At 34.8% G+C, this 144179-nt stretch overlaps 1 long non-coding RNA gene across 1 annotated transcript; it reads left to right on the top strand.

Moving 5' to 3' along the window:
* Positions 1-6162: 6162 nt before the first annotated feature.
* On the top strand, positions 6163-64927 carry LOC130458462 (uncharacterized). The gene is made up of 3 exons (XR_008917779.1): positions 6163-6605; positions 7976-8162; positions 63585-64927. It is a non-coding gene; the product is annotated as an uncharacterized LOC130458462 (long non-coding RNA).
* Positions 64928-144179: the final 79252 nt, after the last annotated feature.

The raw sequence follows: 144179 nt of genomic DNA on the forward strand, positions 1-144179 counted from the left end.
TTCTAAAATTGTATACTTTGGATGATGGGGTGATTTTCATCGCTGTGGAGATTTTCTACTTTGGCAGATCCTCAGATGGGGAGAAAACAAAAGTATGCTTCCTTATTGTGGAAAGCAGGAAGGCAGGAAAGCAAGGCAAGGCAGGGCAAAGAAACGCAAGGCAAAACAAGACAAGGCAAAGCAAGGCAAGGCAAGGCAAAGAAAGGCAAGGCAGGGCAAGGAAAAGAAAGGAAAGGAGATGGCCATAGACTTTGAAAATTTTCAGGAGCTTTGACTCAGAAATAACACTTCTAGGTCTGTATTCCAAAGTAATCAAAACAGAGGAAAAGGACCTACTTGCCCCAAAATATTTATAGCAGATATTTTTATTGTAACAAAGAATTAGAAACTGTAGGGATGTCCACAAATTAGGGAATGACTGAACAAGTCATGGTATATGCTCATAAAGGAATACTACTATTGTGCCATGAGAAATTATAAGCTATACAATAAAAAAACCTGGAAAGACTTATGAACTGATATAAAGTGAAATGAGCAGAATCAGGAGAATATTTTACACATTAGCAATAATAATGTACAACATACAGCAATAATGCATGACGATCAGCTGTGAATTACATAACTTTATCAGCAATGCAAGGATTGAAGACAACTGCAAGGGGCTCAGGATGAAAAAGGTGATCCATCGCCATAGAAGCAGCTGATGGAGTCAATGCAGATTGAAACATTTCATTCCTCATTTTATTTCCTTTATGATTTCTTTCTCTAGTGTAATTGATTCATGTCTTCCTTCAATACATAATGAACATGTAAAGATGCATTGCATGATATCACATGTATAAGTTATATCATATTATCTGCTGACTCATGGGGATGGGGAGGAAAGGGGAGAACATAGACTGCAAAATGTCAGAAAATTATTATTAAAGTTGTATTGAAGTAGAAAAACATAAAAAATGAAAAATTTCAGGAGCTAGGCAGATTACATTTGTCTGTCTCACTTTCTCCCCTTCTGCTTCCTCTCCTTTTTTCCCTCCTCCCTTTTGCTCCCTCCATTCCTTCTTTTTCCTCCCTCTCTTCCCTTTCTCTCTCCTTCTTCTTTTACTCCCTTTTATGTTTTCTGTTAATATAGAATAATCTTATTCTATACTTTTGTATTTCATATTGTTATATTTCTAACAATAACAACGTGGGAGTATTTATGTCTACTAGAAGTGATACACCTGCAAGCCATAGTCTCTGGGTAGGTTTTACGTTACTCTGAAGACTTGTGTACAGTCCTAGCAACAAATGTCATATTTTTTTACTTAAGAAATAGCCTCTCTGTGTTACGGCCAATAGGGGCTGATAATGACAATCATGGTGGGGAAATACGTGCAGAAACTCACTAAGAGTTTTTAGCTAAGTCTAGAGCAAGTGAAAGGAGGAAATAGCACGGTGATAAAAGTGAAACATTGAGGGAATATTATTCATTCTTCTAAGTCCTAATAACTCTCAAAGTCAAAGCTCTCTTTCTTGCAGATATCTTGTTTTCTTTTAGAAATGTGTGTGTCATATTTTTATTTAGAAATAATTCAGCTCCCATCCATCAATGATCAGGAATTGGCTGTTGGTAAGTAGTGTAACAAACCCAAGAAAACAGATGGTGTTTATGGTGCTTACAACCTCTTCCAGGATTATATGATGTTCTCTTATCATTCACTTCCTGCTTCCAGTCTTACTATCCAGATTCTGTTTCCTTGGTATAACTTTTTTTTTTATCATTTCCATTAAATAGAAAAGGTCTCCTCACAATAGATTCCTAGGGTAACACCCAAATACCATTTAAGTCAATTTTGGAAAGTTCATGAGGGAGGCAACAGGGGGTTAGGGGTCCTTTTTAAATGGCATAATGTCAGACCAGTGATGATAATAACTATGATTTGCATTTATATGAGGTCTTTCATACTGACAATCTACAGACATTGCAAACATCATCTGTCACTGAGGTGAGGTACAAAAAAATAAAAGAACAACACAGTGCTGGAGCTTAGGGAGCTGATTTTTTAAAAAATGAATAATGTTATATTTAATTGTAAATAGGATGAAATGTGAAGTTGGCAGAATGTAATTATGTAGACTGGAAGTGTGCCAAATTTCTCATCATATTTGAAGGGCATTGTTGACCATAAATAAGTAGATCAGAAGACTGGTGCTATCTTATGTGTGAAGGATACAACACAATCCCTGGAGAGGCTCCTAAAAAGATCATGTAGGTTTTGTTTCTTTACAAAAAACAAAGATGAATATAGCAAAAACAGATCTTAGAAGTGATGAGATGAATGATGGATAGATGCTAGCTTTAAAGTAATTTTGAGACTATAACACATGTTTGATTATCCCTGAGAATTGAACACTGAAAGTAATTAAAAAGGTATTGAGCATATAATCTACCAAAAACAAACAAAAATAGTTACATCATGAGATCCTTAATCTAGAAAAGAAAATGTTTTCATTCTATCTCGATCTGGGAGTAGTTTCATTTTAGAAATGAAACAACTGAACCCCAAGAATATTAGGCAATTTACTAAAGGTCACACAGGTAATAGTTGTCAGAGGGAGCATTATGAATTCAGATACTCTTATCTTCAGAGGTAGTGTTGGAATGAACTAAGAACATGTCCACATAAGCCCTCACGTATTTCCAAGGTACTGTAAGAGAGGAACTGGACTTAATCTGCCAGCAGAACAGAGAGAAGCAGATCTGGCAAACGGGAGAATTCTACAGGAATGGGGGAAGGGCAGGAAGGAGAGAGAATTCTGGGAAAAATGGGAGGAAGTGAACTGAACTGGACAGTTGGAATGATTCTTCTCCTCCCTGAGAAGCTACCAGCACTTATCTCCTGTGAGAACTTGTCCCAATACCCCTAGAAGACAAACAAGTGAATAGGACTGAAAGATGTTCACAAGAAAGAAGATTTCCCCCAGATCCCCTAAAATCCTGGACTGGTTATAGCTGCCAAGGCAGTTGGAGCCAGGATTTCTTCTAACTGACCCTAGGGGGGTTGGGGAGGTCACACCAATAGAACCTGATCTGCCAGACTTTTGGGAAGAAGGGGATTCAATTAGTTTAGGGACCCCCTCCTCCCTCTTCCCTTCTGCCCCATTTCTAAACTCATCTGCCCTATCCTTACCTTGTTCCCTTAGAATAAAACAGTTTAATAAGAACAAGTGACTGACTCCATTACATCTAGGGAGAGACTTGAAGTTGGGGGGAGGGAAATGACATCTCTATCCCCAAGGAGAGAGAAGCTAACAGTAACAAGCTTGTTTAGTTAAGGTCTCTGAGGGAATAGAAGTTAAGGTCTGGGAGGGCAACCAGAGTGGGGTTTGTCAGGGAGAGATGAGAGGGAAGAAAATTCATCCTCTCTCTCTCTCTACTTGACTCTATTCCATCTTTATTTCACTCTGGTCCTGACCCAGCAGGGAGGGAAGACTTCATTCTTTCCCTGCTCTCATACTGCAGCTATATTACAGTGGCACCCCAGTGGTCAAAGAATCCATCACCAACTGTCACTGACTGACATTTGGAACTACTGGGTAGGGCAGCCATCTTGGGAGAGTAGGAACTTCAAAGTGAATACATAAGACCAAGGCAACATCTTGATTCCTATGAAGAAGAAGAAGAAGACAACTGAAGGGGATAGCTATAACTAAAGAAACATCATGATTCAGAAGATACCCTGGACACTACTAGTGTTAGTCATTTTATTACTCTGGTGGTATTTTTCCATTTAAAATACCATTGCTAGCACAATATATAATATTATAGGGACATCTTCTAATATTATAAATTATTGGGATCAAATATCTGTAGAGATATCTACATTATGGCCTGCCTTTCCTACAGGATATGGAACTTTAGTGGCTATCTGGCAGATATATAACAACATTAAAAAGGGGATTAAAATAATCTTAGGCAAGAAGACAGTGAACAGACATATTGATAACAGGTTAGGTCTCTTGTTCTCACAAATGCTCACCATCACAGAGATATGCCAGGAATTTAATACAAGGAAGGCTGAGAAACTGGGGAAAGGAAACGAGACAGTGACTGGGGAAGATACTAAGGACAATGACATAGATAAGGGCACAGAGACATCCAATATAACAATAGCTCTAACTGTGGAGGTGTGCACTGACAAGATCATGATTGATAAGCAAACTAGCACTGAGCCTGAGAAAGTCCCAGGGGCACACAAGATCATCTTATGGATTTTGCTAAAGTAACACCAGACTCAGGGATTCTTCATGCAAAAGTCCTTTACCATCCAGGACTTGGATTCACTGAAATGGAAAATGTCCAGACTCTGTGTTGAACCATTTGGTTGTCTAAAGGAGCTGAAGAGAGCTTTCAAACTTTATGACCCAGATTTCTGGGATATAGAAATAGCTCTCTGAGCTATTTACTCCACAAGAGCACAAACAATTCACTAACAAAACTCGTGAAGATGCAAATCTTACTAGCTGGCTGGAAGTTTTTGAAGACATTGATTTCTCAAATCCACTTAACATGGACCTACTTAAAAAAGGCTAAGGAAGATTTTCTAGAGGGTATCAAATCATTTCGGTCAAGATCTAATGCCTGGGGAAAATGTGACAAACTGAGGCAAGAGCAGACAGAACATCCATCTGTATATATTGACAGGTTTCTAGAGAATGTGGAAGCCATTTTAGGTTGCAATCAGGATAGCCAGGAAGCATTCTCCCATGTTACAAGACAGTTTTTGAAGGGATGTTCACAGAACTTGAGACATTTCTTCAAACATTTTTTGCCCAGGATTTGAATCTCTATCCATCTCAGACCTGAGAGACTCTTCTACATACTTATATGAGACTCATTTAGAATAAGAAAAAGAAAAAGAAGAAATAAAACAAAAATTGCAAGAGACCAAGGAAACCCTTAGACAAAAAGAATTAGATGAGGTGAAGAACCTGGCTACCATTAGAACCTTCCCAAGCCAAATAATTCAATACCAACCAAGGGGGCAAGGAGATAACAGGAAGTGCTTTCATTGTCATAGAATAGTAAGATAGTGCCCAACAAAATCTAAATATGTATAAGCTCTCACCTTGCCAGAGTGAGGGTGTCATTGTGTGTTGGAGGACAGAAAGAGAAGGGAAATGGGTATAAATATGCGTTGGCATCAAAGAAACCTTTCAAATTGAACCCAAAATCTCAGGTTATTCTTCCATTAAAGGAGAATCTGGCATAAAGTTATTCCAGGTGGAAGGAGTTCAGACAACTGCTTGGCCACCTGTGATACTACCATTTATTTGTGGCCATCCTCTCCTCCCCTCAAATCTGTGCTATTTATCTGAACCACTAAGTAGACTAAATCTCTCCCAGTTTGGTTCCATACTCCCCACTCTTTCCAAGAAGGGGAGTGGTAAGAGCATGGAACCTTGAATCAGGGGAGACATGTTTGATTCCCACTTCTAAACCTTATTCAAGGGGGGAATCTACTTTACCTTATCAGGTGCCACAATCTACTTTACCTCTCTTGGGCAAAAGATTGCCTTGAAAAATAGTTTTGAATACAAAATGTTCATATTTCTGACTATCCCCTTTCCTACTTTTCAGTTCTGTAATGCACTTTGGTACTACCAATCCAGGTACCTAAGAATTTAAAATTGATGCAAGAATATATATATATAACCATCCAATGCAGCTGAGGAAGTCTCCAGGTGTAACGACTTTTCATACCAATGGACCCAGGCTTCCAATGCCGAGGGACTGTCTCTGTGCATTGACTCTTCCACTTAAATCTCCTTCATGCACAAGTATCTTTGTGCACACTCATCTATCCCAACTATAGATGAAAACGCACAAAGACAATCATCATTCTCGGTTACCAAGAGACTACTATTACTACTACTACTACTACTACTACTACTACTACTACTACTACTACTACTACTACTACTACTATATATATATATATATATATATATATATATATATATATATATATATATATATATATATATATATATATATATATATATAAAATAAGCACTGCTTAAGTTTCTGATCTCATAGGGTTATGATGCAGGGAAAAGAAACACACTTTTAATAATGCCAATTATGTGCCATGTTCTTAAAAATATTTTATTTGACCATTTCTCTGGGAGATAGGTGCTAATATTATCCCTACTTTACAGTTGAGGAAACTGAGAGAAATCAAAATGAAATTATTTCTCCAGGATCACAAAGCTAATGAGACTCTAAGGTCATATTTGAACTTAATTCTTCTTGGTTCCCAGTCCAATACTCATCCAGGAACAACTGTTTCTGAACAAGACAGAATTCTAAAAACCTTTTAACCAGGTAATACCATATATTATTGGAAGAGCCCTAAATCTCACTTCATCATATTTCTCCTACTACTAGGTGTTTGACAATAGGTACATCTCTATGGTCTCAAGTCAAATATAAAAGAACGAGTCAGACTAGTAAGGTCCCTATTCATTCTAAATCATATATTCTTTTATTTCCCCAAACGGTTATCTGTCATATTAGAATGAATACTAATTATTGGCTCCAAAGCAGAACACTGGAAAAGGTGAGTGTGCAGTTAGAATGTTGCAGGACTACATTTCCCAAAATTCCCTTTTCCCTTTCTGTTTATGTGTGTCCTTTACATTATGGGTTTCAACCTGTGGATTATGCCTCCCTTGCTCTCTTTTCCACATGGAAGACTGGTGAGCTCTCTTGATTTCTCTAGCCTTTTACTTTCCCTCTGTTTCAATTTAAATATTAATAAATATTATTAAATATAATACTTAGAGTATTGAATATTATTTTTAAAAATTCACATTAGTTAATTGGGAATGTGACTTGCCCAGTGTCACACACCTAATAAGTGTCTGAGATCAAATTTGAACCCAAGACCTCTCATCTCTTGGCCTACCTCTCTATCCACTGAGCCATCCTAACTGCTCTTAGAGCATATGTCCTTTGTGGAAATGTATTTTCTACCCCTTCCTTTCTCCACCTCATTCAATTCAACAAACATTTATTGGGGACATATGCTAGGAAGAAAATAAAAGATTTGAAGGTAAAAAATAAGGCCTTGCCTTCTAGTAGCTTACAGTACAATAGGCCTTCAAAAGAGTTATAAAATATATACAAGTATGAAAGAAGGTGATAGGTACAAAGGAGAGCCAGGCAAAGGACCATGAGAAATTTGAAGTATTATACATTCCTTTCACCCCAAAACACACACTCATACACACATCACTATTACCTGAAAACAAATTTATCATTCCCATGTTTTAGGATATTTGTCTACTCCAGGGCATTTTTATACCCTAGAACCCTCTTAGGAGTAATAAGCCCTAGCACACAAAATCTGGGATCAACAGCAGTTTTAGCCTAAGCCTGCTCTCCCTGTAAAAAGCCATTGCTCTGAAACACTCATTCCAGGACAACTAGTATCCAATCAAAATTGTTTCTGATAACCAACTTAAACCTAACTGATGGGTACCTACCAAAACAGCTCCCCCTTCATTTTTTCAACACCTCCCTGTTATTGATAACCTAATAGATAAATAAGATGATATACAACACAGTCTCCCTAGACTGTTTAGGAATGTCGTAGAGTAAAGAAAGTTTACGGGTGAATCGAGGCACATTCAAATGCTGCAGTGACACTTATTGGAAATGACAGCAGTGGTGAAGGAAGCAACATGCTTAACTTCTCTGAGGCTGCATTCTTCCTTTGTTAAATGGAGTTTAGAAATCTGATAACTGTCTACCTCACAGCATAACAATGGGAGAAATGTTTTATAAACCTTAAAGTGTCACCTATCTCTAAGCTGTTATTATTAGCACTATCCACTACATTCATCAAATACAAAATGGAAATCTACAGATGTAAGGGAAATGTAGAGAGAAAAAAGTTTTGTTGAATAATAATTTTCTTTTCCTCAGAATATAGTTCAGGTTTTGACAACTTGAAATAAGAAGTTCATCAGCACAGAATAGAAAAAAAAAAGATTCCTTTTTTTTTATCAACATAAGTTGCCACCACTAAAGAGAAACTATAAAAGGCCCTCAAAACCATAATGAACATATTGTGATGCTTCATCTTCTTGAGCTACTTGAAGATACTAGAGAGGTGAGTTTGAGTTTTCCTTTCCCTAACCCAGGCCTCATTGCCCTATTCCTGGTTGCTCACTTTCACCTGGATAGGATCATCCCCACATGTACTAGAGGTATCCAGGGACCCCCTCAGCTCTCAACTTGGGATGAATTTTCCTCTTAATGAACACACTGTATCTTGCCTTCTTTCTTGTGCTTCTTGGAGTCTTGCTATTTCCCTTGCACCTCTTCCTGCCAGAACCTTAATATCACCCTAATTCTTTCTGTGTTTATCTTCTGGTTTGATGGTGAGCTTCTTGAGAGCTGGGACTCTCAAAATGATATGCTGGTAGACAGGCAACCTCAAAAATGTGTCCATCAATAAATATGTATATGACATGTAGACACATGATATATGTGCCCATACACGCATATACATATTGAGGAATGGGTTCTACAGGTTATATATCTTAATGCATAGCATAATGAATCAATCAGAAAATCATTGTACCAGGAATCATGCTAGGATATAAACAATAAAGAATTCATCTGTCTGAGCTCTCAATAAGCTTATAATAAAACAAATTAGTCAGCAACAACTCTATGTATGTGTATATGTATACATATAATCATATATGTTTACATATATATGAATATTATAGATATAGTATGTGTATAAGGGCATGATAAATTTGGATATATGCATATACACATTTACATTGTGTGTATATATATACACACACACATGCCCCTGTACCTACTTATATGTTAACATGCATATGTACACATGCATGCATGTTTACCCATCTACATACACATGTTCATAAAGAAAAAGCAGAATGAAAACAAGTGCAAAAATAGCAAATAATTTCAAAATAACTAGGGAGGGAAGGCACTAGAAATTTGAGATTAAACTTGCTTCATGAAGACTATGGGACATGATCAAATTCAAGAAAGAGAAGGATTTCATGAAATGAGGAAAGAATGGATTTTAGTCATTGAATGGTTCATGTAAAGGCTCAGATCTAGCAATTGAAATGCTAAATAGGAGAGGCAAGAAGGATAGCCAGTCTTACCAGATTTCAGAGTGTATCTGTGAGGGTATGATATATAATTATGGGTGGAATGATCACTGAAGGTCAGGTTGTGAAAATTCTTTATCCATTTATCCTTTTCTGTGTTAATTGGTGAGGCCAATATTCTCTGTGGATGGTTAAATAATTAATTCTAGGAATTAACCTATTTACCTACCTACCTATCTTTTTATCTATTCATCTATCTATCCATCTATCTATCTATCTATCTATCTATCTATCTCTATGTATGTATGTATGTATGTATGTATCTATCTATCTATGTTTCTATCTATTTATCTGTCTGTCTTTCTGTCCATCTGTCTGCCCTTCCATTTGTCTATCTATCTATCTATCTATCTATCTATCTATCTATCTATCTATCTATCTATCTATATCTCCCTGTTTTGACTGAATAATCAGGAGTCAGGATATGAAACTTTTGACAACTAAAAAATGACTCCATAAGAAATCAGCCATACTCAGAACATTGTGCCACATCACATATAAAAATTAATATTTTATGCAAAGTTTTAAAAGGCATTTATTAATTTTTTAGGGGGAGAGCTGATAGCTGACTGTTTTTATATAATATAGAGTAGAATGTATTTTATATTCTGTCTTCATGAGTTTCTGATTTTTGTCAAGTGGTTGACTATATTCTCAAGAACACAGATGATCAAAAAACCCCACCTGGAGATTTAAAAAAATGTAATGAAATAGCAATCTCTCTGACAAAGGCTTCATTTCTCAAACATAGAAAGAACTGAGTAAAATAAAAAAAATACATAAAGCATTACCCAATTGACAAATGGTCAAAAGATAATTCAAAGGCAATTCTCTGGGAAAGAAATTAAAACTATCTTTAGCTAAATGGAAAAAAAAAATGTTCCAAATCATTATTGGTTAGAGAAATATATATTCAAACAACTTGCAATACTACCTCATCCACATCATATTGGCTAACATGGCAAAATAAAGAATAACGTTAAAAATATTACAGAGGATGTGGAAAAATTGGAACACTAATGCATTACTGATGGAGCTATGAGCTAAAATAATCATTCTGGAGAACAATCTGGTACCAGGACCAAAAGTCATAAAACTGTGTATACTCTGACTCATCAATACTACTGCTAGGTCTATATCTCAAAGAGATTAAATAGAGGGTGAGGGGGTCAGCTGGGTGGCTCAGTAGATTGAGAGTCAAGCCTAGAAATTGGAGGTCCTGGGTCCAAAACTGGCCTCAGATAATACTTCCTAGCTGTGTGACCCTGGACAAGTCACTTAATCCCTATTCCCTAACCCTTACTGCTCTTCTGCCTTTGCACCAATACACATTATAGATTTTAAAATGGAAGGTAAGGGTTTAAAAAAATGAAGATGGTGGAAAGAAAGAAAGAAACCATCTATACCAAAATATTCACAGCAGTTCTTTTTGTGGTGGCAAGGACTGTAAACTTAAGAGAGGTCCATCAATTATGTCATATGCTTATAATGGGGTACTGTTGTACCATAAGAAATGAGAAATAAGATAAACAACAACAAATTAGAAAAGATAAATGAACTGATGCAAAAAGTTGTGAGCAGGACAAGGACATTAATATACAAAGTAACAACAATAATGTATGAAGATCAACTGTGAATAATTTCACTATTATCAGTCAAGCAAGGATAACTCTAAAAGACTCATGACAAAAAAGGATATCTATCACCATAGCAAGAACAGGTGTAATTCAAAAGTAGATTGAAACATTCTTTATTTCCTCCATGATTTTTTTTTCTAGTTCTAGCAATATGTGTCTTTTTCATTGTAAGGAACAATGAAATATGTATCATGTGAAAATGTGTGTACAACCTAAATCAAATTACCTGCCTTCTTTGGGAGGAGGGAGGGGTTTGAGGGAGAGCATGGATTGCAAAATATCAGCAATGAATATTAAAATATATATTGAAATGGTTTTACACTAAACTTTCTCTGTACTCATAGACTTATTACCACAATTAAAATGTAATATATTAATATATAACTCATCTATATACATATATCATAATCTACACCACAAAATATCTATATCTATGACCATTATCTATATCTACATTCCCATTTCTATATCTGTATCTAACAATATGAGACACTGATTTGACTCAGAACTGAATTGGGAAAAAAGTAGTTTCAATTGCCTTTAGGAAACCGCTAAGTTCTTTTATTCACACAAAATATTTTCCTAAAGGCAAAGGTTTATCTTTAAAAGTGTGGCATTTTAAAGATGTTATAAAATGACTATGAGTCAGACATGCAACACAGTAGTGTCTAAAGATTTTAAAATACATATCATGTATAGGGAAATAGAGAAGTACATTCTGATTATGAATAGACTGGACATATAACTAATCAGGATCTTTGAAGGCTAAACTATCTTACTGGGGAAATATATAATGGGAAGAGCATATGAGTTTGCCATGTGGCTTGGTCAATGGATGTCAGATAGACAGTTCAAGAGCTGCACTGGTGTGCTGTAAAGAGAAAATAAGGAAACCTCCTGCATGTTAGCTGGAATTACTGCATTGAACTTATTGATGGACCTAAATAAGAATTATAGAGAAGAAGATGATATAGACACTTGTCAATCTGTCTCATCAAAGGAAACATTTAAATTGATGTGATCATTAATTCATGTGAATGTTTGCAGATAAATAAAATACTTTGAATATTTGCCATTATATTAGCATTTTATATCCAATTCATGCTGAAATATGGTAATAAATGCATGCAAATTTTAATTAACTATAGAGACAATAAGAATATAAATAAAAGTTTCCATAAATTTGTAGAAATGAGGATCTACTTTTTGGTTATAATTATATAAAGTAATCATCAGTTGTTCAGAAAATCTTTGGTTAACTAGATTCATTTCATAAACAGATGCACTTGAGGATTCCTATTTACTAAATACATTCATTTCTTTAATTCATATTGACCTCATTTCTTTTAAAGCATATCACAAGTATTTGAAATTCTCTGAAGTTTACCTGTTTTATCCTCTTTCCAATTTATTATAAAAACAATGGAAAGGTGATTAACATTGATAACCTACTTAGGATCAAGATATTACAAGAGAACCCACAGCATGCTCACTTCCCAAAGGTCTCTGAATAATCCTGGATTTCTAATTTAAAATATAACACCATGTCTTTATCAAACAAACAAACAAACCCCTTTGCAATGGCTTATTCAATTCCCACAATTGCCTTTTCTTTTAACTATAGTATTATCAGGGTTTATTTCATTAATGATCCTGACTCACACTTGGATTAACAGTTCAAACAACAACAAAATCTCCTCAGTACCAAAATGCCCAGGTCTTAGTATAGAGCAAGAGTTCAAACTTCAAGTTTTAAATCAACCTGAGGTCAAGTCAAAGAAAGGCTATTATAGAATAATAACAGGAATTCAGCTGAGATCTGATAAATAATTTAAGAAGAGAAGAAAATAAACTAACATTGAATAATATTTGCAGTGTTGAGAGAACACAGTCACAGGTTAAGTAAGCTCTGTGAGAAAGGATCAATGGCTCCTTTATCATGAAGAAAGAAGTCTCTAGAATATCATGTGAAAAATCAATTCTATGTGAACATAAAATGTTTTTTAAAAAATTAGATCTACTGGGGATATTTAATCATCCATTTTTCATTCTGTGTGATTGTAAGTTAATGTGTGTAAGCCAAGGATCATCAGTGATGTTCAATCATGCTAATACTTTCTGAATCAGATTCTGTCCCTGGGTAGCTGATTAGAAGACAATTCAGCAGTTCCTGAACAGTCCAAGGGCTTAGAAAGGACTAGATTGATTCCCATCTTGACATAAAGATAGAATCTAAGAAAATATTTTTATTCTATATTTCATTGACTTCATTCTCCTCATAGAGGCCTATTCTCAAGTCATATTTCTCCTAATGACTTTTAATAGTTTAGAGAATTGGGGAGAGATAGTGGAGAATTAAAGATTACTCTTAGGTTATGAGCCAGAAGGACTAGAGGTTGGCTATTGTGCTTTACAGTAATAAGAAAGGTAAGATGAGGGAAAGGTTTGAAACGAAAGATGATGAGTTCTTTTTTTGGAAGTGTTGAGCTTAAGATGCCTACTGGACATACTTTTTGAGATGCCTCAAAGCCAGTCAGAGATGTGAGATTAGAGATCTGTAGAAAGACGGAGGCAGGATAGATAAATTGGAAAATCATCAGCATTCAAATATATACAGGAGGTTTCATGAATGTCAACAACTAGGATAGGGGCACATATGTGGGAGATAACAGGTGCCTACTTTGGGGAGAAGACATTCTGTAGTGATTTCCACATAGGTGAAAATAGCCTTTTTCTGCTGAAAGGAAAGCTGGAATTCTGGAACTTCCTGAATCTTTAAATCTACCTGATAGTTGATAGATTCAACCTCTTTGGTGACTATCTGTGATCGAAATTTCAGGTATCAATGAAGTAAGCTTGCAGGAAAAGGCTACCTCCCTCCTTATGGTCTACAGTCCTAAGAAATGGGCTTGGAATTTTGGCCTTATTTTGTTCAATATTTTCAGTTCTAGATGCAGACAGTAAAGATCTGAGCAGCTGCCAGGTCTTGGAGCTAGAGCCATGGTGACCTTGGATTCTAGGATTCTAGGTCAAATGTTATAAATAGTTCAACAGGGAAGCCCTGAGAATCCAGTGTACCAGGACACCACCTAGCGTGGGGGATGAATAGAGGACTGAACTTGAAATTTGGTGGTACTAATGTTATTTAGCAATTGAGCTAAAACCATCCTATTCCCAGAGGGATTATGCTCCATCAGATATGGGGAAGCAAGGTTTTTATGTATGCCTATTCCATATATAAATAAAATGCTCCTTGGTAAAAGCTAACATGATAATTAAGAAGCTAAATAGAACTATGGAGCTGAGGATCTCTAAAATTTGGGGGGAAATGGACTTCTCTATTAGCAGCAATGCAATGATCTAGAACAATTCTGAGAGACTTATTAAAAAAAACAAAACACTATCCACATTCTGAGGAAGAACTGTGGGAATAGAAACACAGAAGAAAAACTGCTTGATCACATGTGTTGATGGGAATATGATTGGGGATGTAGACTCTAAACGATCACCTTAGTGCAAATATCAATAATACGGAAATAGGTCTTGATCAATGACATATGTCAAACCGAATGGAATTGCGTGTTGGCTAAAGGAGGGAGTTGGGGGGAGGGAGGGAAAAAACATGAATCTTGTAACCATGGAAAAATATTCTAAATTAATTAAATAAAAATTTCACCAAAAACCTAAACAAAATAAAATAAAATATGCATAAAGTATGAACTTTCATACTCACATTTCCCTAAAGAAGGAAATCAGGTTAAATTAATAAATAATGTTGAATAAAAAAATAAATAATAAATAAAATTTGGGGGAACACAATTGGGTGTGGCTTGAGCCAAAGATAGATATGGGAGACTTCTCCAAAATCCTAAAGTTACCTTGGAAGGGTTAAATGAAATAACAAAATTGATCCTTAATTGATGGTGTCGGAGTAATCACTATTGCAGATTGGTTGTTAAAAATATCAAGATAGAAATTAGACAGAAATTGATATAGAGGTATAAGTGATATCAATAGTTTGCAGAGAATTTGGAAGAGATGACAGAGATTTAGATTTGATTTTTTTTTAAAGAATTTCACTGAAAATGGGATAAGTAATATTGAATGATAGCTAAGGAGGTGTGGTAGGATCTAGTGAAGATTTTTTTTTTAAGTTAGAGGGTAACATGGGCTCATTTAAAGACAGCAGGGAAGAAACAAGTAGATTGGGAGATAGTGAAGATTAGAAGGAGGGAGATGCTAGTGTGGGCAATCTATAGAAGACAAGAAGGGACAGGATCAAAAGTATATATATCAGCAAATGACAAGAGGGTTGTAAGGTAGGAAAAAGGAGCCTAAAGCTGTGAACCTATTCAAAATATATTCAGATAATCTAAGTGTGAAATCCATAATGGTTCAGACTTGGTTGGTAGCAGCATGAAAGAAAAAAGATAACATGATATCTGCATTATAATCTGTACCTCCAGGCAAAATTTATGCACACAAATATAATTTGTAGCAATATTTAACTAGGCAGAGAATATATCAGAAAGTCAATGATTAGAAGAATTAAGCAATGATTTTTTCCCCTGTTCTCTTTCCTCCCACCAGAGAAATTTGGGCTCAAGTGCACGGAGAGAATAGAAGAGCAGCTTCTGGGTAGGTAGCTGTGTGATACTATGTAGGGAGGGTCAGACAACTTGTGCAGGCTCCCAGAACCATGCTGACAGAGTGCACAAATGAGAAGGGAGTACTATGAGGAAAATGGGCTTCATAGTACTGTATAAAATACATGAATGTTAGATCAAGAAAGTCATTGTTAATCAGTGGAACCATAAATATCCACCAGAGGCTGAGAAGTATTAGACAGGGATGAGACACCGGCTCCAGAGCAGTCTCAATGTAGAGACTTGAGCCATCCTCTGAGTTCCAGGTGACCATGAGTCAAACTTCTGGGACACATCAGGATAGTTTTTCCTAACTGCTCCTCTACTGATTCAGAGAAACTTACTTTCTGTGTCTTTTGATGTCTTAGATGAGCTTATTCTATGTTTAACTTTAATTGTTGTTAGTTTTATTGTTTCTTGGAAGCCAAGGACCCTTTAAGAGGCATAAACCAAATTCCATTTCCTAGAGCTAGGGCTAATGGACCAGAGATAATTATTTTTGGAGGAAATCTCTTTATATTGAACTAAGTCCATTGAGTTAGAGATCAAGGTCTAGTACACAGCAGAAAAATAAAAATTGAATGGGCCCACGTGAAAAAAAAATGAGTATTATAGACAAAAATGCCTTAAGGGAAGGCTACCCATGACTAAAGAACGAACTGATGGTCTGCCTTTATCTATACCAATATTTTTATCAACCAATCTATACTAGTGACCACTCTGACCCCATTAATTAAGAATCAATTGTGTTATTTCATTTAACACTCTCCCAAGGTTTTTTTGGCAACTAGGATTTTTTTCTCTAGTGAAAGTGACTTGAATCTTCTTTTACAACATGATGAACTTTGAAATATGCATTGTATGATAACATAAATATGTGTATATGTATGTGTATATATATTATATATATATATATATATATATATATATATATATATAACCTACATCATATTACCTGCTATCTTGGGAAAGGTAGTGTGAGAGTGTAGGGAAAGGGAGGGAGAGAATATGGCTCAGAGAACATCAGAAAATGACAAATAAAATAAGTAAATAAAAACGCAAAATGCTATCACAGTGTCCAAATACAGGTATACTGAATTTGACCTCAATCCCTGGAAAAATAGCAAATTTAAATAAATATAGAAAAATTAGTAAGATTTGGATAGAATGGATTGATAAAGGACTTCCATGTAAAGGAAACACAATGCATGAAAAAACTGTATTTGTGAAACAGTGATGAGTTACTTTAAGAGAGAGAAATTAGGTTAGATATTAAAAGTCGAAGACTATTGTATATGCATAATGGACAAAGCTTGTGGAGGGCTAAAAACTCAATCTGAGCCATTCAATTAATCATAAAGCATTTATTAAGCCCTTATTATGTCCCAGGAATTTGTAATTCATGTTGTAGAAAATGGTGAATTGTTTAAACTGAAATTTGGGATAATTGAAGAGGTATTATCATGAAGATGCCAAAAAGAATATTATATTTGGAGTAAGTAGACTTGAACTTAAATCTTACCTTTATTATTTCCTAGATTTGTAACCAGGGGAATCATATTATACCATGGCACCTTAATTTTCTCCTACATAAAATGAAAGCATTCTATTATACACTAATACTGACATAAAAGAGTGGAGGGAGATGAGACTACAGGCAGGAACAAGTTCAGAGATTATTAAAATAATGCAAACATGAAATCCATTTGTGAAATGAGGGACAGGCAGTGGTGGTGATTGAAATAGAGAGGAAAAATTGGAAATTGGAGCTATTTTAAGTTAATACACACCTAAAAATCTAAACATATCTAAGGACAGAACATTGTTAAGTTCCTATTTAAGATTTCATTTTCAAAGTGATCCCATTGTAAGCAGCATAGCAGAGAGGATAGAAGGTCAGTCTCAAAGACTTTGGTTCAGTTAAAACTTCATAACTGTGAAAATCACCTCTCTGAGACCCAAACACCTGTAAGACACTAAATTACAGATTTTCACAAAATCTCTCAACTATTAAATACCAAATATGAACTTTTAAATTTTATTATAGAAGTAAGAAACTATTCCATTAATTATAATTCCCATTTATTCAGGGTTGAGAAAAGGAATTCTTTATTTATTTTTTTTAATTTAATGGGAAACCTGGAGGTCTTCTTACCATACAGATATTAACCAGTCCACAGAAACAGGAAGGAGAAACTACAGTGTATAGGAAGTAGAAACCATAGAGACAGGAAGGAGGAACCATAGAGACAGGAAGTGAGGTTGGAAGAGGAGTAAAAAAAGGTTGTCAGTTGCTGACAGTTACTTGCAGGGAAGTTGGCTTCTGGGCCTGAGTTGGTCTTTGGGTGTTGGTTGCTGGTGGTGTGGGTTGGTGATTAGTTGGTGGTTGTAATCATAGGTAGATATAGGCAGTTTAGGTAAAAATTATAGGTAATGATAGGTAGTTATAGGAAATCTATTTAGGCATTAGGAAATTTTCTTTTTCTTCCTCTTTCCTATATTTCTCTCCTTTACAATATTCATTTTACTATATTCTTTAATATCTCTATTTTGATTAAACTAAATTGTTAATTGTTAAAAGCTGCTAGAAGTTCTCCCCCTCCCCCCGGCTTAAAAGAATAATATTAATTTATGACTACTATATTATCATTAAAACTTAAATCATTAAAATCCAATCTCTTTATTTTTTCAAAACTCCTATTTAACCCTTTCAGGGTTTAAACAGGAACAATGTGCTTTCTTTACAATAAACCTACCAAGGAAATGATACATTATAGTAACTTCATATGACAAAGGAGGAAGTGGATCCTTTGAGATAAGAAACCACTTATTTTAAGATCAAGACCCACATTCAAATCTTGCCCTAATTCCAAATACAGAGCTCTTTCTGGAGATTCTAGTGTTCCCTACTAATTGTCTTTTGTTGGAAACTATTTTACCCAGTACGCATAAATGCAGGGGAAAAAAAAAACCAGCACAAAGGATGCTGGAATCTTTTCTCATTAGTGCCCATTTTGTTGTTAGAGACCTTCCCTTAAATGGAAGTGACAGACATGATAGGGCTGAATTAGAAGGGATCTTGAATGTCCTGTTGTGCAACACATACCTATATAAATTTCCCCTGTATGACATCCTTAGTCAGTGAAGATCCCAATATCTTCCAAACCAACTTATTATTCAAGTCTTCCATGGTTCTGTTGGTTGGAATTTTTTTTTTATGTAAGCCTAAATAGAGGAATAGAATAATTGGATTTCTCAGATTTAATAACTATAAAATGAGGATAATAATAGCTCATATCTCCCAGGATTGTTGTGATAGATGAAATAATGCCTAAAGCTTTAGTTAACAGTATATTGCATAGGAAGTATTTCATAAAATCTTGTTCCAATCCCTCTTCTCTGTTTTCTGCCTGCATGCTGGAACCAAATACAAAAAAAAAAATCTAAAACCTCAACTTTGTGATAGTTCATCTAATACTTCCCTAAATTTTTCCTTCTCTAGGCTAAATATCTCTATTTCTTCCAAATACTTCTATAAAGAATGGGTTTGTTTTAAAAATAATTATTTATTTATTTTATTTTGAATATTTTATTTTTCCCATTATATGTAAAAAAAAATTTTTAGTATTCAATTTTAAAGTTATGAATTGGAATTTTCTCCCTTCTTCTGACCCTCCCTTGCTTCCCACCTTCATCCCTAAGAGGGTAAGAAATATGATATAGATTTTTCACATGTAATAATATAAAGCATTTTTCTTTATTAGTCATTTTGTGAAAGAGATCTCAATTTTTTCACAAAAGAAGAAAAAACAAAATGTAGTAGGTTTTCATCTGCATTCAATCATCACTTCTTTCTCAGAGAGAAGATAATATTTTTTATTATGAGTCTGAGATTTTCTTTTATCACTGCATTACTGAGAATAACTAGGTCATTTACAGTTCTTCAAGAAATGTTGCTGTCACTGTGTACAATGTTCTTCTGGTTCTTATCACTTAATTCTGTATCAGATAATGTATGTCTTTCCAGATTTTTCTGAAATTATCCTGCTTGTCAGATTTCTAATTTTACAATAGTCTTTCAAAATTATCTTATAGCACAGCTTGTTCAGCCATTCCCCAATTGATGAAAAATCTCTCAAATTATAATTCTTTGCTACCACAAAAAGAGTGACAATAAATATTTTTGAACAAATAGGTCCTTTCCCCTTTTGTTGATCTCTTTAGGACACAGACATAGCAATAATATTGAGTTTTAGAGTACTTTGAGTATAGTCCCAAATTGTTCTCCAGAATAGTTGGATAAGATAGCAACTCTATGTACATTGTATTTTTATCCAAATTTTCCTGCATCACCTCTGACATTTGTCAATTTCCTTTACTCATCTTGCTAGCCAATCTGATAGGTGTGAAGTGGTACCTCAGAGTTATTTGAATTTGGATTTATCTAATGAGAGGGATTTAAAACATTTTCATATTGGTATTAGATTACTTTGATTTCTTCATCTAAAAACTGAATGTTCATATCCTTTGGTCATTTATCAATTAGAGAATGATTTTTAATTTTCTAAATTTGACTTCTCAAAATATTTGAGAAATTAGTCATTTATCAGAGATAATTGCTGCCATTTTTTTTCCAGCTTTCAGCTTTCCTTCTAATCTTGGTTGCATTTTATTGTAAAAAAAAAAACATTTTAAATTTAGTAGAATTAATATTATAAATTTTGTATTTTATAATTAACTACTTGTTGTGTCATCTTCAATTCTTCTCTTTTTATAGCTCTGACAAGTAGATTATTATAGGCTCCCAATTATATGTTTATGAAAATACTTTATTTAAATCATTACCTATGTTGACTGTATCTTATTATACAGTGTGAGAAGTTGGATTATTCCCGGTCTCTGCCATACCATTTTCCAATTTTCAAACAGTTTTTGCCAAAAAGTGATTTCTTGTCCCCTAAAATTAAATCTTTTATTTTATCCAACACTAAATTAATATGGTTATTTATTACTATGTTTTATTTTCTAATCTATTCCATTGATCTAAAACTTTACTTTAAAGCATAGGTTCCTTTAAAAAAAAAAAAAAACCTTACCTTCCCTCTTAGAATCAATAATGTGTATTGATTCCAAGGCAGAAGAATGGTTAGGGCTAAGCAATGGTGGTTAAGTGACTTGTCCAGGGTCACACAGTTGAAAAGTGTCTGATGCTAGATTAGGACCTCTGGTCTCTAGGCCTGGCTCTCAATCCACTGAGCCACATAGCTACCCCTAAAGCATAGGTTCTTAACCACAGTTTTAATGTACTAAAAGAAATGTACATGTATTAATTAAATTTATTAATTAATTTAAATTAATTAATTTAAAATTAATTTAAATTAATTAAAAATAATTAAAGATAAATTAATTAAATTAAATAAATAATAAAATTAAAAAATTAATTAAAATGTATAGATTCCCTGATATCCATAGAATTAATGTTAAGAACTCATGTAAAACATGGACTGAAGGCCTTCCTTATCTATTTTTGCACTCATCTGCATACTCTCAATTTGATTATTCAATTTAGTGAGCATTTTATTAGATACATATTGTGTCCAAGGTAATAAGTTAGATGTGATATACAAAGATAAGAAAAAGAAAACATCCTGTCTTCGAGGACTATATTTAATAATACATTGAATATACAGATAAATAAGTTCTTAAGGGGAGAAAGAACATTAACAAACTCAAGGTTTCAACATAAATAAATTCTACAAATTGCTATATCAGATGAACCTTGAGAGAGTCTTGGGACTCTTTGTGGTAGATTTAATGAAGGAGTAAGTTTTCAGAAAGGGAGGACAGCCTCTATAAAGATGAGGAGGAATACAGAATTAAATTTTAGGTAATATCTAATATGCAAGTTAAACTGTAATGTAGAATTAGTAAAGGGGGAATTATATACAGTGCATGGCTCATAAATCCCACAAAGACCATTATTGCGGACTAAGCCAAGAAAATTATTTTTTCTCCATCATTTTATTACTCAAATTCAGAATTTATTCTGGGAAAAACTCCAAATATGAAGTTGGTGTCTACTTTTCAACAGATATGGAAAATATGCTTTCTACATTGATGTCTTATATCATAAGATATATCTCTTATGGACATCAATGTAGAAAAATTCATGTTGTCTACTCAATAGAAAAGGTCAAGGATGTGAAGCCTGTAAAGTAGCCCAGAAAGTAAATAACAACTGTATCTTTGTCTAAAGGTTTTCTTCAGAAGGAGAATAAATGTGGGGTTGACTTTGGTGTTGCTTCTATATCTATGCTTGTGGTGACCAATAGAAAGAAAAAAATATATAAGGGGTATGGATGAAAGATAGAGGTTTAATAGGGATCTAAAAAAATGAAATTCTAGGCCAAAGTCTTATTAACAGTCATTAAGAACTACTAATTATTCATATTTATACAAGGCTTTACATTTTATAAAGTATTTTCCTCATAGAAATCCTGCAATACAGTTGGTCAAGTAGTATCCCCAAATATAAATGAGGATTCTGGAGACAGTAGTAGGTAAGGTGACTAAATCAGGGTCACCAACTAAAGTCAAGAGTAAGGATTTGAAACAATGGTTCTCCTAACTCCATGTTCAGTGCTCTTCCCAAAAGATCAGGTTCATCTAATAAAAGCAACACAAATTCATCAAAGATTAGCACTGACAAGTAAATGTAGAACCATAATCAATAAATTAGCTATTTCTCTTCCATAATATTAATATACATATTAATATATGTATAGACAAGAACAGACAAATCAAGAAAAGCTAGGACACTTACATAGGAGAAAGATATCTAGTATTAGTAGGAAATAGCTTGAAGTCTGCAAGTTTGGTTAATATAGACAGGAGCTAATGATATCTTAGCTGGGACCTAGGAGCAAAAGGTACCACAGATACAGAAATATAAGCAAAATCCCAAGTCTGAAATAAAAAAGTGGTACCCAAAAGAGAATACCCTGCTCCAGACAGTATCACCAGTAAAATACATTTTGTTTTTTTGTTCTCCAAAGCATTACTTGATGGTTAGAGGGGATTAAAATAAACCAAAAAAAAAAAACATTTCTTTCAGATGATTCTGGCCTAAAGAGGGGAATGGGCAGAGAGGGAAATGAGTTTTAAAATCTGAAAGCTGTTACCATTTCACCATTAAGGATAAAGCTCTATCATTTCCCCCTGTATAGGTACAAAGGAAATTGTATTTGCAATGATCATTCTGATCTTAAATGTCTAAAAATTTAATTGTTCCTAAAAATGTTTTTTTTAAACTCTAGAAAATCACTGGTGTTATTGGTTTTACCAGAGGTAACAATATTTTTATAAACATAGATTCACAGACAATGATTAATGTACAATTAGAAAACATAAGAAATCTTCCTAAAATAAATAATATATTTAATTTTTAATACCTTAGGGATACACATATTTAGATATCTGGCCTAAACATTCAAAAGGACATATTTTGTATGATAATTTATTGTCACCTGAAGTCTGTTAAATATTTTAAAAAGCTACATGTTGGGGGGCGGAGGCAAGATGGCAGCATAGAAGCAGCAAACATTCAGACCTCTGAAAACCCTTCATTATCGATAATAAAATAAAGGCTCCTGTGGGACTGAAAATCAAGCCTAACAACAAGACAGAGCCAAGGAACCCTCCTGCTGGAATCAACTAAAGAGGTACACCCCCAAATGTCAGAATTTTATAATACTCTGGTTTAAGGGAAAGGAAGAAGGAAGGTCCCGGGACCCCTCCCCCAGCTAGAGCTCTTAGACTCCAGTGGCAGGTAGAACCTCTGGGCTGGCAAAGGAGCTGGTCTGAATGGAGTACCTTGCAGACAAAGATGTGCCAGGCTCAGAGCTTCCAACACAGGCAGTGGGGAAGCAATTAGAGAAGAAATGCAGATCCAAGATCAGGCAGCCTATTTGCAGCAGCAGAGACATTCCATATTTCCCCCCCAACCCCATTCCTGAGGTTTTGGCCTCAGGGCATATCCAGCAACCCAGCTGGACTTAATCCCATCAAAACCTTCAGAGGGAAGAGAAGCACAAGCTCCAACAACTCTCCCTCAAAGATTGCAATGAGAGATTTGCTGACAAAGCTCCAAAGGTGAAGGCTGAAAGAAAATCCCAAAACCACACACACAAAAAAAATGAGAGGGGCAAGAGCTCAGGCAACTTCAGGGAGTAAAGAAGGGGTAAATATGAGCAAACCACAGAAAAAGAAAAAAGAAATTACAATAGGCAGCTTCTATACAGGCAATGAATCAAGAGCAAATAGAACAGAGAAGGATGAGGGAACACCAAGTAAAAAAAAACACAAAAAACAAACAAACAAAAAAAACAGAAACCCCAGCAAATTGGATACAGACTCTTGATGAACTCAAAATACAATTCAAAACACAATTAAGAGAGGTTGAAGACAACTGGGAAGAAAAGTTAAAAACTAAGATAAGGCATCTGGAAATAAGAGACACTTGAACTAAAACAAGAAAATAGTGTCTTGAAAACCAAAGCCAAAATTAACCAGTTTGAAAATAAGGCAAAGGAGATAAAAGATGAAGCAAAGAAAATGAAAAATGAGGAAAGAAGATGAAAGATGACATTGAAAGAAAATCAGACCAAAGGAGAAGGATGACCAAAAAGCATGGGATGAAATCCAGTCTTTAAGAACCAGGATACAACTATAAACAAGCGACATCACAAGGCAGCAGGACACTATAAAACAAAATCAAAAGAATGAAAAAATTGAGGAAAATATGAAGCACCTCATTCACAAAACAGAAGATTTAGAAAATCGTACCAGGAGAAACAACTTAAGAATCATTGGTCTACGAAAAGACCATGACAAAAGAAAAATCCTGGGCATCATACTACAGGAAATTATCCAAGAAAATTGCAATGATATTGTAGAACAACAGGGAAAAATGGAGATTGAAAGAATCCACAGACCACCTCCTGTACTTAATCCCCAACTGACAATACCTAGGAATATTATAGCCAAATTCAAGAACTATCAGACCAAGGAAAAATATTACAAGCTGTTAAGAAGTCATTCAGATATCATGGAACCACAGTGAAGATAACACAACATTTGGCTGCATCTACACAGAAGGACTGAAAGGCATGGAATATGATATTCCAGAAAGCAAGGGAACCAGGTCTACAACTAATAATCAATTACCCAGCAAAACTGACTATATTCTTACAGGGAAAAGTATAGCCATTTAATAAAATAGAAGAATTCCAAGCATTTATAAAGAAAAGACCAGACCTGAACAGAAAATTTGATGCCCAAGCAAAGAACTCAAGAGAATCATCAAAAGATAATTAAGAAAGAGGGAAAAAAGAAAAACAAAACCAAAAAAAACCCAACAATTTTTTAAAAGAGATATAATAAGTTAAAATTATGTGTATCCCTATAAGAAAAGAGGTCATTGGCAACTCTTAAAAATTGTTATTATCACCTGGGCAGCTAGAGGAATTATACTTAGAGGGAACAGTGACGAACTGTATAGGATGAAATGCCAAGACATAAATATGCATCCTATAGGGATATAGAAGGGTAACAAATGGACTGGTGAGGAGGGAATCAGTACAAGGGAGGGAGAAAGTGGGGGGGTAGTATAAAAAGACTGTAAAGAAAATAAGAGGGCAATTAGAAGGGAGGAGACAGGAGAAAGGGAAATAAAATAAGGGTGGGAATTAGGGGGACTGATTAAAAACAAAACATTGGTGTAGAAGGAAATAGTGAAAGAAGAAAAGGCAGGATTAGGAGTGGAAATCAAAAATGCTGGGCAATACACAGCTGGTAATCAAAATTCTGAATGTGAATGGAATGAACTCACTCATAAAATGCAAGCAAATAGCAGAGTGGATTTGAAACCAAAATGCTACCAAAGGCTGTCTACAAAAAACAGACATGAGGAAGGTAGACACACATACAGTAAAAAAAAAGAGGATGGAGCCAAATCTATTGGGCATCAACTGATAAAAAGAAGGCAGGAGTCTTAATCATGATATCTGAGAAAGCCAATATAAAAATAGATCTAGTTTAAACAGATAGGGAAGGTAATGACATCCTGAAAAAAGGCAGTATAGACAATGAGGAAATATCAGTACTCAACATGTATGCACCAAATGGCATAGCATCCAAATATCTAAAGGAGAAACTAGTGGAACTCAAGGATGAAATAGATAGAAAAAGTATACTAGTGGGAGACCTGAACCTTCCTCCATCAGAACTAGATAAATAAAACCAAAAAATGAATAAGAAAAAGGAAGAGAAATGAATGAAAATCTTAGAAAATTTTAAAAAAGTAGATATATGGAGAAAAATAAATAGGGACAAAAAGGAATACACTTTTGTTTCAGCAGCACATGGTACATTCACAAAGATTGATACTGTATTAGGGCATAAAAACTTTGCAAGCAAATGCAAAAGAGCATAAATAATAAATGCAACCTTCTCAGATCACAATGCAATGAAAATAATAATTAGTAAGGGTACATGGAGAGGCATATCAAAAATTAATTAGACAATTAGACAATTAGATTCTCCAAAATGGTTTAAAGAACAAGTCATAGAGATAATTAATAACTTCATTGAAGAAAATGACAATGATGAGACATCCTTTCAAAACCTATGGGATGCTACCAAAGTAGTACTCAGGAGAAAATTCATCTCCTTGAGTACATATATTAACAAATTAGAGAGGGCAGAGGTCAATGAATTGGGCATGCAAATTAAAAAAAAAAAAACTAGAAAGTGAACAAATTCAAAACCCTCAGATGAAGACTAAATTAGAGATACTACAAATCAAAGGAGAAATTAATAAAATCGAGAGACAAAGAACTATTGATTTAATAAATAAGACTAGAAGCTGGTACTTAGAAAAAACAAATAAAATAGACAAAGTCTTGGTCAATCTAATTAAAATAAGAAAAGAAGAAAACCAAATTGACAGTATCCAAGATGAAAAGGAAACCTCACCTCTAATGAAGGGGAAATTAAGGCAATCATTAAAAAAATTTTATGCCAATTATATGGCAATAAATATGGCAATCTAGGTGATATGGATGAATATTTACAAAACTATAAATTGCCTAGACTAACAGAGGAAGAAATAGATTACCTAAATAACCCCATATCAGAAAAAGAAATTGAACAAGTCATGAAAGAACTCCCTAAGAAAAAAATCCCCAGGTCAAGATGGATTCACAAATGAATTCTATCAAATATTCAAAGAACAACTAATCCCAATATTATACAAACAATTTGACAGAATAAGCCAAGAAGGATTTTACCAAATTCCTTTTATAACACAAATATGATACTGATTCCATTGTCAGGCAGGTCAAAAACAGAGAAAGAAAACTATAGGTGAATCTCCTTAATGAATAAAGATGCAAAAATCTTAAATATGATTCTAGCAAAAAGACTCCAGCAAGTGAACATGAAGATTATTCAATATGACCAGGTGGGATTCATACCAAGAATGCAAGGATGGTTCAATATTAGGAAAACCATCCACATAATTGACCATATCAACAAGCAAACCAACAAGAACCACATGATTATCTCAATAGATGCAGAAAAATCCTTTGATAAAATACAACACCCATTCCTATTAAAAACACTAGAAAGCATAGGAACAGAAGGGTCGTTCCTAAAAATAATAAACAGTATACATCTAAAACCATCAGCTAATATCATCTGCAATGGGGATAAACTAGATGCATTCTCAATAAGATCAGGAGTAAAACAAGGATTCCCATTATCAACTCTATTATTTAACAGTGTACTAGAAACACTAGCTATAGCAATTAGAGAAGAAAAAGAAATTGAAGGTATTAAAATAGGCAATGAGAAGCCCAAGCTATTATTCTTTGCAGATGATATGATGGTCTACTTATATAATCCTAGAGAATCAACTAAAGAGGTATTGGAATTCAACAACTTTAGCAAAATTACAGGATACAAAATAAACCCACATAAGTCATCAGCATTTCTATATACCTCCAACATATCTCAGCAGCAAGAATTAGAAAGAGAAATTCCATTTAAAATCACCCTTGAGGGAAAAACAAACAAACAAACAAACATAATAAAGTTCATTTGGAATAACAAAAGATCAAGGAGATCCAATGAAATCATGAAAAAAAAATGGAAGGAAGGTGGTCTTGCAGTCCCAGATCTCAAACTATACTATAAAGCAGTGGTCATCAAAACAATTTGTCTAAGAGACAGAAAGGAGAATCAGTGGAACAGACTTGGGATAAGTGACCTCAGCAAGACAGTCTATGATCAGCCCAAAATAAAGATCCCAGTTTTGGGGACCAAAACCCACTATTTGATAAAAACTGCTGGGAAAGTTGGAAGATAGTATTGAAGAGATTAGGTTTGGATCAATATCTCACACCCTACACTAAGATGAACTCTAAATGGGTGAATGACCTAAATATAAATAAGGAAACTATAAGCAAATTAGGTGAACACAGAATAAGTATACATCTCATATCTTTGGGAAAGGAAAGACTTTAAAACCAAGCAAGAGCTATAAAAAATCACGAAATGTAAAATAAATAATTTTGATTACATCAAATTAAAAAGTTTTTGTACTAGCAAAACTAATGCATCCAAAATTAGAAGGGAAGCAATAAATTGGGAAACAATCTTCATTACAAAAACCTCTGACGAAGGTCTAATTACTCAAATTTATAAAGAGCTAAACTAACTGTACAAAAAAATCAAGTCATTCTCCAATTGATAAATGGGCAAAGGACATGAATAGGTAATTTTCAGATAAAGAAATCAAATTTATTAACAAGCATATGAAAAAAGTGTTCTAAATCTCTTATAATCAGAGAAATGTAAATCAAAACAACTCTGCTAGACCTCATGTCTAGCAGATTGGCTAACATGACATCAAAGGAAAGTAATAAATGCTGGAGTGAATGTGGCAAAGTTGTGACATTAATGTATTGCTGGTGGAGTTGTGAATTGATCAAACCATTCTGGAGGACTGTTTGGAACTATGCACAAAGGGTACTAAAAGACTATCTGCCATTTGATCCATCCATAGCACTGCTGGGTTTGTACCCCAAAGAGATAACAAGGAAAAAGAGTTGTACAAATATATTTATAGCTGTGCTCTTTGTGGTGGCAAAAAAGTAGAAAATGTGGGAATGCCTTTCAATTGGGGAATGGCTGAACACATTGTGGTATATGTTGGTGATGGAATACTATTGTGCTCAAAGGAATAATAAAGTGGAGGAATTCCATGTGAACAGGAACGACCTCCAGGAATTGAGGCAGAGTGAAAGGAGCAGAACCAGGAGAACATTATACACAGAGACTGATACACTGGGGTATAATTGAATGTAATGGAGTTCTTCATTAGTGGAAATGCAGTGATCCTGAACAAATTGGAGGGATTGAGGAGAAAAAACACTATCCACATTCAGAGGAAAAACTGTGGGAGTAGAAACACTGAAGAAAAAGAACTGCTTGAATACATGGGTCGATGGGGGATATGGCTGGGGATGTAGACTCTAAATGAACATCCTAGTACAAATACCAACATCATGGAAATAGCTTTTAATCAAGGACACATGTAATACCCAGTGGAATTGTGCTTTGGCTGTGGAAAGGTTGGGTGGTGTGAGGGAGGGAAATAATGTAATTATTGTAACCAAGGAATAATGTTCTAAATAGACTAAATTAATTAATTAAAAAATAAAAAAGCTACATGTTATCTCATATATATGAATGTATCAATTTTAAGCTAAAATATTTAAATCCATACCAAGGAATATAAAACATAATAACTCACTCTAAATCATCATTTTTATATCTAGCCTATTTTTTTTCAGTGAAGATTTGACATTCTAGAGGGAGTGAGGAAGAATGAAGTCTATTGCCAGCATGTATTTGAATTTGGACCTATTTTCCTTTATTTTTATTTTATTCTATTCCATTTCTAGGACTGAAATGGGCAGGATGTATCATCTGAGTATGGCAGCTCCATAGGCAGCCCATAAAACTGCTCAGAAGGCTTTGTAGGTGTTTATTTATATATGCAATTTTATTTCTCACTTTAAGAATACACAGTACAAGCTTGGAATTAAAAGTAAAAGCATTTAATATGAGTGTGTCCCATTCATCATTAACATATTTTATTGGGGATTAACAACTCTGTGACAGATATACAAATGAGGGAGGTGGGGAAATCTGATGGATTCTAAACCAATAGGAGTTGTATCCATGTGCCTGAGGACAGAGGAGGAATCTGGCCTTTATGGAGTAGGTAGTTTAATGAAATAACTTGAGGGATGGAGCTTATTGAATCAGATAAACAGAATGGATCATTGAAAAAGATGATGTATGAGGTATTGCCAGAGTGCCAAAGGACTGACAAGGTAATTTTCCATTCTACAGAACTGATTAGATTTAATTGTTGAGAGACGCAAGTGCCTGAGATAGGTAAATGTTTGCTCTGAGACATTCTTCTAGTTCTTTTAGATGATCTAAAAGCAATCATCTCAGGCTAAAGTCAGCAAGTATAAAACTTAAGTAGGTGCCTATCACTGGAAGACTCAGATAGGCAGACCAGTGGCAGGAAACCCACAATCTACTCAGCAGCGACTCCCTAGCCTTCCTGTCAAATCCCGATTTTTTCCAAGGGGGAAAGGAAGGACTAACATAAACAGTAGAAGAGGCAAAATAAGAGGAAGCAGCATTAAAGGCAGAGCCTTTGCATCACCAGACAGATTAAACACCAGCAAAGAGCCGAGAGGTCATGAGAAGCACACTGATGAGAATTTCCCTATAGCCCTCTTTGATCAGCTTTTCTTTTCATGTCCAGTCTTTTTCTGAATCTCTCTGGATCCTTGTCTTGTCGTTCTCCCTAACTCCCTACGGAGTGCTGAAAGCAGCTGTCATCTGGCACAGAAGTGACGATATAAATAGATTTTCCTCCTTTCCTTTTTTTACCCCTTCTCTCTCTCTCTCTTTCTCTTTCTTTCCTTCTTTCTCTTTCTTTCCTTCTTTCTTTCTTTCTTTCTTTCTTTCTTTCTTTCTTTCTTTCTTTCTTTCTTTCTTTCTTTCTTTCTTTCTTTCTTTCTTTCTTTCTTTCTTTCTTTCTTTCTTTCCTTCCTTCCTTCCTTCCTTCCTTCCTTCCTTCCTTCCTTCCTTCCTTCCTTCCTTCCTTTCTTTCTTTCTTTCTTTCTTTCTTTCTTTCTTTCTTTCTTTCTTTCTTTCTTTCTTTCTTTCTTTCTTTCTTTCTTTCTTTCTTTCTTTCTTTCTTTCTTTCTTTCTTCCTTCCTTCCTTCCTTCCTTCCTTCCTTCCTTTCTTCCTTCCTTCCTTCCTTCCTTCCTTCCTTCCTTCCTTCCTTCCTTTCTTTCTCCAATAGTGATGACACCATTCTCATGGTGAGTAAGATTTGAATCCTAAAAATTATTTTGACTGATTTTCCAGTTACCTCTAATGTCTGTTTATTCACTCAATAGATATTTCTGAAAGAATTGATACATGTAGTTTGTTTAGATAAGACACAGTCCCTGACCCCATGGGAATTATAGTCTTCTAGGAGAACAGGATGCTAATAAAAAATAATTTTGCTACAATAATATTATTAGACAAATGTATTAGTTACCTCCCCACATATGGCTATGGAATTCATCTTCCTCATGGTCACCTCTCATCATGAATAGAATCATGTCCAGAAACTTCCCTCATAAATATTAAATATCAAATCAATCCACAGACATTTAATCAGGTTCTTAGGACATACACTCTTCACTGAAGACATTCAACAAGTTGGTTCCAATCTCCTGCTAGGTGGTAAAGGATTTCTAAATGGTAGAGTGGTCAGAGTTGAAGGCCTAGGATCAAAGGGCTCAAGTGCAAATCTGGCCTCAAACACTTACTAACCCTTTGATGCTGGGCAAGTTACAGAACCCTGTTTAGCTCAGTTTTCTCACTAGTAAAATGAACCAGAAAAGGGAAGTGGCAAACCACTCCAGTATCTTTGCCATAAAAACCTCAAATGGTGTCACAAATAGTTGGATACAACTGAAATTAACTGAATAACAATTACTACTCTTTTGAACTATTGTTCTCCAACTAAACTATTTTATTTTTTATGGCTCTGTCTTAGTTCATTCTTTTTCCTATACCTAAATGACTTTTTAATCTTTTCTACCTATTAAAAATCTACCTATGCTACAAAACAACTCAAAACTAACTTTTTTTCTTTCATGAAAGATTTTTATTGAGGCAGAAGTGATTTTTTTTAGGGCAAGAGGATAATTATTTATAATATCTATCCTCACAACAATCCTGAAGTTGATGCTGTTATTATCTCAATTTTGTAGTGTAAAAAAAGTGAAGCTGAGTGACTTATCTAGTATCAAATATCTGGTAAGTTCAAGAAAAAAAAAATTTCAACTCAGGCCTTTCATGGGCTTGGTTCTTTCTTTCTCAGGTTTTTCCCATTAGGCTGACAGCAATATCTGGCTTAGATATGGTCCCTACCATATACTTCATGGGTACAATAATTTTACATGATTGAGGCATGTGCAAAAAAAAATCCTGGTTAGACTTATTTAAGATAATCTATCTTTAATGTAGCAGAAGGGGAATTAATTAGCTTTTAGCCACACTAACATTGTTTGTGTGAACAAAATATAATTTTCACTATTAAAAATTATCAACTATCCTTGAATGTTAATGCTATATCAGTTTCTAGAAAATAAGCCAGAAATTTTCCCAGTCTAATTCTTATATCTGCTCCTTTATGTACCAACATTTATTTTTTGCTTTTCAGTAACATCCATTATGATTGCACTGAAGGTCCCTTTAGACTTGCAGTGAAGATAGGAAGTTAAATTGAAGATAAAATTCATTGATGATCCCAAGGTGAGATAGGAAGAATAAACATTTATTATTTGAAGTTTGATAATTAAAGTCATTTTAGTTAATTAATATGGCAAAGATAGGTATTGGGCTAGGTCTTAGAAAAATGAAATTTAGCACAATTCAAAAACTTTACTGAACTGTTATGTAAATGATTATGCTAAGAATTGAAGAATACAAAAGTTTAGTATAAAGAAGTAAACCTTTTACTTATATACCTTAAAGTCTTATGGGGGAAGGTGTATAACATGTATAAATAGATACAATGATTTCAAGGATCCTGTAATTTCATTAAATGAAATTTGGATTTTGTTGCTAAAGACTCCTTTCTCTTTCCCATCTTGCTTTGTACCTTTCATGTAGCTAAGAATATTCATTGTATTCTCAGGTGTATTTTATTTTTCTTAGAAAAAGTATGATTGATTAGAGGCAGCATGGCATAATGGACAGAAGAGTTGATCTCAGAGCAAATAAGACCTTGGTTCAGATCCTAACTCTGGTGCAACCTATGTGACTTTGGACAAGTCACTTTTTAGTGCTTCAGACAACAGTAAGATTATAAATTGCATAGAAAGTGTTCTGTATTCATAGAAGGAGTTTCTTCATCTAGAAATCCCATAATTTAATAAATTTACCAATTAAGTATCTATTCATATTGGATTGCTAATAATAAATTTCACATTTGTACAACTAGATAGATGAAGTCTTTCCTGATATATTTAAATAAGTTTGTGTTTTCAATCCCTACATAATATAAACCCAGTACCTAGGACAGTATTCATCATGCAGTAATCAGTTAATAAATTCTTATTAATTGATTAGAATAATCTCTCAACTAGGATTATAAACATTTAAGGATGAAAGGAACATAATTCACTTTTCCTTTTTTTTAACTGATGAAGAACTAAGACCCAAACAAGATCTTGATTGACGTACCCCTAGGCATGAGTAAAAAAAAATTATGAAGGATTTGAACCCAGGACATCTGGATCCAAATCTATTAGTGTTTTCATGGATTTGATGCCTTCAACTTTCATTCCTTATTTTTCTGGATGAATTTTTTTTCAACTCAATTCATTATATTTTTATTAAGTGCCTTCTATTTCTCCAGGCTTATACTAAGTGCTGGTGATGCAGAGAGAAAACGAAAATAAATCCTTCTCTTCCCTCAATGGGCTTATTACTGGGTTAGAGTGAGAAATAATACTTATCTAAATATAGTAGAAAGGCAATTATAAAGGATAAAGTGATAACTGAAGACATTACAAGAAGTTTCATGGATAAGCAGAAATTTGGAGGGAGTAGTACATTCCAAGGAGGAGGAATATCTAGTTTAGTAGCAACAGAGTTTGTGAAAATAAATAAAATGAAATAAGACTGAAAGGGGAAGGTAAAGATGATAGGGTAGGCCTTAAATCACAGATCAAGGAATTTGTATTTCTATCTTCAAATCAATAGGGAGATACAGAAAAAAATTTTAAAGGAAAATAACATAATCAAAACTATTCTTTAGATAGGTTATTTTGAAATTATATGGAGAACAGAATGGAAGTAGGAATGACTAAAAGCCAGGAGGCTAATTAGGAGAGTATAACAAAGGCCAAAAGTGACAAGGGCGTTGTCCAGATCAGTATAGCCCTTTGGTTGAAGAGAAGGGGATAGGTGGGATAATCAAAGAATCACAGAACTATTTCTGCAGTATAGCACAGTAGTTATGTGACTAAACCACATTTGAAAAAAGAAGTCCAATCACAACATATGTGGAAAGGAAAATTGTGAATCAAGCTTTTGCATTTCTGCCCACTGAGGTAGAGCAGATAGCAGTTAGAATATGAGGAATGGGGGGAGTGACAGAAGAGGATTGTAGGAGAAACTGCTAACTGAAAGGGTCTTTGCCCTCTGAACTCATTTGAGTGTGGAGCAAAGACCTAGAGCTCTATATCCCAACCTGTGGAAAACCTTGCCTCCATTTCCCTTACACTGAAGAAGAAGGTTCTTGTATGTTCGAGAGCATCCTTTAGAGGAAGAAATCCAACAACAACAGCTGCTGACTGGGGTTGATGCCTTAACTTCAGGGGGTCACCCTGAAGATCCTTTCCATCCCTTGATCTTCCCCAAGAAGGACACTTGCCTTTTTAGTAGATTAGAGATAGTGACTAGCTAAGAAGAAAATAAGCTGAAGCTGAGCCATCATGGCTCAGCTGAAGAAGAAAAAACAAGGGTCACCTATTCCCACTTACCTATCCCGTTTCTTGACTTACTCTAATTATTAAACTACTTGAAAAATAGATGGCAGTCAGATTCATATTGAAGGGAGAACAAAGACAAAGAAGCTGTGGCTAAGCTAGCCATTAACCTAGGCTAAACAACAAAAGCCTAGGCTTAACCTAGGCTCAAAAACAAAAGCCAACAGTGACAATAAAACTGCCAGACAAAGGGGAATTCTGGGGTTCATCTAACAGACCAGCCTTGAGAAGTAAATTCCCCTATTCCCCAGAAGCCACCCAAAACACTGGTCCTGTCATCCTTAACCTAACCTTACCCAGGAAATTACAAAGAGAGTCTCTCAGCAGAGAGTTACCTCTCTCCCTTTCTCTCACCAGTCTCCATATTCCCTCTGCACTTTACCTCCTCCATTCCCTGTACCAACCCTTCCTGTATCCCCTTTATATCTTTAATCCTGTTCCATTATTATACATAGAAGGCATCTGGCTTTTTTTTAATAGATCTTTAGTAATGGAGGACTCACTCCTCCTCAGGGCAACCTGATATACTTTGGAACAATTCAAATTTTTAGGAATATTTTTATTATCTAAAGCCTAAAGTAACCTATCACTTTTCAACTTTCAATGATTATTCCAGATTTTTCACTCTGGGGCCAAACTGAACAAGACTAATTCATTTTGTACATGATAGCCATTGGAATAGTTGAATATGATGATCTACTTTAGTCTTCTCTAGCCTAGACATACTAAGTTATTTCAACCTACATTTCTAGATTAGGAAATCAAGTTCCCTGTTCATCTTCCTATGTATTCTCTCTAAGTGATCGATGCCCTTCCCCAAAGATAAATGCCTCAAATCACAATGAAGTTAGAATAGAAGTTAGAATGTGCTGGTTTGTAAATTTGTAAAGCTTTTCTTCATTTAGGAAAATTGATAATATGGCCCTTTTAATAATAATATTGCATGATATATTAATAGTGAGGTTCTCTTATGGCCATACCTCATTGTTGAATCCTGTTGAGTTTTATGTCTACTAAAGTACCTTTTTCTACCACACTGATTTCTAGTCTTGTTTTCATAATTTTGGACTTGGGAATTAGTCTGTTTTTTAAAATAAATTTTAATGCATTTATTTTTATAAATTTCACTTTAATTTAACCCAATGTTCTATCCAGTCAGAATCTTTTTCAATCTTGATTCAAATGTTAGCTATCTCTTCTTGTTTTGTGTCATCTATAAATTTGTTAAGCATAACATCTGTGCCTTTAACAGAATTATTGATAAAAATGCTAAAGAGCCCAGAATCAGGTGCCTTAGAGAATTTACTGGAGACCTCCTTCTAACTAGACATTGACTGATCATGGATCTACCTATTAGATTGACTCAAAATACTTACAATTATACTTTAATCCAGTCCTCATGGTTCCAAATTTTCTACAGGAAGCGCATGAACGAATTTGTCAAATGCTTTGCTTAGATTAGGAAAAAGCCCCATTTTTAGCATTTCACTGAACTATTAGTGTAATGGATCTGTCAAAAAAGAGGAAATACAAGTAGGTTTCAATTAGTGCATATAATAAATCCCCTAAGTGATGGCATGTATTCAAATTCATACTATATAAAGTTGTAATCATATAAAATATAGTCATTGGTTCCAGCCCAATGGAAGTATGCAGTGTGAATTTTAAAAATACAACCATTCAGGGAACTCATTATTAGCAGTAATGGGGCCCTAGCTCTAAAGTTAGTCTGTTATGACCTGTTCTTGATGAAACAATGTTAACTCTGTGTGAATACCATTTCATTTCTAAACATTGCCTAGACGTCAGTTTTTAAAACCTGAAAAGACAATTTTCTGAAGTCCAAACCAATCTGACTGGCCTATAGTTTGTATATTCTTATTTCTTCTCTTTGGGTTAAAGCAAAGGTAAATTGAGGCAGGTAGGTGAATTAGTGGTTAGAGATATGGACTTGGAGTTAAGAAGACCTAAAATCAAATCCAAATTTGCACATTTTCTAGCTGTGCTGTAATCATGGCTGAATCACTTAACCTCTGTTTGCTTTGTGGTTCTGTGTATCTGTTCTTTCTCTGCAGGTAGCCCTTCACAGGTTATTCTTCAAACATTAATTATATTGGTGCATATGCTGTTCTCTTGGTTCACCCCATTTCATTTTTCATAATTTCATTTGTCTTTCCTTTTTTTAAAAATAATTAACTGCTAGCCATTTCTTATGGTAAGTACTATTCTATCACAATCAGATCTGAACAACTTATTCAGCCATTCCCCAACAGATATATGTTCCCTAAGTTATCAAGTCTTTATCACCACAAAGACAGCTGTTATTTATATTATAAAACATGTAGGTTCTTGTACTTTTCCCCTGATCTTCTTGAGAAGAAACAAAGTATCATTAAAAATTTATAGGATCATATAATTATATATAATTTATATTTGTATATATTATATAATATGTTGTATATATACATATATAAATATTATCTTCATAATTCCAACAAATTTTATTCTTACTTACAAGATCATTTGTCCCCATATTTTAGTATCGTTAATGCATTTCACTTGCTTGCAACTGTATTTGTGTATACATGTGAAACCAAACATTGTAGGATAGGCTCCATTCCTGGATTTTGTTTCCTATGAACTTCTAAATATTATCCCCACCCCTTGAAAATTATACCTGCTTTCTGTATTATCTCAGCTTGATAGATTATTTGTGTTTTTGTTATGTATACATTATACATAAGTGTATACATAATTTTTCTCCCTTCCGTCACTGTGAAGCTTTATTAGATTTACAAAATTCCAGTCAGTATGCCAATCAGGGTGCTAACCAATGTGACCATGAAAATGTGGGTTCAAGACTGTAAATTGCCAAAACTGTAAAAATAATTTTAGTGTCTTGATTTTATATCAAAAATAAGTGGTCGCCATGGGGAAAATTCCCAAATATTAAATACTCAAGTCAGCTGTGTTTTATGGAGATTTTAATTAAAACAAATGAAGGAATTAAGGGAAGGGAGAGAAACAGAGTAAGAGGAAATAGTAGGAAAAGGCCTAGGGCCTAGGCCAAATGGCCTAGGCCTTTCTCTTTAAGAGAGAAAACTAAGTCAGTCTTTTATCCACTCACCACAAGATTTTGTTCCAAGCAAAACTCCAACTAAGTTCAGAGGCCCAGTACTCCAACTAGTCAGAGATCCAACTGACTCTAAGTTGAGAGCCAGCTCCTTTTAAAGAGAAATTTCTCTTATGTCACCTCCCCTAAATTTTCACATCTACCAATCACAGTAGACATTTTCCACAGGACTGACCATTCTTATTTCACATCTTCTTTTGTTAGTCACCTTCCCTGAGTAGACTAAAACTTCACACCTCTTGCTAAGCTTGCCCTTTGTAAGTTGCTTGACCTTTTAGTGATTAATTTAACCTTTATACGTACTTAGCACCCTTTTGTATTAGATCTAAAAATAGACCTAGCTTAAGGTTTTGGCCTAATTATAAGTATGAGTTGGGGACTTTTCATTGTTCAGTAAGGAGTTTTACAACTTTATCTTCCCCTAAAGTATTCCTAAGTATGGGTGGAGTAATGTAATATTCTCAATACATTCCTGATCAAGTACCTCCATTCTTTAAATGGGGAATAGCCTAACCAAATCTTCTGAGGTAGAGTCTGAGCAGTTTTTAAGATTCACACCACTGTGGATGGAAAGGCAAAAGATAGTTCCTGTGCCGAAGGAGCTCACAGTCTAATGAAGGAGTTAACGTGGAAATAATTATGTATAAACTAGATACCTAGAGAATTAATTGGAAGTAATAAATATAGGGAAGGCATTAGAATGGTAAGAGAGCAGGAAGAACTTTCTATAGAAGGAGTGGCTTTCTTGTGCATCCTTCATTTTTGAAGATAACTAATGATATCATGGGATGATGTCTTAATTTGTACTTTCATTAGAATCAAATGAGACAAAATTGCAAAATGTCATCAGACTCACACTCTTTTCCAGAACTATCAATGTCCAGTGGTAAAACAAAAGTCAGATCATTGCCCAGGATGCACTGGATGACCTTGGTGGTTTCAACACTTGATGAAGCCCATTGCACAGTCCCTTCTTTAGACATTTCATGGCAAGCAGAACAAATCATTCTTATCTGTCAGTTCTTCTTGGGGAAATCTTCACATGCCTAGAGTAGATATCCTCCTGACTGATTGGAAGCCTATTTGTTAACCTCAACTTGGTTGAGCCATGGTGCTTGAGGAAATCAGGGATTCCAAGAAGCAGAGAGGAAAATGAAGAAACCTTCAGGTATGGGAGACAGACTGTGAAAATGGCAAGAAAAAGAAGAAATGGAATTCCTTGTCTGAAGATCAGCAACATTTTTTTCAGACTTTATTAAGTCTGGAAAATTTCCCTAGCAGGGAATTTTCCATTTCTATATTTTCAGATATATTCTAGAAATCTAAATTCCATTCTCAGATACCATCTTCTTAATCAGTGGTTAACTTTCTAAATCTGACCATTGCTTCTTTTTCATAGGAACATTGGATCACAGATATAGGCTTAAAAGAGACTTTTTCCTCCAATGAAGGAAACTCCCTGATCACCACATCAGTTTCTTACTAAGGCTTTCTATTTTTGGTAATCTCACCTTGGTTCTTTGTAGCAATATTATTTCTGTCACTGTGACTCACTAGAAAGTCCTAACAGTCTTGTATTATCATGGGGGAGAGACCTGTCCAACAGGCTAAGAATATGTTTCCTTCCAGATGAACTGAATTTTCTCAAAGCTTCCATGTAGATCAGATGGATCAGAGAATAAGAAATATTGTATCAACTGTCTTGGGAACATTGTTTGTCCTTTGGAACTTGTGATATTTCTTGTAGGGATAGGGAAAGGAGAAATAGGAAAAAAATTCCTATGACAAATACAATTGTTTCTTTCACTTTTGTTAGGGATTGGGGACCCAGTCACTCATATTTGTAGAAATCTGGTGAATGCATAAACTTCAGTTTCCACCTGAACTGTCCTTTTTTCCAGGATAAGAATACTAGATTTTTTTTATGTCAGGAGCATCTTGATAATATCTAAAGTTAAGTGCCATAGAGAGACTAGAGCAGGCATAGATATTTCATAACTGATTCTGGTTGTTTAGACACATCTTTAAACAGTCTTTTTTGATGAGGCAATCAAAAATATTGCCAATTTCATCTTTTATTTTTGCTTTATTTCATCCCGTAAGATTTGAATGACTTCTTTGATCATTTATTTTTTTAAAAAGGAATGTAGTTTCTAATATTGGATGTTTTGAAAAATTAAGAGAGCTAGCCACAGGAACTCCAAGGTCAGAACCTAGGCCGAATTCTGTTCTGAGGAGCAAGAAGCATCACTCCACCAAGAGACTGAGATGGTGTCATAAAGGAGTTAGGGATTGTGCCTTCCAGGTTTTGTGGGGAAATGTATGTGTCTTCTCCTCACAGGCAGGGGACTCTGAATAGAGCAGTATGTCTGGCGTCAGGAATACAGCAGATCAAATTTGGCTTCAGATTCTTGTGACTCTTTGGCAAGTTACTTAACTTATTTGCTTCAGATTCTTCATCTATAAAATGGAGACAGTAATTTCCCTTTCCTCCTAAATTGTTGTGAGGATTAAATGAGATAATAATTGTAAAGTACTTAGTACAATTCTTGGTACATAAAAGTGTTATTTAAATGTATGGTATTATTATTATTAAGTAAAGGTCCTTTTATAAAAGTCAATCTATGTTAAATGGTTAAGTAGAATTGAGTTGCTAGCCCTACAGTTCTTAAATCAGGGTTAGTCATTGGGGATTCTAGATAATGGCAAAGGCAAGAGAAACCTCAACCTCTTCTAGTTATCTGATACTCATAAGAGGCTGATATGTAGGAGGATGACCTTGAGTCAACAATATTGCACAAGACACAAGAAATATTAGGTGGTTTTTATCAGAGAAAAATCTCAGAGTGACTAATAAGCAAAAGAGTTATTTATCTTTTGAGGAGACAAATACAACCCTTTCAACGCCATATAAATCTAAGACTCTGAGGGTCTTCAGAGGGTAGGTTCTTTCTCTTATCTCAACTTTGCATCTTAGTGACATTAAAGCAATATTCTATAAGTTCTTAATATGTTTTTCTTTCCTTTGTTCTTTTTCATTCTAATTATTAAAATGTTATTATGATTAATTTTCACATGCCAGGAGCCCCATTCCCAGTGATGCCTTCCATAGACCACACCAAAAGACAAAACCTTCTATTCCTCCTCCTCAACTCTTTGCTCAATTCCCTTTATTCTTTATTTCAAGGAGAACATTGCTGATTACCATTCTGTCTTACACACAACTGGCATTTGAAATGCTTTGCCTCACAGCCATGCAGAAAAATGACATATTGGGGGATCAGTGTCTATTTCTTTGCTCCCTAGAGCAGTCCCTGTACACCCAATGAGAAAGGAAAGCAAGGAAGGAGAAGGGAAAGAGAAATTAGAATGAGGAAAATGACCCAATATTGAGTTTCAGGGAGATTTCCTTCCCATGCCTCAGTTTTCTGGCCAGAGTTAAAGCCCTGGTCTCACCACTTTTATGATTACAAGACCTGGATCATAGCTTTACTCTTCTGATTTATCCCCATTGTTTCCCTGAGGCAAATCTTTAGGTTCATTGACTGATGGCTTTTTAGAGGGGGAAAAAATGGAAAGAAAACTTTTTTTTTCCACATTCAAGAGAAGTTTTATAAATGCTGCCTCTTCAGTGTAATTCATTGCCCTGGCTTTTTCCTGCTGAGGAAGAAATTTCATTTGGAAATAATTTTGTCTTAACCCCAGGAAGTGCTTCCCACTTCTGACACGTGAGACACTTCAGTTCTGGAACAGGATTGATTACAGAGGCATGTTTGCTATGGACTGTCAAAAGTCATGGAAGTTCTCTACCATGGAGCCACCCACAGGGCTATACACTCATTGGTTCTTTCTAAAGCTGAGTCAACACTACAAAGCACCAAGGAGAGAATAATTGAATATTCGGTTACTTTAGCTGCCTTTTATAAAGAATAGAATCAAAGCATGCAGAATACCAAATAAAATTAGAACATCTAGATTTCTTACAATGATTGTGCTGATTAAATTTATCAGATAGCTGGGCAGTCTTTGAACTCAAATTGCCCTCTTGATAGGAAATAAGCATTTAGTAAGCACCAAGCTCTTACTTAAGTATTTTATAAACATGATTATATCTGATCTTCACAAAAATTCTGGGAAGTAAGTGTTACCATGTCCCTTATTTTACAGTTAAAAAACTAGAGATTGGACTTGACCATATATCACAGAAATAGTGAAGATCTGAGGTCCAATTTGAACTCAGGCCTTCCTGTCTCCAGACCCAGCTTTCAATAGACCAGAACATCTGGCTGCTTCTGTAATCAGAAATTCCATTTCAATTTTTTGTTTTCAATCTTCTTTCCAAAGAGGAAACTAGCACATCTGTGTTTTTGTGTGTGTGTGTGTGTGTGTGTGTGTGTGTGTGTATGGAAATTCAGAAAGATCAATGAACATGTCAGGACACATTGCTTTCCTCCTAGAAAAAGGAAGCCTATTTTGTTCACTTTTTTAAAAAATCAAAATGCAAGTTACTTTAATCTTAAACAAATTGCCTTTTTATATAAATAAATAGTAAATTATGAAGGATTTTATCCAGAGATGAGGCAACTTTATTCCATTCAAAAGGGCAGCAACTTTTTCTAAAAGGGTTCTCAAAGCTAGACCTAGAGAGGGGAAGTGCTAGGTTCAAATCTGGCCTCAGACACTTCCCAGCTGTGTGACCCTGGGCAAGTCACTTGACCCCCATTGCCTAGCCCTTACCACTCTTCTGCCATGGAACCAATACACAGTATTCATTCCAAGACAAAAGGTAAGGGTTTCCATAAATAAATAAATAAACAAACAAACAAATAAATAAATAAATAAAAGGGTTCTCAAAAGACCAGTGCAAAACATTTATTAAATTGCAATCATTAGAATTAATTTTGATATGATTTTGACACATGGCCCAGGGTATCAGAAACATGTCTTTACTAATGGTTCTGATGTCAATGTTCTTTTAGCAGTGCTTGGCTTGATCAATGAAATCAGGCTTTAGAGATCTCCCGTTTACTTATCCCAGCCTATAATTCTAGGGTATCTGAGTGAATGTATAGTCTAAAAGGCTTTAAATGCAATTAACTCTTTGGCAACAATGTGGCAGGGGGTTGATTTCAACAGCCAATTTGTTTGTTTGTTTATTTGCTTGAAGTTTGAACTCAGAGTGCAGAAATGCTAGATGCTATCGATCAATTCAGCAAATGCTGGGTGACTGAAGTGAGTAGGCTGGAAATAACTCATCACACCACCAGCTCTGCTGTGTTCCATGGTATTCATCATCGTAGAGGGAGCATAGGCATTTTGTCTAGTGCTTGTGCTCTTTCTTTACCATGAAAGGATTCCATTTAAAGGAGCAGGGGAACTAATTGTGAAACATCTTTTTTCTAAGCTTGAGGAAATCATTACATCTGTAATAAACCTGGCAAGAATCAGAGAAAAGAAAAGAATGAATGACTAACTTGTGTGATTTAAAATTATCATTATTATTATTTTTACTGGCTTTGAAAGCCCCTTGGCTTGGTGATATCAATAGTATTAAGGGGAGCTACTATGCACTCAATTTATTCTAATTAAGTAAGTAAAAACAACACAAGGGAGCTGTGTTATACTGATAGTAAAAGGAAACACTTTCCAAATTTGAAAGACTATGTAAAAGTTAGACCTTCACATATTTTATTGATATTTTAGTAGGAATCAGGGGATACTCAAATTCCCAACTCTCCTTTGAATTAAATGTAATATTTACATATCTTTTCTTCTAAGAAATCACTAACATTCTACTTCCCCATTGTCTGAGTAAACTTTTTTTTTTCTTTAAACCTTACCTTCTATCTTAGAATCAATACTTTGTAAGCAGAAGAGCAGTAAGTACTAGGCAGTGGGGGTTAAGTGAAGAGTCTAAAGCTGTATTTGAAACAAGAACCTTCCAGTCTTCAAGCCTGGGTTCTAATCCCCTGAGACATTTAGCTGCCCCCTGTTATTATACTTTTGTAGAAAGTTAATTAGAGGAATCCTTGATTGGCTGAAGTAGGGCTCCTCCCACAATGCTGACCTTGCACTCCAGCCCCTTCCTCCAAGTCAGATCCTTTTCTGTGACCATAGAAAAGCTCCCTATCAGTCTCCATGTGTCCCTCCTACTCAATCATTGGGTCAAAGATGATTGTCAATTGCATGTAAGGAGGAACATCTCATTCTATACATACAATGAAATTTAGTATAGTTCCAGGGTCTCTCTGGAGATTCTTTTCTGTTACTTTCTCTCTTTTGGTCTTCTAGGGGTTTTAAGGTGAAGATGGGGTTTTCTCCCTTCCTTCCCACTCTCAATGACAACGGCAGCTTGCACCTCCAAGGTCGCTGCAAGAAGAACATGCACTTGTTAAGTTTAAGTAGAGTCCCTGGCTGCTGCTGCTGCCCTCTGCTTCTCTCCCTGAGAAAACAACTAGCAGTTTTGAAGAATGGATGTTTCTGAACTTGGTGGCATCAGTACAAGATTGAGAATTTCAGAGTTCCTGAGCCAATATCCCGAAGGAGGTGATTTTCGAAACAGCCAGCTTAAGGAGGAGACATTGTTATCAGCAGTAGGGTTTGGGGATGAAGGGTTCAAAAGCCATGGCATCCAAGGAGATCTGGATCTTATGACTTGCTTTGCTTCATTGCAGCTCTAAAATGACAGTGAAACTCAAATATTTTAGTCCCCCCAAATTGTCTTTACCTTCATCAAGGGAATATAATTGGCACAAGATGCTATTTGCCATGTTATATTTTTTAACTGCTAATATGAGTTTATCAGTCTTTTGAACTTTAAAGTAGTTTCTGTAGTGGAGGAAATCATTCAGAGTGCCATACTAGATCCTGACATAGTACACTATCTGTTTGTTTGTTTTTTTTTTATGCACGTTTTATGGAGACTCTAGAATTGGATCTTAAGCTTAAAGACATAATGATCCCAGGGATGAGAGAAAGTCAAACCCCACTTCAGCATGAACCTTGATCTGTATGAGCTCAGAGCTCATCTCTTGTAGGAGAGGGCTTTGATACTTATTCTTTGATAAATATATAATTTCACAGATGTGAAATATCTGATTCATAATCTAATAACCTTTCCCCTCACCTCAAACTCTGCCCTGATACTTGAGGACGTTAACCTTTCTGTTGATGTCCTCCCCTGGCTTCCAAGTTCATCATCTCCCTCTATTCATACCACCAGCTCCTTTCTTCCTATTCAGTTGTACACAAGGATACTCATATTCTGTTTCTTCTTGCTAACCAGGGAGGAATCAAAATTCTATGGTCTAGATCTCTGAACTCTCCCAGGATTCCTTTCTTTAATTGTTAAAATTTTTTACAGATTATATGTCAATAGAATTTTAAAAAATTTTCTGATATTTCACAATACATGTTGTCCCTTTCCCTTCCATCCCTCACTCATAAGATAGGTAACATCATACAGGTTTTCCATGTGTTATCACACAATGCATATTTCTGTGTTGATCTTAGTGTGAAAGAAGACACATCACATACACTATAGAAAAAAATCATGGAAGAAATAATGTTAAGAATGTTTGGTTTCGTTCTTCATTCAGGCTCCTTCTTTGGCAGTGGATAGCCTTTTTGATCATGATCATTTTGATCATGATAATAGTTATTTCATTCACAGCTGGTCATCATGCATTAGTGCTATTACTCTGTACCATGTCCTTTTGATTCTGATCCACTCACTTGCCATCATTTCATATAAGTCTTTCCAGGATTTTTTGATCATTTTGTTCATCATTTCTTATGACACAATAGAATTTTATTACAATCATATACCATACCTTATTTAACTGTCTGCCAGATGATTGGCATCCCTTCTGTTTCCAATTTTTTCTATCATAAAAAGTTGTTCTAAATATTTTTGTACAAATAGGTCCCTTTCCCCTATTTCTGAATTCTTTGGGATATGGACCAAGAAATGGTATTGCTAGCTCAAAGGGTATGTACTTGATGGCCCTTTGGTCATGGTTCCATCTTCCAGGATTCTTAATGAATTTTGTGTCATAAACCCTTTTTGCAGTCTGTCTGATGCTATGAGCCCTATTCAGAATAATGTTTTTACACACATAAAATAAAATGCATACGATTACTAAGGAAATCAATGATATTCAAATATGGTTATTATTTGAATGTGGTGCAGCACATCTATAATCCCAAAACTAAGAAGGCTGAGGCCAATATATTACTTGGGCTCAGGAGTTTTAAATTACAAGAGGGCTAAAGTCAATCAAGTTACCTCACTATGTACAAAACCAATATTGCAAGCCCCTTTAAGCAGGTATCTACCAGCCAGCCTAAGAAAGTCTAGCCTAGCCCAGATCAAAAATTAAAAAGGTCTAAAAACCTGCCTGTTGATTAGCAGTGTGTTTGAGCTTTTGAGTGTCTATTGTACTTTCAGTCTAGGTGTAATAGAGAAACACATTTTCAAAAAATAGCATAAAAGTATACATATTTTTAAAGTTTATGAACCCCAGGTTAAGAATATATTCTCAGCAGTATTTTTGATCCCCTTCTCCATCATTCCATCTCTTTCTTTTTCTCACTCCTATTGTTAATCTTCAGAATGCTTTCTAATTACCTCATCCTTTTCCCATTTTCCTAGGCTATTCTTTCTACTCTGGCTTAATGTTATTCCATCAATAGAGTTAACCAATTCACAACATCCTCGAGCCTTGAAACTTTTTATTCACTTTTTCATAACATGACTTAAAAAAACTCATAATTAACCTACCATCTACTTTTCTTACCTACTATTTAACTTGCTGAATACTTTGGGGAGAAGGCACACAACTCTGAAAAATGGGTGTGAAAAATAGACTCGAATACAGGACTACAATCCCCATGAGCCTTTGCTCCACTTCCCCAGAATGCCTTGTAATCTCACCTGGGCCGAGATCGAGAAGGGATTTAAGCTCATTCAAGGCTTTTGAGAAGGTCTCTTGGCTTTTTGAACTTCCGTTTTGGAGCAGAGGCGTCTCTTCCATGATGTGAGGTTATTTTGTCTAGGCCTCTGGCCTAGACACATGTTTCTTACTTGTATATTCTTAATCTTTAACCTTTAATAAACCTCTAAAAAATATAATACTCCTTGCAGAGAGAAACTTAATTTCTACCTGCCTCAGTCTCCCCATCTCCCCTAAATTTTAATCTTTACAGTTGGCGACCTAATGGAAAAAAGAACTTTCAGTCTTCTGATTTCTTTTCTGATCTTAAATTCAGTTTTAATATCTAGTACCTAGAAAAAAAAATTTTTTTTGAGCCATATCTCTCTGGCCAAGGTTTTCTACCCTCGCAAAGCTGCTACAGGCTCCGGACCTGCCCCGCCGCTTCCTGCCTGCAACCTGCAGCCCTGATCGTCCTCACCTGGTACCTGGTCCCGGCCTTGCCCACACCTGCAGCCATTCCTGCTCCTGGCCTCTCACCAGCCGCTGCCTGCCTATTTCAGCGCCCCAGACCCACAAGCGTGACCCCAGATCCTTGGAGCAGATCGCTCAGGACTCATTGCGACCAGCTGGTAACAGTATTGGCCACGTGGGTGGAGGGGAGAGACCAGAGGGAAAGGAGACCAGGCAATTTTCCCTTAGGCTAAGCCTCCACGTGGCTGGGGGTATTGGCCACAGGTTGATCAGAGGGGAAAGAGAGAAAAGACTAGAGAGAAGAAACAGACTTTTCAAACAGAAACTTAATAGCAATGGGCTGTTTAAAAGGATTTTTGACTCTTCTGGCAATTTCATTGATTTTGTCTGCCTGTCTGGGAGCAGACTCAGCCCAAAGATTCAACTTTAACTTTGGGGAGGAAAATGGGTGGCCCAGCGAACTGGAAGCCAGGCCCAGAGACGGGAGGTCTCTAGTTAAAATCTGGCCTCCGATGCTTCCCAGCTATGGGGCCCTGGACGGATCCCTTGAACCCCTTAGCCTAGCCTTTACTACTCTACCTTCGGACAATAGACATTTAAATGGATAATTAAAAACAAACAAACAAAAAAACCCCAAGGGACTTTGAAAAGACTAAAGGCTATATTCTAAGGCATTTCAGACTCCAATGGTTTATAAAAAAATCTCTGTATTCTATTGCATTGTTTTGTTTAAGATATAACTTTGTGATTTTAAGTTCATATATTACTGGATTGAATATTATTCTGTGAACTGAAGGTTGATTGAATTTATTTTGAATGTACTGAGTTTTAAAATTCTGTTGTTTTTCCCCTATAACTGTGTTGAACAAATATTATTGTGAATAAGCCCATATATGAAAAAACAACCTTTTTCTATTTTGCTGAGGATAGATGGACTTCAGAACTGGTTATAATTGTATTAACAACCTTTGGAAAATTTAATGTGCTAAATACCTCAAATGATTTGATTTTAAGGGTTTTTTAAATATGATTTTTGGAATTTTTTTTAACAGTCTGGTTATTTTTGCCTGCCCCTACCACGAGGTAAGGCCCATTCTAGTAGCTGAAGTGAAATGTACTTTATAACCCCCAACCTTCCCACATGTGAATGGAAGTTGGGCAGTTAATCTCAGGGCATTTGTATCCCTATAAGCCTCCAAGAAAAAGGAGCACCCATTTATTTATGCTCTTCAGCTCACTATTTTACTTCCACCAGAATGATATATAGATTTCTTGATTATGTTCTTAACCCAAGATGAGTTTTACTTTGTTTAAAAAATATGTTTAAATACCAAGGTTGAAGGATTGCTATGTTTGTAAAAATTGTGACAAATGTCCATCAATTCATAGGTTTTAAAAATGTCATACAGCAACTTATGTGAAATATGAAAGTGTGTTTGTTTGCTATTGTAATTAATTGGGCTATTGAGAATTTGGGGGATTTTGATATCTACATATTTGTACTACTGTATTTTTAAAAATGAAAAATTGTTAACCTTGTTCAATTCATTTGCCTTCTACTCACAGTGATCATGGCCAGATACAAAGAGGAAATGGATCTCATTTTTTGGTGAGAAAGCCTTGTATTTTATATTTTCTTAACTGACACAGAGTGTCAATGGTTATAAGCTATATTTTTGAATTTTTTAAAGCTCTTTTATTAATATATATTTCTTGCATGTGCAATATACTTTTTCAGTTTTTTTATTATTTTTCTCTCCTTTTTATATTTGAAGCACATGTCACCAGTATTAAGATTTTCTTTAACCTTTTGATTTTTAAGTTTAAGATACATTTGCTAATACATGCCCTGATAAGGCTTGTGACTATAAAAATGATGCCACTAATTATTTAAATAAATTATGGGACTTTGCTTAATGATTCTGTCTGATTCCAGGACAAGATATACACAAAAGAGCCACTGCATAGTGCCAATAGAGCATAAGGTCAAAGAGACCAACCAATCCTGGTGAAATTGATGTCACTTTGAGCCTAGACAAAGAGGACTTGAATGTGTTTGGGGTTCGAGGTTGCGGCTGTTTAACATGTGTTAAAAGAAGGTCTTCCTTGTTCCACATTCTACCAAGTACCTCAAACTTGGATCCCGGAACCTTGGCTTATATGCTCTGGTCCCCTTTTCTGCCTCTCATAGTGTGGTACCTTTCTGTAGTCCTGGCTACTGACTGGGTAAATGCATCATTGCTTAGATCATTTTAATTGGGCCCTGATTGAAGGACCTGTTATAGATTTATTTTTCTTCTACTTGGAATTTTTACACATAAGACTTTGATAGTCTATATTTTCATCCAGAAATTTTTCTTTTCTTTTGGATTTTCTGATGTCTTTTTTAATATCTCTTGCCAATTGATTCATATACCTCATACCTCAGCCATGCATCCCTAACTGATTCTGAATCTTTCAATCACCCACAACACGGGGGAATGTTAAAAAATATCATTATTTAAATTGCAAAGTTTAAATTCCTTTTGAGAAGAATTTTAGGTGAAGAAGATGCTGCCTCTCTGAATCCAGAACTGAACTGTTGGAGAAGCCACCATGAAGAAGCCTCCAGACCACAAGTTGCACAAAATTGAACTTTGGGTGTGGTTGATTGAACATTTATTTGTATGTATACTTTTATGCCAAAGGGGACTGCCCCCTAACGGCTTTTTGTCAATGTGTTCAGAAATTATTGGTTTTATTCTTTTTTCTCTTATCCTCACACTATTGTAATCTTTTAAGTTGATTTTGTTTTCATGATCCTTTGGAAAAAAATTAATTTTTTTGCAAATGATCACATGGGGGAATGTGAAAAATAGACTCGAATACAGGACTACAATCCCCATGAGCCTTTGCTCCACTTCCCCAGAATGCCTTGTAATCTCACCTGGGCCGAGATCGAGAAGGGATTTAAGCTCATTCAAGGCTTTTGAGAAGGTCTCTTGGCTTTTTGAACTTCCGTTTTGGAGCAGAGGCGTCTCTTCCATGATGTGAGGTTATTTTGTCTAGGCCTCTGGCCTAGACACATGTTTCTTACTTGTATATTCTTAATCTTTAACCTTTAATAAACCTCTAAAAAATATAATACTCCTTGCAGAGAGAAACTAATTTCTACCTGCCTCAGTCTCCCCATCTCCCCTAAATTTTAATCTTTACATGGGTCTAATACACATTTCTGTTTATCTAATCTTACTGGACCCTTATAGCTGCAAGTCAATCTTCCTTATCAATACTCCCATAATATGTTTTGCATATCTTCTTTTTCTCATCACTCTACCGACTTGCATTAGTAAATGACAATGCCCCATATATTACTAATGAAATGAAAGCCAACAGTTCAGAACTCTCTTCTACCAAAGTCATGTTTTAAATCCTCTAAGTGCCATCTCTCATTCCTTTCTCCATTGCTCTCTCCTCTGAGGAAGAGGTTGCCTTCTGCTTTACTAAAGCCAAATCCTTTAGGCAGGCCCATAATCAAACTACCTCCTATCTTCTAGAAGAACCTGACCTTTAATCATTCCCCTTCTCTGTCAAAACTTGAATCTTTATTTGTTAAACACCAGTTCTCTTCTTCCTCCAAACTTATCTAGATATCCCCCATCTGAAACTAGGCAGGAGTACATTCCAGGACATGGGAGCCAGTCTGTATAATCATAAATAACAGAAGACTGACCACTTGGTAATTATTTGCCTTTTTAATTTCAGTTGATTGGTTAGTTGGTAGATTTTCTATTTGTTAAGAGATCAAGCAAATTCCAGTTTTGTTTTGTTTTTTAATATGTGTTTCTTTTCAATATCCTACCTCCATTTTAGAATTATTTGTGTCAAATAGATATTAAACTTTTGAGCATTCCATTTGCATTTGACCTATCTTGAAATATATTTTCCAAAACATTTTTCATCATCTATATTTATCACCCTCTCGATGAAGATACAAAATATAAAAGGTGAGATGTCTTGAACATAATAGATGTTTAATACATTTGTAAAGTCACTGGACATATTCTGTCCAGTGACTATATCTATATCTATATCTATATCTATATATCTCTATCTCTTTCTCTATATCTATAAAGTCAGTGGAAGGTCTTGCCAAATTTTCCAGGGTTTTTTTTTTCTATTTTTTTCAGCCCTTGCAATAGATTCTGGTGAATATGTCGCAATTATATCATAACTTAGAAGATCATGGGAAAATTGACATTATAAGTCCTTAAGTACTTACCTTGAAGAAGGTTATTTCTTGGTATAAAGTAGTAATTAGAGGAAAATGTTATTTATTTTCTTTGAAAAATTTTATTCTGTTTTCATGTTCCCAAATATAGCACATTATAGAAGTCTAAGAAATGAGTTACTTTATTTTAATACTTTGAATTCTGTGTTTTGGGTTGTCCAAAAATGAAAATATGAATTGAAAGAGTCTGATAATCAGAATATCTGACTCAGCTTTCATTGTGCTTTCTATGAGTGTGCTTCAGTTTCTATAAATCAGGCTGTTCTTAACCAACTGGGGTGGGGGGGAGAAAAAAGATGGGGAAGTGGGGCTATTGTATACAAGAAACCTCTTCATCTTTGACACAGGCTCTGGAAAGTTTTTCAGAACCAGGATGAGATCTAATTTTAGGGGGCTGATTTTTTTGCATTGCATGAAGCCCTGGCAGAGCAAGTGAGTGTCAGCTCTTGAAGTGATCCATACCCCTTTGTTGGTTTCTATTGAAGGACTTTTGTGTCAGGGAAAGGCCCTCAGTGAGGAAGCATTTAAGCAACCCAAGTCTACATGTGGGCTTGGTATGCAAAGAAATAAGGACAAGACTGGAGAATCCACATTAATTTTAGGAAGTTATTTGGAATCATTGCCATGCTTCTTGCTCCACTGGGTTCCATATAGATTTCCATTAATTCTCCTGACATGATCACAAGCCTTCAGCTATCTTCTCCTTCTGTCCTATTTCACTCTCTTCTCATTATTCCTTCCATTATTGCTCTTAAACCTCCATTTGGAGGAAGGTTCTAGGATAGTCAGTAGATTGATAAACTTCACCTCCTTGTCATTACTTTTCCTTCTCTCCCTCACTTTTTAGTTCTCTAATTTACTGTGTTCTGTAATAAAGAGTAAACTGATTGGAAACTACTACTGCTTGAAATGGAAAACCTCTCTCTCTTCATGTCTCTATCACACTTCCCCATTTGAATATAAGCACCTTGTATGCAAAGTTTGCCCATCTTTTTACTTATATTCATACACTAAGTACCTACTGCAGTACCTGGCACATAGTAAGAGCTTAATAAATCCCTGCTAACTTGCTGACTTGAACACAGATGAAACACATCTGAAGCCTCATAAGGATTTTAACTGGATTAAATTGAAGGAGAGGTCAGAGATAAAAAGAAAGTGATCATAGACTCCATGAATATGATAATAAATGATGATATAATAATAAATCCTATGACAATAATTTTCTCAAATATAAGACATCAAATACCACACTTATATATACAAACATTTGTTCACCCCTGCCAAGAATTAATCACAATGAAGATGTATTAAAATTCAATAAGTAACACGGATTTGAAAATAACTACTAATGATAGATTTTATTTTGAGATAAGTAATGACATGGCAGGAATAAGAACAAATATGAATCCTGACCAAAGTAAAAAAAATGGCAATTAGTTTCAAAATATAATTTTAGCTATCCTATAAAATTGGGGGAGATGGAAAAAGAAATTGAGGAATAACTATGCACTGCAGATAAAGATATTTGGCAATTATAAAGGAAGATGTCTGCATGAGGAGAGAAAAAATGCTTCACATTTTCACTCCAAAACATGGACATTTGTCTGGCATATAAATAGATATTTTAGAAGCCTGTGCAACTTGGCTAGAACTGAAGAAATATGAGAAATCTCCTGAGAGAACCCTGTCCCCTTGAGATTTCCTATTTGATTTTCATATCAAAGAGATTTGGCTCAGTATTCTGTTGCTGAGCCAGCTGGGCCAAATTGAATATCCAAACATCTTTAATTTCTCCCATCAAAAGCTGAATTCTTCTGGATGGATGTCACAAAATGGCAATAATATTATCATTGAAAATTCTATCCATCTATTTTTCTGTACTCACAATTCATGCTTCAATTAATCACATTCTTATTTGTCACACATTCTTTGAATCAGAGTATTAAATGTAAAAGGATTCTAAATGTTATAAAGTCTAACCCTATCATTTTACAAATGAGGGAACTGAGGCCTTTGAGGAAATAATCACAACCATGCACACACATATGGCACTACAAGGTTTTAAAAATGTTTTACATATATATAATCTCATTTGCTTTTATTTGTCTATTCTGTACTTCATTAAACACAAATATAGACATATATACACATACACAAATACATATATATGTATGCATGTATATAGTTGAGCAGAAAAAAAGAATTGTACGTGGAATTGTCATTTTATGCTTTTTAAAACAAGATTATATTTTAAAATATGTGAGTGAAAAGTTCCTTGCAAAACTGTTTTGTTTATATTTTTCCTGTGATTCCTTCTAATCACTTCTTATTTGAACCTTCCAGTATTATCTTTATTTCACATATAAGGGAACTAAGGCTTGATTAAGCCCATTCTCTTGTTTTGGGGTTACCTCTGGAAACTGAAATTAAGTTGTTGCCAATAGACATGATTAAGGAGGAATTTTAGTATACCAGTTTTAATAATTGTAGTACTATATAATGTCTTACTAACAAAATGATGACTCACAAGGGAGAAATTTTTTTAAAATACTCTGCATATTATCAAGCACCTTGTATTATTCAGGGTTCCAGATGGTACTGAATTCTAGGCAGTAATCAAAGAAAACTCTTTATGGAGTAATGACATTCTTTGACGGGCTTCTGTTTATACCATAAAGTTAAATCCTAAAACAAAATATGATCACATCCTGATACTAGAAGGAGATAGACAAGTTGCAGTTCATTAAAAGAATTGTACTGAAATATAAATGAGATTTAAAGGAAAGTTAGCATTTGTACTTTGAAAAAATATGAAAAATCATAGGAAACACTGAGAAAAAGTCTAGGTAAATCCAGTGGGTTTTAGTATATTTTGCAGCAGTATCTTCTATCTTTGAACATCCACACTGGCCCTTGGAACATATTTTTGATTTTTTCTTCAAAAGAAGATGGTATCCTATTAACTGGTGTACACTGATGAAAAATAATAATAATAAAGTATTGACTATAGTTTGCTGATGGAAACAAACATTAAGAGAAATGTGGCATTAAAAATATGGCAAAAAAATGTAATGCACTTGAATCATTGTAAGTTTCAACTCTCTGCCAAAGAGCTGTAACTTAGGAGTGTTCTCCTTTTACTTTGTTTGCAGTATGTTACAAGAGGCATTAATGGAGCTCTGAACCATGTGTTTCAGGGTACTAGTTGGGTTGAGAATAGGGTTTTTGTTGTTTTTATTATTGTTTGTTTAGCCATTATTTTTTATTCATTGAATTTATTTCCAAAAGTCTCAGGCCCTCTGTCTCCTTCCCATGCCATAGAAGATATCAACTGGCAAAGTGATATGTATATATAGATTAAAATTTTTGTGTTTCTGTTTTTCAGTTCATTCTCTCAATTGAACATTCACAAGTTATTCCTCAAATATTGAACATTTAGCTGTATATAATGATCTCTTAGTTCTACTTGCTTCATTTTTCATGATCTCAGGTAGTTCTTTCCAATTTTTAAAAAATGAATCCACTCACTATTTCTTATAGTGCAGTATCATAATCATATACTATAATCTTTTTTAGCCCATCTCCAAGTGATGGCTTATTCCCTCAGTTTCCAGTTCCATGCAACTACAAAGAGAATTGCTACACATATTTTGCATCATATCAGTTCTTTTCTTTTTTCCCTGATCTTATAGTTTTATAGCTCTTTGAGTATAATTACAAATTGCTTTCTAAAATGATTGGATCAATTCACAATTCCATCAACAGTGTAATAGTGCCCTCATTTTTGTACATTCTTTCCATCATTTTTTTTTATTTTACCCTTTGTCATTTCAGCCAATATAAAGGGTCTGAAGTGTTATATCAGAACTGTTTTGGCTTATATTTCTCAAATCAGTAGTCATTTAGAGGTTTTCTTATAGATGTAATATAAGAATCACTAGGATATTTAAGGTAAGACAAGTGCTGGAGCGGTGACACGAGGAAATAGGTTAGAGGAGAAGCTGAGATTCTCACTCCTTCCCCCCACCCTACTTCTGTCTGTCTCTCTCTCAGTTGGTCCTAACAGTTCTTCTCAGATGGTAAGTTAACAACAGCTTTCAAAAGATTAATTTCACACTATAGCACTTTCTAAAAGGGATTTATTTTAAAGAAGGAAAGTTATGGAGTTGGGATAGGGCAGAGGGAATTTATGGTCTTCTTAATCTACTATGAAATTCAATACAAGGAAGTAAATTTGATTTGTCTCTGAGGGAATATTGCTGATAGATTGAAAAGGATCTTCAGAGCTATGCCCCAATCTTTTCAATGTTAAGTCACTAGCCAGGAATCCAGAGCAGTTGCCTGCTACCTCCTTCTCCACAGTTCAAGAGAGAAGAAGTAACCAGTTTCAGATGTTGACTTTCTTAACTGTCTCCCTGAGGAGATTCTTCTTTTGAATCTTCTTTCCTTCTCACCTTGATTGACAGATCCTTCAAGCTTCCATTTCCTTGCATTTGCTTGCCAATATCACTGATGTAATCTCTTCCTTACATATGCCTGTAAATGACTTTTATTTCTTCATCTGAAAAGTGTCTGTTCATATATTTTGACCATCTATCAATAGGGAGTTGGCTTTTATTCCCATAAATTTGAGAAAGTTCTTTATAAATTTTAGATATGAAGCCTCTATGTGAAAGAATGAAAAATTTCCCCATTTTTTGGCTCTCCTTCAATTTTTTTTTTGTTTCTACAAAATCTTTTCAATTTAATGTACTCAGAATTATCCATTTTACATCTCACTGCATCTGACAATGACCTCCATATTTTTTATACTCATAAGTTTCATTCTCACCCATAAATAGAATTGGTAATATGTTTCCTGTTCTAATTTCTTTATATCTCCTTATATGTCTAGATAATGTTTGCATTTTAAACTTATCTTAGTGAATCATGTAAGATATTAGTCTGCATTGAGTTTCTGTCAAACTACCCTCTAGTTGTCTCAGCATTTTTTACCCAGTAGTTATTTCTTATCCAAGTAGCTTTGTCAAATATAAGGTTACTATAATCTTTTACTACAGTTGTATGTCTGTTCGGTTATGCTTATTTACCTTTCTGTTTCTTAGCCAGTTCAGGATAGTATTGATAGTTACTGTTTTATAATAGTTTAAATTCAAGTACTGCTAAGCTTCCTTTCCTTACATTTTTCATTAATTCTTTTGATATTCTTGATCCTTTGTTCTTTCAAGTTAATTTTGTCATCATTTTTTTCTAGCTGAATAAGATGTTTGTTGGTAATTTGATTGGTATGGCATTGAACATGTGGAATAATGTAGGTAGGATTATAATTTTAATTATATTGGCTTTTCCCATCCATAAAAAAATAATGTTTCTCTTATTATTTAGGTTTTACTTTATTTTCATGAAAATATTTTATAATTATTCTCATGCAGTCCCTGGGTGTGATTGGTTGATATGCTCCCAGATATTTGATCCTATCTGTGGTTAATTGAAGTTTCTCTTTTTATCTCTTCTTACATGACTTAATTAGTGATATATAAAAATGCTGATGATTTAGTGGGTTTATTTTATACAATGCTACTTTACTAAAATTACTGATGGTTTTAATTAACTTTTTAGTTGAATCAATAGTATTTTCTACATCTACCATCATAGTGTTTGAAAAAAAAAAGAGTTCTATTACTTGCTAATTCTGATTTTTTCTATTTCTTTTTCTTCTTTTATTGCTTTTGCTAGCTTTTATAATAGCATATGAAATAATGTTGGTGATAATGAACATCCTTATATCCCTCCTGGTCATATTGGGAAGGCTTCTAGCTTCACCCTGTTACAAATAAAACTGGTTGATGGTTTTAGATAGCTATTTCATAACATTTTAAAGAATATTTCATTAATACCTATCCTTTCTAGTATTTTCAGTAGGAATGAATATTGTATTTTATCAAAGACTTTTGATAAAATTGATCAAATCATATGATTTTTGCCACTTTTGTTATTAACATGATCAATTATCTGATAGTTTTCCTCATATTATATCCTCCCTGCATTCCTGGAATGAACTTTTTCTGATATATTGTTGGAGTCTCCTTTCTAGTATTTTCTTTAGGGTTTTTGTATCAATATTCATTAATGAAGTTGGCCTATAATCTTTTTACTCCCTTTGATTTATATATATCAGTACCATATTTCTTTCATAAAAGAAGTTTGGTAAACTCCTTTAACTATTATTTCAAATTATTTAATATTAGAATTAGTTGATTTTTAAATGACTAGTAGAATTCACTTTTGATTCTCTGATCTTGGTGCTTTTTAAAAAAAAGAAGTCCATTTATTGCCTGTTCAATTTCTTTTTCTAAAAGAAAAAAAGTTATTAAACATTCTATTTCTTCCTCTTAGAGTATAGGTAGTTTATTTATTTTGGGGAGATAAGTAGTCATCCATTTCATTTATATTGTCACTTTTGTTGGCATATAATTGAGCAAAATAACTCTCAATAACTGCGTTAATTTCATCCTTATTGTAGATATATTCACCCTTTTTCTCTTTATGCTAGGGATTTGTTTTTTTTTCTCTCTTTTTAAAATCATGGTAATTATGTTGATTTTTTCAATGGCTTTCCTACAGTCTATTTTATTGAGCTCATCTTTAAAATTTAAGATTTTTAATTTGGTGTTTGGGGATTTTTAATTTATTCTTTTTTCTATTTTTAAAATTGCATTCCCAATTATTTGATCTATTTTCTCTAGTTTATTAATTTAAGCATTTAGAAATGTATATTTTTCTCTAATTCTTGATTTTGCTATATCCCTGAGATTTTTGTATGTTATCTCACTATTCAAATTTTTCTTTTTAAAAAGCTGGGCTAAAATGATACAATTTTGTTGATGAATGATTCCTTACAAAGCAAAAGAGAGAGTGAAAATCTCATAGTCTTCTAGGGAAGTAGAATCCTTCCATTTCCTAGCAAAGTGTCTAGTATTTAGCAAATTCTTAGTAAATTCTTTGTGACTGGTTAGATAATTCTTTTCTGTGATACAGCATTATTATTAAACTTAATTTGTTGTTTTTTAAAGTTCATTAACAGCCTTTGCTCATTTTGAGCTTTAATTGGTCCTAAATCATTCTTATTGGGCTATGTCAAACTTTCATATTTGTTCTCTTTTTCCTACCTTACTTTCATCTTTAATAGGTGTCTTTTCCAAACCTTTGTACCCATATCATTGTTTTGATAGTTAGGTCCCCTTCTTCTTCCTTATTGAAATGCTTCTATTTGTAATATTTGTTACCATTAATGAGAGATTTCCTATACTCCAGCTCACTGACCCTGAAGAAAAACTGGTAATAACAAGTATTTACTGATAACCTTGGATTTGCATGACTTCAGGTCAAGGACCTAAGCTGTCTTAGGTACTTACTACTCCTTTTCTTTTTAAATTATTTATAATAATAATTTGTTGTGAGGCTTCCTTAATTTTCTTATCAAGGCTTCTATTAAGCTTGGACTTCTAGAGCCAGTTCACAGTCAGCAACCAGTTAACGAGATGCCTTATCACACCAAGGAAGATAACGGCTGTGAAACTTCTGTTTTGCAGCATCCAAAATACTGCATCATGTGTACATCAACTTTACTATCCATGTTATTGGTGGAATTAAAACTGTATGCAGTCTACCAAAGATGTAAAATTAGTAATTTACTTGTACCAAAAACATGAATAATGCTATTCTTCAGCCCCATGTTGAGTTTTACCTCATGTATACATCTTTATGCATTAGTTGACATCTTGATTAATTGATGGATAGCTATTTTTATAAAAGGAGACATAAGCATGATTGTTTTATGTAGAATACAATAAACAACTATGCCATATAATGAGGAAGAATGGATTTGTTAACTTTCATGTTTTAGTGCATAGCAACTTGCTGTAACTTTGACAGTTTTTTGGAAGCAATAATAGCTAGAATACATTTAACAGTTAATAGTTTACAAAATACTTTCCCATAGTACACAGAGCCATTCATGAGGATTCCAGCATGTAATCCAGAAAAAAAAATTGTCATATCTTTATTATTTTTCTCTCCTAATCCCTGTCTCTACCCTCTTCTTTATTTTTATTCTCCCCTTGTTTCTCTATGCATATTCCAATCCTTATCATTATTCTGAATCCTTATTATTCTTTTTTCTATTCTCATCTTGATATCTCTCTTTCACCCTATTCATCTTTATTCCACTCTCTATCTCTATTTCCATCTCTTTCTCTGTCTTTATCTCTATTCTCATCTCTGTATTTCTACCATCTCTATATCTCTCTTTTTGTTTCCACGTCCAACTGCATCTCTATCCCTCTCCACATAAATATAAATATATTGCTATAAAAATCATCCCCAGGAATTTGGGAATCAATTTGATGACTTTCTACTCAGCAAATTCTGGGAGTTTGAACATTTGTCCAGTAACTGAGAATAGTGGTGGGATAAATCTCATGCAATAAAATTCACATAACTTTCTTTGAGAGCCATGTCTAGGAATATAATGCTTGTGGGCTTTCAGATAAATTTCTAGTTCAGTATAAACTTATAAATGTATCAAAATGTCTTCTATTAAATAGAAAATATAGTTTTAACCATAACTTTTAAGGCTCCCCACAAAGAATATTGAACTAGATTAGAAATCAGTATCTTTTCTACAGCCCAATTTAGTTTATTTGACAAGAAGTTCTATCACCTATCTATCAATTTCAATCCATTTCAATGAGGATGAAAAGAGAAAGGGGGAAGAGGAAAGGAGATCCTGAATTGAATCCAAATGGCAGGTCAAAGAAAAAGAAATAGACAGACATACAGAGACAGAAGGGCAAAGCAAGAGACAAAGACACTCAGAGACATAGAAACAGATATGAAGAGAGATAAAGACTTAGAGACAGAAAGACAAAGAAAGGTAGAGAAAGAGATAGACAAAGAGAGATACTGAGAGACAGAATGGCACAAACACACACACAGATAGGCAGACAGTGAAACAGACAAAGACAGAGTCAGAGGCTTATTGATAAAGAGACACAGAGCATTGAGAAATTCAAGACAGAAACAGACAGGGAGAAATAGAAAGACAGACAGAAAATAAGTAAAAGATTAATGTGGCCCTGTAGAAAGCCAGAAATTGGGGAAAAAATTAGAAGTTCTTTCTTTATATGCCTCCTTACTGTTTTCAATCTAGTCAGGTCACAACCAAATAATCTTCCACCTTATTAGCTTTTCTAATGTCAGCCTCTCTGCTCCCCCTGAAGATTTGCTGAAAAAGTCTCACTTTCTAATCTCATTGCCTGATCTTTCAGTTTGCGGAGATGCTGCCTCCCTTTGGAAAAAACTAGAATAATTTGAATACAAACGTTTTCATACTATTGTGGAAAACTGTTGCTTCTATGTAGTCAGTTATGTGACCTAGTGCTTCTCTCTTTTTTTCTGAGGTTTTTTCTTCCAGGAATTGGGATGTGACTAACCTCTAAGAGAAGGCAATTACAACTATAAGGATTTCCACTCAAGTGGATCTAATATAGTTATATATGGATCAATAATGCCAATATCTTCAAATTGTGAAGCAGACAGATCCCTGAGAGCATGTATATGTATTTGTACATATAAATATATGTAGATCTTCATGTTTGTATATAATTTCTAACATATACAGAAATTATTTACATACATAACAACTATGATTTCATTGAAAAAGTAATTCCCTTGGTGGAAATTTCTTTCACCAATGCACATAAGCAATTTATCTATAATTTATACTACTGTCAAGGCCACTGAGATGTTAAAATGATTTTTTTCTTTTGTCTGACATTTAGAGAGTCCTGAAATCAAGTCTTCTTGACTTCAAGATCATTCTCCATCCAATATCTCCTAATGATTCTATGAGAATACACACATATTAAATAAGTATATGCAAGTATAATTCAATAATGACACATTTAATATTGGGGATATCTCTCCAAAAGGTCCTACAAATAATAAAATATGTGAAAATTCTTGACAAAATTTTAAGGGGGCCTTCGCATGTCTTTAAACTACCTTGTCTTCTTTAGGAATTCTGCATTAACTTTCTTCTACAAGAAAAAAAAATTGAAGGTAGATTCTTCAATTTGAAGATAGCAAAGTGATTTAAGGAGCTCATGCCAAGATCAATCTACCTAAAACATATGCATTTATTCTTCTTTTAGTTAAGTCAAGAATCAGATCACCTTCTCAGTTACAACTGACAGAGGTGAAGTAAAGGAGTGCAGACTCTACCACAAAACACACCAACCAATCAAATTGAGAGATTGTGACTGAGAAAAGTAATTCCTCAAAGTTATTGCATCAGTGGAAGACAAGGAGATATTATATTTTTGTATAAGCCTTACCATGACTCATAAACTATTTTCTTCCTGGTTGAAAGAAACTTACTTATGCCTCAAAGTCAAAATGTGAATAAAAGAAAAAAAAAACCTTTGGTTTTCTTTTGATAAATCAAGAAAAAATGGACACTTCCTGCTTACATCAATGTATATAGAGGAAAGGGGGATTGCTTTTTATTATTATTTTTTTTAAAAGGAAGATTTTGATTACTGAGTTTAGGAACAAAATTTGTCCTGAAGTTGTGTCCAATGCCAATCAGATGAATGTTGAAAAGCTCAAATAAAACCTACACATCCCTAACTACTCAGACAAGAAGACAAAATGCAGAAATTTTTATTGTATGTTTATAACATAATATAAAAGATAGATATACAGGCTAAAATTAAATGTTTATGGTATAAGCATGCTTAATATGGTCATATTAAATATAATTTATGTTTTATAAGAGATAAACCTATTAATTGAAGATATATTCAGACTTTGGCCTAAATCAATTCCATCAATGGAGCCTTAGGTTGTTTTATTTTTGTTTTGATGAAAACCACAGGGAAAAGAAAGGCCTTTTTAGTCAGAACATTTGAACATATAATTTTAATGTAGAAAATAAGCAAAATGTTGTGTCCTTTAAAGAATTCTCTAGAAACAAGAGTAAAGAATAAAACCTAGACCATCAAAAACTAGTTACTAAATACTGTCCTATAGTTTTTCTTTACCATTTTTATTGACAAAAGTATAATAAAATGCCAGATAATAGGAAATGAAATTCACTGGACTAGAAAAATAAAAGCTATCCATAGATACATTATAATAATAAAAAAGAATGATGTTTATAAGCGGAGAGATCTTAAATGTTCTTGTAGTGCAAAATGACCATTTTATAACACTATTTAAAAAGCAGACACTGACATCAGAAGTTCAAATGAAGACATTAGAGACTGAAGAGTAAAAGAAATTGAAATATGAGAAAATTAATTAGAAAACCTCAAGGAGAAGAAACAAATACAATTGAAGGCAATTAAATATATGTAGAAATTAATTCAGAAATCAATAGAGGACTCAAAGATTAAAACATGTTTTATTTGACTTATTTTTTAAAATACTCCCACCTGAATAATAAAGGAAACCAGAGGATATCTAATGTAAACCATAGCTAAAAATAAATAAATAAAAGAATGTCTCCAGAAAATACACAGCAAGTGATAATCTAGTCTTCACCTGCAGACCTCCTATAATGAAGGACCTACTTATGAGGTAGCAGTTCCTCCTTCTTTTGAGATAGCCCTACTTGGGAAGTTTTCCTGTAATCAGGCAAAATCTGCCTCTTTGAAATCCATCTGTCTCATCACTTTTTTCCCTCTGAGACTAAATATAACAAATCGAATTCCTCTTTTAATTCATGGCACTTCAAACTCTTGAGAATAGTTATCCTGACCTTCACCAAGACCACAATATTGAAGCTTATCTTTTCAAGGAGAAAACATTCTTCCCAAGCCTTCAGTTATCATACGTGCACAACTGTTTAAATACATACCTGCACATGTATGTGATATGTAAATATCTGTCTATATCTGTATATGTCTATTTTTATGTATTTATTACTATATCTATGCCTATCTATTCATGTCTATTTATAGCTCTGACTCTTTTTATCTATTCCTCTATCCATTTATTTACCTCTTCTAGAATAATGGTTCCTGTGCTAAGCACCATAGTTCATGAAGGACATAGTTGAGAGTGCCTAGAGGAGGGAAACCAGGATGATAAAGGGCCTAGAGTCCATGTTACTTGAAGATCATTTGAAGGAACTGGAACTGTTTAAGCTGGAGAAGAAATAATTTATCCAGGAGGACCATAATAGTTCCCTTCCAGCATTTGAAAGGCTGTCATATGAAGGTAAAAGACTTTATTTTTTTTTTTCTGTTTGACCCTACAAAGCAGAACTAGGAGTAATGATTGGGTGTGTGCCCCATGTATCCCCCATCTTCTCTGTCTCTTGTTCTTCATATCTCTCAGGTTACAGCTAAAAGCCTACCTTTATCAAGAAGAATTAGTATTTTATTTCCAAAGTTAATGCAATGCAACTGATATATATATATGGAATTTGTCTACAATGATTGCTTGTTGCTTCTCTCATATTGGAAACAGGGATCATTTTATTGTTTTGGTTGGTTTTACCTTTCTTTGTATCTCTAATACTTAGCACACAGAACCTGGAATGAAACAGTTGATTGATTAGTGTTTCTTGATTTAATTTTGACTTGACTTGATGAGTGGAATTTGAATAGGGGCAAAATTAGACTTTTAAATGTTTCTAACAAAGAGTTATCTAAAATTAGAATGGACTGCCTCAAGAGAAGGAGCTTCCCAGTCCTTACAGATCTCCAAGCAGAGGCTAGGGTTTATGGTTCATGGGTTATATTTATCAACATCTTTCCTAAAATGCAGTACTGAACATAATGTCTTAAATCTGATTTTACCAGGTTGTATTCAGTGACAATTACCTCCATTAAAACAACATAACTTGGGATAAATTTTCTTGACTTCCATATCAGTTTTTTGATTTATGTTGAAGCCATACTTCTGCTATTTTGTATGTGGGAAGACAATTTTTTTTAAACTCAGCCTTTTCATTTGACCTTATTAAATTTCATCCTATCAAAATTAAGCCCAATATTACAATCTCTTAATGTCTCTTTGAAACTTATCTCTAGATCGAGTAAGTGTTTTTCTCTGCTTTGTGCCACTTACAAATGTGATATGTTCATCATTGCTTTTCAAGTCACTGGAAAACGTTTTGTACGTACATTTCATATGTAGCATTTTCTAGGTCACTGATAAAGATATTTCACATCAATGGGCTGAGGAGATATCCTTGGGGCACTCTAACTAATGTCTGCTGATAATCTGATATAACAGTATCTAGTGCTCATCATTATGTCAAAAATTTACCAAACTCATCATGTCCAATTATACTGTGATTGAGCCCATATCTCCAAATATTTTCTTGGGTAATATATCTATATCTATATCTATATAAAATTTTACTAATGTTTTCTGTTTCTTTAGTCACCATAGTATAGTATTTATCACTTCTGCTCCCCAAGAGCTATACCATAGGACAAATTATATTTTTAGAGAAAAAATATTAGCCCCATTATTCAGTACTTTGAAAAAGTCCAAAAACATTCATGACCCCCACCTTCACAAAGGGGTAAGTTGGGGCTGTCTTCTCATACCTCTTAATTTGAGTCTCATTTGTTATTTGTAATTATACTATATTTAGTTTTTGGTTTTTTTGCACATAACTGTTTTTAACATTTACATTGTTGTAGGCAATTATATATTTTGCCTTGCTCAGCTTAATTCATTTTGCGTCATTTCATATAGATCTTTCCATGCTTCTCTCTATTAGTTTTCATATTATTTGCATAATTCCAAATTGTTTCCAAAATGGTGGAACCATTTCAAAATTCCAACTACAATGTATTAGCATGCCTGTCTTCACAACTTCTCCAACAGTGATTGCTTCCAGTTTTTTTTTTTTTAATTTGCATGATAGGAGATAAAACCAAATTTGTTTTAATTTGTATTTCTCTTATTAATGATTTGAAGAATTTTAATGAGTGAATATTTTGCATTTCTTAGAATTGTTCATTCATATTTTTGTCTATTTATCTAGTATAGAATGACTATTTAGTCTTTTGTACATTTATATATATATATATACATATATATATATCTTTCATCTAAAAAACTTGTGATAGGAATTTGATGCAAAGAATTTTTCTCATTCAACATTTCTATTTTTAGTCCAAATCCATTAATATTATCTGTATAATAAACTTTTCAGTTTCAAGGTATTGAGGTTATCTATATTATCTTTCCCAATTTTCTCTATCCTTTGGCTAAGAGTTACTTAAGTCACTATACTTAAAACTATGAGAGGTACTTGCTTTGTTTCTTTTCTATTTTTCTAGTATTATCTTTATTTTTAAGGTCATATATCTATTTTTAATGTATTATTGAATGTGATATAAAATCTAAATCTAAGAGTAATTTCTATCAAAATGCTTTCCAATTTAACTGGATTTTAAAAAGTCTTGTCAAATAAGAGTTTTTTTTCCTGAGATAACTCATGTTTTTCACTTCATCTGACATGAGGCTTTTGAGTATTCTTATTTCTGAATCTTTCTTGTTTAAAGTTTGTTCCATTGACTTATCTTTCTCCTATTTAACTAACTGGATGATTTTGATGACTGCTGCTTTATAATATTATTTAAGGTCTAGAAGGTAGACTCCCCCTTTGTCCTTCTTTTCATCATTTTCTTTGATATTCTCTATCTCCTTTTCCAAAAGAATTTTGTTATTATTTTATTAAACTCAAAAAAATATTTCTTTATTTGACAGCTCTAACATTCAAATGCAAATTACTTTTGGTAGTGTTGTCATTTTTATTAAATTGGAACAGACTAGCCAAAAACATTGAATATTCCTCCATCTATATAGTTATTTCTTTATGGAGCATTATGTAACTGAATTGAAGTCAGTTTTTTATGTGTTTTGGAAGGATTATTCCCAGATATGTAGTCCATAAATTTTCTAAATGTCATTTCTTTTTCTATTATTGTTACTTGAATTTTATCATTGATCTATAGTTATACTGTTGATTTTTGAAGGTTTATTTTGTTGTCTGTAACTTTGCAATTAAATACCTTAGGAATTTTGCTAGTTCCCTGGGGTTTAAAAGATGAACCACCGAGTTATGAATGTTATTATTTTCTCTTTATCTATCATACTTACTTCACTTCTCTTCTATTATCATGATAGTTAATGTTTTAGAAACTATGTCAAATAATAATGGAATAAGTGGGCATTCTTGCTTCATTTATATTTTTATTAAAAAGGTTTCATTGTATTTCCATTGCATATGATGTTTGATTTGGTTTTAGATAGATGATTTTTATGATATAAAAAGTTTCCCTATGCATATGGACAATAATGATTTTAACATAAGAGAGTGGTTTACATTGTCAGGGCCTTTTTGTGTATCTATTGAAATGATCATACAGTTTGGAATATAGTATTTTATGTGATTGGTTACGTTGTTTTTCTGATGTTGAACTATCCTTATATCCAGGATATGAATCCCAATTGATGACAACCAATGATTTACTAGATTATTCTGAAAATTTTGCATGATAGGATTTTGATTAAAATATTTGGATTAGTTTTATTGGCCTATAGTTTTCATGTTTTATCTTTTGTGGGTCGTGAATTGGAACTTTTTATTATAAGAAAGGATTCTAATAGGGTAATTTAAAAATATTTTTGAGAAGAATAACAGTTTTTTTCTTTTTTTGGTGAATCCATCATTTCTAGGAGTTTTTAGTTTGGTAGCTCCATTACAAGTAGAACTATTTACTTTTCTGTGACTGGGTTATTTCAGATCTTTATCTGGTCTTCTGAGACTTTTGAATTTTATATTTTAAATTTTCCAATATTTCTTTTTGTTCTCAATTTCAATGGCACATAAGGGTACATACTATATTCTGATTACCATTTTTAAATGTTCTTATTCTGCTGTGGTTTCACCTTAGTGATTTCCTATTTTCATTTATTTTCTATTTTCTCTTTTTTATCAAATTAGTTTTGGGTTCATTAGTTTTATTAGTTTTTTCAAAGAGCCGACTTTTAGTTTTATTTGTTATTATCCTTATTTTTTGTTTCTAATTTGTCTATTTCCCATTTAATTTTCACATATCCTCTTCTGTGTTTATTTTAGATTTATTTGTTTACTTTCTAATTTTAAAAAGCATATTCAGTACATTAATTATCATATTCTATTTGGTTAATTGGTGATTTCAAAGCTATGATGCCCTCCCCCATTGAGGACTATTTAGCTACATCCCAGACATTTTTGTTTGTTGTTTCATCACTTTAAGTTTTTACATAGTTATTAATTATTTAGCCATTTTATTTACAAAATTCAAAATACATTCTAGGATGGTTGTAAAAATTGAAACCACCAACATAATGTATTTTGGGGTCTTTGTTTTAATATTCCTTTCAATAGAGTCAGTTAGTGGCACAAAAACTAGAGAGCTGGGCATAGAGATAGGAAGATCAGAATAAAAATCTAGACTGAAATACTTATTAGCTGAGTCCTTAGAAAACTCACAGAACCTTTCTGCTTCAGTTTCTTCAACTATAAAATGAAGATAATAATAGCACTTACTCCACAGTTTTATTGTTAGGATCTCACAAAATAGTATTTGTTAAGAATTTAGCTCATTACTTGGCATATAGGAGGTGCTACACATTAAATATTTATTATTTTTCATTACATCAGCTATTCATTCCTTGTCACCGTTGCCATTTTTTTATCATGAAGCAAAAAATCAGTGTGGTTTTGATTTGTAATTTTTCTGCATTTGGAATATCTTACATATAGTTAATATTTTTCATTTTTTAAAAACAGTATTATACTTTCTGACCCTTTTTATGGAATGCATTTATATAATATATTTCTTTTGTGTTTTTTTTTATAAATCTTGGATACAACTGGGTTTACACCTGAAAGAAATAATAAGGGAAAAGACTTGTACAAAAATATTTATAGAGATGCTCTTTGTGGTGACAAAATATTAGAAAATGAGGAGATGCCCTTTGATTAGGGAATGACTAAATAAATTGTGGTATCTGTTAGTGATGGAATACTACTATGTTAAAAGAAGTAATGAACTGGAGGAGTTCCATGTGAACTGGAATCACCTCCAGGAATTGATGTAGAATGAAAGCAGCAGAACCAGGAGAACATTATTCACAGAGACAGATAGACTGTGGCACAATCCAATGTAATGGACTTCTCTACTAGCAGCAATGCAATAATCCAGGACAATTCTGATGGACCTATGAGAAAGAATGCTATCCATATCCAGAGAAAGATCTGTGGGAGTAGAAACACAGAAGAAAAACAACTACTTGATCACATGGGTTGATGGGGATATTATTGGGGATATAGACTCTGAACAATCACCCCAGTACAAATATCAATAATATGGAAATAGGTCTTGATCAATGACACATGTAAAACCCAATGGAATTGCACATTGGCTATGGGAGGGGGAATGGGAGAAGGGGAGGGAATGAACATAAATCAGGTAACCATGGAAAAATTCTCTTAATAAAATGAAAATTTTAAAAATAAATCTTGGAAACAAAAACTTATCAGAAATATTTGTTACAAAGTTTTAAAAATTTTCCTCTCATTTGATTATTTTCTTATTGATAGATAGATTGGATTTATTTTATAGAAAAATTTTAATTGTATGCAATTTTCTTGTCATTGCCTCTATCACCATTTCTTTAGAAATTATCTTCTACTCATTCCTATGTAAACTATATCATCTATTTATCTTCCATTTTTATCATGTGATCCTTAATACTAAAATAATGAATCTGCTTTTGAATCATTATTGAATTCAGTATACAATTATATTTTCCATTCAATTTCTGCCTGATCACTTTCCAGTTTTCCTAGGAGTTCATGTCAGAAACAGAGTTCTTTTGGGTTTATAGAACACTGGATTATTAACTTTCATTTTTTTCCTGATTTTTTCTTTTTGAGACTGTTCCATTGATCACTTTTCTATTTTTATCAATACCAAATAGATTCCATGACTCCTGTTTTATAATATAACTCAAATTTTAGAAGTATTAATCTTGTCATTCCTACTTTTTCTGTTACTTGATATTGTGCATCATCTGTTTCTTCAAAGTCTTTTAAAGAACTCTCTTATAGAGGGCAGCTGAGTGGCTTAGTATATTGAGAGCCAGGCCTAAACACAGGATGTCCTAAATTCAAATCTCGCCTCAGACATTTCCAAGCTGTGTAATCCTGGGTCAGTCACTTGACACCCATTGCCTAGCCCTTACCTCTATTCTGCCTTGGAACCAATACATAGTATTGATTCCAAGATGGAAGCTAAAGATTTAAGAAAATCTTTAAAAAAGAAGATAAAAAAAGAAAAAAAAAACTATCTAATATACCGCAAATTTTCCCTTTCTCTGAAAAAACAATTTAAATTCCTTACCCTGATCCTCATATGGAATGGTGTGGAGAAACTTTAACATTCTAATGACCCCCCTCTATATTTTCTCTAGATTTTCAACGCCATTCTTAAAATACAGTGTCTTCTACTGGAGATAGAACTTGATCATTAAGACAAAAAAATTAAAATTATCATATTTCTAGTAATGCATACTACTTACTAGTCCTCTCAATGTAGGTGAAGAATGTAGTGATTTCTTGCCTTTCACATTCTGCTATTGAATATTTTTATGGCAGTGCATTGAAATCTCCAGATATTTTTCATATGAATTAATGTCGAGCCATCCCTCTCTTCATTTAATCCCCATCAATCTGGGAAGCTGATTTTGCCAATCCGAGTGTTTATCCTTTTTAAAATCTTATTTTCTGGCAAAATATTATGGCCCAATGGTATTTTTAATTGACCCTTAATTCAATGTGTATATTATTGTTTCTCAGGTTGTATCAGTGGCAAATCTAGGAAGGATATCGTCTATTAATTTTCCCCTCAACGATGATAATTTTAAACAATGCAAGTCTAAGGAAACTGAAATGGTTTCTTACAGAGTCCTTTCCAAGTTGTCATATATCCAGGGCTATACTATTAAATGTTAAACAAACAGACCTCGAAGGAAAAATTTTCATCACAGTTTAATTTTTTCATTTATATGTCTTCAGCAGTTTCTGCAGTCTAGAAAATAAAAGAAAACAATCGAGACAATTAAACCCAGACTTACAACATTAGCCAATTTCAAAGTTATAAATGTTCATACTGAAAATTTAACAGTTGATTCTTGAGATTCAGTTAGAGAAAACTCCAGTCTACCTCTGAATACATTCTTTAGTACTTAGTCTTTATAAGAATAAAAATTCAACATACTCTGAAACCATATAAAGTATTATAATCTAACACATTCTGAACAAACTTCGTCATACTATTATTTTCTAAAGTACTGTTCTGGGGACAGCTGGATTCCTCAGTGGATTGGGAGCCAGGCCTAGGGGAGGTCCTAGGTTCAAATCTGACCTCAGACACTTCCTAGCTGTGTGACCCTGGGCAAGTCACTTGACCCCCATTGCCTAGCCCTTACCACTCTTCTGCCTTGGAGCCAATACACAGTATTGACTCCAAGACAGAAGGTAAGGGTTTAAAAATTTTTTTTTAAATAAAGTACTGTTCTGTTGGTTTAATAATATCAGGGGGGGGGAAAGTGCCTATGACCCTGTCTCTAGTTTATTACCTAGTCTGGATTTTCAGTCCTTTTGACTTTTCCCCCTTCCTCTGAGGGGAGATGTTAATGCAATTGTTGCCTCAAGGTATGGCAGCATATCTGGCAAATTATCCATATTTGTTTATTTTGAGTAACCTCTTTGCACATCAATTATAAAGGAAGTCCTAACACTATATAAAGGTAAATATTGATGTATAACCCTGACAAGAAATAAAATACAGCACCCATTTCTATATACTTTTTATGAATTATAAAGCACGGCTCTATAAGAAATCCCATGAGACTAATATTGTAAGTATTATTATCATCAAGTTTTAGATGAAGACATTGATGATCAAGAAGGTTAAACTACTTGCCCATGGTCACATATGGCATATTTGGTAGATAAGAATCAAACCCCAATTGACTATATCTTTTGCCTTAGGTGCTCTCACACCATTTCATCTCATAGCAGTATTAATATCACCTTTTTCATTTAATAGCACCAGTAAAACCATTGCTTGTAAGTATGCCTAGAGAAAGACAATCCCATAATTTGGGGGCCTACCAGTTAACCCAGTCATTTCCATAAAAATAATGTTCTCCCCAGTGCTTGCTATTGCTATATAATCTACAAGAGTTTAGTATTTTTTTCATGTTTATTGCATCGGAAGTATGGAATATACCTGGATCACCAAGAAGGCCTTTACTTTTCTATAGGAAAGGAAGTTCATAATATTTTCTTGGATTCTGCATACATGAAATGCCCTTAAAAGTCTATAGAAATATAACTGTTTTTTATTCATAAAAAGAGAGTTTAGCTTTAATTGATTTCATAATTTATAATTTAATGCATGCTTTATAGAAGCAGTGAATTTGTGAGCATAAAGAATTGTCCTATTATTTTCCACTATTAAATATTTGCCAAGAAATAGACTGAAACTTCTGGGATCTTTTATGAGAATAATTGAGTTTGCAGGTTAGTGAAGTGAAAATTATGAAGTTTTGCTCTAACATTACACAGATGCCAAGTTGAGTAAACTTTTCATCCTTTCTGGAGACATGCATTAGAAGGAGAATGATTGTGTCACTGGAACTAAGTGTACCCGTGAGTATACACCTAAGCCTATACTTGTACATATAAACATGGAAAATCAGTGCCTCTGTTTCCCAATTAACTCTCTCAGGCATTGTATTGAAATTCTATTATTACAGGCTATGTTGTGATTAAAGCAATTTTTTTCTTCAATTAATAGCAAACACTCAAAAGTTTTTCTTCCTCACTCTCTCAAATCCATCACCAGAATGCTAATACTCACTCAGTTAATGTAGTAATTATATCCTTTTTTACACATGCTGTTGTAGTGTTGGCTTCCTAGCCAAAGTTCCTTAGGAAAACTGAAAAACAACTAGACAACTCATTATATTATTTTAAGAGCTTTTTTTTTTTTTGAGGTAGCTTCCTTGAAATCGAACCACACTGAACTTAAAAGTAGAAGTTGTTCAAATTATTTACATGGGATCTAGAAACCCCAAACTTGTAGCCTAGTAAGATCTGATGAACCTCAAGGTTTAGGACCAGCTTATAAGTTGGAGACCCCACGTCCTTGTTCCCTGTTTCCCTGAGAATCCACCCTGAGGGGAATTTCAGGCTAGCAGTTTCTGATTGAATGATGGACCCCAAGGTAAAGACAATCCCTGTCAGGTGGGGCCAAGCCCAAGCCAAGTGACTCTTTAGCACAGTAGGCAGCGGGTCAGCCTTGTAAACTGAAGGTTCTGAGTTCCATCCTCAAAAGGAGGTTGTGAAGCAGTGGCTTCTGGAGTCAAGAAGAATCACTTGGTTTGGGCTTGGCCCCACCTGACAGGGATTGTCTTTACCTTGGGGTCCATAATTCAGCCTAGCCTGAAATTCCCCTCAGGGTGGATTCTCAGGGAAACAGGGAGCAAGTACAAGCTTTGGGATCTCCAACTTAGAAGCTGGTCCTAATACTTGGGGTTCATCAGATCTTACTAGTCTACAAGTTTGGGGTTTCTAGATTCCATGTTGATATAATGTTCTTTGTTCAGGCTTCACTGTTAAATCCTAGAACAATGCCCATAAAGACAACCACTTTTCTGAACTTGTTGCTACACCTTGACAAAACACCAAATTATATTGTAGTTTTTAATTGTTTAAGATTATACCTATTAGTGCATTTATAAAATAGGAACATTCTTTTAAACAAGTGATTTCTCTATCTTCTGTTCTGAAAAAAGTTATTTTTCTAATGTCAGATGGCATTTTCTAATCTCATATCAAGAAAGGCCAAGATAAAGACATATGAATGATTTATTGTCTGACTAGGACTGACATTTTATTAAGGAATTTTAACATTTCTGAAATTTCCATCAAGTAGAGTATAACTACATACATGACTACATGACACCATACATATCTAGAAATATGAATGAAGGCAAATCATAATCTGTAGAAATGAGGAAATTGCATGATGGTTTATGCCACTGTGAAAACATTACACAATTCCATGATAAAGAATGTGCTTACCATGTCCCAACTAAGAGGTCTACTTCTGTAATGTTCTCTGCTGAAAAGACACCTACAAGACAATATTTACTCTGGATTTATTAGTCTGGCTCCAGGACTGCCTTATTAGGGTTACCTGCTGCTGAGAATAGCAGGCAATCCGTTTTCCAAGAGACTCTTGGAAAGACCAGTACAATCTTTGTGGCTTCTTTTTCCAGGTGCCTTGCTTAGTCAGGCAGCGTATCACACTACAGGATGCTTTCTCCTTTGCCCTTGTTTCAGCTGACATTGTCATTCATGACTTCCCTGGACAATAAACAGCAGTCTAATGTCACTCCTCTAATTACTTGGCACCCTGCTATAAACTTGAATCCCCATGGGTCAATAACAACTCTCAGCGTGACATTCAATAAACAAGTGAGCATGTGTGCATCCTTCTCCAGCAGCTACTCATTTGGTAGGTGTGTTAAAACATTTACAAATTATATGTAACTGAATAAATAAAATCCTTGTTATATTTAGAGCATGTTTTGGAGTAAGCTTGTTTTTCCTTTGATTGGGGATCTCCTAATAAGTAAACTCCCGTTTTCAGTGCAGAAGCAGTTAGGTGAAAAACATCTATTAGGTCCTACTATGTGCAAGGCATTCTGCTAAGTCCTCAGCGTACAAGGTCAAGCAAAATGACAGGTGCTGGTCTTGAGATCACAGTGTAATGGGGGAGGCAACATGCAACAATAGATGCCAACAAGCTATGCATTATTCAGAAAAATTTAAATAATTAGCAAATAGAATGTCCTAGAACCAAAGAGGATCAGAAAAGACTTCCTGAAGAAGTTGGGATTTGAAGGAAGCCAGGGATAATGAAAAAGTATCAGTCATGGTAGAAGGTAGTGTGACAGGCTGGCACTAAAGAAAAAGTTCCAGGCTGAAGAGTGGGTGAAACTGATCACTTTGATGGGGGAGGGGCCTGAAGGGATTGGAATCTTGAGAAGACTCTAGCTAGTAGAGGAGTTGGTCTCTCAGTCTTGAGAAGCCAAAGAGAGAAAGTTGAAAAAGACTTTCTCCTGCGGGTTACTCACTTTTTCCTGCTTGTGACTGGAAATCTTTCCCCCCAACATTCCCCAATTGAAAAAGACTATTGAAGAGGAAAACAGAGAAAGACTTTTTAAAACTCTATATGACTTTATTTCAGTTCCTGTTGCCCTGAGTCTGAACTGTGACAGAGGGTCCAAACCCAGGGTGAGTCAATCTGACTTTCTCTCAGGGGTCTTAGTCTACCAAGGCCTGAGTTCCTCCCAGACTCAAGGATGAAGGGAAAAGGATTTTAGATAGAGACAGAGACCCCTTTCCCCCCCACTTTACTGTCCCATTCTTTCCCTGCCAGTTATTCTTTGGATTATCCTCATTGAGTTAAGTTGACATTAAATAATTATCTTTTCCCAGAAGCTGTGAATCAAGTGTGAGTGAACAGATCAAGGGGAGACCCTTTGGTCTTGAGTAGTGGAGGGGGAACAAGAGGGACAAGAGAAAATCTGGGAGAGCAGCCATAGCTAAGGAGGGAAGGCAGAGGGGGAAAATCTTCAAACCCCCTCTCCTCTCTGAGTCAACCCTAAACATCAGCTGTCTCCCCTGAACCCTGCTTTGAGAAGGGGGTGTCTTTAGTCTTCTCCTCTCTCTCTATACTGATTTAACCATCCCTTGAATACAAATGGCAGCCTAGATTTAAAAGAACCCCCAATAAAAGAAAAAAAAAAAGCTTTAGTGACCAACTGTCACTGTCACCAACTGTCAGTTGTAACTCCTGAGGCTAGCAGCCATAGTTACTGGATCTACCTAGGGGTTTCCTCACAGGATCAAAGACATATTGATTCCTGGTTGGGGGTGTACAAGTCAGTTACCAACTGCCACTCTGGTCAGTTGAAAAACTGAGGAAGAGAGGCTATTATAAAAGGTAGACTGTACTAGGGCTGGAAGCTTGTAGGATCTAGCCATCTTAGATCCTGTCTAGAAGCAAGCTTGTGGGGATAGCAACCATTTTCTAATTTTTAACTCCTGGCCGTTAGAGCATAGAAAAGATCTAAAGGGAAACATGTTACAATTATGGTCTGCTGTGGTAGGAACAATTGCAATTTATTGGAGCTACTGTATCATTTATACCCTCCCCCATCGAGGTGATTAGTTTCATACACTCTTCAGCCTGACACTTTTTCTTTAGTGCCAGCCTCTGTCACAGCACTGAAAATTTCTAGAATTGGGACATGGAGTGGCTTGTGTGAGAAATAGCAAAGAGGCGTGTATCAATGGATCATAGGTTATATGGGTATGAGGAAATGTAGAAGATGTAAGAACAGTGGAAATAGATGTTTTTCTCTCTGTGTGTGCACATGCACATGTCAAGTTAGAGATGGTTATGAAGGGCTTTGGATCAAAATGGATTTTATATCCTTGGGGACATAGGGTAAAAATAATAATTGGTGAGTTACATAAAAATAGATGGAAAAACTATGCCAATATAGATTCAAAACTGTTCAGATACTTTTGATAGATGTAACCAAAGTATCTTCAGTGATGAAGTGAAGTTCAAATGTGAACTTCCCTTCAGGGCCAGGTGCAAGGAAGCTAGAGACTCTTATTATAAAAAACAAAATATTTATTGAAATATGTAAGGATAACAAGGATTTCTAATTCTAAGGGATTCTAAATCCACTCAAATAAACTCCCTGGTTCAGCAAGGAACTGCTTCTCCTGTGTTTCACAGGGTATGCTAATTCTCCCTGATCTGACTAACCCAAATTTATACTATTCTAAATAAAACTACCATAATTATCCTTATAATTCTTAACTTCCCATTCAAATTATACATTAACAAAGGCTAGCTGGTTGAGTCTCCACGTGAATCACGTTAGGACTGTGAGTCTTAAAAGACTCAAAGTCCAAACCAGAGATCAGATATTTCTTTGGTCTTCTCAGATATAAACCAATTCATGAAGACAGAAATAGATAGTCAATAATGTTTCCCAAGTTGGAAAAGAAAACATTAACTTCCTTTAGGTCTTTCCCTCAGACAGAGAGAGAGAGGCAAAGATCTTATCTCCTCCAGCCCTGAGAGAGAATCCCTGAGTGTGTGTGTCTCTGCCAACTGCCAGAGACCAACTCCAAATAGCAAGAGAGAGTAATTTACACAGAAAAATGGTTATAACTGTCAACATTTGAAATTAACATGCTTTCTCAGCTCTGCTTCAAACTCCAATTCTTTCTCAAGCCAGCCACTCTACTTCTTATCTATAAACTAATAAAACAATAATAATTTTCTAATATCATACTTATAATAGGGAGGGGGGGTACATGTTTGGAACTGAACTTTAACTAAATCAATTTGACAGCTAAGTGAGGAAAGGCTAAAGTAGGAGAAAGATCTGATGCAACCAGCAGGACATTAAGTAATCTGGGTAGAAGGTAATGAAGGTCCAAATCAAAATAGTGTTAATTGTCAGAAAAGAAAAGGAGGCAATATGATGTTTTGCAGATAAAATTGTCAGGCCTTCCTGGGCAACAGATTAGGTTTTAGAGATGAGAGAGGGTGAGGTGAATGGGAAGATGGTTGTACCCTTCACGGGAATAGGAAAATTAGAAAGAGAGGAAGGTTTGGAGATAAAAGATAACTAGTTCAATTTGGGATGTTCTAATTCCCCACCATCTCAGGAAAAAAAAAAACCAGCTAATTCACAATTCATAACTTTAGAGTGTTTAATAAGGTACTCAAAATTATTTTTATAAGGTAATACAGGGAGTATATGTCAGAGGTGGATATTGAAGCCAGGGCTTCCTGATTTCAAGTTTATCTCTCTATCAACCCATTATGCAAGTGTAGCAGAATTCAAAAGATAGGAAAAAAAATCTAAATGGTACTGAATTTGACCTGGAAGAAGTACATCTAGTTTGTAACCGTGCAAATTATTGGGTTGTGTGTTTACTGGACACTTTAAAATGATTGATTCAATCATGCCCATTTCTTTTAAGGAAAGTGTTATCATTATGTTCTTTTATTAGCTGAGAAATCTGAGTGGCTCTGAAGCTAAGAATTGAGGCAGTTTGACCCTTTTAAATACCCACCAGAAGAGATAGTATTAGCACTGAGGAACCACAGACTCTGTTTCTTTTTCTAGTCCACTGAGTCAGTTGACCTCAAAATGAACCCAAGGGAAAAGGGATACTATTAAAATGTATATTGAGATTACATGGCACTTACTGGAAAAAAATAATGAATTCTGTTTTGACCTTAAGAAGTTAAGTAATGGGAAGACTCTTTCCAAATACATCTATTATTAAGTGTGTCAGAAGTACATTTTTTACACTTCTGTTCATTGGAACCACTAAGTTTCTTCCCCCTAACCCTTTGGTGTGTGTTGGGTCAGTCAGGTGTCATGATATTAGAATATCTTTTCTTTAAATGTCATAGCAACTGCTACTTCATTTTAACTAACCTTCACAGGCCTTTTTATACTCTAAGAAAAAGATCTTTTCACTGCATTCTATTTACTTTTTAATGTTTTCAAATGAATCCACAATGAGATACATAATTAACTCTTTGATTTGATCCCAACTACTTGGGATGAATGAATTAAATGGGAAGCAAAAGTTCTGTCTTTAATGAGGCTGTTCTAACAGACAGTAACACAATCTAGCATCTTGACTAAGATACAAACAAATCATCAATCCAAAATGGGGGTCATAGATGCACAGAATCTCGAGAAATAAGCCATCTAGTTCAACTTAAATCTCAACATATATACTCTCTACACTATCCCTGAAGAGTTGCCATCTAACTTTCATTAAAAGACCTTTATTGAGGGAAGAATCTACTACTTCCAAGGGCAATTTATTCCACTTTGGGAAAACTAATGGTTAGGAAAAAAACCCAATGCAAACAAGATTAAAAGAGAAACAAATAACTCTATCTTTTAACAAAGTCATCATTTCTCAATTGCAAAGAGAAATAAGACAAATTTATAAGAATTCAAGTCATTCCCCAAATGATAAATGGTTAAAGGATATGAATAGGCAGTTCTCAGATGAATAATTAAAAATCATCTATAGTCATAGGATATATCACTATTAATTATAAAAAGGCAAATTAAAACAATTCTGTGATACCACCTCACATCTATCAGACTGCAAAAAAGGAAAATGATAAATACTGGAGAGGATATGGCAAAATTAGAACACCAATAAGCTGTTGGTTGAGGTGTCAACTGATGAAACCATTCTCTTGAGCAATTTGGAGCTATGCCCAAAAGACTATAAAACTATGTGTACCTTTTGATCCAGCAATACACATACTAGATCAATATCCCAAAGAGGTCATAGAGAAGAGAAAAAGGCCTATGTGTACAAAAATATTTACAGCAGCTCTCTTTTGATGGCAAAATAATTGTAAATTGAAGGAATATTTGTCGATTGGAGAATAGCTGAATAAGTTGTGGTATCTGGTTACATTGGAAAACTATTGTGCCATAAGAAATAAAAAATGGGATGATTTTAGAAAAAAAATGCTTGGAAAGACTCATATGAACTGCTACAATATGATGTGATCAGAACCAGGAGAACATTATATACAGTAACAGAAAAATTATATGATCATCAACTGTGAAGGACTAAACTATTATCAGCCATGCAAAGACTCAAGACAACACCAAGGAACTCATGATGAAAAGTGATATCTATTACCATAGAAGGAACTGCCAGAGTATGAATGCAGACAGAGCCAAACCATCTCATGCCTTATTTTCTTCATGTGTTTTTTTCTTACCTGTGAGATATATGTCTTTCACAACATAAGGAATAATGAAATATATATTTTGTGATGACCCTGGAATAATGTCTATCAGATTTTTTGCCAACTAAGGAGGGAAGAGGAAACAGAAGAATGAAAATTTGGATTGTGAAAGGTCAGAAAGCAATTGTTAATTATTTCTTCATCTAATTGAATAAATGAATGGGTTGTTAAAAGAAAAAAATTAATGGTTAGGAAATTCTTTCTTATTTTCAATCAGAAATCTCCTTTGATAAATACAAGTTTTATCTACCAAAAGGCTAATTTAATCCTATGGAACTAAGCAAGAAAAATTATTTTCTGTGTTACATTTCTTTCTCTTTCTTAAATAGCTATCATTCTGTTTCCCAAAGGCTAGGATGCACTCAATTCTAGGTTTTCCTTTCCATGATAAATACTCCTAATTTGTTCAATTGGCAGTAATGTGATACAACCTTGAGATTCCTCAACAACTGGGTTGACATCCTCTGGTTGCTTTCCAGATTGTCTAGGATGTTCTTAATATATGGCACTCATTACAATAAAGAAATATTTATGGCACTTTTAGGTTTAGAAAATACCTATAGAAAATTGAGTCCACATTGTTTCTTCCATATTTTCTCCTTTTAGTTACTTCTCAAGCCTTTGCCGTTAGGCTTCCAGATTCATCACTGAACTAAAAGTGCTCTATCCAAAGGCCAATGATCTCATAAATGGAAAATTAAAAGGTTTTCTATCAATTCTCACCTATCTTGACTTCTCTGTCATATTTACCAATGCCAACTAATCTTTCCTACTAATTATTCTCCATATCTGGATTTTCACAAATGCTCTCCCTCTTGTTTCTTTTCCCACCTGTACTACTGTTCATTTCCTATTACTAGGTCATCTTCCATATTCTACCTTTTAACTGTGACTGTATATCAAAGTTATATTCAGAGCTTCTCTTCTCACTCTAACATCTCATCATGTCTCAGGAATTCATTCATCATCTCTATGCAAATGACTCTCAGATCTCTAATACAATGCCTCAGTATGTTCCCTGAGCATTAGTCCATCATCACTAAATTTCTACTAAACATTTTGTCATATAAGCATCTCAAATTCAATATGCTTAAAATTATATTCATTATCTTTTCCTTAAAACCCAACCTTTTTTCATAATTTCTCCAATATTTGTGGAGTCAGTATGTTTATAGAATAAGCTTCCAGTGACTTAGACATACAATTTTTGAGTTACTCATTCATTCTGACACTTCCTCATTTCATAAATACAATCAATGGCCCACTTTTATCCGTCCTACCTCCATTACTCTTGCATTTGTCCTCTTCTATTCACTCATACGAACAATATTAAGCCCTTGTCATATCTTGCCTTGAAATAGCCTGATAATTGGTCTCTCTGCCTCATGCCTCTCCTTTTTCCAATGCATTTGTCACATGCCTAGCAAAGTAATATTTTTAATACACAGGTCTGAATAAACCATTCTTCTGATAATGAACTCCTTATTGTCTCTAGGATCAAATAAAAAATCTTCTATTTGGTACTGGAAACACTTTATAACCTATATGACCCCACCCCCACCTGTCTGGGCTCATCAGACATTCCTACCTTTGTAGTCAATTAAAACCTAGAATCTTTCTTTTCCCAATATATGGTTTTCTGTCTTTGCTAAAGTTGCTCTATGAAAAGAGAATGCATTCTTTCCATCTCGTCTTCTTATAATCTCTTCCATCCTTCAAAGATTCAGTTAAATGGCACTTTTTTATATTAAGTCTTTCTTGATTTTCCCATATATTAGTGTTGATCTTACTTCCCTCCTCCTTTTTATATTCATATATGTGTACCTATTGCTATTGCAAATAGTACCTGAGCTCCTTTAGAGGGGAGATGTTTTTTTCATTTAATAACTGTATTCCTAATACCTGATAGTGGCTATCAAAGTATAGGCATTCAGAAAATGCTTGCTTAATTTTTTAATCAGGCAATTGAGTGTACATTTTATTTGGATTAACTGCTTTGAAACTTGAAGCCACACTGTGAGAAGATTACCTCAGGGGAAATTATTCCATTGTGTATATATGAATATATATGTATATATATATATGTGTATATATATATATATAAAGAAATAAAAACATAAAAGTGTTAGATACTTTGGTTCTGACCATAAAGTAAAGAAGTATCAGAGGCAGGAATTGAACCCAACAATTAACTCTTAGAAAATACTATGTCCTGCCCCCTCTGAGTACTAAGTATTTTCTCTTTCCCTATCACTCTGAAAAGATGGGTTTTTTATATGTTCATATATATAGTTACATGTATATATATATATATGAAAAATAAATGGAATCTTAAAAGTATATATATATGTCTGTATACTTGAAAGACTCTTTTTCTTTTTCTTCCTTTCCTAACATACTGATGGCTCTTAGGTAGCTTAGTCATCTAAAATCTTCAGATGATTTTCTCCCAAACTATTGTCTACCGATGCCTCCCTCATATTGTTCTTATGAAGCTCCTTTTTAGAACTTCAATGTATGATTTTACAGTTGTATACATTATATTTCATGCTAGCATAGTGCATAGACCATAGCAGCTGCTTAATAAATATTTATCAGCTGATTGTTAAATTTTGTTCATCATTCTAGCCTGCTGAGAAATTAAAAAAAATCTTTATTCTGTCATCTAACACAGTTGACAAAATATTGTTCAGGGTCTCTAGGTATCTCTAAGACTAACAATGCTGTCTGCAAGATCAATACTCTTTTCATCAAATTATTTGGGTGTTTTAATTTTGAATTTAATAAATGTTGATTTGTGTAAGCCATATAACTAAAACACTTTGTGATGTCCTCAATAATTTTTAAGGGTACAGAGGGATTCTGAGGCCAATAGTTTGAGAATAGATAATCTAATGTTTTAGCAATCCTCATAGGTTTATATCATTTGGAAATTTAAAAGGCATTCTGCTAATACTTTCACCCAATCACTGACCCAAGGGTTAAGCAGTAAGATTACAAGTAACCTACATTTGCCACCCTATTCAGTTTCCATTTAGGAAAACTCAGGATCACATTGATATATTAGGTATAATTATGAAGATCCAGATCCTATGTTTATAAAATTATTGTTTTCTGTGAAACAATGAACTTGTTTTTCTTTTGGGGAGGACTGGATGAGTGGCAACCTTGATATATTACTTATAATTTCACAAATGTCAAGAATCAATGAGGATGCAAACTCTTTTCACCACAGCAGATTAAAGGTTAAATAACAAACACATGTTCATACAGAAAACTGACAGAGACAGTACTTGATCATGTCTTCCTGACTAATGACTTATCTTCTATTCATTATACCATGTTGTTTACCATAGAAGAAGTTTTGAAAAATATAGAATTAATGAAGAAATTCTGAGGTTTTGAATACATAAGGACAATTGGGGACAATTTTATTGTTTTTAACTCATTTCATTTAATTGTAAAACACAAGCAAAATAAGTTCCAGATAATTTCCATGATTTAGAAAATAAAAAAAAAGAAAGTGAAAATGACCAAGCTATTTAGTGAATTTCCATCATGCATAGGTAACTAGTCTGAAATTTGAACTAAAGAAAATGACTTTATATTACTGTCCATCATTAGTGAATTGTTTTGATTAACCCTCTGGTTGAGCTGTATGGTTGAGGTAATGGGGAGACAGGTTGTAAAGTGTTTTAATCAACAAAATTGCAAATTTATGCAGTGATGATAAATCATTTGCTTGATTATTGGTAGATGAGTTCTGATGTTACCATCCTGTAAGGTGAAATACGATGTCCTTATCTTTTAAGGTAAAGAGAATTTTTTTTGTTGTCAACTAGAAACAATTTTTATTTCACCCTTTAAGAAATAACCAACTTCAAATTTAAGGGAGAAAGTCATCCAAATTATAAATATTACAAAATGGAGAAAAAAGCTTTGGCTTGTCATATTTAGGCAAGCCTTAGCTCAGTGTTAAATTGGAATTAGAATTCTATCTTCTAAGATTTTTTTTTCTCCCATTCCACTAACAGAGTTATGGTATCATAAAACTGCACTGTTGAAAAGGACCTTAAGTTGCAGGTAGCCTGGGACTAACCCAAGACATACATTATTTTTATATCCTACCTGAAAAGTGATTATCCAGATTGAAAATTCCCTGTGTGGGGAATCTCACTACCAAATTATTTCATGTTTGTAAAGTTCTAATGGTTAGAGAGGTTTTCCTTTTATTTACTTTAATCTGCCTCACTATAATTTCTACCCATCTGTCTTTTTCAGGGACAAATATCTTATATTCAACTTAGAAAAACATTTCTTTTGGTACATGTTAATAGATTGATAGGAGATAAGGGATGGACCTATGATTTAATTAATAGATGAAGTTCTCAGTTAAGGTAAATCTACTGATGAAGATTTACACTTTCTCTATAATTTATTGTCTCAGAGAGTTTCCTAAAACACCAAGAGGTTAACTAACATGCAAAGAGTTCCACAGTCAGTGCTGATCAGAGGTGATATTCAAACCCAGGTCCTTCTGACTTCAAGAACAACACATTTTATTTAACAATAGGTTATATCTGAATAAAAACCGATTGCAAATTATTCTATAAATCTGAGCTATTCAATTTAATTATTACTGAAAAAAGATTACTCTGTACAGGACATACAATTTATAATGACCTTAAGAAAGAACAAGTGTTGAAGAGACTTCCGGGTAATCATGGCTGCAATCTAGACGCCACACGCTTCCTCTCCCCGGCACCAAACAAAATAGACTACATCAAAGGAGCATAAAATCACCTTTGGAGGAACAGAAGGACTCCCCAGTACCCCACAGAGGCAAAGGTACGTGGGGCTTGAACATTTCCACACTAAAATAAGAAGGAAAAGCTTGCACAGAAATGTGAACTGAGCTGCCCTTCCCCCACCCCACCTCCCCCACTAAACCAGAGTGAGCTACCTGAGCGCTCACCGGGACAGCAAGTGAGTGGGGAGCGTCTCGGTCTGGGGGGGCACTCCAGGGTCCTTGGGATCTGGGGACTGCCAGGAAAAAACGTCTCAGGGCGCTTTCACTGGTGAATCCAGCGGAACTGTTCTTGGGGCAGGCTGCGCTGAACAACGCAGACCACAAGCTGATTATCTGGGCGGAGCTGAATACCTGGGCTCTGAGGCTGGGAAGAACTAGTCTGAAGCAACCTAAATTCACAGAAAAACCACTCATATAACCCAGACCCCAGACCAAAAAGGAAAGGGGAATAAAACCACCAAAGGGATGGCTCACATGGCCCAAAATCAAGCCTCCAGGAAGACAGGGAAAAAAGTGACTATTGAAAACTTTTATGGTGGAAGTACCCAAGGAAAAGAGGAGAATGAGGAGGAAATCCAAAAAAATTCAGAACACGCCTCCCAAAATGGAAACTATCAACAAGCTCTGGAAGATCTCAAACTGGAACTTATCCAAAAGATGGAAACCTGGAAAGAAAAATGGGAGAAAGAGATCAGCTGTCTGACAGATAAGAATGCTCAATTGGAAAAAGAACTCGAAGCATCCAATAGAAGGGCAGACAAGGCTGAAAAGCAAAACCAGTCCCTAATGACCAGAATTAAGCACCTCGAAGAAAGTGAGATGATAAAACAGCAAGAATCAATAAAGCAAACGCAAATAATTAATGAATTGGAAGAAAACATAAAATATCTCACTGAGAAGGTCACAGACCTGGAGAACAGAGGAAGATGAGAAAATCTCCATATTATCGGTCTCCCAGAAAAACCAGAGGTAAACAACAAATTGGATATTATTCTACAGGACATTATAAAAGAAAATTGCCCCCACGTTCTGGAGCAAGGGGGCAAAATAGAAATAGAAAGGATTCATAGAACACCTTCTATACTAAATCCCCAAAAGACAACGCCTAGGAATGTAATTGCCAAATTCAAGAGCTTCCAAGTAAAGGAGAAAATCCTACAAGAAGCCAAGAAGAAGAGCTTCAGATATAAGGGGGCTCCCATAAGGATCACACATGACTTAGTGGCTAATACACTAAGAGACCGCAAAGCATGGAACATGATATTTAGAAAGGCAAGAGAGCTGGGTCTCCAACCAAGAATCAACTACCCAGCAAAACTGACTATATACTTCCAGGGGAAAGTATGGGCATTCAACAAAATAGAAGATTTCCAAGCATTTGCTAAGAAAAGACCAGAGCTCTGTGGAAAGTTCGATATCCAAGCACAGAAAGCAAGAGAAACATGAAAAGGTAAATATGAAAGAAAGGGAAAAGGAGATAAATCTTATCTTTTTCTTTAAGTCAAACTCTCTTCTATAAGGACTACATTTACATCAAATTATATATATTAATATGTGGGGAAAATGTTTTGTGTAACTCTCATAAATTGTATCATCATAAGAGTAGTTAGAAGAAACATGCATAGGGAAAGATTGGGGCATTAAGAAGATTTGGGGAAAGTTGGGGCAAAGAAAGGAAAAGGGAGGGGGGAACCGCGATAATACTAAGATTAACTTCAAGAAATAGGGGGGGAATCAATAGAATAATCTTTCCCATATAAAGATACACATGGGAAGGGGAGGGGAAGAACTCTCATATGAGAAGGAGAGGAAGAGAGCGTGAAGTGGAATTACTTAAACCTTACTCTCAGTGAAATCAAATCTGAGAGGGAAGAACATCTAGATCCAGTGGGATCCTGAATTCTATCTTATCCATTAGGGCAAGAAAGAAAGGAAAATCAAGGAGGGGGGGGAGGGAGTACAAAAAGGGAGGGAAGGAGAGGGGGGAGGGGAAGGGAGCATAAAAAGGGAGGGGCTAGAAAGGGAAACATCTCAAGGGAGGGGACTAGGGGGACTGACACTTTCTCACTGGTTCAAAAGAAGAAAGCAAAAGAAGAAAGGTCAGAACTAGGGGAAGATATCAAAATGCCAGCGAATCCACAAATAACAATCATAACTTTGAACGTGAATGGGATAAACTCACCCATAAAACGCAGACAAATAGCAGATTGGATTAGTTCCCAAAACCCTACCATATGTTGTCTTCAAGAAACACATATGAGACGGGTTGACACTCACAAGGTTAGAATTAAAGGTTGGAGTAAGACCTTTTGGGCCTCAACCGATAGAAAGAAGGCAGGAGTTGCAATCATGATATCTGACAAAGCCAAAGTACAAATAGACCTGATCAAAAGGGATAGGGAAGGTAAATATATTCTGCTAAAAGGAAGTATAGACAATGAGGAAATATCACTAATCAACATGTATGCACCAAATGGTATAGCATCCAAATTTTTAATAGAGAAACTAGGAGAATTGAAGGAGGAAATAGACAGTAAAACCATATTAGTGGGAGACTTGAACCAACCACTATCAAATTTAGATAAATCAAATCAAAAAATAAATAAGAAAGAGGTAAAAGAGGTGAATGAAATCTTAGAAAAATTAGAATTAATAGACATATGGAGAAAAATAAATAGGGACAAAAAAGAATACACCTTCTTTTCAGCACCACATGGCACATTCACAAAAATAGATCATACACTAGGTCATAGAAACATGGCACTCAAATGCAGAAAAGCAGAAATATTAACTGCAGCCTTTTCAGATCACAAGGCAATTAAAATATTGATCGGCAAGGGTACATGGAGACCCAAATCAAAAATTAATTGGAAATTAAATAACATGATACTCCAAAATCGGATAGTTAGAGAAGAAATCATAGAAACAATTAACAATTTCGTTGAAGAAAATGACAACGTCGAAACATCCTTTCAAACCTTATGGGATGCAGCCAAGGCAGTACTTAGAGGAAAATTCATATCCCTGAGTGCATATATTAACAAATTAGGGAGGACAGAGACCAAGGAATTGGAAATGCAAATCAAAAAACTTGAGAATGAACAAATTAAAAACCCCCAGAAGAAAACCATACTAGAGATCCTAAAAATTAAGGGAGAAATTAATAAAATAGAAAGTGACAGAACTATTGAGCTAATAAACAAGACTAGAAGCTGGTACTTTGAAAAAAACAGACAAAATAGACAAAGTACTGGTTAATTTAATTAAAAAAAGGAAAGAAGAAAGGCAAATTAATAGCATCAAGGATGAAAAGGGGGATCTCACCTCCAATGAAGAGGAAATTAAGGCAATCATTAAAAACTACTTTGCCCAACTATATGGCAATAAATATACCAATCTAGGTGATATGGATGAATATTTACAAAAATATAAATTGCCTAGACTAACAGAAGAAGAAATAGTTTTCTTAAATAATCCCATATCAGAAAAAGAAATCCAACACGCCATCACAGAACTTCCTAAGAAAAAATCCCCAGGGCCTGATGGATTCACCAGCAAATTCTATCAAACATTCAGAGAACAGTTAATCCCAATACTATACAAACTATTTGACATAATAAGCAAAGAGGGAGTCCTACCAAACTCCTTTTATGACACAAGCATGGTACTGATTCCAAAACCAGGCAGGACAAAAACACAGAAAGAAAATTATAGACCAATCTCCCTAATGAATATAGATGCAAAAATCTTAAATAGGATACTAGCAAAAAGACTCCAGCAAGTGATTAGAAGGGTCATCCACCATGATCAAGTAGGATTTATACCAGGGATGCAGGGCTGGTTCAACATTAGGAAAATTATCCACATAATTGACCACATCAACAAGCAAACCAACAAGAACCACATGATTATCTCAATAGATGCAGAAAAAGCCTTTGATAAAATACAACACCCATTCCTACTAAAAACACTAGAAAGCATAGGAATAGAAGGGTCATTCCTAAAAATAATAAACAGTATATATCTAAAACCATCAGCTAATATCATCTGCAATGGGGATAAACTAAATCCATTCCCATTAAGATCAGGAGTGAAACAAGGATGCCCATTATCACCTCTATTATTTGACATTGTATTAGAAACACTAGCAGTAGCAATTAGAGAAGAAAAAGAAATTGAAGGCATCAAAATAGGCAAGGAGGAGACCAAGTTATCAATCTTTGCAGATGACATGATGGTCTACTTAAAGAATCCTAGAGACTCAACCAAAAAGCTAATTGAAATAATCAACAACTTTAGCAAAGTTGCAGGATACAAAATAAACCCACATAAGTCATCAGCATTTCTATATAATTCCAACACAGCTCAGCAGCAAGAACTAGAAAGAGAAATCCCATTCAAAATTACCCAAGACAAAATAAAATACTTAGGAATCTATCTCCCGAGACAAACACAGGATCTATATGAACACAACTACAAAACACTTTCCACACAACTAAAACTAGACTTGAACAATTGGAAGAACATTAACTGCTCATGGGTAGGACGAGCCAATATAATAAAAATGACCATCCTACCCAAACTCATCTATCTATTTAGTGCCATACCAATGGAACTTCCAAAAATTTTTTTTACTGATTTAGAAAAAACCATAACAAAGTTCATTTGGAAGAACAAAAGATCAAGGATATCCAGGGAAATAATGAAAAAAAATACAAAGGAAGGGGGTCTTGCAGTCCCAGATCTCAGACTATATTACAAAGCAGCGGTAATCAAAACAATTTGGTACTGGCTAAGAGACAGAAAGGAGGATCAGTGGAATAGACTGGGGGCAAGCAACCTCAGCAAGACAGTATATGACAAACCCAAAGATCCCAGCTTTTGGGACAAAAATCCACTATTTCATAAAAACTGCTGGGAAAATTGGAGGACAGTGTGGGAAAGATTAGGCTTAGATCAACACCTCACACCCTACACCAAGATAAATTCAAAATGGGTGAATGACTTGAACATAAAGAAGGAAACTATAAGAAAATTACGCAAACACAGAATAGTATACTTGTCAGACCTTTGGGAAGGGAAATACTTCAAAACCAAGCAAGAATTAGAAAGAGTTACAAAATGCAAAATAAATAATCTGGATTACATCAAATTAAAAAGTTTTTGTACAAACAAAACCAATGTAACCAAAATCAGAAGGGTAGCAACAAATTGGGAAACAATCTTCATAAAAACCTCTGACAAGGGTTTAATTACTAAAATTTATAAAGAACTAAATCAATTGTACAAAAAATCAAGCCATTCTCCAATTGACAAATGGGCAAGGGACATGAACAGGCAATTCTCAGCCAAAGAAATCAAAACTATTAATAAGCACATGAAAAAGTGCTCTACATCTCTTATAATCAGAGAGATGCAAATCAAAACAACTCTGAGGTATCATCTCACACCTAGCAGATTGGCTAACATGACAGCTATGCAAAGTAATGAATGCTGGAGGGGATGTGGCAAAGTGGGGACATTAATTCATTGCTGGTGGAGTTGTGAATTGATCCAACCATTCTGGAGGGCAATTTGGAACTATGTCCAAAGGGCGATAAAAGACTGTCTGCCCTTTGATCCAGCCATAGCACTGCTGGGCTTGTACCCCAAAGAGATAATGGACAAAAAGACTTGTACAAAAATATTCATAGCTGCGCTCTTTGTGGTGGCCAAAAATTGGAAAATGAGGGGATGCCCTTCAATTGGGGAATGGCTGAACAAATTGTGGTATATGTTGGTGATGGAATACTATTGTACTAAAAGGAATAATAAAGTGGAGGAATTCCATGGAGACTGGAACAACCTCCAGGAAGTGATGCAGAGCGAAAGGAGCAGAACCAGGAAAACATTATACACAGAGACTGATACATTGTGGTACAATCGAAGGTGATGGACTTCTCCATTAGTATCAATGCAATTTCCCTGAACAATCTGCAGGGATCTAAAAAAAAAATACTACCCACAAGCAGAGGATAAACTGTGGGAGTAAAAACACCTATGAAAAGCAACTGCTTGACTACAGGGTTGGAGGAGATAAGACTGAGGAGAGACTCTAAATGAACACTATAATGCAAACTCCAACAACAGGGAAATGGGTTCGAGTCAAGAACACATGTGATAACCAGTGGAATCATGCGTCGGCTATGGGAGAGGGAAAGGCGGGGGGGGGGGGGGGAAGGGGAGGGGAGGAAAAGAAAACGATCTTTGTTTCCAGTGAATAATGTATAAAAACGACCAAATAAATTAATATTAAAAAAAAAGAACAAGTGTTGAAAGAAGGTTTAGAATTGTCTTTTTATTATTGAAATATCATAGTTGACAGAAATATTGGGATAAGCCTTTCATGAGAATTGATGTTGAGTGGATCATGTAGCAAGGAAAATGGATAACAGATGGACCCTCATGCCTGATATATTGTCTTTAAAGACATATCAGAGAGCCAAAATGGAGGTCCAAAATTCAAAAGGAAGAGCTATTAGATGAGCTTTTTGGACAAATGTGGAAATAGTTCACATGGGATCATCATATTTGTATATAGTAAAATCTGTGCTCCCATCATGATAACTGATGACAAATTCAAACATAGTTTCATCTATCATGATATTAAACAGAAATATAACAGGGAATTCTATTGATATATGTTATATGAATGCTAGGGTCTAGGAATAATCTATAATATAGGAAAGGAAGTGGATCTAGGATTTCGTTATTATAAGCAGCTCCTGTAGGAGGATGCTCCCTTTGTTATTCTTGTTGGCTTCTTCTCTATCATATAGTATTAGAGCATTGTGTAGGGCACATGGAGATTAAATGAGTTATTCACAAAGCTAGCTAGTGTCAGAGCTGGGACTAGAACAGTTCACAGAAAATTACCTTCTTTTTTAAGACCTTATTACTTTATTTGATGTTATCAACAAGCTCATTTTATTGGGTCAGACAGTGATAGAATATAGGCCATTTCAATTTTATTAGAATACAGGGTGGGTTAGTATATTCTTATTCTCATCATATTGAACTTTAAGAATTTTTCAACTTCTTTTTACAGGTACACTTCTGGAATTTTAATTTGGTGAACATTGGACATAAGGAACTTGGATTTGTTGTCATTTTGTGATTCAAATATCTATATTATATAGATATAAATCTTGATTGTAATGCATTATTTAACTGGAAAAACTGATGTAAGGAAGAAGATAAGACAACCTCAGTAAATCTGAACTGAGTTTAGCCTCTACTATATGCCACCTATAAAATAATTTTTTCTCATCTCTGCCATGTTTGCTATTGCGGCCTCAAACATTATGCAGCCAGTGGTGTATCACATAGATTTCTTCTTTGCCTTTTAAGGAGGTCTATAAGAGTATATCCTAACATGGTCACTCAAAGCTGACTTACAGAATAACTACTTTAGTCTTAAGTAGGCACATCAGATTTTTCATCCATGCATGTCTCTTATATGGCACTCCAGTTATAAGTAGCATTCAATAAAGAGATACAAATAGCTTTCTCTGTGGTCGAGAATTATCCTTAAACATGGAGCCATTATACTGTGTCTGAGTGTAAGTGAAGAGGAGTCATGGACTGTCTTCTATAGGCTGATAGGAACCTCACTCTTCCAATAATTGAGAGGAAATTAACCTGATTATTCTTAAGAAGTTTGGCACACAGAATTAGGATACCAGAGAATCAGGATAATATTATCATCTTCATCTATTCAGGAAAATTTGTTTCCATACCCACCTCTTCCATCATACCATCATTAGCCCTCATTAACAACATAGCCAAAAGATTTTGCAACAGGGGTCTAATGAGCTAAGGAAGTCTGCATTTCCCTTTTCTCAGTTGTACAATCAGAGCTTGAAACCAAAGTTATTTAAATGACTGCAGCATGCTCTATTTGCCATTTGCCTTAGGCCTAAACAGGTGCAAAGACTATAAGTACAGTCAGTGTAAATATAATTAGAAACAATGGATTTCATATCACATTTCTCATGTGCTTTTTCTTCAAGCAAGTTGAATAGAGGCAAAACATGAAAAGGAAAAAAAAATCCAGCTTGTTTACTGTGTCTGTTATAAGTTCACATTTGTAAGGCAGTGTTAACATGACCCAGAGGAAAAAGTAAGCATTTTGAAGGTTCATGCTTTAGTTCTGTACATTATCTATAATTGCAATACCCTCCTGACTCTTTTGATCCTCTTTAAACAATAATCACTTAATAAAATACACTAAAATCAATGAAGAAAAAAATTGAAAGAAAACTTTAAGCAATCATTCTATGTGAGTTATAGGGAGAGCAAGGTGATTATATTAGAATTCTAATGGCCTTCTGTGGAATTCTGACTATTTGGACTTTGCAAATGATGACAAGATAAATGGCCCCAAAGTTCTTCCTTTGCCTTAAGTTAGCTCTAGTTCAGGCTGGTAATTCCTAAAAACAATTATAAAGGTTTTATTGAACTACAAATTCAATATTAGTCAGTAGTTTGATATGGAGGTCAAAAAAGGTAAATTGATGTTAAATTACATTGAGAGTCAGTAGATTCAAAGGAGGAATATACTATAGGGAGGATCTGGTTAGCTCAGTGGTTTTTGGACCAGTGTAAAGACAAGATGTCCTGGGTTCAAATTTGACCTCAGATTTGTCCTATCTTTGATTGTCATTACCAAGGTCTGAGTTTGAATCCTTTGTAAAACATTTATTAGTCATGATAATTCGGGGCAATTCATTTCATGTCTCTCATTTTCAAAATATTCATCTGCAAAATGGTGATAATAATAGTACCTACCTTACTGACATCATTGTTATGAGGTCAAATGAGGTAAAAAATGGTAAGCTCTTTGCATGCTTAAAAGTGCTATATAAATTCTAGTTGAGATGAGAGAAAGAAGGATGAAGATGGTGATAAGGACAATGATGACACAATTATCTAGAGACATCTCTGACAAGGAATATCACATTTTCACCTTAGCTATTTTAGGTATAACAGACATCCAGCGACTGTTAAAAAAAAGAATTTTCCTTAGTGGGTTTGGGCTCGAGAAGGAGCAAGGAGTCTGAGAAAATGGGTGATAAATAAGATACACAGACAAGTCAATCTTTAGCATGGGATGGCGTGAATCCCTGATGACATTCTCCTTGGAAAGATAATAAAGGAAAATGTGATAAGTATGCTCACACATGGAAGTAAGAATTCCCAGATAGAAAGCATTTGGCCAAGAGTGGCCTTAGGAAAGATAAAGAGAAAGACAGTAGTGAGAACTTCAAGGTTGCAAGAAACCAGAGGGAGAACCACAGGCTCACCCCAGGCTTTATTGTGGATAGTGAGGATGAATGCATACATAACAAAGCATGGTTGAGTCTCATTGGTAGCATAGATAAGGACAAGATTAGAGTAGGTGGGGATTCACCTGATATGGGCTTTTCAGAGGAATGAGGTTTGACAAGGTGAGGGCTAAGCTTTTGTGGCTTAGACCCAGGAATTCTCTTGCCCTTAGAACTGCCTATACATTGATCATTGACTGCTCTGATCAAGTATTTAATACATAAACCATACTTCCATGCCTGGTACGCTACATTAGGTATCTTAAAATTTAACTATGTCCTTAAGGGTTTCTATAATTTTACCTAGTATCCTCACAACATCTTCTTAGAATACCATTATCTATATATTTTACTGCTTATAATTAGAACAACATTTGTTATATTTATATACATTTTGTTAATTGGTTCTGAAAACATTACTTTCAGAATCCAACCCCAAAGTAGCATCTGAATAGATAGATAGATAGATAGATAGATAGATAGATGGATAGATGGATAGATGAACAGTGACCCTCTCAATCGTTCTGGCTTCTACTTTAGTACCATATGAAATAAAGGGTAATAATAATGATCTACTGTTTCTAAACCAGTAAAACTATTGTAAAGTACTTTGCAGGTCTTAAGTGCTGGATAAATGTAAATAACAAAAATGCAAACAAGTTTCCACTGGAGTGAATAATGGATATTGTTGCAGAGGAAATGACAGATTTTTTTTCTATCAGTTCTTTCTGCCAAAATTTCACATGTGTAATAAAGTTCACAAACTTCTGTGTTTTCGATATAAGGTAATGGAACAGTTGGAATGAAAACACTTTGAACACAACAACAGCAGTAGAGTTGTATGCTTCTTTTCAATGGCTCTGCTTTGCAAGCATCTGGCTACTGGTGGGCACATTTCAGAATAATGGTTTCTGATTCCAGTGCTTAGTATAGTGCCTAGCACATAGGAAGTATTTTTTTTTCTTTAAACCCATACCTTCTGTCTTGGAATCAATACTGTGTTTTGGTTCCAAGGCATAAGAGTGGTAAGGGCTAGGCAATGGGGGTCAAGTGACTTGCCCAGGGTCAAACAGCTGGGAAGTGTCTGTGGACAGATTTGAACCCAGGGCCTCCCATCTCTAGGTCTGGCTCTCGATCTACTGAGCCACCCAGCTGCCCCCTTAGGAAGTGTTTAATAATTGTTTATGGACTGACTGATTGACTGGTTCAATTTGAATGAAGGGGATACTTACTTTTTATAAAGCTCGATATAGTTTCATCTGGTCATAAGAAAGTTGTACTGAATTCAATGAAGTAGTCAATTTATTTTCATTTCTTCTTCATGTTTTAAATGAAGAATGGTAATATTGTACAATTCCATGACATTATGACACTTTGTCTCATCTCTATCTCTTATATATGTGTGTATGTGTATATATGTCCAGACATGTATGAAATTTGTGTGCATATGTAGGTATGTATATATGCATAAGCTATCACAAAGCCAGTTACCTTTTAACTGGGACATATGTGTATGTATATGTATGCATATGTAAGTGTATGTGTATTTATAAGCATGAAAATTGTGTTGATATGTATGTATATATGAATATATACATGTGTAATAAGATTTCTAGGAAGATATTGTTAGCAAATTTAACATTATATATGTATCCTTTATGTATGTAGATGCATATTATCAGAATGCAAACTATTGGGAAAATATGCATATATATCAATATATTTATTTTTTCAATAATTTCTTTGAGGGATACATGCATTTATGAACTGCTGACTATGTGTTTAACACTAGTTAAGTACTTTATTAATATTGATTCATTTAATTCATATAAGAATGCTAAGAGTTCTTATTATCCCCATTTTATAATTGGGAAAGTTAAGGCAGGCTGCTTAAGTGCCTTGCTCAAGGTCACACTGCCACAATTTGAGGCTGGTTTGGAATTTTGGTGCTCCTAACCCTGGGTCCAGCCCTCTTTACTATGTCACCAACTTACCTCAATTTATATGTATGTAAAACCATAAATGCATGTATATTTTCCTCAGTTTCCTTCTGGGAGCAAATTTATGCTGAAGAGGACAAAAAGAGATGAAAATGAATGATGTTAGGATGATGGGCAAGGAAGTGTTCCTAAATTTTAAGAGATATTTTAAAGGCCAGGAAAAAAAGAAACAAAGTTTATAATTATGAAAAGGAAACAAATAACCATTTTGCACTCTTATTTTGGTAGAATTTTGGAATTTTGGAAGATTTAAAAAAATCACTTAAAGGCCTTTTAGTTTGTTTTCATATTATACTGTATATTCAGTCAAAAGTCATGTAGTCAATCATCTCATTGTACTCATAATGAAATTGAGAATCAGAGATCAATCTTCCCAACTTATTTTGGTTCAAGTGCCTTTGTGACCAAGGTTTGTGACTCCTTTCTCATCAAATGCTCCTCCCACTATCTTCTTTAAAAAAACAAACAGAAGAGAACAATGACCTTAGTTTTTATTGAAGAATCATAAATAACATGATCATACAAATTGACCAAGAATTCATCATTCTATAAGAAATCAAGTCTTTCATAATAATGGACATTCTCCTTAGAGATAAAGGCAGGTATATATATATATATATATATATATATATATATATATATATATATATATATATATATAGTAATTTGAGATTCCCTTTGTCCCCTCTTTTCATTTTTTCTATCAATTCTGAGGGATTAGACCTTCTAGCCACTGGAAGAACACCCTGAATTCCATTTATGTATTGGGAAGGGAAGCAAAAGGATGGAGAATGGAGGATTGGATTGTTTTCTGGCACTTGGAAGCTTCTTTATCATCATTATAAAGACAGGCCTGGGTTTCTTTCTGGAGATAACACAATGATTTAACTCTTTTTTTATCTCTTTATTCATTAAACAAACATTTGCTGAGAGCCTCCTCTTACAAAATATAATAATAGGTTGGATGAGTAAATAACTTTTCTTTAAGTTGAAGACTTCTTTCTTGTGAACTAGCAAAGGGTTATTCATTCCGGAAGTTTTACAAGAAGCTCACTTAACCTTTACAAACATATGACTGAATTTTAGTTTACTCTTTGTTCTGATCATATCTCCTCTAGCCTGTTGTCCTTTGGGACTTACAAACTAAGCCTATGCAATCATTAAAAAGCAAGATAATATGGTCCCTTTGGAAAATGTCTGTATTTGTAGTCAGGATGTAGGTAGCTTTCAATAATGTTTCTGTATTCTAAGCTTTGTAAACTTGAACAAATCAAGTTCTTTGAGTTTTAGTTTTCTCATTGGGAAAAAGGAAAAAGTAGAACTTGCCCCACAGTATTATAAGGATCAAAAGAGATGACATGTTTAATGCTTTACAACTTTAAAGTGTTATAGAAATATTAGTTATAAGAAGAAACAATTCTTCAGGAAGCCATTCTATTAATTAATAATTTTTAAAAAGGAATTTTAGGAGAGGTACCTGAATAGAATAGGTAGTGCAGTTGGGAGAGAGCAGGACTTGGAGTCAGAAAAATCCAAGTTCATAATCCTTCCTCAGGCACTTACCAGGTATGCAAATCATTTAATCTCTCTTGTTCAGTTTCTTCATCTATAAAATCAGGATAGTCCCTTTCTTACAGAGTTGTTTTGAAGATAAAATAATTTTGCATTTACATATATATGTGCATATATATAGTACTTTGCAAACATTAAAGCACTATATAAATACTAGCAATTATTAGACTAATGAGATAAATTTTAGACAAGGTATACTTGCCTTTATAATTTCTCCTTAAATGACAAAAGATTGCAGACAAAAGAACTGCTCCACATTATCTCCAAACTGTGAAATGAAAGAACAATGCATTAAAATGTTTTTGTGAACTTTACAAATTGATATCTAACCAATAAAACATTTAATGAATGTCCAGTGCACAATGGAAGCTACTGCAAAAGGAAAAAAAGATGCAATGGATATTATTAGTGGTCAACAGAATAATATTTACAAAAAAATAACTATGTTTTGTTGCATATCTATTTGTCTTATGGAACCATTTCCCTCCTGAAAGCTGTCATTTTGCCAGTAGCAAATAAAAACAGATACTATTTGTTGAACAAAACAAATGGATACCCTGATGTTTTGAGAAACAAAATGCATTATAATAATCTATGACTTGTTTATGCTAAGCATCTTACTATCAATATTGAGTTTAATTTTTAAAATCTTGTGAATGATTTGGCACTCAAGTGATTAATTTGTGAGAAATAACTGAATTAGAACCATTCAACATAAGAAAGGACTTAACATTCATGGAAATTGAAATAAAACCTCATTTTCTTTCTTTCTGATTTGTGCTTTTATGCTACATCATATAACATATGCATTCACCTAATCTATATCTACAAATGCACATATAAATATAGCTTTATACTGTGTGATTTACAGAGACATTCATTCTTTCTGGCATAGCTTCCAAAGACTGGTTATCTAAAATACCTTAGCATAATGAATGAGCATAGAGGAGACATCAGGCTTGGTATCATTTAATAGAAATCTTTACATGTTTCATTTATATTATTTTATCGAGACTGATTCAATAATTCATTAGAGATGACTATTTTCATAGTTTCTATTGGGAAGGAGGGGAGAGAAAGGGAGAAAAAGAGGAAAGAGAGAGAGAGAGAGAGAGAGAGAGAGAGAGAGAGAGAGAGAGAGAGAGAGAGAGAGAGAGAGAGAAGAATTCCCTTGAGTAAAATTCTTATTAACAGCTATTCAATGAATTTAATCCTTTCTGGAATTCTGCCACCAATTGCTTGTTGGCTTACTGACTTATTTTATATTTGTAGTCTCAACACATATATACATACAGGCACATGCACTAACAGTTACACTAATTGGTAAAGCATTTGTGGAATTCAACCTGACCTGACTTATGCTTTCTTTGTACAGAGAAATGAAAAAAAAAATATTGTCAATGTCATTAATAAGGGATAAAAGAGATTTTAAGGAAAAAGGATCCATAACTGTGCCAAACGATGTTTTCATCAAAGATTAGATAGCATTAATTGCCACCAAAGATCATGAGTCATTTATATTGGAGAGGTCTTAGGAGAAAGAAGTCTCAGCAACTTCCATTCAATAGATTAAACAGTTCTAAAATGACTTATTAAGCAAGCTCTTACTAAGAACTACAGATGTCCACATGGAACTGAATCAAGTTAGTTAAACAATTATGAATTTTTAAGACCATGCAGGCCCTTCTTAAGTGTTTAGGAAAATAAAGTACATGTGCACTGTGAAACTTTACAAATAGAACACAATTTCTAAAATGAAAAGCTTTAAAAATTGTCAAGAAAAACTGAGTTAAGAAGCTCTAAAAATATTTACTTTTAACCTCCTAGGCCAAATAATGAAAAAAGTGCTAATTTCAGTATGAAATGTTTGGAACAATGATGGCATCAGGGGGTGGATGTGACTCAAAGATCAAGAAAATCTTGCAGATTGTATGACACATTGTCATACAATTTTTTTGTAACATCTATGTATCTCTGTATGTGTATATATATATATGTATATATATATATATACATATATATATATATATATTATCCACAGTCAAGTTAAAGGAACCACAGATTATCCTCTGTGACCCTTTTTGGCTTCCATTGTAGGGTATAAATATTTTCATCTCAGATTCACATGTACTTTGTTTCCTTGATAAATAATGCATTACCAAATGGCCAGTTTTTTTTTTGTTTTTTTTTGCTGATGAGTCCCTCTTATACATAAGCTTATAAAGCAGATATAGTCTGTTGCTTGTAGAAGTGTCAAACATACAGCCTGTAGACCATGTGGCCCATAACACTCTACAGAGTTGTTTTTTTTTTAAACCAGGTTGAGATGCAATTGGAAAATATTTAACACAATAAATGAAAATGCAATAAAAGATAGATGATTTTTATTTGTGGATTTTTAAGTCAAAATACAACCACAGATATTCTTAGGTATTGTTTAATGGCCTCAGTTTCTGGTTCAGTTTGACATCACAGGCTTAGCCTAAGTTGTTTTTTGTTGTTGTTGTTGTTGTTTTTTCCCCTGAGGTAGATATTTTCAGAGCTTTTGGTATACTTCTAGAGCATTTCCATAATCCTTTTTAGACCATAACAAGATCTCTGAGTAGGGCTTTTTGGAGAAGAAAAGAGAGAATGACATGGATAGCTTAGAAAAATGTGATCTACTCTTATTGGCTCTGAGATTTTTTTTGAAATGAAGGCCAGTCTTTTTCACACTGATTTTCAACTTGCATTATTTCATTGCTACCAAACATTGAAAAACATAGTAGCCAAACAATTAATGTTGTGAATTTTCCAACAGCAAATGGAGATATATTATGAGCATGAATGATCTGAAGCATGTTCGCAACATACAAAAGAAGTAGAATGCAAAAAGTGTAGGAGAGGGTAACTGGGAATTTTGCTAGACTCAGGCAAGACGATCTCTTCAGTAGTAGAGAGCAAAAATGGCTGCTCTCTGCCTTATGCCTGTATGTATCCATTATGACTGCATTTCAAAGTAACAAGACTTATTGTAAAGTTGTAAATTGGAGATGGGATTAGGGTTTCCCTATGACTAATAAAGCTATCTTGTTACCCACCAGTCAGACTTTGATTTAAGGTCTCTTTAGTCCTCAAGAAAGCCAAGGCTACACGAAATACTCTCTCTGACTGAGTGATTCCCCTTCTATTCTAATCTATTTCTGGGCTAAAACCCACAGAGGATTAAGTCTCCACAGTATAGGTAGAACAAAGATGAAGTCAAGTATTAGGAGTGATTATGTCTACCCCAGATGAGGCTGACGCCATTACTAAGGCAAACTTAGTAGTTCAATCAACTACCTTTGTGATTTGGTCTTCTCAGTGTAACAGCAGAGTCCAGAGCTTCAATGGTCTTCAGGAACTTGTTAAATATCTTTCTGGAACAATTTTCTACTCACAGAAGGTGGGTGTTGGGTCCTGGAGATGTATCTATCTCCAGAGCAAGGAACCAACTCCCCTGGGTGGCCATTGGTTTCCCAGGATCCCCTTCCTCTCATGATTCTAAAAGGGTTTGCTCTTGATTCTCCTGGTTCAACTGCATTCCATGTCACTCTGCTTGCACTCTTGTTTCCTTTCCAAAATCTCCCCTTCACAAATGGGAAAGGAGATAGGCCAATGATATAGCAATATGCACATCTGTACCTACACAATATCAAAAGAAATAGAAGAAAACATGTATCATAGTGCAGTATTACCCTGGGAATGATTTATAGGACTTTGTGGGTAAGTCACATAGGATGAATGAAGGAAGGAAGGAAGGAAGGAAGGAATGAGTGAAGGAATGAATGAAAAACCATTTACTAAGGCAAAGTATTTTGCTAAGTGCTGGCAATGCTAAGACAAAAGTAAGACAGTCCTTGTACTCAGAAACTCATTTTCTAATGGAGGAGGCAATGCATACTGAAAGTTTTAGTTACAACATAAATGGAAAGGTCCCATGGTCATTAGGATAGAGGAGCAAGGCACAAGATGATCCTTCTTTTAATGAAATTTCTTAAGTTGAAATCTTATCAGTTCTTGATGTTGGACTATTTGAGATGAGATTGCAAGGACTTTAGAGGTAAAAAAAAAAAGTTATTGTGTCATCAGGAGCTCTAGCTACAGATTCCACAGAAATAACAACAAGGGCTCATCTCTATGGTGGGTTAAGGAAGCAGATGGAGTGCTTTTCCAGCAGTAGCTATACAGAGGCTGAACTGAAAGTGGGATCACTGGTTTGGGGCCCACTGCTATTCCTAAGGCTCTTGCTTTTCAGGCAGGAGAGCAATAGAAATGTCATTACTGGATTATGAACCTTTCCTGATTTGGTATCCCATGGTTTCTATCAATTGGAAAGAATAATAGAGTTGATTGTAGATAATGTTCAGTTTGACTAAAAATCTCTGAATCACAGAATTTCAACATCATAGGGAACTGCATAGCCCATCTAGTATGGTCCATTCTTGAAAAATGATTCCCTTTATAATATTTCTGGAATGGAATCTTCTATTCTCTACTTCAAGATCTCTAGTAATAGAGAATCTATCACCTCCCAAAGTAACTTTTCAACTTTGGGATATTTATAATTGAGTAATTTTATTTTTCATTTTCATTAAGACCATATTCTCTCATTTGAGCACCATCACATTTGAGTTAACTAGTTACTGTCATCATTCTCAGGATAAAAATTTAATAATAGAAATAATTTTAAAATAATTGAGATTTAAAAAAATCTATATTTTCAAATCACCATACTAGGTTTTAGGGATACAAATGAAAAGAATTAAACAATTCCTAATAAAAGGAGCTTACATTATCTATTGTTCACTAATAATTGATAGAATTTTAGGATTTGCAAAGTGCTTTTACTGCAATATCAATTGATCCTACTCATATCCTTATAACATAAATGCTATCATTTTCCTCATTTTTAAAATCAGGAAACAGGATCAGAGAAGATCAATTAGTTGCCTGTGGTCATATATCTAATAAATGTCAATGATAGGGATGAAAACCCTGTCTTTTGCCTCTCAGTCAAGATTGCTATCTAATATACTATTCTTCTACCAGAAGAAAAGTAACCTGAGCATTTCTTTATTTCCTTTGCTTCGAAATTTAGTACTTAACTAATTAGTGATGGTTGTCATGCAAGCTTGAAGAGGACCAAAAATGATATCAGTATGTCAGGGTCAATGTATGGTGTGGCTGACTGTGCTTGATCAGACCAATACAAGACTGGAAGGCTCAGGCACAATTGGGCCATCTGTCAATATTTATGAAGGAATAAAGAAAATTCTATTTTACAATTTTCCAACTATAGTTATGATATTTCTACCTATTGCACAAAACCTCTCATAACCATAGGAAAGCACTGCTTGATTAAATAGAACCTGAGATAGATGTAGATCACATTTTAACTACAGTGACTATTAGACAAATGTACATGGCCATCCAGGGAAGACAAGAAGCTTAATATGTCTGTGCTATTTCTGCTTCTATAGGAGTGGAAATGGACCACAAGGACCACGACATTAAACTTTGTCAGTTCTTGAATTTCAATTGTCTGCATGAGTAAGCATCATTTCCTAATAACAGCCACAGAGCTTGTCTTGCTATTATTAACACTTTTACTTACAAAGAAAGATGATATTGCCATTGAGACTTTCAGATTAACTCTCATGCAGTCACCCTTTTATGAAAATCTCTCCTTTGTCCATTCTTCAACTGTCTGAGGACATTAGATTTGTATTCCTTAGATCATATTGACAATGAATGTTAATTCACCAATATAAGGAGAAACTTCATCGGTTTCTCATGTATGCCACTCTCTATCCCTTTGCTTCCAAAAGGATTCTAAACTAATAAGTACCTGTCTTGATTGGGGGTTTGGGGTAATCTAACCTTAAGGGAGGTAGAAAAGTTTTTTGTTTTGTTTTGCTTTGCTCTGGCTCCATCTCCAGCTAGATTTCTTGAGGGGGAAAAAAGCCAAAAACAACACAAAAAAGCTTTGTTATGGCTAATATGTAGGGTTTCTCAAAATGTTAATAATACATTTCAATCCCACAAAAAGAGTCACTATACAATGAGTATCAGATATGGTGCTATCTTAATTTCACCATATAATACATGAACAAACACAGAAAAAAGTTAAATATCTTTTATGCTCCTTTTTTTTACACCACACAAAAAAGAACCCTCCTACATATTTTGAAGAGATATTTTAAATTTATATTGGAATTTCTCTGTCTTACTAGCTCACAAGTATCATAGAGGGGTTTCAAAGGTCAACACAAACTATCATTAACTATATGTTTTATTCCTTTTGTCCTGAATATAATCCTTCTATTTAAGTCTATCTCCCAATACCAGTGATGATGATCCTTTTAGAGATTGTGTTATTCCCCATCCCCAGTGAGTGCAAGGTGCATCCCACTGTCTCTTACCCCACACAGGAGAATGAGAATGCATTTCCATTGGGCTGCTGGGCAGAGGGGCAGGGAAAATGAAAAAAAAAATGTACTCAGTTCAGGTGAAGGGGGGAGGAGAGTGTCCTGAACACTGCTCCATTCCAGCTCTTCCTCCTGTGAGAATCCATCCTTCTACCTTATCCCCTGTGTACTCCCATTGGGCTGTTGAGCATATGGGTGGGTGATGTGAAAAAATGTCCTCAGGCCAGCATGGAGAGGGGGAAGGGAGAAGCTCCACCCAAGTCTCTCTTCCTTTCTGGTAATGAACTGGGGCTGGGGGGAGAAGGGTAGCAAGCATGCCCACAGAGAGCTCTCTATATGCCACCTTTAGCACCTGTGCCTTAGGTTCACCACCAGGATCCTATACCTTATCAAAAAGGGATTAATTTTTGTATTACTATTTTCTATTATATTTCAGCCTTTTATTCCTTTTTTGTTAACCAATGCATTCAACAAAATGAACTTTTTATTGTGAGGATATTACCCCTATTGACTCAGGAATTTTTTCTTTATGATTAGTAACATTTGAATGTTTCTTTCAAATTACTCTGGACTTAGATTGTTTCTAAACACCTGTGGAGGAATTATACTAGGATTGAGAAGCTGATGAATAATGTGTATGTTAGAATTGATACTTTCATATCACTTCTGCAATTTTAGCAAAACTTTTTACCTATAATCACTTGCTTAACATAACCTGACTTATATGACAGAGAAAGTACTTTATAACCCAGTTTCAAAACATTCATTAAAATAGTATGATATGGCAGATTTAGGACTGAAATTTATTTAGAGATCACTTAGTCCAATACTCTAATTCCATAGATGGGGTAATTTTTGGAGAACTGAAATGACTTAATTAAGGTTAAATGGCTCCTAGAAATTCTTTTGACTGAAAATTTGAAGTCTTTTTTACATTTCCCCCATCCCGTTTTTTTCTGTCATTCTCCTTACTCAATGTCTATTCTAAAACTCCCCCACCTTAAAATCTCCTTCTATGAAAATTTTTTAACATGTCAACATCTGTTTTTGATACTTTAAATGAGGATATATGGATTTTGAAGAATGGATGTCATGATTTCTCAAGTTCACTTTCCTCTTCATGATTCCATGTTATTAAAAAGTACATGCATGAGCAATGGCTCCATAGGAACAACAGAAAAATGATAAAATATCACAGATTGACCTGGAAGCAAAGTAGTTATGTTGTGATTAACAAATTTGTTTTGTTTTTTTTAATCCTAGTATGGATCCATCCTAATTACATATTTCACCCTCTGGGGAAAGAGTTATTAAAGATATTTCATGTTCAAGTATATAAGTGACAAATAAGAGATTATTAGATACTAGGTAGATAAATAATAGGAGGAAGACTTTTACTCTAAAATTCTTCAAATATTGAATACCAAAAAAATTGAGTTTAATAGCGTTACAATAGGAAATGAGACTCAGGACATTAGAGTGATTGACAGGGATAGGAATTTTCCCTGAAGCTGGTGGAATAGAATCCCAGAGAAACAGTGAAGCAACTAACACAATCTCTCTAGACCTGGATGAAGGAGGAGGCAGGTATATTTTCCTAGAGCAGCTTGAGAAACTATCATTTAAATTACAAGCCTGACAATATCTTTGGTTGTGGAAAAGAAGGCAGTCTTCATTCTTCTGCTGGACAGATAGAAGAAGCTGAGCAACCTGAGAACTGACCACCTTTGGATATTTCTCTTGGGATTTTGGACTTTGCCCACCAAAAGACTCTGTGGTAAGATGACTAATCCCTAAAGACTTTGCCTTTAATGTACTTAGAAATAAGATAAATTTAGTCAGATAGCTTATAATTTAGAGGGTAAAATAATTAAGATCTCTCCCTTTCCCCTCCTTTCTATTTTTACCTTCCCTTTCCTTGTTTAATAAAATAAAAAAATATTTATATGTCTTTATGTTTCTTCCCTAAAACCCCTTCAATCCAATTATAATACTTCAATTGGCTGATCTAGGTAGACTGTATAACTTAATTTTAATGTATTTTCATGTATCTAGATAAGGTTTCATTAGAGATAAGGCAGTTAAGCAGAACATTCTAAAGTCCCTCTGAGATTGGTACAGTCCATAGGGGGAGGCCAGTGGAATTCTAAGACTCTGGGAAAGCTGTGGAACATTTAAAAACATTAAAGGGCTATTACCACATGCTCCTGGAGGCCACATTGGGCATCCATATTGGAAAAAAAAAATTTTTTTAAATGTAAACTTTGTGATTGTTTATTGTAAAATCTGATCACAGTGGAGTTTAAAACCACTATTTCACTAGTGTATACTGTATTTCAAATGAATATAAATCTGACAGCGGAAATAATGATGGATGTTATTAAGATCTTGTGGGATTGCAATCTGCATATTCATTACATACTATTTGTAATGATTCCAAATGTATATGCAAAGTTTTTAGACTATAACTGTATGAAACCTATGATAGAAATCAAACTAAAAATTGCATTATCACATATTCCCCTCTGTTGTGTCTGTCCGTGTGTCCTGTTTAAGTGTAGAGTGGTATTCATTTACACTGACACATGCTTAAAAGCTATGGTCATCTGGGTTACAAAGGATTAAGAATTTAAATTGATGGTGGTGCAAATGAAATAACAGCTGGAACAGATGGAATTATATATAAAAGAAAATAGAATGGGAGAGAAATGAGTGTGGGAATACTGGAAATAATGGGGAAATGAAATAACTTAATAGATTACAACAAGAAGAGGCTAGTTGGATGGCCACCCTATGTCCACTTAGGGATCTCCCTGTAGTTTCCAAAGATGAAATATTCCAAGTAAAAACCCACAAAAGATTCACCTCTGAGGACTTGGAATCAAATAAAAGGGGAACTCCTAGCTTTATGGAAGAACACAATTGAGTTATTAAGGAAATGAAAAGAGCATTAGAACTTTTTGACCCTGTCTATAATTATTTTGCATTGCTAATGAAGGAATTATTAACTAAAAGGGAAGATAAGACTTTTATAGAGGAGGCAAGTTCAGACTCTCCATTGGTATTATGGCCAGAACAATATGATCTGGATATGAATAACAAACATAGACATAATGAAATGAAGGAGTATAGTGAAGCTTTAATTGAGTTTATGGGTTGGTATACTAAAAGACCAAATGCCTGGTCAAAATTTGAGACAATTAAGCAAAAGATCACAGAAACACCTAAGGCATTCCTTGAAAGAATTACTGAGGCTGCTGAACTATTCCTTATGGATGTATTCCAGGAAATTCACATTAAAAGGATCTTTGTGAAAAATTCAGTTCCCAAAATAAAACTTTTCTTTAAGAATAATTACCCCAATTGGGAAGAAATGGGTTTGGAGCACTTTAGACATAAAGCTACATATTTAACCATTGACACTAAGGATAGATATGAGGAGAAAGACACTATAGTGGAAGACCTAAAAAGAATGTTTAGGGAAACAGAATTAAAAGCTAAAGGCAGTGAGATAAAAGAAGTCAAGTAAGTGGCTGCTTTGAGATCCATGCAGCCTAGGAACAACTATAGACCTAGTGACAGAAGATTAGATCCCAGGAAATGCTTTTTATGTGATCGTGTTGGACACTTTTACAGAGACTGCAGATATAGGATCTAAATTAGGAGACAAATTAATAAAAATGAATAAATATAAATCAAATAAATCAAAGAATGATATGATTAATGTTAATAATTATAAAGTAAAAGAAAATTATAATATAAATTTAATAGATAATTCTAATGAAGGTAAAATAAAGAAAATTAATGAAGAATATAAGCTGAATAATAATTATGAAATTGTAAATAAGTACAATGATACCATGGTAGAGATTATAAGGACCAATGAGAATAGTGAAAAATCTGATGATATAAAATCCTGGGTATATAATGTAATTCAAGCAGATGTAAACTTGGATGGACAGGAAATGACTGAGCTTTGTACTGATGTTACTGTTCTAGCACCAGTATTAGAAACATTTATACCTCCAAAGAGTACAGAGCCATATGTATATATTACAATAGGGGATCATATTGTAGAAAGGAAACTAGACTGACAGTTGGTGGGGAAAGGGGCTACTGGGAGTGGCAGTTGGGTCTTGTTACTAGCACTTCCTTCCTGTGGGATTGGGGGACTTCCTTCCTGGTGTGGGAGGAGAGAGGAACTCATTCAGCTTAGTCTGGAGTGGTGTACCTCTTCTTGGTTCAGCCCGAAGATTTTGGCCCAATCACTTCTGAAGGTCAGAAATGTTCTTGTTTGCTTTCTGTCTAGTGCTAAGGTTCTGAATTAGACTAAGCAGGACTGGTATAGAGTAGGCGGGAGTGGGAGAACCCTCCGTCAGCCTCTAGGCCTGGCCTAAACTCCAAAGCTGAGGAAAAAATTCCAATCTCAACTGGTTATTAAACTTTGTATTATTAGAATTTGCAGTCATATAAGTGGACTATCTTTTCTGGTCATAGGGGAGCTGAACTTCAGTTCAGTCATTCAACGACAAACTGTCCTTATAGGACACCTGCTGCTTCCTCTCAGCAGGGGGCATCTCTCTCCTTTGCCTCACCAAGAAATATTCCCTCTCTCCCCTCAACTCCTCTATACCCCATACTAAGTTCCCATCATACCCTGGTTTTTATAATCCTCCATTTCCTTTCCCAATAAATATTACAGTTTATATGATCTTTTGTTAGATACTGGAGCAATAAATCAGTTTTACAAAGTCTTCCTATATATGGAAGAGCTGTTGGTACAATGGAAGTAATAGGAGCAACTGGAAAACCAGAAAGAGCAGAAAAATTACAACCTAAAATGATTATATTAGGTCCTTTCTCCATGGAGCATACATTTCTTTGTATGCTAGACTGCCCCATGAATCTTCTTGGTGGGATTTATTGTGTAAATTATGAGCAACACCCAATTTACTGATACTGGTGATATATTATTACAACTCCCAGAAGAATTGCTGAAAGCTTTTCCTTTACTGTTCTTGGATTCAGTCAGTACAGAGAATGAGTTGAATTTTATCTATCCCATCCCTGAAGATTTATGGTCAAAGTCTTCCATAGATGTAGGTGTATTGAAATAAGCTACTCCTTTAAGGGTGAGGGCTAAGGAAGGACTAGTTTCTTGCGTATATCAATATCCCTTAAATAAAGAAGCAATAGAGGGTATCAGTCCTATTATTGAGCCCCTAATCCAACAAGGGATAATAATACCTTGCTACTTGGAATACAATACACCTATACTTCCAATAAAAAAGCCAAAAATTGATCAGAATGGAAAAGTTGTCTATAGATTCATCCAGGATCTGAGAGCTGTAAACAATCATGTGGAAAAGACACATCCTATTGTACCAAGCCCAGCTGTTATAATCTCTTTCATTCCAAGTCAGGCAAGATATTTCGCCACGGTAGATTTATGCTCAGTGTTTTTCTTGATCCACGAGGATTCTCAAAAGATCTTTGCTTTTACCTGGGAAGAAACACATAGGACCTGGACTCATCTTCCACAGGGATTCACTGATTCCCTAAGTTAGTTTTCATAAATTTTAAATAGAGACCTGAAAACTATAACATTCAAGGAATATAAAAGAGTACATTTTGTTGATGATATCTTCCTAGCATCACCATCTGCTAAAGTGTGTCTAAGAGATAGCAAGATTCTTTTTATTGAATTCTATAAACATAGGCACAAAATCCCCAAGGCAAAATTACAGTGGGTATTGCCTTGAGTAGAATATCTTGAATTTGTGTTGTCAGAGGGTTCCACAAGTATCATGCAGAAAAGAACAGCAGATATCCAGAAACTGAGTGCACCTAAGACCAGGAAGCAACTCAGAGCTGTTTTTAGATACCTGGTTATAGTGAAATAACTAAGTGTCTAACAGACCTAACCAGGAATACAGAACCAGAACCTCTGTAACTGAAACCTAAACAGTTGCAAGCCTTAACTAAGCTTAAGGAAGCAATTTTATCTGCCTGATCTTTGGGTATTCCAGACTATACAAAACCATTTCAACTATTTATAAATAGAGAAAAAAGTACTGCTTCTGACATACTGACACAGACTTTAGGACAAAGTTATCATACAATTGGTTATAATAATTGTCACCTTGATCCAATATTTGTTGGTACAGTTCCTTGTCTAATGGGTGTAGCAACTATAGCTGTGTTAGTCCAAAAGTCATCTGATTTAGTTTTGGATGTCCATTGACTGTATATTGTTCACATCAAATAGAAGCACTAATGAGGAAATGTCATACTCAGGTATATTCAGACCAATGAATATCTAAGTATGAAAGTATACTTCTAGGTAGTTAAAACATCGAATTGAGAAGGTGTAGTGTATTAAATCCAGCTGTGCTTCTTCTTGATTTGCCAAGGAATGGTGAACCATTACATGAATGTGTAGAAGTAGTAGATCTAGTGGATAAGCCTAGGATGGATTTAAAAGACACTCTAATCAAAAATCCAAACTTGGACTTATTCAATGATGGTTCTTCATATTTGTGTAATGGAATTAGATGTACAGGTGCTGCAGATGTCACAGAATATGAGACACTGTGGTGTGGATCGTTATCTAATAACCTTAGTGCTCAAGGTGCAGAGTTGGTCACTTTAAAGCAATCATGTCTTCTGGTTGATGATAAAAGTGCAAATATTTATATAGACTCTCGTGTCAGATAATTTTAGGGTTGTGAACTTAAATCTAGATTTAAATGGTTGCCAAATAAAATTCCCAAGTCAATCTGGAAATTTATGGTAATTTAATTAATATAGAGGGAAGGAATTTAAGGAGAAGGAGGAAAGAGGATATAGAATTTCTCCTACTTGGCCTATGGCAGGGAGAGTTTTAAACTCCCCACCTCTAGGTCTCTGAAGAAGATTAGAGGCTTCTGAGAGGAAAAAGTTGGAAAGTAAAGGAGGGAAATTCAGCCAGAAATTCACCACTGAACAGGATAATAGTTTGTAGCCACGCTAAGATGCCGAAAGGCTGAGCACTCAGCTCTCAGCTACCTCTCCACTGCCAATCAGGGAAAGAGAGAGACTGTCTTTGAGGGATGAAAAATCTCAGATAAATAGACTTTTCATCCTTGTGTCTCCTCCTCTAAATTTTCATATCTACCAATCAAATTAAAGGCTTTTTCTCCAGGACTGCCCATACTTTTAGTTTTCATCTTCTTTGATTTGATTATATCTTTAGAGTTACTTAACACTTCTTTGTTAAGTTCACCTTTTGTGAGTTACTTGACCATTTTGTGATTAATTTAACCTTTATAATTACTTAATACCTTTTTGTATTAGATCTAAAAATAGACTTAGCTTAAAGTTCTAGCTTCACTATAAGGTGAGAACTAAGTACCTTCATTGTTCAATTGGGAGATTACAACTTGATCTTCCCCTAAAGTACAGTTTAAGTAGGGTGGAGTAGTTTTTTAAAATTCACACTCGATATGCTTTTTCAGTTCGTCATGCTACAGGACAGATCTGGAAACAATGAGGTTTTATTATTGCATTGGGAAAACCAATTGCTCATGCAGAAAATAAATGAGTTGTTGGATGCTATCTTGAAACCTAAAGAGTTAGCAGTGATCTATTGTAGAAGTCATACTTATGGTAGAGATTTAGTCACTAAATGAAATCATAGAGCTGATATCACTGCAAAATTTGCTGCCAGGAATATTCCAGTGTATGTAATTAATTTGTCACTATTGAATCTGATGATCTAGAAAAAGCTTATGTAGATTCAGCAATTCAGAAACTGAAGGAGAAGTTTGGAGCAAGAAAAGAACATGGAATATGGGTTGCAGATAATTGAAAACCTTTGTTACCAAAAAAACTTGTATACCTATTTGTTTCATTTTGGTACTCAAACTGTAATTGACTCTGTAAAGAGGTAATGGGTAGCTCCTGGAATAAGTACTGTAGCAAATAAGAATCTGTACAAGCTGTTGTCTTTGCCAAAAAATCATTCAAGAAGCATTCAGACAGAAAAGTTTAGGTGGTAGGACTTTAGCATATTGTCCATTTGAGAGTCTGCAAATTGATTACATCAGCATGCCAAAAGCTGTAGGATACAAGTTTTGTCTGGTAATAGTAGACAGATTAACTAAGTGGCCTGAAGCAGTTTCATCAGGTACAAATACAGCTAGCTTTGTGGTGAAAGTATTGATTAAGGAAATTATACCTAGATTTGGAGTATCACTTACCATAGACTCTGAAAAGGGATATCATTTCACCCAAGATATCTTGAAAAGAGTCTATGAGAATCTAGGAATAACACCTAAATATCATGTTCCTTATCACCCACAAAGTTTAGGTCAGTTGGAGCATGTAAATAGAACTTAAGAATATAGTGGGGGAAATCTATGCTGAAACTCATCTCAAATGACCAGATATTCTTCCCATAGCTTTGTTTTACCTATGTATGAGACCAAAAGCAGATTTGCATATATCATCCTATGAAATGCTCTTTGGACATGCTCCACTACAACCAAAAACTTGCAAGACAGTCTATACATCCCTCTTAGGAGGAGATTGTCAACTTGCATCTTACTTAAGTGATTTACAACAAAGACCCAAAGAATTAGATGATATGGGAGTATTAATTCAATCTGGTCCATTGTATTATTCTCTCCATGATTGCAAACCAGGAGATATGGCATATATCAAAAATTTTGCTAAATCATCAGCAACACAAGAGATTTCGGTAGGTCCATTGTATTAGTTTCTCCATCTTCAGTAAAAGTTTTGGGTAGAGAGATTCATGGTATCATTGTTCACATATAAAATTAGCACGTGATATAAATAATGAAAATGTACAAATCATTGAAGAAGAAAATGAAGAAGAAGAGATCATAGAAAATTACAATCATCAGCAAATTGAGTCTGCAGTAAAAAAATCAGTAAGGAGAGGACCATTCCAGTGGAAGAGGATAGAAGAGGACAATGCAGATCAACAGGAAAATTCAAGAATTTAATGGACATTGTTAAAAGACTGAAAACTTAAAACTTTAAAGACTTTGAAAAATTTGCAATGAAGAGAATCACAGGATTAATGGACTAATTGATTAAACTTTGGGGTAATATATTATAACACAAAACAACATAACACATATTCACACAAAGATAAATATATTTCCTACAATGGAGTTGAAGAAGAAGAATTATTCAATCAAGATGAGATAAGAAGAGAAGGAAATATTTGAAGTAGTGATGAATAAATTGCATGTAATAGTAAAATAACAGTAACTGACATTACACTAGCAAAATAACATGATATAACAAAGTAACAACATAACAAAATATAAATATCCAAAACATAAACATGGTTAGGTTACATTGAATCACTACTTAAATGAGTGAAACAATGTATAGTTACGGCACTAACATTAGCTATAGATTTGTTATTTACTAACAAAATTTAGTTAGCTATTTAGATATTTAGTTTATGTATAGACAATTAGGTAGACAGAAGAACTTTGAAGACAGAGATTTAATTAGATAGGATTAAGTATATAAGATAAAATACTAACTGGCATTACAACATACATAACAACATACATTACATAACAAATAACATATAATATCACATATCAAACAAAATTGTAAATACAGATATAAATATATAGTGTGTATAATAGGATTTTTAATTAATTGCACTATAGACTAAGTGTATATATAACATGTGTGTACCACATGTATAAATATGAAGTATGTCTATATGTGCATATGTATAGCATGTGTGTATCTATTGCATGTGTGTGTTGTATGCATATACGTGTACATGTGGGTTTAATAGCTCACTTATATCTATTGTTAGATGTTGTTTGCATAAGTGAGTTTAATGTTTTTGTTTAATTGTGGTGTAAAATTTATGCCATGTTGTGTTTATTGCAATTTTCAAAAACTTTTCTCTAAGTTAGATGTTAATGTATTACAATAGATTTAGAATTAGTATTAGCTGATAAGAGTAGTATTTATGAGTTTAGTGTTTGCATGGAAGTTGTGTTCATCTTTTGCTTTTGTCATTATTTGCTTGTCGTACTTTTGCATATGTTTGAAATTTTACTTGTTCATTATTTAAAACCCCTTTTCCCTTTCCTTGATAAAATCCCTACAACAGGTTAATATTAGTTAGCTTAAGATAGTTGAGTGAAGGTAGTTTGTTATTTTGGGTAGATATCTTAGTGTAGATAATCTGTAAGTAATTTAGGTTGTGCACAAATGCCAAAATAGTGTTTTCAACACGATTTAGGTTTTGTGTAAAGGGGGGACTTTTACAATAGGAAATAAGACTTAGGACATACAAGTGATTGAGAGGGCATGGGATAGGAATTTTCCCTGGAGCTGGTAGAATAGAATCCCAGAGAAACAGTTAAGCAACTAACACAATCTCTCTGGACCTGGATGAAGGAGGAGTCAGGTATATTTTCCTGGAGCAGCTTGAGAAACCATCATTCAAATTACAAGGCTGGGAATATCTTTGGTTGTGGAAAAGAAGGCAGTCTTCATTCTTCTGCTGGACAGTGTAATATTTATTGGGAAAGGAAATAGGAAGATTGGAAAACAGGGGGATAAATGGGAGGTTTGTATGGGTATGAAGTAGTCGAGGGGAGAGAGGGTATATTGCTTGGAGAGGCTAGGGAGGGAGATGCCCCCTGCTGAGAAGAAACAGTAGGGGTCCAATAAGGATGGTTTGTCTTTAAATGACTGAAACTGAAGTTCAGCTCCCTCTGTGACCAGAAAAGTTAGTTCACTTATCTGAGTGCGAATTCAAATAATATAAAGTTTAATAATCCAGTTGGAATTGGAGTTTTTCCTTAGCTTCAGAGTATAGGGCCAGGCCCTAGAGGCTGGCGGAGGGTTTGTCCCACTCCCGTCTACTCTCGTTGTTCTAATTCAGAATCTTAGCAGTACACAGAAAGCAAACAAGAACAATTCTAACCTTCAGAAGCCTGTGTCTTTGGGCTGAACCAAGAAGAGCATGCCACTCCAGACTGGGCCGAACAAGCTCCTCTCCCCTCCAATACCAGCAAGCAAGACCCACCCAGCAGGAAGGAAGAGCTAGTCACAAGACCCAACTGCTACTCCCAGTTGGGCCCTTCCCCCACAAACTGTCAGTCTTGTTTCTTTTCCACAACAGATAGAAGAAGCTGAGCAACCTGAGAACAGACCACCTTTGGATATTTCTCTTGGGGTTTTGGACTTTGCCCACCAAGACTCTGTTGTAAGATGACTAATCCCTAAAGACTTTGCCTTTAATGTACTTAGAAATAAAATAGATTTAGTCAGATAGCTTATAATTTAGAGGGTAAAATTAAGATCTCTCCCTTTCCACTCCTTCCCTTTTTTTTACCTTACCTTTCCTTATTTAATAAAATCAAAATATTTGTTTCCTTAATGTTTCTTCCCTAAAACCCCTTCAATCCTATTATCCTTTTATAATATTTCAAAAGTCTTCAGGGTATCACAATACCACAGGTGCTATGCTATCCAATGACAATTATTAGAACAGTTTTCTAAATGTATTTTTAGCATCCGGAAGTAGCTAATATTTAAAATAAATAGCTTTTTGTTCTTCTTATTTATTTAAAAATTAATTTATTGATATTGAATAATTTAAACATTAATATCTTTGAAAAAATGGAATCTTAACACAGCCTTTCACATGGAAATACTTAATAAATACTTGTTAACCTGAGTTAATGGACTGTTGTTGTATGAACTTGAAATCCAATAAACTTTCAGATCTTTTCTCTATGAACTGCCTAGCCAGACTTCCATTCAATATTTGCATAAATACTTTTTTAATGTAAATGTAGATTTTTATAATTAGTTGCATTAAATTCATTTCATTAGATTTAAAATTTATAAGGAAGGAAAACAAGGTCTCTTTTATCTTTATGTAACATTCATGGATTGTTTCAAGTTGCTCAGAGAAAATGTGGTCTAGCAAACAATTCCCTCTTAAGCCAGGAAGAACATGTATATTCCTAAAGATCTTTCATGTGCAACCACCCATCATGAAAGAAATTCTTTAAGTTTCCCTATAACACCAATGCACACCCACAGAGCGAGGCAGGGGTGATTAAACCTTGTAAAAACAACTGTCCCACACTTGTGACATCTGTGAGCAGTCTCCTGTAGCCAGGAATTTTAATATTTCAAAAGAGAGGGTAGCATTAACAACTATCTATAAAGTATCTTTTTTATTAAGTTTTTGAATAGAATAAAAGGAATGTGTCCATTTGTGTCACATCATTCCGGATGTGCAGGATGTGTGTGTGTGTGTGTGTGTGTGTGTGTGTGTGTGTGTGTGTGTGTGAGTATGTGCCAAAAGTCAGCAAGAGTTTCCCTTTTAACACTAGAGACTTTGAAAGTGGATAACATGAAATTTCTAAAGGGAAGTTAGAAGTATGAAAATTGAATCTTTGAAATATCTTTACATATCATAATTGCATATGACTTCTTTTTTAGATTGTCTTCTGGAAAAAAAATTGTTTATTGCCCCCAGGCATTTTTTCAGTCATGAAAACTTCATACATTTACATTCTGAATTGGAGTCTTTTATGAGATTTAGACTTTGGAAACGATGAAAGAAATATGAAGTTGAATTTTAGCCCTCTTTGATAATTGATTCAGAAAAGCAATGACTAATTCTGACAGTATTCTGAAGAGGATGAAAATCTTGATACTATCAAATACCATGTCAACTGGAGAAGCTAAAATAAGAAAAAAAAACAAACAAAATCCAGGTTTTATTCTCTTTAGATTTTTGTTCAAATGCAGTCAAACACTGTGCCTGGTTTCTAGCTATAAATGTAGGAATGAATAATTATTATAGTTAAACTGTTACTATTAAAAACTAAACAAAATTCTCTATTTTTTCCATCAAAAGAACTATTAAAATGCATCCAGTTGTTTTAAAGGATTTCTGTTTGATAACATAAGAAGCAAACAAATTGGGAAAGTGCAATTTTTAAGAGTGGAAATGAGTAAAGTAATCCTCTACTGTTTTGGGATAAAGGACCAAATTTGAATAACATTTTGGAATAAGAATGTTGTCACATGAGTCCATCCCCACCTTGGATTATAGTAGCTGTCAACACATTTTCTCCTCTTGTGATAGGGATAGTAGTTAACAAGAGGAGATGTCTGTTATTCTAGTAGTCTCAGATTTGGCACAGATATATCTCTCTAAAAGCTTAGAGAAAATTCTTCTGAAAACAAATAGGCAATAAGCCCAGTGAGAGGAGAGAGCATGGGATTAGTGGAGAGGAAATATACTTAAAAGGGAAACGTCACACAAAAACATGATGAAACAAGTCTTTGGATGTTGGAGCTATTTTCTTGGAAGTCCTTGTTGTGGGATGACAACAATAACAACAAAAAGAGCAGCAGCAGTAACAGCAACAACTGATTTAAGTGCTCATCTCATTTAATCCTTATGATAACTATGGAAAAGGATCTAATATAAATATTTTCAATGTCATTTCATAGTTGATGGAAGAGGCTCAGAAAAGAAAGAGGATGACTTGACATTACTCTGAACATGACAAAACTGGAATTATAACCAAGAGTTCTGACTACAAGTTTAACATGGTTTTCACCATTGCTTAATAAATCAATAAACATTTATAAGGTGCCTACATTGGGCTAAACCTAGGAATAAAATGAGAGGCAAAAGACAGCCCTTGCCCTGCAGAAGTTCAAGATCTAATGGGAGAGTTCAAAATCTCAACCTCTTCAGCCACTCAACTCTTTAATCAATAGCAAAGAAATAGGCTAATATAGTATCTGAGAAGGAAACAGTCAATATACGTAACTGGGAGCATATTAACACACTTCCCTGTATCCCCAGGTCCAGGCACTAATGCCTGCTCCTGTTAAGTAAACTTGTTTAGTCTACTTTGTATATTATCTTGAGTATATTTATTTATTTACTCATGGTCTCCTCCAACCAAATGCAAGTTTCTTGAGGGTAGAAACTTTGTTTCCCCAGTACTTGGCACTTGAGAAGCCAACAGTAAATTCTTATTTATTGATTTGAAAGGCAGTCCCTGAAGCGTGCCAATAAGGTAGGATGTAGATCTGGAAAGACCAATGTGGGCCAAAGAGTTCAGGAAGGTTTCCTAGGAGAGTGGAAACTTTGGAGGTCCTGCAGGGATGATGATGACTCAAGAGAAAAGCTGAGCATCTCTGGTGCCAGAGCTTCTGGATTGACAGACAGCAATCACACTCTATTCTAAATCACCTGAACAGTTCTTTGGCTTCAGACAAATGGTACATGCAGCAGTACAGGTGGTAGCTAGTACATCCCCAGTGCTTCTCTCAGTGACTGCTTCCCTATAAAAGCTCCTGCACAGGCTTTGTCCTAGGTACCACCTCAGCCCAGATATCATCTAGTCTGAGTCTCAGCTAAGGATAATGAGCCCAGCACAGCACAGAGAAGAAGGCTGGTGCAGAGTGCCCCTACTATCCCATCTTGGGGCCTCTGAACCTACTTTCTCAGTAATTTCATCCCCAGGTTCCTTGATTTCTGCTTCAGAGAACCTTCTTCTATCATTTTGAGCAGTGGTTGTCTCCTTCTAGGACCCCTCTTCTCCTGACAGAGGGATCTGGCTTTAGCTTTACTGAGACAATAGACCCAGGCTTGTTTCAAATGAAGGTAGTTACTGGGTGGCAGGGAGTATACAGGTTGTACCCACACAGAGGACCACAGGTGCTATGTTATCCAATGACAAGAATTCTCTCTTTACCCACCCAACAAGTGGTTACCTAAACTGATTGAAAAACCCAGCTCAAAGCAGATTCTGACCACATTTCACTTTAGAGGAGCTCTCTGGGTTGCATCTCTCTTCAGCTATGTCCAAATATGCCTTGGTGACTTCTACATCTTCTTTCTAGTTGAACTTTTTTGGGACCGAGTAGGATATTCTGAGCCCTATTTTCCATGATCATCAATTAAATTCTTGAAGTTGTCTTCTTCCTTTTCAGTTATTTTTCAGGTGTGTCTGATTCTGTGGCCCCATTGCGTCTTGGTAAGGATATAGGAAGGGTTTGCTGATGTTGTTGTGCAGTGGGAAAGAATGAGAATAGTGCTTTGAGATTTTCTTTTATATGGTGCTTTGTGATCTGATGCTTTTTGCTCCTTATCAGATACTGTCCAATAGAATGTAGATTCCAACCCTGAACTCTTTCTCTCAGATGATAAGGTTTGTCTGACATTCCAAGCCTAAAAAGGGGACCACCCAAGCTAAACTTTAATGTCCACAGATAATGTTATGACTTTCTCCCAGCTGATAAGAGCACTTAAGGCAGAGAAAGAGCTGGGAGAATTTTTGACAAAGAGGACACAGGAGGGAACATCAGACCCTCACTGGGGATTGTTGCTGTTAAAGGAATTCCCTTCTCTTTTCCTAAAACCCTTTGGAATTCCCAGGGGAGGAATGATCTGGAAAAAAGAAGAATTCCCAAGAATAGAAGGAGGTAATCCCCCAGACCTTCAATAAAAATATAGAAACCTGAATTCCAGCAGCACATGTTCCTGTGGGGCAATGGGTGCTAAATCATTCAAAGACCTGCTTTCCCATTCCCCTTTCCCCATTTTGGTGGGGTGGGGTGCTGGGGTTGGGGAGGGACCAGAGCTATGCAGTCCCCACAAAAAACAGCTTTTCACCAAGAGTATTTTTTTCAGAGCAGTTTTTCCCCCCAACAGAGATTTTTCTTTCACCATTTTGGGCATTTTAAACTTAGCTATTGCACCCAATAAAATTATACTTCCTGCTATAGACAGACTTCGAGTTTTTGATTCTTCAGACAGACCCAGCATTCATCACCCTCAAACCTCAACATTTACTATTTCCTTCTCCAGATTATTTTACAGATGTAGGAAACAGAGGCAAAAAGTATTAAGTTACTTGCCCAGGGTCATGCAGCTAGTGTATGAGTCCAAATTTGAATTCAGGCACACAAGTCTTCCTGACTAGACCTCACACTTTATCCAGTCTTGGTGCAAGTGCAAGTACTGGAGTTTCTCTTCCTGCCTTCCCAAATAAACCCAGAGAAACCAAGCCCCACACTTTCTTCTGAGTTTCAATGAAAGTGGTAGCAAATGGGATTCCCAGGCTTATGGAACTGCAGGATGGAGGAAAAGAGAAGATTTTTGCCTTCCTAAATGGGAGATTTATGAGCCATTTACAGGGTGTTTTTGTTGTGGACTGGGAAGAAATCCAGGAGCTCTGACAGTTCTTCCTAAGCTATAGATGAGATGTGGGTGTGTTATGTGTGGTGCTTAGATTATCAGACATGCTCATTTATGTGCACATTTTTCCCTATAATAGTTTTCTTTTGTCTCCAGGGTGTACATAGCTGTAGGCAGCTGAGCCTTGGCCATGAAGAGGATATTCTTCAGCTTTAATAACTAAATGATTTCTAAGGTCTTAAGCACATTAGGATGCTTAAAGGTGGAGAGGGTCATTGGGCAGTGATCACACAGAACCTGCCAGGCCTCTTCTCCCTAAAGAGGGAACTGAAAGGTACCTTAGTGATCAATTTCAGGTTCCTCATTTTAGAGATGAGGAAACAGGGCCAGAAGGGGAAGCAATGCCTAAAATGACTTGAGAAGTCTAATCATAATTACAATACTCTTCAAACTCTTCTACAATTTAGAAGGCACCTCCCCTCCTTCCACAATCACTCCTTGATGTTTGCAGGGAAGTTAACTTTCTTTTGTGTTGTGAATTCATCTGTCAATCTGATGAAACCCATGGATCCTTTCTCAAAATAATATTTTAAATACATAAAAAAGGAAAGGAAACTAATGATACTGAAATGCAGATATTAAAAAAAGTTCATGGACCTCATGTTATGAACCTATGATCTATCTAGCAGCTGAAATACTTGCTTTAAAATTCATAACACATTTTAGAGACTCACAACAACCAAATGATGGAGGTACTGCAACCATTATTATCTCCATTTTATAGATGAGAAAACTGAGGCTTTAGAAAGGTTAAATGATTGGCCTCCTATTGATGTGTTAAATGTGAGATACATACTCAGTTCTTCCTGAAATAAAGTCAAGTATCTAGTCTACTAGGTCATACTTATCCTCAAATTCTCTCACTCCAAAAGATTCATGAAAGTGTATGTGCTTTGAATCTCTCTCTCTCTCTCTGTCTCTCTCTCTCTCTGTCTCTCTCTCTCTCTCTCTCTCTCTCTGACTCTGTTTCTCTCCCTCCTGTCCTTGCTCCCACCATCACTCTTACTCTCTCTCTTATTCCCTCCCTCCACACTCAAAATGATAAAGAGTGAAAAAAAGAGAATGAATAATATGTTTTATACAGCAACAGAAATACTGTTTGAAGAATGACTTGTGTATATCCATCTCCAGAGAAAGAACTGATGAATAGAAATAAGCAAGACATCATATATATATATATATATATATATATATATATATATATATATAAATCTTTTTTGTTAAATGATACCTTCTCTAGTTAAGAGAAGGAAGGTAGGAAATAATCTGGGCATTTTAAAGAAACAAACAAATTAGATAATTAATTGAAAAAATAAAAAGAATTGAAGGCCTATATCTTGTGCCATTTGATTTGCATACATGATAAAATAATTTATGTATTTTATTAATAGGTGGGTGGAAAAGAGACAAAGCTGATGGACTATGCCAAAACTCATTAACTGAAATATCTTTTCAATCTTTGATAAGTTAAGGTTTTCCCTGTCATGGTCACCGGAAATTTCAATTTCATTCATGGAGGGGATTTTTTTTCCCCCTATTTGTAGCCTAACCAAGGATGAGCATGTGAGATTTGGTTTTATTTGTGACAGCATTCTCGAACTGAAATTAACACAAACACAAACCTTTCCTCTGAGAAAGCTCTTACCTCACAGACAGCAGTATTCCAAAGTGATACAGAGCTAGTTAACAATAGTGCATTGAATGAGAAGGGAATAACTGAAGAAGGGATGGTAAATTGCATTATAACAACTACAAAACTGGAAATATCTACTAGTTATACAAATGTATTACAAACCATGGGGCAAAAAAGTAAAGAGGATAATAGGAAACCTGTGTATGTAAACACCTTAATAGCTAATTTACAGGAGATTCCAGAACCATATCTTGGGACAGAAGTGGAAGAACAGAATTACAAAGATCTCACTGATAGAGGGGAAAGTAGATCTATATTGAAGTAATTCCCAGAAGATACCAACATAGACAGAATGGTTTCTATGTCAACAAATTCACAAGAGGAAGTGGATAAACAAGAACCTGATCTAAAAGACATGGTAGAACCTGTGCACTCCAGTAACATAATAGCAGTTCCGCAGGAAGCAGTAAATCCACAAGAATAAAATTTGTCACCACATAACAGAATTAGAACATATTAATGGGCAATAGCTAGAAAAAGAATTGGGAAATATAGAAATCACTGAAATAATAACAGATCAAGAAACAAAACCTGATTTAACACCTGACACAGAATTACAACATGTCACTGAATGAAAGCTAGTGAAGGACATGGAGAGTACAGAAATCAATGACCAAGAGTCAGACTCAGACCCAGATGATGCAGTACCAAAAGGTACAATAATAATTGACCAAAACAGTGATAAAGAACAAGAACCCTATGAGTACATCAAGCTCTATGGTTAAATTCACAAAGATTTAGATGAGTGGGACAAAAATTTACATAGTGAACACCTGAATTCAGAACAAACAATTTTTTCTGATTCTGATTATGAAGAAGAAATTGAAAACATAGGAAACTCTTTATCAGTAGAGAAAATACTGTATATTATAGGAGTCAATCGTTATGAAGAATTTTGTAAGAAATATGACTTAGGGGACAGTGATACTGAACTGGATGTACTATGATAGAGAATAAACTGAAGGAGAGATAGGCAATGAAATGCTATTATCACATCTGCTTTATCCAACCTTAAGCATCCTATAACACAACAGATACCATCTATTGAGAATACTTGGTACTAGAACTGGTTTGAGTTATATAGGGTAGCAAACAACACGAAATCTTATAAGAACCCAGACTGGTACTAGGCATAAGATGATCCATGATCCATGACACATGATCCATGAAGAAACTTTAATCAAATCAGAAAAACTCCTAAGCCCATAATGACAATTCCTGGTTGGGGAAAAAAAAAAAAACTCAAACAATTCCATGAACCCCAGTAAATGTAGATGAGAAACATCCATGATGCTATTGGAGCATCTTACCCAAACAAAAATTATTGCATGAACCCAAAATATAATAATTCCCAACACATATAGTATAAATTTGGGTTAGTTAGATCAGGGAGGATTAGTGTAGCCTGAGAAACAAAGGAGAAGCGGTTCCTTGCAGAACCTGGGAGTTTATTGGGGTGGATTTAGAATCCCTTAGAATTAATAAACATGTATACAAATATCCATCTCAAGCCTAGACTAAAATATAATTAACCTCTACAATCAACCACAGAGGAATATTCTAATTGCCTTAGTATCACACATTAAGAAAGATACCTATATTCATTACATTAAAAAAATATCACTTGCGCACATGAAGATAGCACAAACATCCTATATAAAGTTTCATTCACATGCATCAACATATTCACTCTTACATTCACACACGTGTTAATCTTTCACACATGCATGATCCTGTAGTTCCAGATACCTGAGATTGTCTTTCAAGGTGAGAGGACAAGTAAGTATATATCCTGTAAAGGTGAAAACATCCAGACTGTGACAAACTTCAAGCAACATCAAAGGATGGAAGGCACACTGACAACTATAAAGAACTTTGAATCAAAGACATTATGGGGAATAAACTTCAGGAAAATGGGTCACATAAGATTAATTGTCTATCACATTAATTTCACACATAGAGAAGTACATTCACATGCATCCACCACAACATATCTAGAACATGAACAAATTTTACACTGGCATTAGGGGCTGTGCTCTAAATAAGGACAACCCATACATTGTATGTCTATAAATAGATCTTTAGTACCAGAAGATGTATATATACATACATATATACATACATATGTATGTATGTATCTAAATAACAAGTAACATATGTAAATGTGTAGATAATTAAGACATATACATATGTAGCATACTAACGATCTGATCAATGAATATAGATAAAAAGGAAAGAGTTAACAGACTAATCATTAATAGACAGGGACAGAATAGTTTAGGGTGGAAAAGAGATTATTTTAACTAGAGAGGTAACATAGGGACAGAATTAGATTTCATTAGATATAATTTAATGTATATACACATATCTAATTGTTATGAATTGTTACATTGGAATTAGTATTGCATAAGGCATAAGAGAGTTCAATTTTACTTAAGAGTTAAATTTATATTGATTGCAATAGGAACAACCTTTGTATTGAGAAATTTTTATATTATAAAACTTTGTTGACCACATAATGTTAACCCTCTTCTCACAACTGAGTTAGCATAAAATGGGAATTTAGATTAGCAAATAGACAGATTAGGATATAATTTATTATTTTGGTAGGGGGGAGGCTAGGTGGGAGCAATAAGTAGCAGAGATAAATTAGAATAGACATAGAAGGTAAGTAACTGGCATGGGCCAGGGTGGCACCACATGAACAGCAGGAAATGGAGGATTTGTGACAAAGGCTGGCAGTAAAGAAAAAGTGCCAGGCTGAAGAGTGTGTGAAACTGATCACCTAGATGGGGGAGAGTGCCCTAGGGGATTGGAATCTTGAGGAGGAGGAGACTCTGGCTAATAGAGGAGTTGGTCTCTTGGTCTTGAGAAGCCAAAGACAGAAGTTGGGAAAAAGACTTTCTCCTGAGGGTTATCCATTTTTTCCTGCTGGTGACTGGAAATTCTTCCCCCCAACACTTCCCAACTGAAGGGACTTTCTGAAAAGAAACCTGAGCAGACTTTACCTCAGTTCCTGTTGCCCAGGGGTGTCAACCTGACTTTCTCTCAGGGGGCTCAGGCTGCCAAGGCCTGAATTCCCCCCAAACTTGCGGAGTAAAAGCATTTAGATAGAGACAGGGACCACCGTTTCCCACTTTCATTTTCCCATTCTTCCCTGCCTGTTATTCCTTTAGTATTACCTGATTTGAGTTAACATTAAAAGTTATCTGTTCCCCAAGCTGAGTGTGAGTGAACAGATGAAGGGGAGTCCCTTTGGTCTTGAGTAGTGGAGGGGGGACAAGAGGAAGAAGAACGAATCTGGGAGAGCAGCTTTAGCTAAGGAGGGAAGACAGAAAGGGGGAAATCTTCAAACCCCCTCTACTCTCTCTGAGCCAACACTAAACATCACTTGTCTCCCCTGAACCCTGCTTTGTGAAGGGAGGTTCTCTACTCTTTCCCCCTCTCAATACTGAAAGACTGAACTCCTCTGTTACAAATTAACCTCCCCTTATAATACATAGTGAAGTTATTCTTCTACTCGTTGGACCCCATGTACCATATGTCCTTTCCTAGAAGTGGCCTATGTTCATAGGTAACTCTTATTTGACCTTATTTTAGTGGAAGAAACTTGAGGAAGACAGTTCATAGTTGTACCATTGACAAAATGACTTTTTTATAATGCCTTTTTTTTAGAAGCAAGAAAAATTTGTTCTTCTTGACTAAGGATTTTTAAAAGTTTTCTATTGATATGCTCTATATCTTACATTTCCATTGTATTTCATAGAGTTTTCCCTCTTACCTCTCCTTGAGAAGCATCTCATACAACAGAGTATTTTGTAAAAAATAAAAAGTCATCACAACTGCTTTATACAATGAGAAATTATATAGAGAAATGTGTGAAATATTTAAATCTATGAACCATTTACTAATTGATAAGTGGTCAAAAGTTATGAACAGACAGTTCTTGAATGAAGAAACTAAAGCTCTATACAATGATATGAAAAAAATGCTCAACATCCTTATTCATTTGAGCAATCCAAACCAAAACAACTCTGAGATATCATCTCCTACTTATGACATTGGATAAAAAGAAAAAAGGGCAAAATGACAAATGTTGTAGGTAATGTGGAAAAATGGGAAAATAATACACTGTTGGTGGAACTATGAACTGAATTAACTATTTTGGAGAGCAATCTAGAGAGCAAACTCTCAAAGAGTTATGAGACTGCATAACTTTTGACCTAGCAATATCACTATTAGGTTTTCCTAAAATGATCAGCAAGAAAAAAAAGAGAAAATAACCTATATGTTCTAAAATATTTATAGGAGCTTTCTTTGTGGTGGCAAAGAACTGAAAACTGAATAGGGAATGGCTAAAAAAATTATGCAAAACGATTGTGATGTACTATAACTGTACAGTATGAAATAGCAAACAGGATAATTTTTGAAAAAAAATATGAAAGGTCTTACATGAAATTATGGAAGTGTAAAACAAGCAGAACCAAATATATAGCAACAGAAATATTATTTGAGAAATGATTTATGTATGTCCACCTCCAGAGAAAGACCCGATAAATAGAAATAAGATGTAGTTTTATATGTAATATATATGCATATAAATCAAGTGATGCCTTCTCTAATGTAGGTTGTGGTGGTCATGAGTGAACTGAGTATTTTAATGTAACAAACAAATTAATTAATCATTTAAATAATTACCTGTGCAATGTGTAGCATTCATGAATGGGTAGATTGAGGGAGTCTTACAATACTTGCTCATTTGAGTCATTATAATTTTACTACATTTACCTCTTTTTAAAAATAATATTTTATTTTTCCACAATTGTATACAATTCTAATTCTAACTCTCCCTTCTCCTTTCTCCCAGTGCATTCCTCTTTCTCACTCCTTAATTTTATATATTTATATATCATCCCATCAAATTTAACAGACATACTTCTACCCTCTGTCTATGTATACTCCTTCTAACAGCCCTGAGAACAAAATTCTTAGGAGTTAATGAGTATCATCTTCCTATAAAGGGATATAAAATTAATCATATTGAATCATTTTTAATTTTCCTTCCTGTTTAACTTTATAAACTTTTCGTGAGTCTGGTATTTGAGAGTCACATTTTCTATTCAGGTCTGGTCTTTTCATCAGTAACAGTTGAAAGTCCTCTATTTCATTAAATATCCTGTTTCCCCTGAAGGATTGTACTTAGTTTAGCTGGGAAAATGATCTTGTTTGTAATCCTAGCTCCTTTGTTCCAGAATATCATATTCCAAGTCACCCGGTCTTTAATGTAGAAGCTGCTAAAGCTTGTGATCTTAACTGTGGCTACACAATATTTGCATGATTTCTTTTTCTCCTTCACTGGGGAGCTCTTGAATTTGGCTATAACATTCCTTGGAATTTTAATTTTTTATTCTACTTCAGGAGGTGATCCATGGATTCTTTCAATTTCTTTGTTACTCTCTGCTTCTAGAATATCAAGGTAGGTATCAGTGATAATTTCTTGAAATATGATGGGCTTTTTTTGTGATCATGGCGTAATCCTATAGTCCAGTATTTATTCAATCACCCCTCCTAGATTGATTTTCTAGGTCAATTATTTTTCCAAAGAGATGTATCACATTTTCTTCTATTTTTTTTTGTTCTTTTTATTTTGTTTTATTGTTTCTTGATGTCTCATAGAATCATTAGCTTCCACTTAACCAGTTCTAATTTTAAAACATCATTTACTTTCTTGAGTTATTTTGCCTCTTTTTTAACTTGAATAACTACTTTTATGGAATTCTTCTCTTCAGTGGATTTTGTGTCTCTTTAATTATTTTCCTTATTCTGTTTTTTAAGATTTTATCTTATTATGTATATTTTGTGCCTCTTTTACCAAGTTATTGACTCCTTTTTGTAATTTTCTTGCAGCATCCTAATTTCTTTTTCCAATTTTGCCTCTGCCTGTCTTATTTGCTTTAACAATCCTTTTTTGTGCTTTTCTGGGATTCCTTTTTTTGGAGTCGGAGGACTTGAGGCCAATTCATATTTTTCTTTGAGGCTTTGGCTGCAGCAGTTTTAACTTTGTTGTCTTCTTCTAAGTTTGTGTTTTTATCATCATTATGACCTAAGATAGCCATTCCATTTGTTTATTTATTTGTCCATTTACTTATTTCTTTTGTTTGTTTTCTAGATTTTTTCCCCTTGACTTTTAACTTAAAAAATATAATATTGGGCTTTGCTCCTTGTATGGAGGGGCAGTGACTCAAGTTTCAGGCTTTTTGTGCAGCAGTTTTTAGGGATAATTCTGGGGAGCTTTATGTTTTTAATTCTTCCAAGGCTATATGCTCTATGTAGATATGTTTTTACTATTCTTCTGCAAGTGTTCTCATTTATTATTGACTACAAGTAATCTTTTCTACCCTATAACTGTGATGAAGGTTCTTTTCCCCATCAGACTCCAAATACAAGTATGCTAGTCCTTATCCTGGGATTGCCACCTAAGATTTTGACCCAGATCTGTGTTTTAGTGATGCAAGAATATCCTACACCCACTGCCAGGAAAAAAAAATCAACAACAACAACAAAAAAAACAAACACACAACAACTGTCCTTTTAATTACCTCCTGGCTAGTTATACAATGCCCTTACCATTTGTGGACTTAAAGCTGTGAATCTCCCAATTTATCCCCTTCCCCAGGCTTGCACTGGCTTACAAAGGAAATACCTGTCCATGCTCAGCCTGATTTGGTCTGCAGTCTACTCTCACCCTAGTGTAATACCTTTTCCTGATGTCTTTCTAAGCTGTGTTATAAAAGAAAATTATACTGTGCTTTTGTGAGTATTACCACAACAGAATTCAATTTGAAGTGCTATTTTAAAGTTGCTTTCAGAGAATTTTGGGAGAGATGAAGTAGATCCTACTTTTCATCCACCTTTTTGACTCTACCCTGCAGTTTTTATTTTTTATTTTTTGTTGTGTCTCTAATCTTTACATATAAAATTTAATAGTTACTGAATACATTAGGTTTTATTTTTTCCTCTGCATCACTTCATGTATCTCTTTTCATACTTCTTGGTATTCATAACACATCACTTCTTATACTGCCACAGCATTACATCCCATTCATGTATGACAAATTGTTTGGCTATTCCCCAATTGATGAACATCTCCTTTTTTCCAGCTCTTAAGTATTATGAAAAAGTGCCACTAAAATATTTCACAATTTGTGGTCTCATTTCTCCTACTGAAGGCTTCTTTGTGATATAAGCTTAGTATAGAAGACTTTGATTTAAAGGTAATGACTATTTTAATCCTTTTCTTTAAGTTATTCCAAATTGACTTAAAAATGATTGCTCAAAGAGGTCAACGTTAGGAGGAAAGAACCAACTTGTATAAAATATCTAGAGCAATTTGTTTTTATGGTAGCAAAATATTGAAAACTGAAGCATACCCATCAGTTGGGGATTAGCTAAAAAAATTGTGGTATATGATTTTAATGTACTATTATTGTGTCATAAGAAATGATGAACAAGACAATTAAAAAGAAAAAAGATCTTGGAAAGATTTATATGAAGTAATGCAAAGTGAAGTGATGAGAACCAGGAGAACAATGCACATAGTAGGAACAATAAGGCATTATGATCAACTACATATGATTTAACTATTTTGAGCATTGTAAGGACCCAGGACAACTCTAAGACATTTATGAAGATAAGGGTTATCTGCCATCATAGAAGTAATTATGGTATGATTAAAATTCTGTAGAAGTTGTACATTAATTTATGATTATTATGTATTTATTGTTTGTATATTATATATAATAAATATACATATTTAATAATAAAAAGTGGGCCTGAGAAAGAAAAGCCACCTGTCATGTGTGTCCATCTCTTCTCCTAGCCTCTTCCCTCCCCCTAACTAGCCAGCAGCAGCCCAGAGACAGATCATATGTCTCCTCATGCTGGGATTTCAAGGAAAAAATGCCATCCTTTCTCTCCCTACTTCAATTTATTCTCTTCATGATGTTCTTTTCCCAAATCTCTCCAATTAGAGAACTCCTACCTCAGTCCAAATAAGAGGTGACTCTTCCAGATGCCAGGTGGCATACAATGTTTAGAATGGCTGCACAATATGCATGTGCACTTTTCTTACCTGACTTCACCTATCTTACTTAGTTGTTTCACTATTGAAGAGGCTCATTTACAGATAATCAGAGAACTTTGTCTCTACTTCAGTAAGAGGGAAGAAGCAAGTTTGTAGCATCAACCATAAGATTGAATTTTTTCTCCTTTAAAATAAAAAGCTTATATTAGATTGCTAAAAAGAAGTATAGGTTAATATTAAATTTCCAAAAAATAGTCCACAAAAAATTAAATAAAATTAAAACACATTTAAAAAATTCCACTGGAATTTGAATGCAAGTCAAATAATACTTTTTTCACTTTATTTTCTTCATGAATTTTCCTCTAGTGTAAGCGATATGTATGTTCTTTCATAACATGATAAACATGGAAATAAATATTATATGATAACATATTATATCATTAAGAGCCTATATGATATTACAAGCCTGAGCTTTTTTATTTATTGGCAGTTTACAAGAGAGGACAATGGTCCCTCAGTACCCCGAAAATCCTGATTCAGTTCTAACACCTTTTTAAAACAGTTTAGTAGATACATAATATCTAGAGTTGCCCTCTGACTAAGATTGTGATTGGTTCTTAATTATGCTATATGGCTCCCTGACCATGAATATTCACACATCATAGTGACCAAAAAAACCTGAATTAGGCCAGCATCCTCTTGGCATCAAGGTGACCAGAAAAGTCTAATTAGAGCAATAGAACCAACTTAGAACCAACTGCACAGTGCACTCCCAGACCAGGGACTTTCCAAAATTCATGGTGTTATGAAGCAGGAGGCAGGACTAGAGAATTAGTCTTCTAGGAACACTCTCTGGTAAGTCTCTTATCTACCATTCTCTTGACCTGTGGAGTACAACACTAGGAAAACATCTTGTGACAAGGTTGAATCACCTTTCATCCATTTTTCTTATGTCTTTCAACTGGTATCTTGCTTTGTTCAATTACTGGGGGGTTGCAATTAGATCTGCACAATAAACTCTAAGCCTCGAAGCCTTAAAACCTTGTCTCAATGATAAAGCCTTATTATAATTTTATAATATTGATGAACAAATCTCTTAATTATAAGTCTGTAATCAATAATAATTTATACAACACGTTTGGCAGTATATTGCTTAACTTCCCACGTGCCAGGCATCCTGACTTAGTGATCTATCCCACTCCATCTTTTCCTTATTTCTCTGACCCAGTTTAGAGCTTAATTTTCCCAACATCAGCAGCTCAGAGCTTGGTAGCCCTGGTATTCTGGGTTGCAGCCCACAGCAGGCTTTTGTTTCTGAACATCTGTGGCCAAGCTGGCTAGTGAGATATGAGCAGCTTTCCATACCCTGGAGCCAGGATCTTTATGGCATTGGAAGACAGAGGGGAAGACCAGGGTGTAGAATGAGTTTTAATGTAAATCTGTATTGTGCAATCACCAATGGGTGTTTTAATGAGTCTTCTGGTAGCATGGGAGGTAGGAGAGGTAGACTGAGAGATCTCAGGGTAAGTGAGTGTCAATTCCTCTTGTTTGTTTGTTTGTTTTTAAATCTTCTTTTAGATTCTGAGTGTCCTTAACCCGGAAAACTGCTGATATCACTTTATCTTTGGTGTTAAATTTCTGTTTTGAAGAAAACTAAAAGGGCATGGGAAGCAGAGAAAATGTCTAGCAGGCTATCTCGTTACTTGACTCAGAACTCCTTGAGTGAGATTTAAATGTAGAAAAGCTTTTTTTCCTTGGATTAGATGAAGAGGCAGGAAAAATAAATGGCTAGAAGACTTTGGAGGTCTTTTTCTCTCTAAGGAATCTGTGCTGGTCAGATGGTCAGTGATTCTAGTTGAGAACTGTGTAGTCTGAAGGTCTGGATTTAGAGATATTACATAATAAAGGGTAAAGAAAAATGATATTTGGTCAAGACAAATCAGGAATATTTACTTGCTGTTGAAGGCTAACAAAATGAACAAATAATTAGGAGAGCCCGTTGGTAATGATTGCTCTGACAGCTGCTTCAAAGCTCCTCTCAATAGGCTTTCTTTTTGCTTATCTCTTAAATTTCTTGAGATCTGAAGTTGTGCCTTACACTCCTATATGTCTCTTTTAGGGTGATAGTGTAGATAGTAGGAGTTCAATAAATATTCCATTGAATGGAGATGCCTAGCAGTCCAGAAACTTCTTTATCTTTGGAATCTTCCTCTACTGGTCATACATAGACCCTGGCAATATAAGGGGCCCTGACAGCCCTGAATTGATGGTCATAAATATCTCTCCTTTTCTTTAATGCTTTTCTCTTAAGGAAATTGACAAATTCTTTCATGCAGACTGAGTGTTTATGGTTAGTTAGGCTTTTCTCCTGGGACCAGAAGAGCCGTAGAAGTAAATACCTGGTCCTCAGCATCATCATGAATGCCACAGCAAGTTGCTACATTTTCTCAAATTCATGTATCACTGGGTGTGAAGTAAACAGTGACTATGAGACTACAGATGCAATGGAATGTGGATCCTTCCTCCTAACTTCAAATATGGTGTAGAGGGAAGGAATAGCTTTGGATGAGTAGAATTCAGGTTTTTGCCTTAGTTTGTGACTAAACCCTGACTTATGAGCAGCAGTTAGGTGATAGAGTAGATAAAGCACCAGGATTGAGTAAGACCTCTGTTCAAATCCCACCTCAGACACTTTCTCTCTGACCATGGGTAACTTAACCTCTATTTGCTTCTGGTTCCTCAACTATAAAATGGGAATTGTGAGGATCAAATAAGATATCTATAAAAAACACTTTGCACGATTTGTGGCACACAGAAGACATTATAAAAGAGGTAGCTAGAAGGAGCAGTTGCCTATCTTGATTTCAAATCAGAACTCAGATACTACTAGTTCAGATCCCTGGCCTAGTCACTTAACCTGTTTGCCTCAGTTTTCTAATCTGTAAAATGAGTTGGAGAAGCAAATGGCAAAACCCTCTAGAACCTTTGCCAAGAATATCCCAAATGGGGTCATGAATAGTTGGATGTGACTGAAATGCTGACCAACAAAGCTGTTATAAAAATTTTCTACTCCCCTTCTCTTAGTATGGTGTGACACTGGGGCAACAAGGTTGATTACTCACTTTTGTGGAGTAAAAGTAAGGTCAATATATGACTTCCTAAAAAAAAAAAGGTTCTGAAATGTGTGTTTCTTTAAATTTGCAAATGTTACTTTTTCCCCCCTAGGGTACCTAAAAATAATGTTGGTTCCAAATTCTGTATATTTATTCCAATAGTTCCTGATATTCTGTGCAAGACAGCTGTGCTGTGGCATGCTTTGTGTGTTAGAGTTGATCATATTGTTCTAATTTCTGTTTTGAGGGCAGAACCTAATTGTGCCAGAACTGATAGAAAGGAAGAGACAAACAAGGTGCATTGAAAGAGAGCTGAACTTGGTGTTATAGTACTCAAGCTTAGATCCCAGTTCAGATAGCCCTTTATTGTCATAATGTATATACAGAAGTAGATTTGGAGTCAGGAAGATCTGAATTCAAATCCTACCTCAAATAGTAACTTAACTGTGTGATCCTGTGTGAGTCATTTAACTTCCATTCACCTTAGTTTCCATATCTATAAAATGGAGATAATAAAGCTCATCCTTACCAAGGCTGTGTGGATCAAATGGAGATAAAATGTAAGGTTCTTTGCAAATCCTGAACTACTATATCAATGCTAGCTATCATTATGTTACCATCTTCTCTATACCACTTTTTTCTTCTGTGATGGTAAGCAAACCACTTCACATTCTTAGACCTCAATTACCTCAACTTAAAAAGGAGGGATGACTTCTTAGGTCTCTTTCTGCTCTAAATCTTGAGTAATTCTAATATCATGCATTCTTTATCTGGAAGAAGTGGCTAATCATTTGTTTTTTTTAAAGGTAGGGATTTGGAAAGGAGACTAAGTTCTCAAGACAACAACTTACATTTATATAATAATTAACATTTTCAAAGGAATTTATCCATTATATTTAATTTGAGCCTAAAAGCAAATCTGTTAGGTAATCCAATAATTTGTATACACATTTTACAGATGAAGAAAGACTCAGAGTGGTTCCATGGTTTGTTTTTGGTCTCACAGCTAATGAGTATTAGAGATGGGTGAACTCAGGTATTTCCAGCTACAGGTCCAGAAGTCTGCACTGTCTCATTGACTCTTCATTAAGGAAAGTTATTCAGGGAGGTTCTGGAAGGGTAAGAATTAATTATTTAATTTTAAAATACTTTAAGTGATATTTTCTCCTTTGTCCACAATGAAGGGAAAGGTTGTGGTGGAGTTTGGGTGTAGAGGGGAGTTTTAGTGTGACACACCTTAATATGTCAGAGCAAATGAACCCAGGAAGGATTAAAGAGAAACAAGATAAAAAAAATATCATCCTTTTCTTTCTTTTCCATTTTTTAATTTTTTCATCTTCCTTGATCTCGATTGAAATACTAATATCTTTAGCCAAGGTTGTTCTCTTTCTTGAGGATCTTGAGATTAGAGAGAGGAAAGGAAAAGAAGAATTGTAAGGAAGGGAGCAGACTGGGTCTATGTTGTCAGGTCTCTATCTGCTGCAGTTTTCACCTGGGAGATCACTGTTGATCAAAGCACTATTAATGTCACCTCTTACTCAGTCAAGAGCAGGATGGGATGATTTTGCACACAGTTCTGAAGTCCTGTCTCACTTTCCTGTCTGAAGTCAATTCAGAAAAATTCAACAAATAAAAAGTGCCTAGTGTCTCAAAGGCCTTTAGGAACAAAGGGAGCTATGTATGTTGCAGGACCTGATCTTAAGGATGTTACTGTTGAATGGGGGAAAGATGTTTCTAAATAATAATAATATAAAGCCTTGTATTTTGTATTATTTCCTCTAATATAGAAACAAACAGCATGGTCTAATGACTAGAGAATAGCATTAGGAATTGAGGAGAACTAGCTGGGAATCTTACCTATGACATCTATTGTCTATGTGGCCATGGACAAGCCTCAGTACTCCAGATCAACCTCTGCAAAAATGTCACAAAACAGCTGCTCTTCTGCATTAGTGGAGGGAGTTTTTTCCATCAAATTTTCCATTCTAATGAAATCATAGGTCAAGGATTTGCCTGTGTCTCTCTCTATCTCTAGGTTTCTATCTCTGTCTCTCTTTGTCTGTGTATCTACCTATCTATTTATAGTGCATATACCTACCTATCTAGTTATATTATGCATATATATATTTAATTTGCAAAGTATTTTATTTATATTATCTTAACCTTAGTGTAGCTTTTTGAAATAGGCTCAATTATCCTCAACATTCAGTCTAATATGCCACCTAATTGCCTCGGTTTGGAGAAGAATGTAATGGCTTTAGTTTTGGTGAGACATCCAGGTCGAGATCTCCATAGGGTACTGAAAATATAAGCTGAGGCCCTGGCTTATATTCCATGTTTTGTTTTGTTTTTCAAGTGGGGTGGAGGCAATGATGATGTTTTCCATATATTATTTCCTTAAGTGTTCTTTGAGCTATATCAAAGAATCTCATTTGTTATTTGACATAGTACCTTGGACTTTTTATTCCTATGTAATAAATGTAATAATGTATTACATTTTTTTACAATAAAAATGTAATAAAACTATTAACTTCCTATAGAAATAGAAATTATAAAACTTTTAAACAGGAAAGCCCTTTAGAGGCTATCTATGCCAAGGCCCTCATTTTCTAGATGAGAACACTGAGGCCCAGACGGGTGAATTGGACAGGATCCCATGGGTAGTACTAACATGGCAGAACTGGAATTCGAACCTAGATTTTCTGGTCCATGATTTGGGGGAAAGAAAATAGTGCGAATTCAACCCTGAATTTCCCTACACCCCCTTCTTTCTTTGATCCGTTGGAAGGTAATGAACAGGTGTTCCAGTGAGTTCCAAGACAATCAAGTCCAAAGAAGCCTTTGCCACCATTCCTAATGGAAAAGAGATTTTGCGTAGTGTTAGGTGAGTTACTTTTATTTTGTTGAGAATTACATATGTAATCTAATGCTTCGATGCAAACTGAACAGGGGTACACCCCAATAGAGGTTAGAAATGACTTTTTAATTTTTTTTTACCATGGGAATCTCTTGTCATATACATATTCTCCATTTTTCTCATTTGTGCCTGGGAAAACACAAGTGATTATTCTGAGCCATGTTGGTATTTAGCTTATCTGTCAAATCGCAGGGAGGAAAAGACAATAAATGGTCAGACAGATGGCATCTCTTGTTGATTTAGCCTCATTTTGCCAGGCTAAACCTACCTGTTATTGTATTTAGTTAGGTGAGAAAAGCCAGAAAGCAGATGTGACATCACCAAATAGATGTCATGTCAAAAAAACAGGGCTAGAAATGTCCTTGGTGCAGGTTGATTTCTATAAGCTCCAAATTTCTGTGGCTAAGAACAGATGAGTAAATCTTGATTTTTATAGGCAATAAATACTTCTGAATAATTACTGTTGTAAAAATGGAGACTTGAACCCTGGACTCAAAACCCCAGAAGTCCTTGCTCACTTCCCAGAATGCTTTGTAATTGCACTGAATTCTCACCTGGGCAAGATCACAAATTATTTAAAGGAGTTCCCTGCCTACTGAGGGCCTCTTTCCTGTTTCCGCTTGCAAGCAGAGGGCTCTTTCATGATGTAGTTGAGGTTAAAATGGACCTCTTGGCCCACCTAGCACGTGCTTCTCTTACTTGTATATTCTCAACCTTTTAATAAAACTCTAAAAATATAATACTCCTTTCAAAGATAAACTAATTTCTACTTGCCTCAGTTTCCCACCAAATTTTAACTCTTACAATTATGGCAACCACTAGATTGGATGAGAACTTCTCAAATGTTTTTAGCCTAGAATTTTTTTTTAAAGTCACATTTCTCCAAGATGCTTTTTTAGAAAACTGCTTCGGAATTTCTTGAGCCCTTCCCTCCCACCCAGCTGGGCTTGGCCCGGCTGCTTTCCAGCCTCCACTCTAAACCAGTTTGCTGTTTGACCCAGATTGCAGCTCACTTGCCCACCCAGCTACCTGCTCCTGCTCAGGTTGCTGCTCTTGGTCTTTCTCTCACTCACCCGGTCCCTGTTTAAACCAGGTCATGATCACCTGGTGACCTGCCTGCTATAAAATTGAGATTTGACCTCTGGACTCCATTCCCCAGAGTCCTTGCTAGCTCCCAGAATGCCCTCTAATCTCACGGAATTCTCACCTGGGATGAGGACAAAATTTTATTTAAAGGGTCTTCCCCATAAGCGGGCTCTCTCTCTTTTGGATTTCCATTTTGGAGCAGAGGCGTCTCTTCCATGATGTGAGATTATCTTGTCTAGGCCACTCTGGCCAAGGCACATGTTTTTTCTTATCCTGTATTTTCTTTAATCCTTAATGTTCAATAAAATTCTAAAAAATATAATATTCCTTGTAGAGAGAAACTAATTTCTACCTGCCTCAGTCTCCCCTAAATTTTCATCTTTACACTGCCCAACAAACTCTAGCCTTGGAGCAGATTGCTCATCACCCAGGCTACCAGTCTCTTCAGGATAAAAAACCTGGCTGGTAAAAAACGGGGGAATTGGCCTCCACGTGGGCAGATAATAGGAAGGGAGAGAGTAGAGGGAAAGAAGAAAGTGATTTTTCCAAACAGGAACTTAAAAGCATGGCTATTTTACAAGGATATATTTTAATTGCATTGATCCTTTTATTGACTTCACCTGAATGTCAGGGAAAAAATTCAGCTCCATACAACACTTTAGCTAACTCTGGGGAGGCAGCTGGTTGTCTCAGTGGACTGAGAGCCAGGCATTGAGATGGGAGGTCTTTGGTTAAAATCTAGCCTGAGACACTTCCTGGTGATGTGGCCTTGGACAGATCGCTTAACCCCCATTGCCTACCCCTTACCTCTCTGCCTTCCAACAATAGGCATCTAAATGGATAAAAACCCAAGGAACTTTAAAGAGACTGGAGGTTATATTTTTAAGGCATTTCAGACTCCAATGGTTCATAAAAATTTCTGTATTCTATTGCATTTTACTGTTTGCTTTGTTTAAGGTTTAACTTTGTGATTTTAAGTTCATATATTACTGCATTCAATATTATTCTGTTACATTGAATCATTTTAATGTACTGAGTTTTAACTACTGTTAAATTATGTTGCATTCCCCCTATAACCATATTGAACACATATCACTGTAATTAAGCCCATATATGAAAAAAAAGCCTTTTCTATTTTTGCCTTTGTAAATTGTCACATAGAGGATAGATGGACTTCATCAGAAATGGTTACAATTCTATAACAACCTTTGGAAATTTTAATGTGCTAAATATCTCAATTGATTTTAAGGATTTTTTAACATGATTTTTGGAATTTTTAAACAATCTCTGGTCATTTTGCCTGCCCCTAACATGAGGTGTAAGGCCCATTCTAGTAGCTAACATGAAATACATTTTATAAGTCCCAACCTTCCCGCATTTCTAAATATGTGAATGGAAGTTGGGACAGTTAATCTCAGGGCATTTGTATCCCTAAAAAGCCTCCAAAAAAGGAGCATCCATCATTTATACTCTTCAGCTCACTACTTTACTTCCTCCAAAATGATATCTAGATTTCTTGATGATGTTCTTAACCCAAAATAAGTTTTACTTTATTAAAATACCAAGGTTGAATGATTTGCTACACTTGTAAAAACTTGTGACAAATATCCATCGGTTCATAGGCTTTTAAAAATGCCATACAGAAACTTATGTGAAATATGATAATGTGTTTGTTTGCTATTGTAATTAATTGAGCTATTGAGAATTTTGGGGATATTGATAACTACATATTTGTACTACTATTCTTCGAAAATGAAAAAATGTTACCTTTTTCAATTCATTTACTTATACTCACAGTGGATCATGGCCTGATGTGAAGAGGAAATGGATCTCATTTTTGGTGAGAAAGCCTTGCATTCTATATTTTCTCAGCTGACACAGTGTGTCAATGATTATAAGCTACATTTTCAAATTTTAAAACTCTTTTATTATATTTTTCTTGCATGTGCAATGTACTATTTCAGTTTTTTTTTATTTTTTCCTCTCCTTTTTATATTTGAAGCACATCACCAGAATTAAGATTTTTTTGATTTTGTAGTACTATAAGTTTAAAATACATTTGCTAATGCATGCCCCTAAAGCTTGAGACTATAAAAATGATGCCAGTAATTATTTAAAATAAAAAATTAACTGCTGGGAAAACTGGAGGACAGTGTGGGAAAGATTAGGCTTAGATCAACACCTCACACCCTACATCAAGATAAATTCAAAATGGGTGAATGACTTGAACATAAAGAAGGAAACTATAAGAAAATTAGGCAAATACAGAATAGTATACATGCCAGACCTTTGGGAAGGGAAATACTTCAAAACCAAGCAAGAATTAGAAAGAGTTACAAAATTCAAAATAAATAATCTGGATTACATCAAATTAAAAAGTTTTTGTACAAACAAAACCAATGTAACCAAAATCAGAAGGGTAGCAACAAATTGGGAAACAATCTTCATAAAAACCTCTGACAAAGGTTTAATTACTCAAATTTATAAAGAACTAAATCAATTGTACAAAAAATCAAGCCATTCTCCAATTGACAAATGGGCAAGGGACATGAACAGGCAGTTCTCAGCCAAAGAAATAAAAAATATTAATAAGCACATGAAAAAGTGCTCTACATCTCTTATAATCAGAGAGATGCAAATGAAAACAACTCTGAGGTATCACCTCACACCTAGCAGATTGGCTAACATGACAGCTATGGAAAGTAATGAATGCTGGAGGGGATGTGGCAAAGTGGGGACATTAATTCATTGCTGGTGGAGTTGTGAATTGATCCAACCATTCTGGAGGGCAATTTGGAACTATGCCCAAAGGGCGATAAAAGAATGTCTGCCCTTTGATCCAGCCATAGCACTGCTGGGTCTGTACCCCAAAGAGATAAGGGACAAAAAGACTTGTACAAAAATATTCATAGCTGCGCTCTTTGTGGTGGCCAAAAATTGGAAAATGAGGGGATGCCCTTCAATTGGAGAATGGCTGAACAAATTGTGTTATATGTTGGTGATGGAATACTATTGTGCTAAAAGGAATAATAAAGTGGAGGAATTCCATGGAGACTGGAACAACCTCCAGGAAGTGATGCAGAGCAAAAGGATCAGAACCAGGAAAACATTGTACACAGAGACTGATACATTGTGGTACAATCTAAGGTGATGGACTTCTCCATTAGTATCAATGCAATGTCCCTGAACAATCTGCAGGAATCTAAAAAATACTACCCACAAGCAGAGGATAAACTGTGGGAGTAAAAACACCGATGAAAAGCAACTGCTTGACTACAGGGTTGGAGGAGATAAGATTGAGGAGAGACTCTAAATGAACACTATAATGCAAATTCCAACAACAGGGAAATGGGTTCGAGTCAAGAACACATGTGATAACCAGTGGAATTATGCATCGGCTATGGGAGAGGGAAAGTCGGGGGGGGGGGGGGGGGGAAGGGGAGGAAAAGAAAATGATCTTTGTTTCCAGTGAATAATGTATGAAAACAACCAAATAAAATAATGTTTAAAAATTAAAAACAAAAAAAATAAAAAATTATGGGACTTTACTTAATAATTCTGTCTGATTCCAGGACAAGTTATACACAAAAGAATCATTGCATAGGGCCAATGATAAGCCCATCCAGGATGGATTGATGCACTTCTAAGTCAACACTAAGGACTTGAACCTAGTGTGAAGACTTGAGGTTACTGTGTTTAACATTTGTTATGACATAGGCTTTCCTTGTGTCCACACTCACTCTGAAAATACTTATAGATGAGTATCCCCAAACTTGGCACCTATTTGGCTTCTATAATCTGGTCCCTTTTTTCTGTCTTTCATAGTGTGGTAACTTTCTGTACTGACTGGGTAAATGCATCATTGCTTCGATCATTTTAATTGGGCCCTGATTCAAGGACCTGTTATAGATTTATTTTTCTTTTACTTAGAATTTTTACACATAAGAATTTGATAGTTTATATTTTCATCCATAAATTTTCTTTTTTATTTGGATTTCTCTGATTTCTTTTTAATTTCTCTTGCCAATTGATTCATATACCTCATAACTCAGCCATGCATCCCTAAGTGATCCTATGTTTTTTAATCACCCACAACATGGGGAAATGTAAAAAAATATATATTATTATTTAAATTGCAAAGTTTAAATTCCTTTTGAGAAGAATTTTAGGTAAAGAAAGATGATACCTCTCTGAATCCAGAAACTGAACTATTGGAGAAGACACCATGAAGAAGCCTCCAGACCACAAACTAAAAAAGAATGAACTTTGGGTATGGTTGATTGAACATTTATTTATATGTATACTTTCATGCCAAAGGGGACTGCCTCCTAACTGGCTTTTTGTCAATGAGTCCAGCAATTATTGGTTTTATTCTTTTTTTCTCTTATCTTCAAATTATTGTAATCTTTAGGTTGATTATGCTTTCATGATCCTTTGGGAAAAAAACACTTTTTCCCAGAGGATCAAAAGGAGGGAGGTAAAAATGGAGACTTGAACCCTGGACTCAAAACCCCAGAAATCCTTGCTCACTTCCCAAAATGCTTTGTAATCACGCTGAATTCTCACCTGGGCAAGATCACAAATTATTATTTAAAGGAGTTCTCTGCCTACTGAGGGCCTCTTTCCTGTTTCCACCTTTAAGCAGAGGGCTCTTTCATGATGTAGGTGAAGTTAAAATGGGCCTCTTGGCCCACCTAGCACATGCTTCTCTTACTTGTATATTCTCAACCTTTAATAAAACTCTAAAAATATAATACTCCTTTCAGAGATAAACTAATTTCTACTTGCCTCAGTTTCCCACCAAATTTTAACTCTTACACTGTTCCCCATTTAACTTACTCTACATTGAAAACTTGTAGTTCAGGACATGTGATGATCAATTGAAAGAAAAGGAAGAGTTGGCCTGGAGAAGAGAATGAATAGAGTGCAAGAGAATGTAATGCCCATGTGATATTGGTTCAAGTTGAGAGATTTGCTTCTAGGCTCCACAGTTCTACAATAAATGGTGGAGCCAGAGTAGAAAACAATTTCCTTTTGATTAAATCATAGTTATTGTTTAAGTTAAGTTTGTCAAATAATGGAACTTTGGCATAAATCAAGATAAATTTTAATCAAAATAAAAATCATTAACATTTATATAGTAACTTAAGGTTTGTTATGTTCTTTACAAATATAATAATAAATACTAACAACAGCATTTACAAAGCACTTATCATGTGGCAGGCACTTTTCTATGTGCTCTACAATTATTATCACAGTTTATCCATACAATAACTCTGGGAGGTAAGCATCATAATTATCCTTACTTTATAAATGGAGAAACTGGGGCATGCAAAAGCTTGGTGCTTTGCCTAGGATCATATATACATAATTAGTGTCTGAGGCCAGATTTTGAAACTTAGTTTTATAAGGATAATTTTAGGGTTATGACATAATTTAAATTAATTTTGGTCACCAGGGAATATCCCAAATAAAATACCCATGTCAGTTTGGAGATTTATGGTGGCTTAATTGATATAGAGGGGAAGAATTAAGGAGAAGATAGAGAGAAAAAGTATAGGATTTCTCCTGCCTGGCCTGTGCCAGGGGGAGTTCAAAGTCCTCTGCCACAAGGTGTCTGAAGAAGATTAGTGGCTTTCTAAGAGAATAGGGTTTGGAAGGTAAAGGAGAAAGAATCAGCCTAAACTCTGAGAGAGCTCAATAAAGATGCCTCACCTGAACTAGGCTACTTAGCTTCCTCCCGTATGGTATCAAGGAAAACACACCGCTAAACCCAGACAATAGCAGCCGCCACATCAAGATGCCGAAAAGCCAGCCACCTCTCCACCACCAAAGAGCCAGAGAGAGGAAGTGATGCAAAATATATAGACGGTTTTTACATCATTTTCCTGCATCTCACATGTACCAATGGTAGCTTAAACTTGACATAGGACAGCCCAGAGGTCTGTAAGTTGTTTCTGATTTGTCATTTGCTAGCACATGTCTGTCATAGGCCATCCTCCTAAACATTTAATCCTTAAGTATGGGTGTAAACATTCCTGTTTTTGTTAGATTAAGTAGAGTGGAGTACTCTAAAGTTCACAGTTTCCCTGACTCCAGGTGCAGCACTTTAGTCAGTATACCCCTTAGATTAGATATTAAATAAGTAAACTGTTTTTTCAAGGAACTCAACTTGTGAAAAGTCTTCCCACCAATGCAAGCCAATGTCTTTATAATTTCTTTTTTTAGAGATTTGTCTAGGACACTAAGAACTACATTTATTTTACAATTATATAATATTGACTCATAAGCAAGTATATAATTCAAAGCACTGTAATATCTTCCTTGGACTCTTGTGTTAGTCTCTTAATTGGTCTCTAGGCCACCAATGTTTCTTCTTTTAATTCTGTTTCAACAAAACTGTCAATGTAACAATCCTTTAAGCTCAAATTATTACCATATTATTGTTCTCTTCTCAAAAGGAATTGTAACTTTTTGGATTCAATGAAAAGTCTGTTATTGACATAAAAAGCCCTTCACAATTTAGACTCAGCCTTGTTACCCCATACTACACTTCTCTCTCTTTATATTCTATGCAAACTTGTTATTCTCCACATATGGCATTTTATCTAGAACTTCTGTGTCTTTCAATAGGTTTCTCCTTATTCTAGGAATTCCATACCTACTCTTTGATGCTCAAGCTTCTTCCAAAGCTGAGCTCAAAGACCAGGTTCTCTTAACAGTTTTTCCTTATACCCCAGTTACTTGTGTCTTCCTCTTTTATGTTGCCCTTATATATCCTTCACATTTCCTGTGTGTGCATTTTGTTTCCTCTGATAAAATGTAAATTCCATGACACTAAGGACAGTTTTGTTTTTCTCTTTGTTTCTCTAATACCCAATCCCCTGTGGTCTTTAATGAAGAATGGGATATCTCTACCAATCAAAACACAAGATTGCCTGAAATTTTAAAATATCTGAATGTTTATACTTTTAGTGCTCTTCCTCTCTTTATGAACATGTACATATATGAATTCTTCTATGATTTTCATATTTATCTTGCACTTATTGAACATGTAAAAGCATTTACTTATTTCCCAGATAGTCAAAGTAAACAACTGTTGAAGGGGATGTGGAAAAGAAAGGTTATTAACATGTACAAAGTACATTTCAAGAAATAAGTACAGACTCAATTTTTTTTGTGTCCAAATACTAGATGTAACTTTGTGCTTTGTTTCTTTTATAAAGTATATTC

The sequence above is a fragment of the Monodelphis domestica genome, chromosome 3 (genome assembly GCF_027887165.1).
Source record: "Monodelphis domestica isolate mMonDom1 chromosome 3, mMonDom1.pri, whole genome shotgun sequence".
In the NCBI taxonomy this organism is placed as follows: domain Eukaryota; kingdom Metazoa; phylum Chordata; class Mammalia; order Didelphimorphia; family Didelphidae; genus Monodelphis; species Monodelphis domestica.